At 48.5% G+C, this 119,125-nt stretch overlaps 1 protein-coding gene and 2 long non-coding RNA genes across 3 annotated transcripts; 2 read left to right on the top strand and 1 right to left on the bottom strand.

The window, feature by feature from the left end:
• The first annotated feature begins 36,495 nt into the window (after positions 1-36,495).
• On the top strand, positions 36,496-37,797 carry LOC149348236 (uncharacterized). Its single transcript, XR_016292237.1, has 3 exons — positions 36,496-36,595; positions 36,795-36,928; positions 37,032-37,797. It is a non-coding gene; the product is annotated as an uncharacterized LOC149348236 (long non-coding RNA).
• A 2,886-nt stretch (positions 37,798-40,683) lies between these two features.
• Positions 40,684-91,368, bottom strand: LOC149348234 (fatty acid synthase-like). Its single transcript, XM_089588029.1, has 26 exons — positions 90,974-91,368; positions 67,661-67,799; positions 66,542-67,069; positions 65,676-65,798; positions 65,092-65,325; positions 63,975-64,276; positions 62,969-63,355; positions 61,987-62,176; positions 60,842-61,533; positions 60,396-60,612; positions 59,475-59,729; positions 58,580-58,753; positions 56,630-57,860; positions 55,806-55,960; positions 55,059-55,268; positions 53,929-54,258; positions 53,091-53,210; positions 52,304-52,659; positions 51,283-51,636; positions 50,130-50,373; positions 49,069-49,305; positions 48,163-48,396; positions 46,990-47,234; positions 46,149-46,409; positions 42,371-42,628; positions 40,684-41,646 (listed from the first exon to the last, which is right to left on the bottom strand). Exons 2-26 carry the CDS (start codon positions 67,791-67,793, stop codon positions 41,533-41,535), a joined length of 7,584 nt encoding a protein of 2,527 aa, XP_089444155.1. The 5' UTR covers positions 67,794-67,799; positions 90,974-91,368; the 3' UTR covers positions 40,684-41,532.
• Positions 43,715-45,477, top strand: LOC149348235 (uncharacterized). Its single transcript, XR_016292235.1, has 2 exons — positions 43,715-43,970; positions 45,410-45,477. It is a non-coding gene; the product is annotated as an uncharacterized LOC149348235 (long non-coding RNA).
• Positions 91,369-119,125: the final 27,757 nt, after the last annotated feature.

Below are 119,125 nucleotides of genomic sequence, written 5' to 3'. Positions count from 1 at the left end.
GCCAGGACGTGGCGCATACTCAAGGCCCTCATGGACCCAACCAAGACAAAAGCAGAAAGTGGCAAGGCAATTCAGAAATTGGCCTACCAGTACGAAGGATCGGAAGAAGAACTGCTAGAAGCGGTCCGCATCAAATGCTACGGCAAGGACAACCCCCAGGGCTACAACGGGGAGTACCAAGGAGCAGACAATCCCGCAAAGGACAGGCCGATCACAAGAAAGGAAGTCCAGGCGGCGATAAGCGCAACAACAAGAAATACAGCAGCCGGCGCAGACAAGATCAAGAACGCCTTGATCCGCAACCTCAGCGACGAGGCGATCGACCAGCTCACGGCGTACCTCAACACGCTGTGGGAAGAGGGAGGGGTGCCGAAGGAGTGGAAGCACGCTGTCGTGGTTATGATACCCAAACCCGGCAAGAAGCTTCAGATTGAGAACCTGAGACCCATTTCCCTCACGTCGTGCCTTGGCAAATTGTACGAGAGAATCGTCACCAGGCGAATTCAACAATACCTGGAAGACGAAGAACAGTACCCGCACAGCATGTTCGGCTTCCGGGCGAACCTGTCGACGCAAGACGTCCTGCTGCAGATCAAGGAAGAGATCATAGACACGGCACCTAGAACTGGCGAAAACATTATCATGGCCCTGGACATCAAAGGGGCCTTCGACAATGTTAGCCACGAGGCCATTATGGAAGGCCTAAACAACGCCAACTGCGGAAGAAGAACTCACGACTACGTAAGATCCTTCCTGTCAGAACGCACAGCGACAGTGGGATTGGGAGACCTGCGAAGCGACACCTTTACCACCCCACGTAAGGGCACGCCGCAAGGATCCGTAATCTCACCAGTGCTTTTTAACATTGCAATGATCGGACTGGCCAGAAGACTCAGCAAGATCGATGGCATCCAGCACGCGATGTACGCCGACGACATTACGGTCTGGGTGAATCGAGGCTCGCTAGGACAAAAGCAAGAGAGACTGCAAGAAGCAGCAACGTGTGTAGAAGAGTACGTGAGGGAAAGGGGCCTAGCCTGCTCCACGGAAAAGTCGGAACTTCTTAGGGTAGGGTCCAACCCTACCAAGGAGGAACTGACAGTAAAGTTAGAAGACCAAAATATACCAGAAAGGGACATGATACGCATCCTGGGCATGTGGATCCAAGGAAGCAGGAGATGTACCTACACAATTAGCCTACTCAAGAAGTCAACAGAACAAATAAGCCGCATGATAAAGAGGGTATCACAGAACAGAAGCGGGATGAAAGAAAGCGACACGATCAAGCTCGTCAGAAGCCTGATAGTCAGCAGAGTCACGTACTCGTTGCCATACCACCGCATGACCAAGAAAGACAAAGAACAGACGGAGGCGCTGCTAAGAATGGCGTACAAGACGGCACTCCACCTGCCAAGAAACACATCAAATGAAAAGCTGCTACAAATGGGCCTAAACAACACATTCGAAGAACTAACGGAACCCAGCTAAGTGCGCAAATAGCCAGGCTCCAGCAGACAGCCACCGGCCGCAAGCTCCTAAAGAGATTAGGGCACAATGTAGAAGGGATCGTAGATAGAACAGCTAGCATTCCAGACGAGGTCCGCCAGACACTAGACATCAGCCCTCTGCCGAGAAACATGGATCCCAACCTCCATGCCGCTAGAAGGCAGGCCAGGGCAGATTATGTGAAGCGGAACCTAGCCACAATGGAAAACACAGTATACACAGACGCGGCCCTCTATCCATGGGACCACAGGACCAGAAAGTTCCGAGTCGCGGCAGCAGTGGTAGACCACATGGGGGACCAATTAGCAGCGCGACATTAAGAAACTGTACGGTAACAGAGGGGGAGGAAGCCGCCGTAGCTCTAGCGGCGGCCGAAGGTTGCCGTAGGAACAAGTCTTTGATAATCCTAACAGACTCCAAAGCAGCGTGCAGGAACTACATACAGGGCAAAATAAGCAAGGAAGCGCTGAGCATCGTCCTCGAAGCAAAGCTTCCAAATAAGACCTTAAGACACAGGATTTTCTGGATACCGGCACACACCGGGATAGAGGGTAACTCGAGGGTAGACAGCCTAGTTCGCGAGATCACGAGCCGAGCAGGGCAGTCAGAAACCCTGGAGGACCCCATGACGGTGGAACCAACGTATGCAGAAATATTGAACTACCGCAGAGGGCGGAGATTCAAATACCCACCACCCCACACATCATTAACACAGCACGAGGCGGTCTGCTGGCGGAGACTGCAAGCAGGGACTTTCCACAATTTATACATACTACATAAGATGTTCCCTACACAATACAGGGACACATGTCCGTGGTGCGGAGCAACCCCCACGCTATATCACATCACATGGGAATGCGAACGTAACAGAGCATTTCACAAGCTAAATGACCCGAATGCGGAACAATGGGAGGGCCTGCTGACCAGCAGCGAGCTCACGGCCCAAAGGGCACTGGTGCAGCACGCCTGCGAAGCAGCGACTCAGCGGTGCCCTGGAATAGGGGCGCCGACCTTGTGAAGAGGCCGAAGACATGAGGACATCGGCCCACCGCTAAAATCTGATTTTTGGAGCTATAAATGTTTTTCACTCACTCTCTGGGCCCCTGGTTTTTAAGGCGGAAGCCTTTAATGCCTCATCGTTGTAAGCAGGAGCTGTCGACAGAAATGTCACGCTTTTAAATTGGTCGAAACGGTCGTGTCGTCACAGTGCGCGAATTTCAAATGGGGCCAATTGTACTTTGGCTACTAACCATGCAACCAATTAAACGGATCGTGATGATTCCAAGTAAGTTTGAATGAGCTTAGTTAATTGCTTACTTAACCAATTAGTGTAATTAACCATTATAGTCAGACCAGGTAAATAAAAACCGAGTAGGAAATTGGCCGAGCTTGGGAATCGAACCCCGGTCCCCGAAGTGCGAATCGAGCACGCTACCACTCCGCCATGCCAGCTCAATGGTTTGGAATGAACAAAGGTGCGTCTAGTAAATACGGTGTCTTCGTTCACTCCCATCTTCCTCCCTTTCCGTTACGGTGAGGTATAGGTGTCCACCGAGATATGAGACACAGATAATTTCCTTTCCTCAAAAACCAGACGAGCAAGGCGTATTTGTCCGCGTTTCAGATTGGTCCAAATTGTCGTGACGCCACCGCGCGCGAATTTTGACGGGTGTCCACCGAAGTATGTGAGGCAGTTACTGCGCAACGCTCTTTCCTCAAAGGCAATTTTCGACTAGTGTCTACTGAGATATGTGAGACAGTTACTGCGTCATTTCCTTTCCTCAAATACAATTTTCATTTTCTTCTTTACGGCCCCTCTTTCTTCTTGCACTCACACTTCTTCCCTTCCTGCACGGTGCGGCTCAGGTGTCCACCGAGATGACAGAGAATTACAGTCCCATTTCCTGTCCTCAAAAAGCGTTGCGTTCAAAGGGCAACGCATCGCGCCGAACGAACGAACGGGTGGTGGCGTTCCTTGGACTCCGTGGCAGCGCTACAAAACGCTGTCGCGTTCCACTCCTGAAGGCGAAGCTTAATCGTCATTAATTGGCAGTTAATTAATGCGCTAACAAAATGTGCAGGGAACAATCGCGTAGCAGAATGCAGCACTCTGGCTTTCGCCTTTCACCACTTTAGCCGCTAAAGTTCCTCGTAATTTTTGCGGCAGATGGCATGACGTCTCAACAGGGGGTCATGCTAAAGGTCATTGGTAGCTACCGGCCTCGCTCCGCAACGGGCTGAAAGTGCAACTAGTATTGCTTTCGCAATAAAATGTAGAAGCACAAAGTTCAATCACTCGAGGAAACTTTCGCTTGCAACAATATGCACTGTAATAAAAAATCCATATTCAGTGTCCACAGTGGACGACCGATATGACGGGAGGACATGACAGATCTTGGCAGCTGCCAGTTTCACCTGACATGGAGCAGCAGTTGCAAATCGCACCGACAAAGCGACTTACTAATTACATTTCTCTTTATTTTTTCTTTTTATTCAAACACTAATTGTCTCCTATGCCTGCAATCAAAACGAAATTGAAAAGATGTCTCTAATGACACGTTCATACTTCGTCCCGGTTGCAAGGGAATCGGTGAGTGGCTTTAAGTACCCCCCTCTGATACACGTATCGCAGAGGACGCTGACTGTTTTAGCTAGTGTACAACCTCTGTGTTACTAAAATTAGGTATATAGTGACCATGAAGCCGCTCAAAGAGAAAATCGAAAAAAAAATTCCTTAGGCCTAACTGCTCACTTCTTCGGGCTCAAATTTCCCACAGGCATGCAATTGTGCGCTCAGATTTGTTTTATGCTACGCTTGGGTGGGGTATTTATTAGATCACTTAGGTACTGATTGCCTGATTAGATGAAAATTATACCAGAATAGCCATCGTCTGCGGCGACGGCGAACTAAATCACCACGCTTTCGCAGCAATGGTGCCGGTAGCGCCATCACGCGCCTTCCGAGCAGTATGGTGTTCGACCAGGGGTATTTTACACGGACGCGGCCGGTCCACACCATGGGGGTTGGTACACGGCTGCCGCTGTCCACCAAAACAACCCAGTTCAGGGCCTCACCTTCCGTGCCCCCAACATTGCATTCGCGGAGGAAGTTGCTATCGCACTTGCAGCTGCGGATCCAGCGTCCCGAGTCATTATCATCGACTCAAGGGAAGCTTGCCGCCATTTTGAACCGGGCCAAATTCCAGATCGTGCCTTCCAAATTTTACACAGATGTTAGTACTGGGATTTCCCAACCCGGCGCAGCATCATCTGGGCCCCAGCACATGCGGGGATAGAGGGAAATAAGGTAGCGGACACTGCCGCCCGCGCGCTTAACCACCGGGCATCGCCTCTCTCGCCGCCTGATCCGGCTACTGATTTTAATCCGGCTATTACTTTTCGGTAGATCTCTCTCCTGTATCAAAACGCTCACGGCCGATGCCCACCCCCCTGTAAAGGCCTCAAGAAGGCAGAGGAGCGTTGGCTACTTCGCCTCTACACAAACACGGTACTGTGCCCGGCAGTGCTCAAACATTTCAATTCGGCCTTTTCGGGCGAGTGTCCACACTGTGGGGAAGTGTTTGCGGACACGTATCACATGGTGTGGGCATGCCCTGCCAATCCTGCTTTCCCACCCCACCCCCACCCCACCCGAGAGGACTGGGAGGCTGCCCTGCTCGGCTGCTCAATTCTCCAGGACCAACGAGCCCTGGTGACAAGAGCCCGGGCCGCCGCGGAGGCCATAGGGGCCCCGGACTAGGGATCCCTCCTAGTGATTGTGAGGGCCGGGCCCTTCAGGCACGGTCCAAGCAATACCTCTCTTGTACATAGTATAAATAAATGTTTTACACCACCACCATTACGAACGTACGAGCGTTTTACCGTACAGGCAGGCTGCGGAGAGACGCAGGAGAGAAAGGCAAAGCGGTGGGCGCGGTGCAGTTGCGCGCAGTGTTTTCTGCGCCTAATATTGATAAAGAAGTCGAGAGAGCCCTTTCAAACCAGCGACGCAGCCACAAGGTACCGTCTTTGTCAAAAGTAACCAGGCTGCATGGTTTGCTTCTAGCTTGTATAGTGGAGCCCTCGTGGCTTTCCTTAAGATCAAAAGGTGCTGGAAGATAAGAAGACCCCCAGTCCTTACCTTTAAAGGGACCATGCAAAGAATTAAAAGCCGCTTGTAAATGTTAGAAGTGATGCTCAGAAGCATTGACACCAAGTATGAGTCTTTGGAACTGAGCCGGCAATTTATTATGAATTTTTAAAAATCGTGTTTTTTAAAATTCGCGGGCCGTTTGGTGTCTTCGTAGGGAGCTATTTTGGAACCAAAATCGGGAAAACAGACGTCACTAGTCCCATGACGTCGGCAGGCCACCACACGCTGTCATTCGCTCGAGCCGCGGCAGCTACGACGTCACGGGCACACTTCCGGTAGCGGCGAAAATCGTCTGCTCGAGTCGCCGCGCGCGCCCCTCGGGCAAGCGCGATCCAGGGCATTGCCTTCGCGCATATGGTTTCAATTTACCTCTGCCGCCACTTTCTGTCGCGAGTTCGGGAGCCAAGAAAGCGCAGAGACCGGAGAGACGCTGTTGACGCACGCTACTCCTCGGGAGTGGGACAACCGGAAGTCGTAAACCGAACGTCAGCGAATGACGTATTCATGGGCGGTGCCCAGTCCCGGAGCTGTTTTCATTATTTTTTTATGGTGCCCCGCGCGTACGAGTTGAGGGGGGAGAGGAGGAGCGTGATTTTTAATCGTCTATAACTTCGTTGTTATTGATGCCAGCTCAAAAATTCTTGCGCTGGGGTGACGAGTGATGGATTGCCTATCTTTACGTAATCTCAATAAATTTATTTCATAGTCCCTTTAACGACCATTTCAGCTTCAGCGAAGCTGTAAGAGCTCCACTGCATGAGCTAGAAGTAAACCATGCAGCCTGGTTACTTTTGACGAAGACTGTACATGCAGTGGCGAACGGCGGCGGCCATGCGTTTCGGCTTGGGCGTGCGGGAGAAACGGCGCCAGGAGCGCGCGCAGCTATAGAGCAGCGTGCTGCCCCGGCTGCGGAGCTGGTTACGAGGAGGAGCTGGGCTCTAAAATGGGAGTTCTTAGTAATAAAATTTGAATTTTGTTGCGTCATATCACGTGGTACAAGCATGTCAACACATCGAAGCCAATGTGTCGCAGGTATGCCTTCTGCTGGCGTTACCTTAACGCTGTCTTCCACGTTTCAGCCCTCATACAAAGACGAGAAAATAGCCAGGCCAAAAGGCGGTCAGAACCTACCTCGGCAATACCGTGTGCAGCAAGAGTTGCTATATAAAAATATTTACCCAGTGGGCACTCAACTTCCTTGGAGGTCTTGCGGACGTCCTAAACGTACGAGGGACGTCCGAAGGACGTCCATGAAAGTTTGAATGACCATTGGGTAGCTTACGCGGAATTGTGATTGCACGACTATTCAGAGCCTTTTCAGTCGAGGTCGCTGTCAATAAGTACGCTTTGTCTCCTCTGCTACGCACATATCCCACGCAACAGGATGAACGCTGGATCAGACGCTCCATGGTGTGCGAAAATTTGCAGCTACGCTTACCTGAACACTTCCTCCTGGACGCAACCGTGCAGTGATGATAAAGGCACACGACAACCTTGAAATGTTCGGCGAATGGCTTAAGCTGATAGTCAGGAAGGCTAGCTACGTTCAATTTTCTTTAGCAGCAGCATAGAATGTTAGTACCCGCCACACTGTCACATGAGATATCTTCAATCTGTGCGGCATAGATGGTCGAGCGACAGCAGTGCACCATCGCAATTACCACCTGACGCACAGGATTGGCTCGGGCCAGAAGAGAAAACACATCACTCTCCGCCAATAAACTGTCCACGAATGTCGTCCGTTAGAAGAGAGAATTGCGCCACAAACAGCTGCGCGTGTGTCAAAACTAGGCCCCAATTACAGCGCTGTCAAAGTTGCGCGGTGAATTGCGGCATGCCAGCTGTTGATTTGGTGCTAAATACGTCGTTTTTGTGCGGCTTCAACTGATCTATGCATCAAAGCGGAATGCACGGCTCGCCGCTTCATGCCCTCACGAAATAACTTCATGTTCACCATTGTAGCTGCGAATAAGCATTTTTTTTTGTTTCTACGCTTTTAACTGTGCAGTTCCAGTCGTTAACAGACAGGCATCCAATGCTTCCAATGCTTTCAATGCTACATGCTACAATGCTACATCGGCCAAACTGGCCGTTGTATCAACGTTCTCCTCATGGAGCACAAGAATCTGGCAGCTGCTATATCAGGCTCTGGACACTTGGCGACACACTGCAAACGATGTAAACATAATGAAAAAATTTGTACCCCTTTCTTTGAGCAGACACGTGTGATACATGTAAATGCAGACCAGAAGGAGCGGGAGGTATTGGAAGCCTTCCTTGTACACGTGGAAAGGCAATCGTGTGTGAGCGAACCGAATGTTTATCTTTCTACTAAATAATTGAAGTTCTTGTATCGGGAAGTGCCGTCACGCATGCGGTTTTATTGTTGGTTTTTTGGCACCTGATAGTCACCTATAAATGCGTGGTATTTTCGGGAATAAAGTCAGTTGATATCTAGCGCCTGTGTTGTCTTCTATCCTGTCGTCCCTGTCTTTTAGCGCTACTAATATCAACGTTTTTAGATCCCTTTCAGTTTGAAAGCTGCGGTGCGCGGATTGTCGCCTTTCCGTTTCCTTCCGTGCGGTGGCGCTCGCCACGCTGTTTGCCCGACCAGCGTGGCCCTTCGCGTCTACGCCATGGTCACCGCCGCCTGATTTGGAGCAGCCAGCAGATATCAGCATGGAAGATATCAGCTGTCCTGTGCCAGTTGTTGGCAGTGACGCTTATCTTACAGTATAAAAAAGCTTCAAGCAAGGGTGCTTGAAGCATCCCACCAAAAAGATGCTAGAGTTTACCAACATTGTAAACAAAGCAATCCCGATTTTTTTGAAGGAAGGTCCCGTTTTTGAAAGGGACGTTTTTTGGGAGCTGCTAGACGAGCTTGAATTGCAAAACCTTGAACGGCTTGGATGTGCAGAGCATATGGCCACTTTTACATGCCAAGTGCTGCATTTTGTCATAGTGACACGCATCCACTTCTAGGCGAGAGACGTGAACCGTCGGCTAGAGAACAGAGAAATATTGTCATTGCAAATAAAAAAGCTCGCCTTCAAGTAGCCATTCCCTCCGTGCTTCCGACTTAGTGTGTCTGCATTTAATGCTTGTCTATGTTCAATGAAATTAACATTCTAAAAATGAAAGTGCAGTACGCTGCTCCTGTCTGTGCTATCATTGCAAATAAAAAGCTCTTCTATTGCTATTCCCTCCCTGTATCCAGCTAAGTGTGTCTGCATTTATACTTGTGTTCTCTGAAATTGGAATTCTTAAGAACGTGCAAAATTCTGCTCGCATGTGCGGTGCTTCGTTGATAATATAGCGCGGAATTTCGTGACTGATCTAGAAGCGGAACATCGCTAGTTTTATCCTTTCATTAATGTTTCGTGCATTCTCCCGAAGAAATATTGATAGCTCTACTCCAACATACGCATATCATCAGCGCTAAACGTCGCAAACGTGATGCGATAAAGCGCAAGGCAAACGATTGGTTTTTTGCGAACTGGCATCAGCCTGCTCTAGCCAGGTGAAACATTTCTTTAACCATGAGGCTGAAGTTTCAACGTGACAGCTCCAAAAGTACAGCAAATTTGAGTTCGACGTGTTCGCTCCCAATGTTATCGCGGATGAGAACAGGCTGTCACAGCAACTGCCAAGCGCGAGCGCTCCGGCGCCTCCGGGCCGACATAGGGTGCCTCGATGCCAACGCCGCTGTTCAGGGTGGTGCCATCCTTTGACCGCTCCAACGCCGCCTCTCTCTCCCTGCGGCGCCATTTTGAATCACAGCGGTCGGTCGGGCTGGCCTCAGTTGCGTGGTGCAAGCAGCTGAGCTTCCGTTTTTCGAGGCCCAGTAGCTGCGGACGATCGCTGGTGGCTTTATTTGTTTGACAGTGCTCTACCGCATGACTGAGGAGCTTGTCAAGTCCTTGTCAAGTCACCCAATCATGACGTTGACGAGCCTTATTGAGAGATCAGTTTCCCTGCCACCGAGCGAGTGCACTGACCACCCAAGCGTTATGAGAAAACTGGTGTGCCGTTTTGTTGTCATGCGACTGTGTATCTACCTCCGCTGGTTAATCGAGCCTGATGATTCAGACGACGGTTATGGCAGCAAGACTGTGGCTGGCGTCAATTTGAACTAGAGTACATTGCTTTAAATGTTACACCTCACTGTGCTTTTTTACCACTCTGTCTCGTTCTGCTATTCGTGGTTTGCATCTTTTTTATACTTTGTTTTCATGTTTGCGGCGAAAGTTACACCACACTGTGCACAACAACATTTTTTCTCCTAAGTCTTGCCGACTCATTTCGGGGTTTGAACCTTCTTTCATGCATTGCTTTTATGTTTTCCTTTAAGGTTACACCCCACGGCACATGTCCCACTTTTCTGTCCCAATGTCTTGCTTACTTATATTGTAGTTCGTGTTTTTTTCATGACCTGCAGTTAAAGTTGGCATTAAATTAATAATTTGCATTGTCTTTTGTTTTGTTCTCTGTACACTCTTAAGAGGGGAGGCTGACAAGCTATGTTATTTATTTGTCTTTATCAGTAATAACGATCAACTTTTAGGTAGGAGTTATTTTTCGAACAGCCTAAACCATCACCACACAATTTTGTAGACAGAATAGGAAATACACGCATAACCAACGTTAAAAACCGCGTTTTTTAACAAAACCCTCTGTGGTCGATTTTTTTTTAAAAGCGCGACTTTTCAATGTCGATTAATTCGATTTCGAATTTAAAATTTTCAGAATCACTGCAGTTTCTAATGACTAAAATCCACCCTTTTTTGAGCATGTTTACATGCATGGTTTATTAATGAATACCGATTGGCTTGAATAAAAAAAAAAACATGAAAAAATAAGTGTAGAATTGTGTTTCACAAACTGAGGAATCGCAGGAGAGCAACCGGTGTGTATGTCCATGGCGCAAGCGAAGTCTGCATGCGAGCGCACGCAAGAACATCCGGTGGTTGTGCGCCCCTCATAAAAGATGAAACGAGTGAGAAACTTCCAGTAATCCTTTACGCTATCGCCAACGAGGGGCGATTCATTTTCTTTGGCATCGAGAAAGAAAACGCAGGAGGAATGGCAGCGTCGGTATACGGCGGCATCATTTGTATATACCAGCGCCCGCCCCACAAGCAGATGTAATTGCACCCTTGTGAGCAATAAACGGGCGAGCAACTCGCAGTTACCTTGTGAAAAATTAGAAAGCAGACAGACACCAGTTTTTACGAGCAGAAGAAACAGAAACAGCCCGCGCGACGATAGCGAAACCAGCTGCAGCGCTGGAGCAGCTGACGACACGCGGGCGTTAACAGAACATGGGAATTGAAATCCAAAATTTCGTGCGAAAAAAAAAGACGAAGCAATTTCTTCTATCCGCATGGAGCAGCAGCGCTTGCCCAGCAACATATCTTTAAAATATTAGCGCGTTTTTCAAACCAAGAGACGGAACAGTAAATCATATTTGCTAGCGCTTAGTGAACACACGGGACAAGAACACAAACACACAGGACACACTCTAGCGTCTGTCCTGTGTATTTGTGTTCTTCTCCCGTGTGTTCACTAAGCGCTAGCAAATATGATTCCAAACGCTTTCCACTAGCCCAAGTTTCCGCCTTAATAAGGAACAGTAAATGTTCAACCTCGACCACCAGGGGCTGTAAAATTAAGTCATGCAATTACGTCTGGGACCCTCGGATGTTAAAATGGCTATTATGATTAAAAAGATACGCAGTGCGATGTCGATGAAAAAGACTGTTCTAGTCAAAAGCACTCTCACGTCCACCAAGAGTAAGAGTGGCGCCGTTACACAAGCTAGCGCAGCTGATCCCGTGTGATTCAATATGGCGGCGCCCGCGATGTTGTCTCCACCCTGAACGGCGGCGCTGGCATCGAGGCACCCTAGGCCGACAGCGACAGCGGCGCCGCGTGGTGAGTGGAAGCGGACGGGGGCCGCTTTCTCGGGCGCGGCGCGGGGGAGCTTGCAAACTGAAATGGATCTAAAAACGTTGACTACTATGTCGTCTCACACTAGCAGGGTCATGAAAACCGGCCGACGCTCTCGGCTGGAAGGGGCTCCTTTGAGAGGGGAAAAGCCCCTTAAGTCGTGTCCGACTGATAACTGTGCATCAAGCCGCATGGTCCGCAGAGTTGCAGTGCTCGCGGGTATTACCCTCGACTTGCGCAATCGGGCCGTATTTCAGCCGGCTGCTGTCGTGTCGAGCACAGTTGCGCAGGCTTGCTCCGCGAGCGTTGACGAAACTGCTCCAGTCTACTGAACGGATGGTTTGAACGCCCCGTACCCGAGCGCTATAGCTTTGTCCTGAAGGTACATTTTCTGAATTTTTCAACTTCGAGTATGTTAAAATAATGATGCATTGGCTTGTGAGTTGATTGAACGACCGAAACACAGGCAGGAGATTCTATAACCTCGCTAAATTTCCACCACTACGCAGCATGAAATGATTGAGTTAAACTTTATTGTGGAGCAAGAAATTTCTGAGTGGAGTCCTTAGCTCAGGAGCCCATCGTGTAAACGTGAAATTTTGCCCATGAAGTATGAGGACAAAGACTTGCGTAAGTTTTCGGGTAGTCTCCTAGCGCGTGTTCCCTGTATTTTAGCGCGGCCTCACCTCCCGCTTTTTACTGCGTCTGTCAACCACGTGTTTCACCAGATGACAGCAAATTTAAGGTTACACGAAACCCGTAGCTCGGTTTGAGTGCACGAGGTCGTCACGTGATTTCGTGTGAACGCACGCGAAACTCGAAGTCCACGAAGCTAGCATAAGACACGTGGTCAAGTGATCGTCGGCGGACACGCGAATAACAGCTCTCGCTGAGAAATCAAAGCAGGATATCCCTTTATCCACTTGCCTACTCGATTGAAAAAATGTTTACCTCCAGACATCGACGGAACGCGTATTTTTAGGCACGACTCTACATTTGTGGAAGTAGTGAAGCAAGGTTGCTGCTTTATTTTTGGCAGCAAAGTAGTCATCAAAGTCTTCTGCAAAGATTGCACCGTAGGCTTGGCATTTGAATTGTACCGTGCACAAAACAAATATATATTCACAGAATTTCTTTAGATATGCGCAATTAGGGCTCATGGAGTCACACATAATGAACCATAATAAACACAAAAACCAATTTAAATAAACTCCTGGTTTTACAAAAAAAAATCATCCGTTACATAGCAAATATTGAGCCCATGGAAACTACAAAGGGTGCATTTGAATCATTCAATATCATAAGTGTAGACAAGCTGTATGAATTTCGCCTATTGCAGCCAATCTACTTTTCCTCCCTTGAAGTTACTAACCTTCTAACGTCCTTGGGATCCTTAGAGCGACGAAATATTAGCGTGCAAGCAAGAAATGTTGATGCGTGGGCAGTTCCTCATTTTCGTACATTTTATAAATATCAGTCACTTACCTATAACCTCCCTACAATACTAAACAAAAATGGACACACAGAGGGCTTGAACAAAAAACAATTACATTCCTATTTCGTGCAGTGGTGATCCATTAATTTTTGTATGTTGTTTCCGCGTATGTGCTTTTCAGTTGTTTTATTTTGGTTTCAGTTGATTACTGCTGCTTTATGTGATTGACATCATTATTACTTGTCACAGTAACTGTTTTATTATTTCCTTTATTACTGTCTACTTATGTACTTTCCAATCTATTCATTACGCTGCTGCCTTGTAATGGTCTCTTGGGCCTTGTCAAGCTTTTGTGTAGCTTTTAGCCCAAGGGACCATCCAGTTGTTTTCTGGAAAATAAAGATGCATTGTATTTTATTGTAACTGGGTTACCTGCCTGAATCCAGCGCACTCAGACGACACCCTCCAGGCCGTGAGCAGAGTCGTCGCTGTTTCGAGAGATGCACACTTTTATCAAGAATTTAAAAGCCCAGAAAAGTTGCTTCTGGACCACGCCGTGTGGGTTAGAACTTCCACAAATGCAAGGAGTGCCCCGTACACGAATTTTTTTATTTATTTACATGAAGAAGAAAGGAGAGGTTGGTGCCGCACAGCGGTTCCGGCTACTCCTTTTCACCAATTCATATAAACCACTTGAAGAAGTGCATGCTACTCGAGCCCCATGCACACATCCTTACAGACTCGCAAGAGGCGTGCAGAAGATACAGCAGTGGACGCATATCCACTGCAGCCATTCACATACTCAAGGCGAGAACAATCACCTTTACGAGATGCTTCATCATCACGTGGACACCAGGCCATGAGGCTGTCAAAGGGAACCAATGTGCGGACGCCAACGCCCGAGCATACGCCAACCGGGAGACGCGCACAGAAGGGGAACTGGACGCAGTCACTAGACGGTATGGAGCCATCTTAGAACACCAACGAGCCCTCCGGAGGACCTACCCTCCTCCCCACAAAGACCTTAGTAGAGAGTAGTCGGTTGCCTGGAGACAACTGCAAACTAATACTGTTGTGTCCCCTTATTGCTTTTGTGTGTGTGCGCCCCTAACGACCACTCGCATCCTCCTCCTAACGACCACTCGCATCCTCCTCCTAACGACCACTTGCCCCTCGTCGCACGCTGTCGCCAGATGCCCCCCCCCATGGTGCGCCCCCGCATCCTCCTCCTGTTTTGGGAAGCCACTCCCTCCCGTGGACGCTTCTCCGCTCCCTCCTTTCTTCGGGCGGCCAGTTCGGCTCCTGCCTCGGTCGACGCTGGTCGCACCCTCATCGGCTTTAAATAAACGAAGTCTTAAAGTACCGTGTGCGTCTTTCGCTGCATTCAACACAGCGACCGGACACGACAGTGGCGACGAGAAAGTGGATTCGACCCGCGCTACGCAACGCTATTGACAAGCCATGGCTACGCGAGGGTTTCCCAATCAGATACCAGAGTTCAACGGCTCATCGTGGTCATCGTGGGTTGGACGCCTTCAGTTCTACTTTGAAGCTAACAACATCACAGACCCAGCCTTGAAGAGGGCCAACCTGCTGACGCTGTGCGGGGAGCAGACCTACGATACTGTCTGCGCCCTTATTCAGCCAAGCACACCAGCGGCAGTGTCTTACGACGACATCGTAAAAGCGCTGCAAAAGCACTACGACCCAAGGCCATCCGAGGTCTACAGCCGGGCTCGCTTCCAACGACGAGATCAACTGGGAGGAGAAACTGTGAGCGCCTACGTAGCCGCGCTCAAAAAGCTCGCTGCCGACTGCAATTTTGGAACGCTGTCGACAACAGCTACCGGGCAGGAGGGAGACGCAGCTTCTTCTGCTAACACCACCATGCTTCCCTTGGACGTGATGTTACGCGACAGATTTGTGTGCGGACTGAGTGACGAGTCACTGCAGCAGCGCCTGTTCGCTGAGAAGGACCTCACATTCAGCGAAGCTTACGACATCGCCGTTCGAGCGGAGAGCGCCGGTCACCAGCAGAGAGGGATTCGCCGGAACACCGAGCCGGTACACCAGACAAGCAACCAGGTGCGCAAGCCTTCTGTTGTTGTAAAATCGGTCAAAAAGGCACAACGCTGCTGGCGGTGTGACGACCAACACAACCCCCAGGGATGTCGATTCCAGTCAGCCACGTGTAATTTTTGCCACAAGCGAGGGCATATCGAAAGAGCATGCATTACGAAACGGAGACTTGCCAAGATAAAGTCACCTTCCCAGCCTAATCACAGCGTCAACGCCTCAGAGAATACGCCGCTATCTGATCTCCATGGAACAACATCAGCAACACCATCTGTGTTGTACGACCTGAACACCATGAATCTCGGCACGCGACCGAAGATTTTTACAGAAGTAAGCGTACATCACCAGCTGATTAAGTTCGAGGTGGACTCCGGCGCAGCCTGTACTCTGATCAGTGAGGACACGTTCCGAACTTCATGGCCATCTGACGCACCCGCCCTGCAACAAGACGACACGCACCTGCGAACGTGGTCAGGACAGAATCTGCCACTATTGGGCTCTGCCAACGTGCAGGTTAACTACAACGGCCAGACCCATACGCTACCTCTGCTTGTTGTGAAGGGCACAGGATCAAGCCTTCTAGGGAGAAACTGGTTTTCTCCACTAGGCGTGATGATATGCGGCATACACCAGACGCCGAGCCAGAACATGGTTGAGCAACTGCAAGAGAAATACGAAAGAGTATTCTCGGAAGAGATTCCAGGAAACGAAGGGCCCCCGGTCACACTGGAGTTGTTGGACAACGCGCAACCCAAATTTCTGAAGGCCAGGCCGGTGCCGTTTGCTCTCCGAGATTCAGTTGAAAAAGAGTTGGACAAACTGGAGCAGCAAGGTGTCATCGAGCCGACGCAGCATTCAGAATGGGCCACACCACTTGTCGTAGTTCGCAAGAAGAACGGAACCATACGCCTCTGCGGAGACTACCGGAGCACCGTCAATCTTGCGACTAAAGCGTCCTCTTACCCGCTACCGACACCTGAAGAAGTATTCAGTGTACTACGTGGCGCAAGAGTCTTCAGCACATTGGACCTCACCCAGGCGTATCAGCAGCTGAAGGTGAGCGAGTCAACTGCTGAATTATTGGCAATTAACACACTGAAAGGCTTGTACAAAGTCAAGCGACTGCCTTTTGGCGTAGCTGCAGCCCCGGCCATATTTCAAAAATTCATGGAGACAGTGCTTCAGGGCATCCCAGGAGTTTGTGTCTACCTTGACGATGTCATCATCAGTGGCACTTCCACTGAAGAGCATGCAGTGCGCCTAGAGCTCGTTCTCGAAAGGCTAGCAAACGCTAATTTGTGCATAAGCAAATCGAAGTGCTGTTTTGCGGTGCCAGAGGTGCAATTTCTGGGACACCGAATTGATGCGGAAGGCATTCACCCTACCGAGGACAAAGTGCGAGCGATCACAGAAGCACGAGCTCCAACAAACAAGCAGGAGCTACAGGCTTTTCTCGGACTCTTGACGTTCTACGACCGGTTCTTGGAACAAAGAGCTACCGTGGCCAACGACTTATACCAACTCCTTCGGAAAGATGTGACATGGACATGGTCGCCACGCCATCAGCAGTCATTCGATGCCCTGAAAGACCCGATTCGAAGATGTACAGTCCTCCGCCACTACGACGAAAGGAAGCCTCTGCTTTTGGCTTGCGACGCATCACCGTACGGAGTCGGCGCGGTTCTATCGCAAACTGACGAGCAAGGAAGGGAAGCTCCCATCGCCTTCGCCTCACGTACGTTGTCGCAAGCAGAACGCAACTACGCGCAACTTGACAAAGAAGGGCTAGCCATCGTCTACGCGGCGACACATTTTCACCAGTACATTGCCGGCCGGAAGGTGACCTTTATAACCGATCACCGACCGCTATTGGGCATTCTGGGACCACAAAGGCCTATGCCACCAACTTTGTCTCCGCGAATGACACGTTGGTGCATCAAACTCTCAGCGTACGACTACGCTCTGGTCTACCGCAATGGGAGTAAACATCAAAACGCCGATGCGCTAAGCCGTCTGCCACTAGACGCAACTGTTGACGAACCATTTCCACCAGGAGACGTTCTGATGTTCGAAGCACTGCCAGAACCTCCGCTTACAGCAGGCACAGTTGCAGCATCTACGCAGAAGTGCGCAGCTCTCCGGCTAGTTTACACAGCTGTTCAACAAGGCAACGTGCATAAACTCAAAGGGGACAACTTCGACGCTTACCGCAGGCGAGCTACAGAGTTGAGCACCCATCGCGGCTGCATCATATTTGGGTCCCGAGTTGTGATGCCGAGAGAACTACGCGCACAAGCTATGTCTCTCATCCACGCCGGACATCGGGGCATCGTTGCAATGAAAAAGTGTGCCAGAAGCTACATGTGGTGGCCTGGCATTGACAACGACATCGAAACAGTGGTGCGAGAATGCAAGCCTTGCCAGAGCAGCCGGAGCGCCCCGCCGAAAGCTCCTGTCCCAGAATGGGAAAAGCCAGACACACCATGGCACACACTGCACATTGATTTTGCAGGACCAATTGAGGGCTGCACTTTCCTTGTGGTCGTAGATGCCTACACAAAGTGGCTTGAGATAAGGCAAATGGGACAGACGACTTCGGCAGCAGTCATTGACAACCTCCGATCACTATTTGCAACGTTCGATCACTATTTGCAACGTGCAACGTTGCAACGTTCGGAACACCGTTTGTGTCTGCGGAGATCCTCAAGTTTTATCGCGACAACGGGATCTCATCAGTTACATCGGCCCCCTACCACCCAGCGACAAACGGACAAGCCGAGCGCTACGTAGCCGAGCTAAAACGCGCCCTTGAAAGAGATCAGACAGGCTCGCTGCAGCGCCGCCTCGCGCGCTTTCTCTTCAAGCAGCACACGACGGTTCAGAGCACAACAGGCGAGACCCCCTCGAAAATGATGTTCGAGCGTGAAATGCGAACCCAGCTCACAGCCATCCTCCCCGAGCAAAAGGCAGAGACGTTCCGGGAAGAAAAAGCAATTCCGCGCTGCGGCACGCTTAATGAGGGGCAGCGCGTCCTCGCCCGACAGTTTCTGAAAAAGCCACGCTGGGAGGAAGCTACAATTGTCAGACGCATAGGCCTGCGCTCTTGGCTCGTCAACATACATGGCACAGTAGCACGCCGACATCTCAACCAGCTGCGTAGATTTACGACGCCGTCTGAGAGCTGTCCGCCAGCGGAGAGAACACGTGCACCATCTTCCCACATAGCCTGGCACCTCTTCCCGGAAGAAGAGACTTCGCCCAGGACAGACCTAGGAGACACAGCGAACAACAGCCAGCCTACAAGTGTTTCTCCCCCGAGCGCACAAAGCCAGCGCGCCTCCACGCGTGAGCGCCGACCCCCTGCACGATACCAGGCAACTTTCTAAGGGGGAAGGAAGTGTTGTGTCCCCTTATTGCTTTTGTGTGTGTGCGCCCCTAACGACCACTCGCATCCTCCTCCTAACGACCACTCGCATCCTCCTCCTAACGACCACTCGCATCCTCCTCCTAACGACCACTTGCCCCTCGTCGCACGCTGTCGCCAGATGCCCCCCCCCCCATGGTGCGCCCCCGCATCCTCCTCCTGTTTTGGGAAGCCACTCCCTCCCGTGGACGCTTCTCCGCTCCCTCCTTTCTTCGGGCGGCCAGTTCGGCTCCTGCCTCGGTCGACGCTGGTCGCACCCTCATCGGCTTTAAATAAACGAAGTCTTAAAGTACCGTGTGCGTCTTTCGCTGCATTCAACACAGCGACCGGACACGACAAATACATACCCCAATCTTAGTTTACTCAGCAAAATCTATCCTACCACATATGACAACAAATGCCCGCTATGCGGTGAACACCCAACGCTTTACCACGTTACATGGGCCTGTCAGAAAATGCAGGCCGCGCCGATAAACAAAGCACCAAGACCGGAGCAGTGGGAGGCTGCGCTGTACAGCTCGAAGCCTGAAGAGCAGCTCAAGCTGATCGACAGGGCTCGCAAGACTGCAAAGGCCGCTGGGGCCCTGGACTGAGGGCTCCACCTACGCGAGAAAGAACCCTTGTAGTACAATAAAGTTTTTCATTCATTCATTCATTCATTCATTCATTCATTCATTCTACCACAGCTATATCATACAGAAACCTACCCCCGATTTCCCCAGAACGGCGATCGCCTATCTGGATTGCATCACCGCAGGTGGTACAACAGCGCAGCAGGTTAACACGCAATTAGCCCGTGTGCTCGGGAGATGATAAAGTAGCCCCGCAGCACTGACGTCCTAAGCGATCATGTGCACCGCTAACAAAGCTGCTGGCGCCAGAGCGGGCATGTGGCAATCATTCTGAGGCTGTTATTCACGACAGTAAATGCGGCGCTTGTAGCAATTGCATGTTTGCCTTTACTTTTTGCCGTGCGATAGGCTGTCGCTTCTCATCAGGCGTGAAACGTTTGTGGGAGAAGATAAACAGGCTTTCTTGGCGCACCCTAGCGGAGCTTCAGTGTCCTCGCATATCATCGCGGTCTCGTGAGCACAGGGTGTCGTAGAGTTTGTATAATTTACCTAGAGATAAAGGCTGAGCCACCGTCTATGGAAATTTTTTAAAGGACACTTCATTTACAACAGAAAACTCGGAAAGATCAGATTTCGTAATTGGTTTGGCTAGTGTTTTTGTCGCAAACGTAGATTCTACCTTGAAATCGGTAACTGCACCGCGATATCCCCTTCTGAACGCGGATAAAATGATGCTAATAGTGTTTTTCACTTTTTCAATATGTTTAACACAAGTGAAAGTTTGCGGGTTAATGACATCCTAGTCGAAATCAAGAGGAAGAAATGGGCTTGGGCAGGGCATGTAATGCGAAGGCAAGATAACCAGTAGTCCTTAAAGGTAACGGAGTGGATTACAAGAGAAGGCAAGCATAGCAGGGTGCGGCAGAAAGTTAGGTGGGCGGATGGCATTGAGAAGTTTGCGGGGATACGGTGGCGGCAGCTGGCGAAGGCCTTTGCCGTGCAGCGGGCGTAGTCAGGCTGATGATGATGATGACTATGATGAAAGTTATGATGAAAGGGAGGGAGAGACTTATCCATTAAAGTATCTCCCTCCCTCCTCCTCTTAGGCTGGTGTGTAAACGTACACATAATTTCTGTATGGTTTGCATCGAGAAAAATTGCATTTTTTCGGTCTCTATTCCAGTGCCTCTTCTGCCATACTCATCTATCTTTTTTTAAAAAGTAAGTATCCCGTTTAGTGAAGTCAAACGCCCTTTCTAAATCGGAGAAATATTCCAATTGTATACAGCTGGTTCTCAATGCTACTTACTATTTTTTTTTCTTTAATGCATAGCAGCGCCATTTCTGGGGATATATAGGTGTCCTCGAAAATCGTATTGATTTTCTGTTATAACAGTATATTCAGCACAAAAATTGAGAATACGTTTGTTAATAACCTCCTTAACTAATTTTGAAAAAAATGATAGGACTGCAATTTCTCTGTAGTTGTTGATGTCGTTTCTATCACCATCTTCAAGATTACCGATACCCTCGCAATTTTTAAATCATGGGGAAAAACCCTGTTAGAGAGTATGAGATTGCACATGCATGACAGAGGTTTACCAATGTGCACGACGACTGTTTTCATGGGTTCTGTTTTTATGCCATCGACATCACAAGCTGCTGAATTGTTTTACTTCGGCAATAAGTTATCTATTTCAGCCTCAACTGCAGATGCTAGAAATAAGGACTTGTTCACACTACAGGATATACAGGGTGTGACACCTAAGGCTTACACAAGTCTTAAAAACAGCCTTTTCGAGTTAGAATAGCACTTTTTTCGGCATAGCGTTGTCAGTGGTGTAGTACGTCAGAATACAGCCAAGACGTGCTAACTGGCAGGCTGGTTAACTAAAATTGAAGACCTTTTTAACTATTACTCTAACTATTGAGAGGCTTTAGCCTACCGTAAGTAATATAAATATCAGTTTTTATAATTTCGAAAACGCTCTTACCCTCGGCGCTGTGGCCTAACAAATTTTGGCTATTTCGATTAGTTGCGTGCACTGGAGAGGTTGCTTTGCCTGCAAGTTTCTTGAAAGGGCATGTATTTTGGCGCGATGTAGCCACAATTTCTTCAGCCACAACGCCGAGGGTAACCACGTTTTCGAAATTTTCAAAACTGATATGGATATAACTTACCGTGGACTACAGCCTGTCAATAATTAAGAAACGTAACTAATAGTTCAAAGTTTAACTATTCAATATTAGTTAACCAGTCTGTTAGCCTGTCTTACCTGTATTCTTATGTACTTCACCGCTGAATATGCTATGCCGATAAAAGCGCTATTCTAGCTCAAGAAGCCTATTTTTAAAAAATTATGTAAAGTCTTAAGTGAAACACCCGGTATATGACCTAAAATAGGTTTGTAAGTGTCCGAAGCGTCTGATGCTCCACTCCTAAAGAAATGCTGATTAAACTTATGCGCTAATGAAGCTCCTTAGTATGATAGGCCTTTATCAGTTACCTCAAAAACAGAGCTTTGTTCGTTGCGTGAGAGCAGTTCATCTAATGTTTTCGATACTGTTTTTTTATCGCGAAAGCAATACTACTCGCACTTTCAAGCCTTCGCGTGACCCGGCCGCAGTTACGTTTGACCTTTAGCGGAGTGAATAGACACTTTTAGTTGGCCGTACGGAACGGCGTTACGTACGCAGGAACGTTGCGGGTCGCGAGTGCGCATGCGCAGAACGTTCCGTACCGCTGGGCCGCTTGCGTACGTACGCACGCATCGTGTCGTTGCGTGCGTGCGCTACGGGCACGTTACGGGTTGCGTTGACAAGATGGCGGCGCCCAGCTCGCCCGCTTCGAAATAAAAACATGTCGCCGCTGCATTCTCCGGCGGGATAGCTCGCTCAAATGGTAGCGGTTCGCTTTTATTTTGCACACTCTCGCCCACACGCAGAAGTATAAGCGATAACTAGCCCCTGTTTTTCAAATAATTTGGCGATTTTCAAGCTGTAGGCCTAACTGTGTTTACCTCGTAGCAACGACACCTGGCGGAGCACTTCTCTGGCTTTTAGTCAATTATTTCGTTTTCTTCTGCTTGCATAGTTTTTCTTGGAACAAAAAAAAAGACTCGCGATGCAGCCAGCTTCGTTACCAGTAATTGAATGCTTCTCGGCATTTCGATAGCTGCTGTGGTAGTCGCGGAGCACACGAGAATCACAACCTGAAGCAAACAAAACAGCGAGAACGGCCGGAGGAGGATTGGCGAGAGGCTTGGCTTGGCTGATGTCAAAAACTTTTCAAGCATCAGTTCTTATTTCTTGCGCCAGATGGCGCGGAGAAGCACAGCGGAGAATTTTAGGATGCGCTTGGTACGTCCACTCGGAAGGACGCTAACGTACGGCTAACTAAAAGTGTGATGGACGCGCCATTCGTACCGTACGCAACGTAGTGTGCGTTGCGTACGTAAGCCCGTTACGTACGGCCAACTAAAAGTGTCTAATATGGGCGACCAACTCGCTCCTTCAGATAGCCCGGCTGCAGTTACGCCGCGCCGCGCACCTGTGGCTCTACTGCCGCTGTGACGTCATACCAGCTGTAGATTATGTTTTCTTTCTCTCAGTCGAAACAACATCAAAAACAAAATATAAAAAAATTACCGAAGACGCTTTGAGTCGTCGCGCAGCGGCGGCCGGTAGCCACGCGTGACCTGTAGACGCGGCGCACTGCGTTCCTTCTGTTGGAGGCGCTGCGCTTTTGCTTTCGCAACCTACCAGGCTTAACCAAAGCTAAGCCCCCGCCAATTTTTCAGGAAATACATGGAGATGTTCAGTAACGCTCGCTGAAGACGCTGCTGGGTGATGTAGCTCGAGCATGAAATGCTTCAGATATCTGTGCATAAATCGGGACTCGTACTCCTCGTGCCAGGTTCCTTGTTGATTAAATGGGAGAGGGCTGAACACAGCTCCCACTGCATGTTTAAGTAGTGGAGTGAAAATCCAAATAAATGAAATCGCTTTCTCCTGGCGCCACATTTGATTAGACATATAGCAGTAAAAAGATCCCGGGAGGTCATTCAGGGGCTACCAAGCATTTCTTTGCATTTCCTGGAACGAATGTTCAGGTGCAATGCTGTAAAAGAGTCGTTGTCATCTACACAGGTTCGTAACGTATAGGGAGAAACACGATCGAGATAATTTTTAAGTTACGTTTGCAGGGGGGGAAACAATCTCCTGATAGTATAGTCCGCAGCATCATCATCATCATCAGCCTGACTACACCCACTGCAGGGCAAAGGCCTGTCCCATATCTCTCCAATTAACCCTGTCCTCCGCCAGTTGCGGCCATCGTAATCCCGCAAATTTCTTAATCTCATCCACCCACGTAACTTTCTGCTGCCCCCTGCTACGCTTGCCTTCCCTTGGAATCCACTCCGTTACCCTTAAAGACCAACGCTTATCTTGCCTTCGCATTACATGCCCTGCCCAAGCCCACTTCTCCCTCTTGATTTCGAGTAGGATTTCATTAACCCGCGTTTGTTCCCTCACCCACTCCGCCCGCTTCCAGTCTCCTAACGCTACACCTATCATTTCTCTTTCCATAGCTCGCTGCGTTGTTCTTAACTTAAGCTGAACCCTCTTTGGCCGCCGCGGTGGCTCAGTGGCTATGGTGCTCGGCTGCTGACCCAAAAGACGCGGGTTCGATCCCGGCCGCGGCGGCTGGAATTTCTTTGGAGGAGAAATTCTAGAGGCCCGTGTACTGTGCGATGTCAGTGCGCGTTAAAGAACCCCAGGTGGTCGAAATTTCCGGAGCCCTCCACTACGGCGTCTCTCATAGCCTTAGTCGCTTTGGGACGTTAAACCCCATAAACCAACCAACCTGAACCCTCTTTGTTAGCCTCCACGATTCTGCCCCATAGGTGAGTAACGATAAGGTACACCTGCTGTATAGTTTTCTCTTTAGCCAGAAAGACCAGAGAGGTCTGTAACTCTTTAGAAGGAAAATAACTGTCATCCACACCCAAATTCATAATACATGTTTGCACTGGGCTTTTACTTAATTAAACTTAATTTGAGGAGAGCAAAATCAATATGGACGTGAAAAGAAACCTAGGAAAAGAACAGGAAAACTGTTTCGGCAGCAAAGGCGCAACCACGACGGATTGCATACTAGCATAGGAACCGAAGGCTCTGAGGGAGTCGTCAGGGATTGTGAAACTTTTCTGCAAAGACGTGAGAAGCGTTCTTCTTGAATCAGGCAGCTCTAAAACGACGCCTTCATGATGTACCGCTGCCAGCACGCTTAAGGAAAGACGCGGCTTTCAGCTATTTTTTTATTTCTTTATGTATATACATGAAAATTTTTAAACAAATTAGAAACAGTTTCATTGTTTGGTTATGGGGTGTAACATTCCCCATGTGACTCAGGATATTATCGACGCCGTAGTGGAGGGCTTTATATAATTCCTAACACCTGGTGTTCCTTAACGTGCACTGACATCACACAGTAGACGGACCTCCAGCATTCCGCCTCCATCGAAATTCGACCTCCGCGGCCGGGATCGAACCCGCGTATTTCGGGGCAGCAGCCGAGCACCATAACCACTGAGCCAACGCGGAGGCAGAATAATTTCATGACAACTGTCAGGAGATTTCAATTTCAAATTTCATCTCCAGAAAATTCTTATACAGACGCGTCTTGCAGAGGAGGAGACACCAAAATCGCTGTGGCGGCAGTGGTCGATTCATCTTTACGCGAAATGACCAGCGCGTCTCTCCGAGGCTGCACAGCTGCAGAGTCCGAGGAAGTAGCCGTTGCTCTAGCGGTTGCGGAGGGCTATAGAACCGGACGGTCACTAACAATACTCACGGACTCTCAAACAGCCTGCCGAAATTACATGAATGGCAGGATAGGTCGTCACGCGCTCCGTATACTCCTCGCAGCGAGCGGCAGAATTAAAAACCAGGAAGAACAAAACGACAAGATCCCACTCAAAATTGTGTGGGTACCGGGGCACACGGGGGTGGCAGGGAACCAAGAGGCCGACAGGATAGCTCGAGGATACATTACTTTCCGAGCATCCGACGAGACCGCGGAACTCGCGCCAGCACCCAGGGAATACTCGGTCATACTACAAAACTATAGAGTCAGAAGAATGAGATATCCCCCACCGCACAAATCTCCCCCACCGATAACTTGCCCTTTGAGATGGAGGCAGTGATTTCGTACCACTAAATTACCCAATTCTACAAACTCTCTCGAAGAATCTATCCTCCCCCGCACAAGTTACTCTCCAAACACCAAGAGGTGACTTGGAGAAGACTTCAAACCCATTCTTACCCGAACCCGTACATTTACGCCCACATCTACCCCGATCTCATAGACCCCACCTGCAAACACTGCGGTAGCACTGCCACCCTCGATCATATGCTATGGGACTGCCCAGAGGATCCTCCTCCGGAAGCTCTTATAGAAGCTCCCTCACCAGACGCCTGGGAAGAAGTGCTGCGCAGCTCGGTCCCCGCCGTTTAGGCAGGAGCCATCGAGCGCGCCGAAGAGGTCGCCGCCAGCTATCAGCTAACGGCCACCTGGCCCTTCTGCTAAGCGTCCAGGAACCCTTCTTTTCCGACAATAAAGTTTTCTCTCTCTGTCTCTGCCCTTTGAACGCAACGCTTTTTGGGGAAAGGAAATGGCGCAGTAATTCTCTGTCATCTCGGTGGACACGTGACATCCGTTTGTAGAGGAAGGGAGGAAGTGGGAGTGAAAGAAGAAAGAGGGGCCGTAATGAAGAAACCGAAAATTCTATTTGAGGAAAGGAAATAAGCAGTAGCTGTCTCACATATCCCGGTGGACACCCGTCATCCGGTTGTAGAGGAAGGGAGGAAGTGGAAGTGAAAAAGAAAGAGGGGCCATAATGAAGAAATTGAAAATTGTATTTGAGGAAAGGAAATTATGCAGTAGCTGTCTCACACTCACTCCTCGCGCATGCGCATTTGAGAGAGAGAGAGAAAACTTTATTTACACAGGAGCCTCTCCGGGCTCGCTTCGGCGAGCGCGGCTTCGGCCGCTTCTTTTTGAGCAGCGTCCGCTCCGGCGGACGCAGTTGTTGCTGCGACGCGCGTCTTTTCTTTCCTTTTTCTCTTTCCTCTGATATTTTAACTCTCCTCTATCTGCACGCGGCAGCGGTGGTGGCTTGGCTCGAGCCAGTAGCAGGCCCGTGCAATTTCCTCTTCATCCTTCTTTCAGTCACAACAACAACAACAGCTCCGCGAAATCGCTCACACCTAGCGTAGTGTTGCTTCCGCAGCAAAACTTTAACGCAGATGATGACCATATTCTCTGGGGATGCGAAGGAAATCCTTCCCCCAGAAAGCTGACTTAAAGTCCTAACAAGCTTTGGGCGCGCCCAAGCCACCGCCACCGAGGACCCAAACTAGGGGCCTCCACCTGGTGCTTGTAAGGATCGGTCCCTTACGGGCTGATCCAAGCATACCTCCTGTCCCTTCGTAATAAATGTTTTCACTACCGCCTGCCACATTCCTCAGCCGACAGGCGGGAAAAAGAGTATACGCAATGAAAACAAAGAAATACAAGCGAACATCGCAGATTGGATCCTCGAGGTCGCTCCTTCATGAAGGCCGCCTGAGGCGACAGTGGCTTAGCGACAACAGCGCATGCCTGTTTATTCCTCCTCCCCTCAAAGTACACGCTTCGCAGCGTACCGTTCGTGGCTGCGGTCTCTCATGTGCACAGAAAACACGCTGCAGTTTGTCGCGGCAACCCGACATGGCGTGCGGCACCTGGCGCGCCTTTCGGGTTTGGCCTCAATGCTGCCGCTTGATATCTGGTAATAAGGGTTAGGAAAAGAAGACCAATCACGTGTTCGTGGTATTTGCAAGGTTGAATAACAAATAAATTTGGTGGTAAGAGTTCAGGGTCTGTTTCATTTCTTCATTCTCTCACAGCGCGCATCGGAGTGTTCGCAGGTTAGTTTGGTTTGGTTTATGGGTGTTTAACGTCCCAAAGCGACTCAGGCTATGAGGGACGCCGTAGTGAAGGGCTCCGGAAATTTCGACCACCTGGAGTTCTTTAACGTGCACTGACATCGCACAGCACACGGGCCTCTAGAATTTCGCCTGCATCGAAATTCAGCCGCCGCGACCGGGATCGAACCCACGTCTTTCGGGCCAGCAGCCGAGCGCCATAACCACTGAGCCACCGCGGCGGGGCAACAGGTTAGTCATGGGTTAGTGTCCGGCTTCCCGCTTTGTACACGCTGCTCTGGACTTCATACATTCTGGCGTGTAGGGGCACAAGAGCTAGGCGTGTTGCGATTCATGACTACAAACAAGCTTCTAATATTTAGTTATTAGCGAATAGCGCTTAGTTGCGTCCTGTCGGATAAGGAACTGGCCTTTTAGGCAAACTACGAACTCTGGCCATAGATGCGACGTATCAGTGGTAGCAGCTTCAGCTTAAATGCCGAAAAAATTCCAGACTCCTTTTGCATCTTGATGACGTGAACGTCGGGTTCCCGATCTTATACACGGTGGCGCTCTTGAGACCTGAGCAGCGCGAAGACGACAAGGACGAAGAAACAAACGCACACGCACAAAATGTTTTCACGTTTTCACATGTGCATACACGGCGCCACACATGTCTTATTATGTGAAGGCTTTTCAATCTTCACAATGACGGCCTGCGGGGGGTGTTGGTACATATGATGAAATGAACGGCGGCGCAACGGCGACAGCACGTGTGTTGTCCTTTTCCTTTGACGTCGTCGTTGAGACTTAAGGCTCTACAATGTTCGACCAGTGATGTGTGCAGGACAATGTCGCCAAAGGACTATGCACAGCAGGAAGTGAAGTTAGCAGAAAAAATGTGCACCTTCCGTGACACTCCCATCCGCAACAGATTGAGCCAGACTAAATTCTGGACGGCGGCTTTGCATTCATCTAATGATGGGCGAGCTCTACGCCTCGCCCCGAATGCTCCAGGCTCATCCACTTGGCTCACAGATGGAACTTCCTTGCTTTCGGGACGGGAATTTATCAATCTGGTTAAGTTGCGCTTCAATTCTTTGCCAGTGCTTGCACGAACGAGGCGTGGCCAGGATGTGCCCAAGTCCTGCAGAGCGGGCTGCTCAGCCCCGGAGACTCTGGGGCATGTCCAGCTGATGTGCCATAGAACTAACGCATCAAGAATTAAACGACATGAGACACTGGTCCTTTACGCCGCAAAACGAGCGAGAGTGCTCGGCTTTGAAGCTGCAGTGGAGCCTCACTTTCGAACTAGCCTTGGCATTCGGAAGCCAGATCTGGTCCTTACAAGGGAGGGCCAGACTATTCTATTGGATGCTCAAGCGGCGGGAGGTGGCGTTAGCCTGGAACAGGCACATCTAACAAAAGTATCAAAGTATATGCAAAAAGATCTATTGGACCAATTGCCGGTGTCCTGCCCTCTTGTGTCGGGTATCACATGCAGTTACAGTCGGGTGTGGGCAAAGTCAACGGTCAAAACTCTACGCGACTTGGGCTTCGTCCACATGACTCTAGCCTTTTAACAATACGCTGCTTGAGGGAGGGGGGGGGGACGAATTCTTTGTCACCATCAGACATCAGGTACTGAAGACGTGGTCACCTTCCCTCCTCTGTCCCTCATATTCTACTAACCCGGGGTACTACTGTTCCTTACTCACTAGGAATACGTCCAATCTTACACACTTCTAGTGTCTGTGTCAGAATGAAATTTACGGCGCAACAGGGGCGTGCAGAAGGGTTCTAAGCCAGTCGCTTGTAGATAGGGCGACCTCCTAGCACTCGTGCTCTTCTGCACCCCTGTGATGGGTGGTGGGTTGGACCACAAAAAAAAAATTCACGTCGTCGTTGCGCCGCTGTTAATTTCACTTTTTCTATCTTACGTGCTTCTTTCAACAAATGTCAGTGGCGAGCCAGCTTTTTGTCTGCGTGCGTCTGTTTCTTGGGCCTCGTCGTCTCTGCACTGTTCAAGCCGCAAGAACACCACCTAGACACCGACTAGCTCAACTTGTCAACATTTTGCTCATTCTGAATTCATATACTCTGTGTGTCTGGTTAGCTCCATCTTGTTCAAAAACTTGCGCGTGGGTGAAAGAAAGCAGTTTTCGAGACATGTAGGATTTCTAATGTATTTCTTTCTAAGAAAAAGAGAATAAGACTCGTAGACAACAATACGAAGAAAATTTTGCAATGCACGTTTTCTATTGGGTCCCTTCGCGATTTATTTAAAGGTCAAAATGGCATTTATTCATTTAAATGCCCCTCTTTTTTTATTGAAAAGGCTGCTCGATATACGCTCTAGTCAATTTTTGAAACTGTTAATATTAGACTATACTAAACGAGCTAAGTCTAAACACAGACACAAAATAAAGACAAACCAGGGCAGGTTACCAATAAGAAAAATGAGGTCATTAAAAACTTTTCGGCCCAGCAGAGAGCAAAAGCATGAAAGAGAAAACTGTACAATATAAAGAAGCATCTGGCTAAATATCAGTCTAGATGCTAGTGCTCCCGCCGTGTGTACTCCTCACAGACTCAATCGCTCAGGCAGAGAATCGTAGAGCGCGTCCCAAACTCGCTGCGCGCTCTCAGAAGCTGCCATTCTTGTTCTGTGGCAAATCAGAGTCGGTCCACCGGGGTGCAACTTGACCTCAAGCACCTGGCAAGCCTGAATTTCCTTGTACCCCAAACATTTGCTATTATGTTGAGATCAGGGCTGTTTGACTCAGTCACTGAAGCAGTATGACCGTATGGTCACCAAGGAAGTCCAGTGCAGTTCGTGCAGTGTGGAATGGGGAGCGGTCGTGTTGACACAGGAAGAACTCTACCGGGAAGGTAGCACCCATACGTAACACGTGGGTATGTGCTCTAAGGTATCCACGCCGGCTTCAGCTGTCATCCATCCTTGAATTCTGTAGAAGGGCCCCAGGCCCTGATAGCTGAACACATCCCATATGTTCACGGCCGTGCGCCCGCTTTAGCTAACGTCCCAGATGTACCAGTCATCGTAATTGAAAAAAAAAGCGACCTGTTTTTTTGTGGTCATGATCATCATCTTCATCAGTCTGGCTGCGCCCGCTGCAAGGCAAAGGCCTATACCATATATCAATTAGCCCTATCCTATGGCAGTTTTTCAAGTATAAGGGCATAAAACGCATTAAGGACTTACCGGTGGTGTTCAGGACGCCAAACTCTATGGCTATAGTGCCTAGAATATACTGGCTAGTGTGCCGAGGGCGCGCGCTCGCGTGGCCGCCGCGATGATGCCTTCCCGAAGCCACCGCAGGGTGGCGCTGCCAGTCGCTAAGGTGCCACCGCGCAGCGTTCGCGGCCTTGGCCCGGCGCTGGAAACTAACCATGCGCTGCGCTTTTCGCTACGCAGCCCATCTTTCTCCGTGCTTTGAGAGCACTTTTGTTCAAAACCTTTCTCGACGGAAGATAAACTCAACGGCCTAACACTGTCCGTAGAAAATCATCAACCGAGATAGCGCCGCGAGACCGACGATGCGTTGCACAAGTACTATGGTTGTACCGATTTACTACCAGATCCAATCCGTAAAACTTTTATTATTTCCACCGTACACTGAACACGCTGTACACTGTACAGCGTCACTGCACACAACCCCTGAAGTGAAAAAGAAAGGTAAATTAAATGCCGAATATCCAGTGAGAGGCCCAGCTTACGAACTTGAAACAAACACCGAAGGCTGACAGCTGCGGCCACAGTAACCCCGAAAACTCTCCGATCCGGATGCATTGCTGATACATGGGAACTTTCGATCACAATTTTACTCGATCCTAATTCAGTTGACTACGATCCGCGCATCTCAACCGCGACCGTAGGCTGTTGCGCGCACTGTCATGCTGTCATGCTCAACCAGCAGTATCCAGGTGGCTGGACCTCGCAGCGGCGACCATTCTTAAATCGCGATAAAAAAATTTTCACCCCAAACGGATCGATAGCGATCGGAAGCGCCCGTGTGACACTGGTATTAGGAAATAGCATCCATAGCTTTTGCAAAGGTTATGACCCAAGGGAGTTCAGTTCTACAGTCCAGTGCTACACTTCTGGACATGTTATGCCGATGTTTTTTTGCAGTTCAACCGCGCGTACTGGAATTTTGATATATCAGTCAGACAATATTTAATAGCGTCGTATATGTGCAAAAAAATCACAGGGGCTCTTTCCCAACATTGCATCTGTTTGCGATGATCGTATGTAATGAACACATGCAGCCTGAAGAGGACTCGTTGCATTTCATTTGGAAGTTAGAACTCGCTTTATACAGAAGTAGTTTTTATGCAGGTGTCTGCGAATTTTCGTTCCATCTTTTAAGGGAAGAAAAGGCAAGAACGAAAACAAAAAAGTGATCCTATCAGTGATTCTCTTCTACAAAGGGCTACAATATACTGCAAACTGTAAAGCTACAGCCATAATAAACAGGTAAAAATAACTGGTCACTGCTAAAAGTTTGTACAAAGTAAGCAAGGCACTGAATTATTTATTAACTGAACAAAATATCTGAAGTTGGTCGCTGGAGAGACCGTTCATCAACAGTTATAAAGAGAAGCGCCTAGAAACAGTACACAGCCATACCATTTAAGCAAGGCACTTTACATATACAGAAAGGAAAACACTGTATTGATATTAGCAAACTAGTTGCAGTGTCTGTACTTCAACAATTTTTTTCGTTCCCTTTGTGCCTCTCTGTCTTTGTTTAGCCCTTTAACATAAAACGTAATTCTTAGCAAAACATAAAACAACAATCCACAGCCTGGTTGCTGCCTCGTGTTCGGGGCAACCAAGTTTTTGCAAGGCCACTGAACTGAAGCAACTCAAGCACGATTAGTCGCTGCAACTTTCAGCTCATTTGCTCAAATCACAGCGCAAACAAAACCAAAGAAACGCGCAGACGCAAGCTAAACACAGTGCACAACACAAGGCTTGGCTGGGCAACTGCAGCAATCCAGCACCTTTACGACAGGAAGCGCCCTCTGGCGGCGAAAATTGGAAGGCAGCGCTGGCGCTGCCACCTCCTCCCATGCGGAGACCCCTCCGCTCGAGACACTAGCCAGTATATTCTAGGCACTATACTATGGCGTTGGACAAAATGTCGGTTCATCCGTGAAAACAACGTAACCCTTGTCTTCTGGCGTCTACTCCTTGCGTGCCTGTGCCAACTAGAGTAGGTGTTAGCAATGCGAAGCGTCAAGCGCTAGCTTTCCCGAGGCGACCTGATTTTTAATGCCAGCTTTGTACAGTCTTCTCCGCACACAGTCCACACTGATGTAAAGAACGAGCTCAAGGCATCTCTCGAGAGCTGCGAGAAAGGAAGGGGTCGTCGATTGAAGCTGCGATAATAAGAAATCCTCTTCTTTGGTTGATCTACGCTCCGGAACTGCACGTGGAGCATCTTCTACGATGCCCTCATCCTGGAGTATCTGAATGGTGCGGTTCACAGTGAAAACAGGCCACCCTACTCTAGCTGCTCTTTCTTTTAAAGCGAAAGCTTTACTACTTGCACTTTCAGCCTTTGCCGTGGCGCGGCGGTGCCACCATTGACCTCTGTGTGACGTCATGTGTGACATCACGCCGAAGAGAAGGGCGACCGACTCGCGCCGTCGCAAGCCGCGTCGGTGCCACCACCGGCGCCTAACGCGATTGTGGCGTTACGCTGAAGAGATTAGGTTCTACTCACGTCGCTAGAAAGCAGTAGCTGTGCCAACCACCAGCGGCTTAACATTGCTTCGCGATCTCCCGCCGTCCGTGTGCGACGGCGGTGCGCATGAACGGCGGCCTGACTGGACTGGATTGTACTGGACTGGATTGGATTAGAATAGATTAGATTAGATTACATTAGATTACATTGGATTGGATTGGATTGGATTGGATAACAGATGCATCGCCACAAGTCTAACCACAAGCACCACCACCAGCTACACTACCAGCTGAACCATGGCGTAGGTACGGATATTGCTTTCGCAATTACCGGGCTTAACCAAGCTAAGCCAAAGCGAATTTTTTGCAATATTGTGCGAACTTGGTGAATTACGGCGAAGCGCTCTTCCCTGGGCACTCTCCGGGCATCTTTAGAAGATCTTCTTACACGTATGGCTTTATATGACTCAGGTCGAGCATCGTCCCTCACTATCGGCTGTCGCCGCGTCTACAGAGGCATTACCGCTGTCATGCTGGTCCACCCTGGTAGTTGCCTGAAAACGCGCTGCCGCTTTCTTACCGCTTCCCGCTATTGTGTTATCAATGACTAGGCAGTTTGATGTGAAAAGCCCCTAGCTGCCATCCTCGGTTTCTACCCGTGAAAAATTCCGTATACGCTAGCAACGCCATTTCAAAGTATTCTTCCGTTTTAATTTAAGTGCGCAAAATAATATTCCGTGCATGTGAGCCATTTTTTTTTAATGTGCCACCAAGAGGCCCTTGACAAGAGCACGCGGCCACATATTCACATGGTCCGCAAAATATCCCAAAGTGAATAGCAGCTACTGTAGGACTACCGGTGTTCAGGAGCATTTTTTATATAAATGACATTTACTCTTCCTCCTCCATTGGCTTCTACCTTTCGATACGTTGCAGCTATAGCCAGTCTTCCTAGACTGTAGAGCACTGCACGGGCCTCAATTCGAGGCCCAAGCCCGGCCCGGGCCCGAGACATGAAGCCCGAGCCCGGCCCAGGCCCGCGGCTTCAAGCCCGGGCCCGGGCCAGGCCCGCTAAATTATCGCTCTAGCGAGCCCGGCCCGGCCCGTGAATCCCGGAATGAAGCCCAGCCCGGGCCCGGCCCGGCCCGTTTCACAGTAACGCTTGAGGCATACTGCTCACTCTGAGCAAGTAAACTGCTACTATAGACCGATAAGAAACTGGCCGGCAAAGGTTCTGAAACCGCAGTTTGGCTTGCAGAAAGTTGGTTCTTTTTAACCCAGAAGGAAGTGATTAAGAGTAGTGCTCGCCAGGCCCGTCTTTTGGACAGTAATCTCGTGCAGGTGCGCAAAGATGAACTCGGAAGTTCCGAGAGCCAAATAAAAAGGGCTGCATACGCGCGTAATAGGCTACTATGCATTCCCCCATGATTTTAATCAGTTATGTTTTGTCGCCCGCGAAGTATAAACATTAATGCTGCCTAGCAAGCAGTAGGATGACATTTTTTTTAGTGAACGCGATCTCACAGGTTGAACTCATAGCCGAGCTGGTCGCCTTTCAGCAGAAACGAAAAGCTAAAAGGCTTGAGTATTTCACGGTGTGTGTTTAAAAGACTATAATCATCCTAAACTAATATGTCCTTCCCGAATGCATTTCTAATAGTGCATACGTATGTTTTGGGATGACGAACGTCAATAGCCAATTAAGAGCGGTTAAATTTTACTCTTTCTGGTGGAGCAGAAGATAACGCGCGAACCACGTGATAACTTACAGGGCTAAACACTTGTCATGTCAACCAGGCTGAAGAAGCATGGAGGAATAGATGCGGTTATGTGATGACATTTACAAACTCTCGCGAGCTTTTGTGGCTATTTAATTTAGGAGACGTTCCGGACAGCTGATCAAAAAGAAAACCAAACGCGCTTTAGTTTGTGAATTTTCTCATGTGAGAAAAATATAGCTATAAAATAAAAGGTATGTTTTTGGGGCTTAAGGGCCCAAGGGGAGTCAGGCTGTGAGAGGCACCGAAGCAGAGGGCTCCGCATCATTCCGACCACCCGGGTTTCTTCAACGAGCAATGATACTACAAAGTACATGTCTGCCATGCTTGCCGCCTAAATAGAAATACGGCCGCCGAGGCTAGGAGCAAAGCCTGGTTCCCCGGCTCAGTAATCAAGCGCCTTGACCACTAAGCCACCGCGGCGTGGAAATAAGGAAATAAATAAGTCAATGAATAAAGCTTAGTTTTTTTCTCAGCGCGTACTATAACTGATAGCTCATCCGTGTCGCTGCTCCTATGCCGCAGTTGTGTAATTCACTCTGCAATAGTGAATGAATAGTCGGGCACCAGCCGTTTCTATACGGACCCAAGCCCGGCTCGGGTCCGCAGCTTTAAGCCCGAGTCCGGCCCGGGCCCGGCCCAGGCCCGGTAAAACAGATCATGTCCCGGCCCGGCCCGGCCCGCGGGCCGGCCCGAGCCCGTGCAGTGCACTACTAGACTGTCGAGAAAGCCAGTTTCTTATCGCGCAGGACGCAATGTAGCGCTTTTGCCTAATTACTCGACGTTTCAAAGTTTCTAACTTTATTCAAAAATATATACAAAACTTACCCGTACAGAGAAGGGCACAGAAGTCCCAAAGTTGAGCACTGGGACCTCTTATAATAAAACGCAAAAGGGATAAAATTAAGCCGCTTATTCATCGATACAAAAATGTTAATTAGCAATGTCCCAGACAAACACAATAGAATTGCATTTAAGAAATAAATACGCTAAACACTGAAGATTGTTCACGGGATTCGCATCCACACGCTATACATTAAAACCTTAGTTGTAATCATGGTTTTTTTTATTTTTGAGCAAAAGAAATGACGCAGTAACTGTCTCACATATCTCCGTGGAACCCGCCTTAAAGGTGCACTGAAGAGGAAGTCGTCTTTTTGCAGCGGGAACTCGACCTACACGTTCCAAGCATTCGTAGAAACTTCGATTTATGGCCCTGTGCAGCCGATTTCCCTAATTAAATCGGATTAACGTCGGGCTCCCGCCTTTTTTTTAATTCCCCGCAGACGGTGGGAGGAGTCGACCAACGTAACGCATCGAGTGCCTTTCAAGCAGTAGCGTGGCGACTTTGCTTTCGCTTTTATTTTGTTTTTTAAGGTTTCCATGAATAAATAGATCTAGTCAGAGGCTACATAGCTGCAAATTAGGCCCGCGGAAATAAAGATATGCGTGGATCCTTTGGTTTCGCCGATCGCTACGTATCACGCCGCCGATGGCAAAGCGGCAAAGACGCCACGGGACTGGCTGAAAGGTTGGTCGGCTCTTCCCACCGTCTGCGGGGAATTAAAAAAAAAAGGCGGGAGCCCGACGTTAATCCGATTAACCGAGGAGTTCTTTGCCATTGAGACACGGTGAGTAACCTTGAAAGAAGTAGGATCCAAAGGAACTCGCAGTTTGCTGAAAATTTTGGACATAATGACAGAAATGGTTTCAGAGTACGTTTGGGACCACTTTGATCTCTATTTATGCGTACGTAAAATGGGGTTACTTTGTGCCACGCGCTTGGTTTTTTGTATTTTAAATCTCGCGCCACGAACAGGCGCCGCCAATAAGCGATGAGCCACTCAACAGGCTCGCCTGACGTGTGATGTCATCTAGCGGCAGCCGGCCGAAGTTCCCGCCCTCCGAAGCCACTCTAGACGCCGACAGGTTGAATCGTGTTTCAGGGCACATTGCTGAAGCACCGTAAACTTTGTGTGCTCGACCCGTCCGCACGAGAAAAATAGCGAAAACAGGTATGTAATTCTGATTGCTAACATGTAGGCTACAATAATCTGTAATACAAGTTTAATCAAGTCATGTTTGTTTAAGTTTACAGAAAGGAAACTGAAATGTTGATACTTCGCGGGGTAACTTTGTGACACGCCAACTGTCACAAAGTTACCCCGCTCTGTTTTTAATTTAAATTATATGTTGTTGTTTTTTATTTTTCAGCGTTTAAGAGAGATGCGGAATTATAAACGGAAGCTTGGTGCACGGCCATACCAAAATTATACCCAAGAAACGTTGAATAATGCCGTTCAGTTGGACCTTTCAAAGAAATTGTCATTGAGGGCAGCATCTGAAAGGTTCGTGAGTACTATTAAAACATCTTTTTTTTTCTTCTTTATAGGTCCTTACCTACGCATTACCGTTACGTATGTCTTATGTGTTGTTTGTTTTTCCTGTTAGGTTCAATATTCATCGGAACACCTTGTGGTTGAAGACCAAATAGGCTCGGGGTTTACTCGATCGACCGGCTAAAAAAGTTGGTCGCCAACCTGTTGTTACGGAAGAGGAGGAGCAGAGGTTGATTGCTCATGCAATCGCAATGTCTTCATTTGGCTTCCCAATGACGAAGTTTGACTTGCGTTGTGTGGTGAAGGCGTATCTCGACCGAACGGGAAGAAAAGTGTCTGCTTTTAAAGATTGCAACTTTCCCGGTAAGGAGTGGGCAAACCCTTTTATGAAACGTCACAAAGATATCCTCTCTGAACGCGTGTCAAAAAACATCACATATGCAAGGGCCTCAACGGATGCAGAAGTGATTGACACGTTTTTTGGCTATCTGGAGAAAGAGCTAGCTGGTAATCCGGGCGAAAACATTTCGAACTACGACGAAACAAATGTACAGGATGATCCAGGGAGCCAAAAGTGATAACTAGAAGAGGAGCTAAATATCCAGAAAAAATTCAAAACTCATCAAAAGCCTGTACTTCGATTATAGTTTGTGGAAGTGCTGCGGGAGAGTTGGCTCCACTTTACGTCAATTACAAAGCAGAAAAGCTTTGGTCAACATGGACAGAAAATGGACCAAAGGGGGCCCGGTATAATCGAACGAAATCTGGTTGGTTCGATCACCAGACTTTCGAAGACTGGTTCATGTCAGTTATGCTCCCCATATTGAAAAAGCAAGATGGTCCAAAAGCTCTCATCGGTGACAATTTGAGTTCCCACATTAGCCTCGAAGAAAACAATGTCTGTGCGAAGAAAACAATGTAAAGTTCACCGCGCTCCCACCGAATGCGACTCATCTACTCCAGCCTCTTGATGTCACCGTTTTTCGTAGGCTGAAAATAATTTGGCGTTCACTTTTGGCAGAATGGAAAGAGTCAACCTCTGGAAGCTGCTGCACATCCCTGCCAAAGGACGAATTGCCCGGTCTACTAAAAAAAATGGCAATCAAATTGCAGGAAAGTATTCAAACAAACCTGAAGTCAGGATTCCGGAAGACCGGGATTTTCCCCCTGGACAAGACCGAGGTTCTTCAACGGCTTCCTAAATCAGTCCTCGAGGAAAGCTTGAAATCCATGACAGACGTCGTAGGGGATGTCTTCTTGGAGGAATTAAATAAAAAAAGAAAAGAGGTGACTGGAAAGCGGGCCACCAAAAGGAGGAAGATGCTCAACGTCCCAGCGGGGAAAAGCATATCGGTTGCCGAAGTAGAAGAAGCCATCAGGATGGGAAAACCAACAACCGGAAAGAAGGGCAGCTCTTCCTCCGGTCCTAGGAAGAGGTCTTCTCTTGAGGATGACAGCGCAGAAGAAAGCAGTGACAGCGAATCGTCTTCAGATGGTCAGCATGGCGACAACAAAAGGTGGTCGGAAGAAGATACAAGTGATTCCGAGGTACTGTCCGGAAGCAACCTATCGGAAACAGACAGTCCTACCACTTCCATGATTCCAAATACTAGGAACATCCCGAGGGCCCGCGGTACGGGTTCCGGAGAAATCACTTTCAAGGCGGATGACTTTGTCGTAGTGAACTTAGAAGGGCAACTTTTCCCGGAAAGAGTGACGGGAGTCAAACCTAAGGGGTACATCATCAGCATTATGGAAAGGTCCAAAAAGAATTGGAGATGGCCGGACCACGAAGACGCTATTTTGTACTCAAAAGAAGAAGTTTTGTACGCAATTGAATCCCCTAAGCCGGTAGGCAAGCGAGGCATCTTTGAAGTAAAAGATCTTGATTGAGGAGGTACATGTATGAATAATTTGTAATACAATTGTTATGTTGCCAGAGCAGAAACCAATTGTAGATAATGTAAATAAACTTTTGATGGGGTAACTTTGTGCCAGTCCTTTTTTTCCCAATCATATTCAGGCAAAAACAACGTTGTCACAGAGTTGCCCCACACGACGGGGCAACTTTGTGACCGCTTTTAACCTGGATATAGCCGCTTGTATTAAAGATGCGGATTTGTAGAACATACTGTCGTGTGAGGGAAGGTTTTAGCAACGTTATGCCACTATTCATTTGACATTATGTTGATAATTGTTCAGCTAGAGAATGAAAATGTACGAAATCTGTCAGAAAGTAGCCCCATTTTACTCTTTCATGCTTCGAATTTAATTTTCATGGCCTTTCACTTGGTGCTCAGAGTCACTGCATATGAGCTTCTCATTAGCTCCCTTCCATGTCTTGTTTTCAGCTCTCATTGAGTCATATCCATCGGTTGTAATTTCAAGCTTGCCTTAATTTCTCTAATATCGTTCCTTAACACTGTGAGATGCTTTCTTGAAATCCTTCAGTTCAGACTGAATCTCCCGTTTAACTTCTTCCATGAGCGCAACAATTTTTTAAGGTATCGCTGAATAGAGAAAACATTGTTGCAGCAGCAGCAACCGCACAGATTTGAAAAACAAAATGAGAAGGGCTGAGAATCAGCCACAACCTGCGTAGAAAGTTCACAGAAAACTTTAATTAAGCATTTGCAGTTTGCTGCTGCCGCTGCTGCGAAGTGATCGTCTGCTCTCGGATGCAGGGGTCTCCTCTGGAATTGGATTTAAGGGGGGGGGGGGGGGGTTGAATGTAGAGAATGAACGATAAAGTAATCCTAAATGTATTTGCTTCTGTAGTTAATATGTTGCGTTGGAGTAGCAACTTTTATAGGTCCAACGCTCATCACAAAGATGACTGACATTACCTGTCGTTTGAAAAGAAAAAATTCAATGCGAATTCAAGGGGTGCGTTCAGAAAGCAAGGTGGTGTGTAGGGAATCCACTCTTCAGATGTCCGTTGGTTTTTATAGCCTTGCTGTCGGTGCTTGAGCCAATCCCGTCGGTGATCAGTTGGTGTCACTTCGTGTCACAGGACGGCAGCAACCCTTGTGTCAGGGGCGGCTGGCGGGGCGATGTGATCAAACTTCAGGGGGACAGTTGGTCACTGATTATGTGTGACAGTTCAAAGCATTTAGCCTTGTTGTGCACCCTTAAGCACTGCGATATCACAGATGTTGCAATCAGACTCTGCACACATCTCAGATTGGCCCCTACATGAGCTCTCGGCATCGCATCCACAGCATCCTCAGTCACATAGCCCAATTTGTGCCCCATGGCTATGAACAGCAGCAACACTGATAGTTGAGTGCTAACAGAGCATTAAGAGACCATGCTCCAGCCCCTGTAGCTCAATGACATGACAAAATGTGTAATGTGCAAACAGCTTTCAGCAGGTGAACCGTTGCCGCAGAGAATGCTCAAAGTTAATGAATTTCTACACAAACCAACCACTGCTACTATCTGGACAAAAAACTAGCTCGCCAGTCTGAATTTCAAAAAAACCTGCAGTGTCGCATATACAGCACAGCCACCCTGTTCCGTCTGTGAACAAAAAAGCCGGAAACCTCATGGCTGCCGTGTTTTCAGATCAAAGGTGACTGGAAGGCACAATGCTAGCTTATACCGAGACTGGAAGCTTGATATGTATGCTTGTTTGTACAACTGACATTCTAGTGCACCTCATGTACATGACAAATCTGCATTGGTATTACTTGTAATAAATAATATATCATTAAGACAATTCAGACATCTTGTTTCTGAACTGCCCTTCATCAGACAACAAGTGACACTTGATACAAGTCTTTATTACCAGGGTCAAAAAAGGGAATAAACAAGCACAATAAGGAACATGGAGTGTCCATCACGGGGTATGGCAAATACATAAATACACAGCAGGCTTTAACTGCTCTCTCTGTACATGTGATTACATGAGAAAAATGACAACAAGAAACAGAACAAAGATGCAGTATCCCAAGAGGATAGAGATAAGTGTGCTTTTCAATGCTTTGCACCAGTCTCTCTACTTGTGTCCACTTTCCAATGGCAAATGCATCATTCAGCAATTACTAACATGGTCATACATTAACTCTTCATAACTCCCCACCTCTTTTTCTCTTTTCGTGTAGTGATCTTAGCAGTTAATGCCACAAGTCCCACGACTCCTTTAGCACCCGCAGCATGGTTAAGCGCTTGGACAGGTAATGCCGTCCACGTATGTCGCTCGCTGCAGTAGCAGACATTTTCATGGTGGGTTGCATGGTGGGCACTGGTTGCACCTCTTGATGCTTTGCACCAGCATGCTATTCATGCTGGTATCTTCTCACCAATGTCAACTGAGAGTTGCTCGGAGGTCACAGTACCAGCACTGGTATCTTCACGCCTACTCTTCAGCCATTCCACGCGGATAGCTTCTTTCTGTACATTCTCCATGAGCAAATGGAGTTGGAATGGATCGGCCAGTTTGTCAAACACTTGTTCCCATAAAAAAAACAAAAGCCTGGACCAGCCAGCCTTGGAGGGAAGGATGTTGGAGGAGGGCTCGGAGGAGGTCGCTTGGGTTCCTTAGATGTTGAAGAGGGGTTTTTTTTTTTCTTCTTCTTCTCGTTCCCGCCCACTACTCAATGACAGTTCCTTCATTGTTGAACCTGTTGAGCGATGACTGCTGCACACTGTTTCGCACCCTCTCCGAGGATGAAGTTTTCGTGAAGACCGTCGACTACCTTGACTTCAACCTTGCCCTCGCAGCACTGGAAGACAAACAGGTGGAAAACTAAGCACTAGGTACAAGAACGCAAAGAGATAAATATGCAAAACACTGTTTAGTTGAATAAAAACAACTCATTTTCATTCTGCAACCTAGCGTGAAATACCGTTTCCTAATATCAGTGCCAGCAGATTACTGCATTTGATTTATCTTCTCTCCTGTCATGCTTTTCTTGAACTAGAAACTATAAAATCGTGTCACCACAGTATTCTGTCTATAAGCCATGACTTTACAATTTTTGGCTTGTCTTGCAAATGTACCCGTTAACGACTGCAGTCCCACACGAACAAATCTTTGACTGGCATGCTAAAATAGTACAAGAGCGAGTCAATATTGCCAAATCTTCTTACATAGGAACTATTGGGATTGAGCAGTATAGATTGCAGCTTAACTTCCTCCCATTCCCATCACATTCATCTGATTCTTAATTCTTTCAGATTTCTCTTCATACCTGCCTCAATCATTTAAATGCCCCATTCTGTGAACGCTGTATCTTCACAACAGTTTTGCAGCCAAAACAGTTGCTCTAGTGGTACAAATCTACTAACATGCTCTGAAGCAGGAACTACAGTGCTGTCTGGATTACTGCAAACAGTGCCTAAAGCCCCAAGATAACAACTGCCAAGTGAAACAATAAACTTGTATCATTGAAACAAATTTCGCAACTGTGCATATATACATGTATTATGTAAAAAGTTCCTGCTCACCTCTGAGAGACCATAGTCGGCTGGCAGCTGTCGCGCCATTTTTCGGGGCCTGGATGCCTTGACGAGAACGACATCCCCATGGTACTTTGCGTGAGGCTCGTAGTTGGCACCGGCCTTGAGGAACTCGTAGAAGACACGTGTGGCCGTGGCGACGTCCTTGCGGCTAGGCCGCACGTTCGGGTAGGCCTTGAGGAGGATGTCAGTAGCCGCCTCCTGCTTCGCATCCCAGTTCGGGTACTGGTTCATCTGGCTACGAACCTGCACAAAAAGAAAGGAAGGAATCCAGTTTAAGATCGCACCTCATGTTATTCTTGCAAGAACGTGTTCTCCAAAGTAACCAAGAGTAACATTAAACAGAGCTTTCAGCGTGAACTTCATATCCAGTTAGCATAGTACTCCAGGGGAAAAACATAGCCTACAACTACGATTTCTTTTTTCACTCAGCACAAAACTCCTCAGAGGAAATTATAACTCACAGTGACGCTTCTGTGCAATGAAACTTGACAGTTCCAAAACATAATGTTAACCAGCCACTTCTGTTTTGTAGGCAAAGCATTTCTAGCTATCTTTCTACAAAAGCTAAACTATAGCCCTTCCCGCCAAAACTGAAAAGCATGTCAAGTTCTAGCCGAAAATAACTGAAGCTCCAGCTAAAACCCAGACAACCACTGATAGCCATATGATGTCCACAAATAATCACAATGTCCGATATCATTTGAGGATATCCTTGCAACATTCAGACGACTTTCGGCGGCCAAACGTCAGTAAAAGGATATTGACAAGATATCGTCATGAAGACATTCTTTTTTTCCGCGGCGCTTGATTTTACTTGCAGCTTTATTCAAGATTCTGCTGTATTTTGTTCTAAATTTGACAAAAGCGACAATATTTGACAAAAAGACAAAATTTGACACATGACAAAAGCGGGCCACACGAGAACATATGTTCCCGTAGGTCTAAGTTTAAATGAACCTCTACCGGGTTGAGAATTGATAGAAATGTTAAGAGAATAAAATTATTTATAGAAACTCCAAGTCCGGGGCAACAGTGCAAGAAAGTTTTATCTGCACCGGGACGTCGAGCTGTCTCGCGATTATCCTACATCACGGAGATTGCAGATTTAGGCGCCAGCTATGGGCAGAAAGTAATACTTTTCGTTCGTTATTCCCTTGTTATTTCCGCACCGTTGAAATGCGCTGGTTGTTTTAGCCTTTTCTGAAACAGTCATGTCAGAATTTTTATTACTGCATATGTCTTACTCAGTTTGTACACAGCCAAACTAGCCACCGTAGCGAAGCTCTCCAAAAATGCTGTCCCGTATGCCGCCGTTACCGCCGTCGTCGCCATCTTTATTTTGCCGCACTCAAAGTTATTGCGTAGAAAATCACGGTGTAATACACGAAATGGTGAAGTATTTGAGTAAACTTAGCACGGAAATTTTTTTCAGTTATTAAACTCAGAAATTGAATTTAATACGCAATCTAGGGGCATGTGCTGTAAATGCGGCACTACCATGGCCTGTGCGGCGCCTGGCTGGCCTGTCCTGCATGCCTGTAGTTCGTCCATTGCTTTTCGAAGTCGGCGGCGGCGCATGTGAGAGGTAAGTGCTTGTTTCCTGATTTTGGTCTTAGTACGCATTTCTCGCCATGCCTAAAATGAAGCACAAATCGTAGCAAGTTCGTGTTAGTAGAAGAACAGCTAAAAAATCATTTTCACTGTTTGAAGGCAGCGGGAATGCGACGGAGCAGCGCGAGCCAGCAACGCGAGTTCTGTTTGAAAACACGTGTGATCGTGGCGCATCACCCAGTAGCGAATCCACTTTTGTTGGGCGTTCAGAGAAAAGCAATCCAGTGCACCCAGCGCCGATCTAAGCGTTCCATCCAGTTCTGTAGTGATCGACGGCGCACACGAAACGCAAGGGGCTTGTGTTGTTGTGTTTACATCTATGTTAGTGACTGAGCGTTGCAACGATTAGAACAGCGAAGACAGTATTGTGGATACGAAGTATTGAAATGTCTGACATTGCAGCGATTAGAAAAGTAACAATGCAGCGTGTCTTCATTGTGTGTGACTGTACCTGAAGAGCGGCAAATTTTGTATATTCTTCATAGTGTGTGACTTATGTAATTCCAACAGTCTTCTTTATAAAGTGCTGCTTTTACCTGGTTTATCTTGGGCATGCCAACACTTGTTCAGTCATTGCCTTCGCTGGCTTGGTGAGGTTGATGTCTTTGTTGTTTTGCTTTTGTGTAGTCATATATACTTCTTTCCCTTGCTTCAGTACTGTCATACATTGTTTGACATGCCTTGGCTCCTGCTTTGCCGTGTAGGGATGTTGCTCAGATGGATTCTGTGTAGTGACCAGCTACTTTTTTCTTTTTATTTTTTTGCTTTTAATGCTGCACGAACATGATTCTGTGTAGCGACCAGCTACTTTTTCCATTTCTTTTTTTGCTTTCAATGCTGCACGAACATGATTACCAAAGCCCGCCGAATTTTTCTACCTACCTGGGGTTTTTCATGAAATTCTCCCAAGGCAGCTATAACAACCACTTTTGCCTGTCCTTGACTCCTGCAAGTACTTTCCTCATCCCTGTTTCATTAAATTAGTGTTTCAGTTCAAAGTCTTTTGGCTTGAACAACTTTATTCTCCTCAATGTCTTCATTTTTTCTCTTTAACGTCTTTCCTATTTGAACTAACATACATAATAAGTGGCCAGCATTAACCAGTGGCCAGTGTTAACGTTTAACCAACTCATTCATGCACTTTTTGATGCCTTGTTGCCTCTAATGTGTTCTATTAAGGTGGCCCCTGATAACAGGTGCTCTCATCATCCCGGAAGGGTTCTTTTCGGCTGTGCCTTGTTAATATTTGTGGCATTAACTCTAGCCACATGTGTAACTTCTCTAATATCCAACCTTACCATGATTAGCCCAGCAGTCTTGTGCAGTACTTAAGTTTTTTGTTCACTTGTGTGGGCATGAAAACTGCTCCATGGTATACTTGTCATCAGTTTATGCTTTTTCTCATTTTCACAGTTCACTGGAAGTGGTGAATGAAGAGAAATGGACCAAGCATTTTTGAAATAAAAATTTCAAAAAAGATATTAGCTTGTCAGTTCAAGTTTTTTATATGTGCATGAAGCAACTGCCTAAATTCGAAGGGGTGTTCAGGGTGCATGCATATTTAATTTTCAGTGGGAATAACTGTCATTCTGGACACCCAGAAGACTGAAAGGAGATGTCAGTAAGACGTCGCAAGGAAACTTAAAATATGTTCTGAAGATGTTGACAGGATATCCTCTTGTCATCTTATTGGGTCTCCCTAGGACATTCTGTGGATTGCCACTTTGTGTCAAAACACGTGTCCAGAGGATGTCCAGTGGACATCATGTGGGTATTAATGGACATCATATGGATATCTGATATCTTCAGGGCGATATCAAGTGGATGTCCAGAGGATGCCGCCTGGTTATCTGGGAATGTACCGTGGCCGTTCACCCAGAGGACACAGGTTTCAGAAATTATGTTCCCATTATTTTTCGGGTGGCACAATCTTGGAAAGGTCTCTTGTTTGTTTTATGTAATGCTGTACATAAACATTCTTTTGCATACCCAATAAGCAGTAAAACTCTCTTAGACGTCTTGTGGACGTCTATGGGACGTCCAAGGGATGTCCAAGAGTTTTAGTGTCCATTGGGGTACTGCCGAGGTTTGGACACTGTTGGCATCACTTTCAAGCCCCGTCTCTCGGGAAGGAAAGGGGAAAGGTACACACCTCGAGGAAGTCGATGTCGAGGTACTGCATGAGGAAGGCACAGAAGAGGGACGACTCCTCCTCATCCTTGCTGTCGGTGAAGCGAGACTGGTGGTGAACCGTGTGTATTGCCATGTACCGTGGTGCACCGTCCAGGAGGGTCAGGCTGGCCACAGAGGCACCAGAGGCCTGCAGCTGCACCGCCATCTCGAAGGCAACCGTGGCGCCAAACGAGTAGCCCACCACGTGGTACGGGCCCTTGGGCTGCACCTCAACAAGTTTCTGCGAAGACAAAGTTAGAAAGAGAAAAAATTATGGTGATGATGATGATGCAAGACATTCTGTGCTATCGATTGCTCACTCAATGCATTATATATCAGGACTGCAGTTGCTAATAAATGTCATTAGTTTAACCCCGATGGGCACTGAATCTCCCATGGACATCCTGCAGACATCCTATACACATCCGCTCACTCAATGCATTATATATCAGGACTGCAGTTGCTAATAAATGTCATTAGTATAACCCCGATGGGCACTGAATCTCCCATGGACATCCTGCAGACATCCTATACATCTGCTCACTCAATGCATTATATATCAGGACTGCAGTTGCTAATAAATGTCATTAATTTAACCCCGATGGGCACTGAATCTCCCATGGACATCCTACAGACATCCTATACATCCGCAGCACGTCCAAGGGAGTTTCAACGCCCGTTGGGTTCATATAATCAGTGTATATACGTTTCATTTATTCCAAGGAAACAAAAAAACTGCTTTTTTCTTTCAGGTGCTGGCAGTCTGGTGATCTGAGTTGCACATCTTAGAGCAGCTTGACCTGGGCACGTCATGCACGTACCTGGATGTAGATGGAGGCCATCTCTTCGATGGAGCGCACAGGAATGTCTGGTGTCCTCTGGATTCCAACAGCGCGCACGGGCAAGTGTGATGCCAATTCGGACAGGCCGTCAACGTGACCCTCAATCGGGTGCATGATGAACACAGGAGAGTCTCCCTTAAGGCCATTCATCTCGACCACAACACGTTCTGGCACGAGCTTCTCGACCAGCGTCAGCCGCGGAACCTCTGACACGTCCGCAGACTCTGCAAGGGCAAACGGATAAGATTTGAAGCTTTTGTTGGCCATAACAAGACATGCTTTTTCAGTCTTTTGTTACTTAATTCTGCCCTTCATCAGCATAAGATCATATCCTGGCAGAAGGGCAGCACACATACTACAGAAATAAAGTTAAGAGAGAAAGAGCACCTTGTACAGGACAAATACAGGAAGCCATAATGAGGGTGGAAACCCCCAAGCAAAGTGATGAGCCAAAGCAATGTAGTTAATTTTGCTGGGAGAGGGCTACCATGCTCAGTGCCAGAAAAGGGAAAACAGTCGTAATTTTAATTGGGCCTCTGTCCCAAGTAACAGGACCAGAAAAGGACCTAAAGAAAGGAAAGCCACAAAAATATCTCAGTTTAAGTTCATCGCCAAACACTTACGACAGAAGGCATGATAAGCATGCAGAGCAAAAGACAAAGTGCACAAGACACCACACGCGTAGGACGTGCTATAGCGGGTCTCTCGAAGCACCAATTTATTCTTCCTGCAGGGGCTTGGTATCCTTTGTTAAACTCTGAACCAATCCATGATCCAATCCCAATCCAAGAATGACTCAGCCTATGGAAAACATTCAAGTGAAAGAATGAAAAGGGACAGATGCTACAGTCTCAGGCATAAACAGTCTTATTTCCACGAATCGGGCCAGGCAGGCTGGGAGGAAACCAAATGGACATTAAAACTCCTATGGACGTACTGCAGACGTTCAGGACATCCATAGGACATCCGAAGAAGTTCCAGTGCGCATTGGGAATCTATGCTGAAGTCATTTTCGCGCAGGAATGACATGGCCCCGTGCAGGAAACGCTCAATCGAAGCAACTCGTTTACGGCGAGAGTGACACGACCGAGACCGGGCAGCTTTAAACAAAGACCCAGATACAGGTCACCAGGTCACACCCCTGCTTCTTACCTTCAGCGTCCTGGGGTGCTGCTGCAACGGCGGCGGTGTCAGATGCCGCCGCGCCTCCGGCTCCGCCACTGATCTCTCTCAGCCGGTTGATGGTGAGCTGCCGGATTTCTTGCATGGAGAGCGCCAGGTCGTAGTCACGCTCGATGGTCTGCTTCACTTCGACACCCATCAGGGAGTCCATGCCCAGCTCGCCGAGGCTTATGTTCGGGTTCAGGCTTGATGGATCTTTGACGCCTGCGGGCAAGGGGCGGCAAGAAAAAGTGATATTAAGGAAGGACACTATGGAGATGAGAACTCAAATAGTTGTTGCACCTCGTTAATGGCCAGTAATTTCATTTCACGACTTCACAGCATAGATAACAAGCTAAATATGTCTCATATTATTTAAAAGAATGGTTTCCATCATAAAATCTCCGTTCTTGGTAACTTGTAGTTTCATTTCAAGATTTCTTGACAGCCGATAATATGAGCTGGATACAGCAGCAACACTGAAAACATGCATTTCAATTGTAAAGTGCGTGGTCAAAGCCACGTGCTCACAAATACAGGGCAAACTAATGTCGTACGGGTTCTATCCAGGAAGCAGACTGTGCAAATGTAACTGTTTTAGATAGACTGTCATGATCTATATAGCCTGAATTTTTGATCAGTGGGAAGAGGTTACAACAGAATCGGTAGTAGTCAAAGAAGCAATCTGTTTCACCGGCTCTGCATTCAAAGGCAGAGCTGATTGATGGCAAGGGGACAAGAAGAATTAATCGCAGAATCAATAGATAAATATGCGACCCCAGTACCATTATCAGCTCAAAATTCACAACAAGAGACTGTCCTCAAGAATCGAAATCATGGATGGCAGCCGCGGTTGCCATACCATAAAGTGACTAACAAAGGAGAGAGCTCACTCACCGAGGATGTGCGCGATGGATTGGACGAGGTCGTGCTTGCCCTTGCTGTCGGACTTGGAGGAGAGGTCAGCCTTGACCAAGCTCGAGACGACAGGATGGCTCTGGCTGAGGAACCGGTCCATCACAGCCATGCACGAGGTGATGCGCTGGGGAAGGGTGCCGCCCACCACGACATCGGCACCCATGGTCTCGCGGAGCACACCCACGTCACCAATGGCACCCCATTGGATGGCCACAGCTGAGAGAGTGTCAAAACATTTTTTTTCCATCAGTTCATTTTCTCTAACTTCTGAAGGCACTCATATGGCACTCTATGGCCTGAATTGCATTACTGCGCCTTTTCCACTCATGCGTAGCGAGATCAAGCAGCTCTCAATTACTTCCACGCAGGAATGAACCAATAGGTAAATTCTACTGGTCTCCCAGTTTTGTTTCCGGCTGTCATCGTGAATATCGAGCAACAAAATTGGCACCATTAAGCAGCCATGCCAGTTGGCCTCAGTAAAAGCATCGAAATAACATGAAGTGTTCTATCATATGCCTACTACAGCCCTTGAACCAACTTCCATGCTGAATAGAAGTCGTTTACTCTCGCAAGCTCGACAGTGCCATGAGTGGGTCCTCAACTGCCGCGCCTGTTGCTTGAGCGAGCTTTTATCCAACCAAAAGGCGACCTCAATGGGTCAGTGTCATTATGCTGCACTGCCTACATCTCTTTACATTAGCACCGCACTGTAGTTGGCTTTGACATTTACAAAAAAAAATTAGGCACAACAACACTTCCAAGCGCTTGTGGTGAGACAGCCAGCTCTCTTCACAGTAAGCACTCATCGTGAGTGGAGAACAAGCCATGTCGTGCTCAAACTATGCTTTCAAAGGCAGTGACTGGGTTGCACCTAATGTACTTGCACCTTATTCTCAACGAAACTATGATTTTCTGAAAAATAGTCAAAGAATCTTGCCGCCTTGGCTTTGAAATCACAGCAACACTTTTCCTAAATGCGTGCATACTTTGTCACGCATGTGGTACCAGTACATGAGCAACGAGGATTATACACCCACCAGGAAGTCCGTCGGCAACTCGTCGCTCGCAGATGCGCTCCATGACTGAGTTGGCGTAGCCATAGTTGGTCTGTCCGGCGTTGCCTCGACCACACGACACGGACGAGAAGACCACGAAGTGATCGAGCTCGGGGCACAGCTTGCGAGACACTTCGTCCAACCGCTGGGTGCCGTCCACCTTGGGTTTGCACACGGTCTCGTAGGCCTCGGGCGTCTGGTTCTCAAGCAAGGCGTCACGAAGAACCTACGCGGGAAAACGCAACGATTTATACACTTATTCAGAAGTTCTTACATTCCTTGCAGGACAAACGTCCCTTCCCTTCACCTACACTTAGCGATGTCCTACGCCAGCGATGGCCACCACATCCCCTTAAAGGTGCAGTGAAGAGGAATCTGAACTCGTCTTTTTGCCGCGGGAACTCAATCGACACGTTCGAGCATTCTTAGAAACCTCGATTTATTGCCCTGTGCGGCCGATTTCCCTAATTAAATCGAATTAACGTTCGGCTCCCGCCTTTTTTTTTTTTATTCTCCCTCGTACGGTGGGCGGAGTCAACCAACGGCGTGGAGTGCCTTTCACCCAGATCCGTGGCGGCTTGCCACTCTGCCATTGGCGGAGCAATACGTAGTAATCCGTAGAAGCAAATAGTCCGCGCGTATTTTTATTCCTGCGGCCTTATTTCGCGGCAAGATTATCTGTGAAAAACTATTTATTCACGGAAATCTAAAAAGCAAAATAAAGCGAAAGCAAAGCCTCCACGGAGCTGGCTGAAAGGCACTCCACGAGTTGGTCGACTCCGCCCACTGTACGGGGAGAATTTAAAAAAACAAAGGCAGGAGCCGGACGTTAATTCGATTTAATTAGGGAAATCGGCCACACAGGGCAATAAGTCGCAGTTTCTAAGAAAGCTCGGAACGTGTTAATCGAGTTCTCGCGGCAAAGAACGAGTTCAGATTCCTCTTCAATGCACCTCTAAGTCATGCCTAGTACATTGTCCTTCTCTTGGAATAAACTTTGCTACATTAACAAAATGTTGGTTGATTCGTTCACGCTGCTTTATTAGGACGAGTTTCCTAAGACAAGCATTCTACGCAGAGGTGAAGTGCAATCCCCAAGATTCTTTCCAAGAATGCATTAATGAGACGTGCTTACCATGGCCAGGTTGAAGATGCCGCCTACGGGTCCGATGGTTGCGGCTTCCTGGATGATCTGTCGGGCACCATTCTCGGTTGAGGCATCGGCCTTGCTCACAAGAACCTTGGCGCCGGCATGCTGCCACCTGTACAGGCAGAGCTTCTGGTAGCCCGTCCGCACACCCGACCGAGCGCTGAGCAGCAATTTGCGGCAGCCGCGGGCCACCATCCAGTCGGCGAGCTCGAGGCCGAAGCCACCCAGACCACCAGCGATCACGTACGACTTGTGCTCGTAGAAGCAGGTGCGGGCCACGGCCTCAACGGTGAGCGGCAGGGCGGGGGTCGTCTTGCGCGGAGTCTCCTCTGGACGGACCTGTGGCCATCGAGAGAGCGTCGTAACATTAGCAGTCGCACTGATGGTCCGGCATCCCACTAAGAAGTCACCGTAGAAAGATACAGGCCGCAGAAAGAGAGCTTAGTAAGTTGCAGAGCAGGGAAAGGAGACCTGCCTACTATCCCAAGTACTACCCCGTTGATTGAGCTTTGTCATTCAGAAAAGTTCAGAAAAGGGTCGGGAGCAGCTTTGCAGAGAAGCTTAAGAAACCGAAACTATGGCATGCATTAATTGTTAATGCCTATCTAAGGGGGCAGCAAACAGATCGTTTAGCTTATCACTTTGTGCTCAGTCTGCGCTGCTTTGATCCAAGCTGGGCGAAGGACATCACGTCACGAATATCAACCAACAGCTCACCGACCAATAAAACTTTGCTGGTCTGAATTTTATCTGCATAATTATAGCAGCATCACTATATGACGTCCACGATAAACACTAAATGCTTCAATGCTTTCAAGCCAACACTGAGAAAAGCTCGTCCATTGGAGCAGCAAAAATAAAAGCGTTTCAGCAAACTGTACCTCGCGGCCACGTAAGTAAGGTTTTCAGAAATATAAATTCACCTCATCAATGCACACATTTCAAAGACCCGAGAAGTAGCAGTACCCAGGAGGGAAATGCAGCTTAAGCGGAACATATCACTCACCTCGAGCACCACTTTGCCCATGTGCTTTCCGGAGGCCATGAAACGGAAGGCCTCCTCGGCCTGGTCCCTTGTGAAGCGGATGGCGTCCAGCGGCCGCACAGCACCCGAGGCGATTCCCTCGCGCACCAGCTCGGCAACGCGTCGCTTGTCGGCGGCCACGAACTGGTCGTCGCCGAACAGCGCGTCCAGCAGGATGCCGTGGAAGGTGACGTTCTTGAGGAACACGGACATGCCCAGTGGGGAGTTCTTGGACAGGTCGAACTTGCCGATCTCCAGGAAGCGGCCGTGCGTGGCGAGGCAGCGCACGCTAGCTTGCAGCTTCTCCTCGGCCAGGGAGTTGAGCACGAGGTCCACGCCTGTTTGTTAGCATGTGCGAAGAAAGGCCAACAAATCCAGCGTAAGAAATCATCATTTTTTCTGTTAATTTTTTCCAAACTACCCGATGGGCACTAAACCTCCCTGGATGTCCTGCAGACATCCTGAACATCCGCAGGACGTCCATGGAAGATTCAATGCCCATTGAGTACTCGCGACCATTCATTCTACAATATTCCTGTTCAAGCACTCAACTGCAGAGGCCTCAGCAATGCCTCTACAGTACCTAACACCCCTGAAACTTATCTAGGGAGCAAACCAGCATCCAAGTTTAGGCCCAGGATGACATTTGTCATAGCTTGAGTCCACACAAATGCAGAACTGATGAGGCATGGCAGCACTCAGAGACCTCTATCAATGCTCGCACTGCGCAACCTTCTTCATTTCCATAATGAAGAAGAGGTGAACTCACCCCTGCCCTTGGTCTCCAGAAGGATGTGCTCTTCGAACGAGAGGTCACGCGAGTTTGCGAAGTGGCGGTCCTCCAGCTGCGGGAAGCGTCGCTTGAGGAATTCTCGCTTCTCCTTGGACCCTGATAAGAAAGGAAGGAGAAAGACAATGTGACAGTGCTTAGAGACACGTATTATTTCACTCCACCAAAAAACTGCTTCAAGCACTCCCATGCTTTAAGTTTAGAAACTTTCGTTCGATGCCAGGTTTTCACTGAAAGAGTCAGTGCAGTGCAAGATGTATGCACGGATGACTCGTAGGCCTGCCCAATCAATGATAACACTACATGATCTACATATATAAGCAAAGGGCAGCAATTTCGAAGAAGCACATTTAGTTACTGAAAGAACAGCCAAACCGGCTAACGCTTACAAGAAAACTGCAGGTTTCCATTAACACGTTGGCAAAATTAACATCTCCATGCAAAAAAAAGAGCATGAAACACCTGCAGAGTATCGCAGATTGTTGAATAAACCGAAATTACAAAGCACTGTTTCCCAGTGGGCACTGAAACTCCACTGGATGTCCAATGGACGTCTGCAGGACATCTCAAAAGTCCCCAAGGCGTCCAAGGGAGTTCAAGTGCCCGTTGGGTTGGCACTTCTGGTGGTCAAACTTTCTCAAATGCACAGGATGTGTACCTCTTTCGCCAAAATGCGATAACGCTGCCTCAGTTCGTAATATTATAGCTTAAAACTTGCACTTGCAGTTAATTATTCCCCCTCCTGCCCCTGCATTATTTCACAAGAATCTTCAGCAACTCATAGATTGTGAGCCCCTGCTCAGCACTTGACACTTACCAACAGTGGTGAACACCGTGCATCCCATGGAAAGGGCAATGGAGATGGCAGCTTGTCCGACGCCACCGCTGCCGGAGTGGACAAGGATAGACTCTCCCGGCCTCATGTTTCCTCGCACCAGCAGTGCATAGTAGGCGGTCGAGTAGGCGACGGGAACTGTGGACGCTTCTTCGAGGCTCCATGCCTCGGGGACCTCCCACAGGAAGCCGGGGTCGGCGGCAACTGCCGTCGCCATGCCCTGAGCGGCCACTGATCCCATGACTCGGCGGCCCTTGGGGTCACGGCCAGAGAACTCCAGACCCAGGACACAGTCAGAGGTGGCCAGGTTTCCTGTGCATCGGACGAAGAAGACAGGATTTGTAAGGCACTCCTTTTTTTCTACTTTTGAAACAAGTAATGAAAGTCTAGCAAAGGCACCACCTTAACACCTTGTATAAATCTTCCTAGTTCCTATAAATCTTCCTATAATCTTCCTACAAATCGGCAAGTTAGTATGACGGAAAGCAAACGAAAACTCGACTTGCAAGAGTTGAATGACCGTAGAAGGTACATCAGAGTGAAATTTTTCCATGAGATTTATTATTCGAAAACTGCCATAAACCGCGAGCAATATATCCAGGCACCTCTTTATATCTCAAAGCGACTGGAACACTGCTTGAAGGTCAGGGAATTTTCTTGCAAGGGTGACGTCTTGCGTTATTCTTTTTTTGTTAGAACTGTTCGGGACTGGAACAGTTTGCCATCGAGTATTGTATGTATCGCATATAATGACTCATTTTTCCATGCACTGCAATAATTGTTTTATACCTATAATGAAGTCTGTACCCCCCCCTGCTGTAATGCCCTGTGGGGCGATGCAGGTAACTAATAAATAGATAAATAGTAAGAGTCATGGCAAGAGAGTTATGCGACTCCCATACTTAAAGCTGTGTCTAAATTCTGTTATGTGTAACCCTTGCGAGGGCGATCTGCTGATAGTAGGAAAGAGTCATCACTCGCACCAAAGTTGTGTCATAGGGGACAACGATGCGGGTATGTGTTTTCATTGGCATCCCTGAAGCATCGCCTAAAAGAGACCGCATAGCAGCATAAAGACTTGGTTCCAGAGAGATCTTGAGGACAGTACTCACCAGGCAGGGCATCAGGTGGAAGCTTTCCAGTGGCGAGCATGATGTCACGGAAGTTCAGTGGGGCGTAGTAAACACTGCAGAGGACTCCATCGACGCCGCTAGATGGAGATGCATAGCGGAGTGGAGACTCGTACCACTGCAAGCTGGACAAGTCGCCACGAGTCTGGACGTTGAGGAAGGCGTACTCAGTGGTAGTCTTCGGAGCTCCACCTAATAGACGAAAAGAAGGCATGGAAAAATGATTAAGCAACACGCAAGGAACAGGTAGAGGGCAGCGCAGATGCCTTCTAATTAGATTATTCTCAGAATTGAAGAAAAGCAAATGAAATGCCACTAAAATCTTCCACCTCTGATACTAACTTGCATGCTAGTTGGCTCACCTCCAATCTGTTTAATTCAGGAATCAACGACAAGATCAAAATACATCTCACTGTTTTCATTAAGCTTGAATAGCGCATATACTCACAGTTGTCTTCATAAGAGTCAAGCGGGAAGGCCACATACACTTGAAAATCATGGCGTGCATTCTTCACATCACATATAGTAAACTGTTGTGACCTCTATGTCTAGGCACTATCTTAACTGAACCAATATGACACACTCCACGTACAAGCTGAAAGTACATATGTATGTAAACTGGCACCTACTTTTCTTGATCTAACTACAAGCTTCTTGACTGTAGTGTGAGTAGCAAGTCATCAATAGCCGACCTACAGAAAACTAGCATTAAAAGCAGGCCATACTCACCAGACTGTGTGACCAGGTGCCTATAGGACCCCCATTGTCCGTCCCTGAAGACGTTCATCACCAGGTCTCGCTCCAAGACGTCCTTGTATGCTGGGTTGCTGGGGCTGAAGTCGGCGAACTTGTTTGATCCCTTCACACTGGCGTTGAACACGCATCTGCCAAGAGCCAACAAAAAATGGGAGCAGAATTTGAGCGACGGTTCTCCCTTCAATGGTCCAGAAGTAGACTAGTTCAGTTGAAAAATTAAAATCCATTGCAAATGGTAGAGCCACACACCAAATACTGTATTTACTCGCGTAATAAGCGCACTCGCATAATAGGCACACTCACATAATAAGCTCACTCGCATAATACGCACACCCCCAGTTTGGTTGCGAAAAAAACAGTTTTTTTATTTCCGCGCATAATAGGCGCACACCGAAATCGCACTGTGATCAATACTGTATTCACACGATTGCTAGCAGACGCCTATTATGCGCCTATTATGCGAGTAAAGACGGTATGCATGGCTTTCTGTCATTATGCTGTCGGCTGTAAAATGAAAAAATCTGTAGTTGCAACAAGGCCAGCTCTATCGCAGCAACAACAGGAAGTCATACGGGGAAGTCTGGAATAATTTGTTATGAGAATAGGTTTTTCTGTCTCAACTGGACATGCCTAGAAAATGAAGCACGTACAGTTAAAAGGCTAGGTTAGTAAAAAGTGACACTAAATACAGCTTGCAGTGATGAAAGCAAATGTGACGTTAATAACAATGCTGTGTGATGCAAGCCCGAATGTAGGGAACTGATGCGAAACAAACGAACATTGGTCACTGTTCTCACCTCATATGGCTTCCTCCAGTCTCCTGTCGCAGGCAGTTAGTGAGGCCCACGACCCCGCTGATGGCAGCGTCTTCAGCGAGCAGCCAGACGTTCTCTCCAGCGGGCTTGTTTTCATACTCCAGTGCCTTGGCCTTCAGCGACTCAACCCAGTCGAAGCCAGCGTTCTTCACCTTGATCACCTCTTGCTTGGCCGCATCCACAGGCGCCGCCGAGATCTTCCTCAGCAGGACCAACGTGGAGACGTTGTTGGACTTCAGGCCTACCAGACGGAAGCCGCGGGCGCGGAACGCCGCCTCCACAGTCTCGCTGGCGTGGACCCTGAGCGGAACCTTGCCGACAGTCGACAGAAACATCTCGGCCGGGGTCAACGCGGTTCGCTGCGCGAGAAGCACAAAGCCGTTCTCCTTGCACTGCGCCGACAGTTCATCGGCCAGGGTCTCGAGGCTCTTCGAGGACTGTCCAGCGACGCCACGAAGCACAATCAGGTCGGCCTCGGGCAGCCCGTTCTTGGAGGCGTTCGCCGGGTCCCAAGCCACGGTCCTGGTACCTTCTGGAAGCTGCTCGGGCGCCAGTTTATCGGGAGACGGGTGGGCCACGGTGTACTCTGTCTTGAGCAAGATGTTGGACAAGTGAAGCAGCTCAGACACCCAGGGTGCCATGAACGTGTCGCTGCCTTCGCCAGCCAACTCCAAGACTCGGATCTTCTTGACACTCGTGTTCTCGACGACCACGTCGAGGATGTGTCGCAGCGGGTCTTCTTCGAAGAGGACCGTGTTGAGGAAGTCCTTCTCAAGGTCCTCCTTGTGGGCAGCCAGCGCTGACTGGACGGTCGACACCAAAGATGATGCCGAGCCGTTGGCCTGCTTCTGGATGGCGGCCAGCACTCGCAGCAAGCCGTGGTTCTCGGCGGGGTTCTCCAGGTACCGGTTGAGCACCTGCTCGGGTGCCTCGCGGAAGCCGTTCATGACGTCCGAGATCTGCGCCTTGTTCTTGCCGCATGACTCGAGGATGCGCCTTGCAACGCCGCAGCACACCTCGACGTACTCGCGCACGCACGCCTCCCGCTCGTTGCGCGCCGCCTCGTCGTCCGAGTACGGCACGAACTGGTACTCCTCGAGGAATGGGGTCTGCTGCACGGCGCGCCGCGGGGCGATGCTGGCCTTGAGACCCCGCATGTAAACGCCACCGGCTCGGCATGTGTTGAGGTAGCGGTCAAACACGACGTCCATGCCTGCAGGATAGCAGAGTAAGATGAATGACAGTCATCACTTGAGAAGACAACTTTGAAACTAGAAGAGATATGTCTCAGACAATTTTAGGCCTGCCGCCTAACATGTGCGGTGCTACGAAGGACAAAGGCAGCGTGTAGTGAGCTATTTGTTTCATGCTGGCCCAAGTGGCTCCACGACTGGGAGCACTGTATTCATCCCAGTTTGGTGTCAGCCCCACCTAAGTCAGTCACAAATGACCCATGACTGCATTTATTTGCTACACCTCACAAGAATGAACCAGAAATAACAAGCCAGCCTAATGCTATTGCAATCGGGTTCACATCACGCGATAGATGGGTGGAATAACTTTATTGCTTAACAGAGACATGGACAGCTTCAGCCCTCTTGCCTAGACGGTAGATAAGAGTCCGACTGGCTGAAGATGCCGCCAGGATCCAAGGAAACAATTTTTCCGGAAGACATTAGATGCCATTTTACAGCTCCTTATGCAACTTTGGCAGGTTGACGAGGAAATAAGTAAGCTTTACAACTCACAAATACCACTCTTTCAAAAGAACCAATTATCATTAAAAACTAAAACAATGGTTTTGCACGTGAGGCCACATCTGCGTCCTTCAGGCCCGGGTAGGAAAATCTGAATCGGGATCGAAAAGGGCAGTTTCTGATGCACAGGTAAAGCTTCGCCTAGTGGCAACGAATAAAAGCAGGAGACACTTACCGGCATCCCCAACCTTCTCGGCCACCTGTGCCTGGATCTCGGGGTCGACGCGGCACGACTGTATCCTCACGGGCAGGTTGAAGGTTCGCATCGGGTTGCCCAGGATGCTGAACTGGAGCATGGTGTCGATGAAGGTCACCCAGTTGTCCTCCCACCGCAGCTTGCCATAGGGCTCTGTCAAAGGAGAGCACAGGAAGAAATGTACATTATGTCGGCTGCTGACCTGGATATCTGAAATATGCGACAGAATCGCGGAACTTGAACACAACAACATGCGCACATGATGGCCATGAGTGGTTCATGTAGTAGGTGACCTGGCACTACAACTAGTATGCGGGAGACTAAGCACTAGCTGCGCAGTGCCCACTTTCCCGCTCTGCTACCTTATAAGAGTGCCCCCTCAGATGTCCACATGTGCGAGGACCACCTGGGTTAGATGACCACATTCTCGACCAGGGTATTATTCATTGACCACTAGGAGACAAATGCCGAGAGTCTGCAATTGTGTCTTAATACAATAGCAAAACCCGTATAAGTCCAGTGTACCCCAGTTGTGCCAATTAAGTTTCCCTGGTTATTGTATACATGTACCCATATATAGTATAACAAGTTCCCATATACCTCATATAAGGGTATATACTACTACATACCCTGGAATGAGCCCTCTATACAGCTTTAATAATAAAAATAACAGTAGATTTCCTCCTTCACAGATAGACCCGAGTATGCGATACACCTTGGTCTCCTTATTTTAGCTCATCGCAGTTTGCTGTCGCAAACCTAGAGGCAGCGAGAGATGTGCATATGTACAGCCACTATACTATGTAATGCTGGTACTACGGCCCTAAAAAGGTTCAGAGTGAACTCTGAGCCAAATAAAAGCAAGAGTACTCACTGTGCAGATCTGCCTTGAGGATGCCCTGAAAGCCGCCGTAGTACTCATAGCCACGCAGCCTGAGCTCCTTGTAGATGTCTTCGGTCTCGAGCTCGTAGGCCACGGTCTCGGCAGGCGTGCCCGGCGGCTCCTTGTCGAGGAGCTTCTCTCCAGGTTCGGCCATGCGGATGCGACCACTTGCGGCCACAGTGCCGGCCTCGCACACTTCAAACTCGCCCGAGGCTCGCATGATGTTCACGAGGAACTTCACGGGACCTGCAAAAGGACCGAAGGCAGTTCCAAGCGTTTAGAAACGGGTCCATTTCTGTTTTCTAGGCTGCTCACTGAGTTTTCTTGCCAGAAAAAAAAAGGTGCTAAAATTCACTAGAAACAATCAACACTCAAACCAGGCGATCGTGATTCCATACTGACATCAGCATAGTCAAGAGATCGCAAAACTTTTGTACACTGGGGTAGGTATCATACCGACAACGGAAAATTGCTTATAGAGTCACAAAAGCCCCAGTAATTACGTTTGGGAGTCCGTACAAATCCACTATATAGGAAATGTATCAGTTTTGCATATGACACATCCAGCACCCATGCGGACCTTGATGCGTCAAAGCCAAGGCCTTCTGCCCTCACCAATAATGCCGTTCCTTGTCCGCCACTCCCATTTTCTCATACAAGTGGATGCCCTTAGAATGTGCATCACATATCACCTATGCGCGCCAATACAAAACCCCATTACTTAGCATCATTCAAAGTAGGAGAGAGGCATAGCAACTAAGAAACAACATGGTGCTCATTCACCTCTATACCACCTTGCACGGTGATGTTGAATACCTATTCAATAACCGACTCACTGAGCCCAGCCTCCAGAAACAATCTTGAAAGTGCCTCCCTTCCCCAACCGCGAATTCCCCTGCAAGGTAAACTCACCGCTCTTGGGAAGGATGGTGGCTCGGTGAAGGGTGACATCCTCGAACACCACAGGCACCTGGTGGTATGGTTTGCCAGAGCGCTTCGTCAGGGACTTCCAGGCCAGGATCATGTAGCCAGTGGCTGGGAACAGCACTCGGCCGTCGAGCTGGTGACCAGCCAGGTAGGCATCATCTTCGTTGGCCTCCAGGTCTACTTCCACAACTTCTTCAGACACCTGCCAGTGAGAAGGTAATCGACAGAGATGTGAATGTGATTTGTGTTTTATGCTTTCAAGCATGCACCTGGCTCTTATCCAAGCCCACAGCTTTGTTTTACGTAAGTCAACCTGCCATCTTATATGAGCAACACTCGCCTATAAAACCACAGCTATACAGGAAAGTGCCCCATGTCCGTGACTTTTCCTCTACTCTGCTCTGCTGACATACTAAGCCCCTGTCACGCACCTGTGCCGACGTGGAGAAGTCGTTCCACCCGACAACGGTCCACTGCTGCGAGTGGTCCCAGCTGACCAGGTGCGAGATGTTGGGCGTCCCACGAGGCACGGGGAACGGAACAGGTGGGTACAGTGGGGTCAGGTCCAGCTGGACTCCCAGAGTGTGCAGCTTGCCCAGCGAGCTGAGGAAGAAGGTCGGGTTGTCCGCATCGCGTTTCATCAGACCCAGGCAGCTGGCACCGGAGCCCAGGGCGCGCCTCAGGATGGCCTGCAGGAGGCAGTGTGGTGCGATCTCGACCACGATGGCGTCCTTGGGCACGTGCTGCAGGGCCTCGCGGAACAGTACGGGTGACAGCAGGTTGTTGACGTGGTACTCGGCCGAGCAGCGCTTGGCGATGGGCTCGTGCCAGCGGCTCTCTGGCACCGACGAGCTGATCCAGCGCTCGGTGCGGGGCTTCGACTGCGGAACGACCTTTCCGAGGGCCTCCTGGAGCGACGGCCCGATGCTCTGCATGTACTTGCTGTGGAAGGCCACATTCAGCGAGTTGACCTCGCGGGCAAACACGTTCTCGGCCTTCAGCTCGGCGACCATCTTGGCAACGGCGTCGGCGGGGCCGGACACGGTCACCGAGTCCTCGGCGTTGTGGCATGCAGGGATCACGCCGTCGCGGCAGCGCTTCTTCGCCTCTTCCCACGTCAAACCTGGAAACAGATTGATGGCGTTCATGCCATGACTCTTCTAACCTCAACCATCTGTTTCTGGCACTTCTATGGTCATCGCAGAACCGAACCAAGTCAGATATCACAAATTACTCTAATTAATGAAAATATTCCCATTTACTTCGCAGACCTTTGCAGACCCAAATGGTCAAAGTAAAGTCTTTCCTCCTGAACAAAAAAAAAAAAGAATTGGCAACACTACACACCTCTGAACCTGACCGGTGGCTGCGACAACTAGTGAAGATGAAATATCAGTAAAATTTGTGATAACAAAATCTTGATAAACTACTGGTGATAAGTGCCACAAATCTGCAAATGGAAATCTTGATGGGCAGCTCTGAGAATACAATGAACAATGGAGCACTGTAGCCTAGCAGTAATTCATCAAGAGCGACGAAAACTAACTTCAGGCTCATAGCGAGAGGCGACACTCACCGACGGCAGCCATGGCTCCCTTGGGCAGGTTTCCCAGCTCGACGCAGCGGCCTCGCCAGTAGGCGCACAGCACAGTCTGCTCTGCAGTGAAGCCGCCATCGGCGTAGGCGCACCCAATTTCACCCACTGAGTGGCCTACGATGCCATCTGGCTGGACTCCCACAGCGCGGAGCAGGTCTACGAGCGCCACCTATGAGGCAAAGTAAAGAAAAAACATGGACGTTAGGCAGGTTTAACCATACATAAGCAGAGCCTCAACACCCCGGGTGCACACGTGCTATATCAGTGCTACGTGACGCTGAGTGAATGCGCATATGCCTACTTAAAAACGGCAATGCAGCTATGGGATCCAGGACTTGTTGGTCGTGCATCTATAGTCCACAAGGTAAACGATTCGTGTTTTGAAGGGTTCTAAAGTACAGCATAGAATGATTAACATCTGTCACTACCCAATGGCCACTGAAACAACTGGACGTCCCACAGATGTCCTAAACATCCACAGGACGTCCAAGAGAGTTTCAGTGCCCATTGGGTGACATCGGTGGCAGGGAAGTAACAGTCTCTGAGCAGTAGTGGACACTTTTCAAACTGCTTAGTTGGTTCTCCCTCGCTGCACACTGACCTACATTTAGTGACACCATTAAAAAGTGGCGAAACCGCAGGCTAGTGCACAGGAGAAGTATGCATGCAGCACCATCGCGGTACTCCATTGGCGTGGTTGAAGACGTAAGCATCGGGAGAAGATTGCAGTGTCATCGCGGTGCCCGTCGGCATCATTATCGATCAGCATGCCTGTCATAAAACATGGTGAACGTCCTGTGCAATTTCTGGCTTCAAAAACTGACCATCAGGTAGAGTGCTAATGTGATGCTGCCTTAACCCCTCAAGAAATATGCCCACTGACATCTATTCCCAAAGGGACGCATGCTTTGCAGACCAAAGCGAAAAATGCCGGGCACTTCTCTTCACCACGAACCCTCACCTGAATGGCGGCAATGGAGACGAATGGCGACACCATGGTCTGGTTGTCGGCGTTGTCGCTGGTCACCAGGTCGATGAGGTCGATGCCGAACTGTTTGAGCAGCTCGTGCGACTTGTGGATGGAGCGAGCGAACACGTCGAACTGCATCATCTGCCGGGCCATGCCGTTCCACTGGCAGCCCATGCCGGTGAAGACGAACCAGAGGGGCCTCTTCTCGAACGGACCTTGTTCAGAGACCTTGACAGCTTCCTTCTCGGAACCGTCGACGGGGACAACGGCGAAGCCCCGGAACGGGAACTGCTGCAGGCTGGGCTGGCCGACCTTGTTGAGAAGGGCGTAGGCCGAGTCTGGGTACGGCCCCTCGGCTTCTACCCGGTCCAGGGTACGCTGTGTGAGAATATTGATGTTAGTGCTTGAACGCAAACCTCGCTATAGCTCATTTTTTTTTGTGCGACGACAAGCATGTTTATCTGGCAACAGGAATTTTTTACATCAGAAAACAGGCATGCATGACCTAGCGAAACTATGAAGCAGCTAATCAATGCAAGTTTACGATGATTCTGCGCGCACAAAACAGAACAGAAGGCCCAATATAGACCATCACCTCCTCTATACTATCAATGCCTCTCAGAGCACTTGCTTCGCAGTGGAGCTCTTCTAGAGGCTTTTGTTTGCATACTCGCCTCAATGTGCAGCCATTTATGGGGTGCGGGGATAATGTTGCCGCAAGCAGCTGGCTGGGCTCACGAATGCTCCACTACAAACATCACTTGAAGAAAAAGGAGGGTGCAAAAGTATGTTACCCCTTTTACCAGAGCATGTCCCATTAAGTGATGCCCTGTCTCAAACTCTACAAGCGGAACAGTCAAAGTGGCTAGCGGACAGGCGTGTGTGGGAAAGAATAGGACTGTATTCACCCTGCTGAAATGACCTCTTCTAACAGCGATTGACACATAGGGGAAGTGGAGGGGGACTTGTTTAATGCTCGAAAGCATAGCACACTCACAGCGAGCGCGTCCTTGTTCCTTCCAGCCATGAGAACAAGCCTGGGCAACTCTGGCTTCTCGCGTGGAATGCTGTCCACGTGCGGTGCGGGGTTGGCCTCCAGAATGGTGTGCACGTTGGCGCCGCCGAAGCCGAATGAGTTGATGCCGACCAGGCCGCCGGGGAAGGGCGTTGGCTTGTGCACCACCTCGATGGAGCCGTCGTGCAGCGAAGGAATGTTGGGGTTGGCCTCCGTGAAGTGCAGGTTGGCAGCGATCGTGCCGGTCTCCATGGCCAGGATCACCTTGGCCATCGAGCAGACGCCTGAGGAGCGGAGAGAAAGGACAAGTTGAAAATGGTTTTAAGTGATGCCAGTCATGCCTCTAGTCGTCGACAGTGAGTGCTGGGCGCTAAACCTCGCCAGAAGTGAACAGAGTAGGAAAGACAAAAAGGAAATAGAGAAGAAACGGAACACTGAGCCTAACCTTCGCCCACCTTTCCGACTGAATTATAACGGCAAACAGCTGGAAGGTTTAAATGACAGAATAACTGCCCACCACAGCATGCATGCTGACGCAAAAGAAAAAGGGGGAGGGAAAGTCTATAAAAGCTTGCAGCATTTTCGTGGTAGCAAACGTGGTGCATGTGCTCAGCATGAAGAGACAAGCGAGAGCACCACAAATAGCACCTCACGCACACTCGAAAAGTAACTCAACACTCTCACAAATTTCATTCATGTCTATAGAGGAATCCGGTCAGATGCTATAGTAGGATACAACTTAAAGAAACAGCAGTTGCTAACACTGGGCCGCGGTCCACGGCGTCTTGTATTACTCCGCTGGCCAACCGTAACTCTAAACGAAATCAGCTTTTTAATGCTTGACTATATCAAACAATCCACGGGTAAAAATCCTAGCGCTTATAATTTTTTTCTTGTGCTAAGCTTCTTGTTTACGTAACAAGAAACGTTTAAGCAGCGGACTACTTTTCGTCGTGGAGGAATTCTGTGCGCAGAGGCTGAATGTGGGCGGAGTTTCACTGCAGACCTAAGTTGTATCAGACTATAGCAGGTTGTTATGGGCTCTCAGAGGGAAAGGAGAAGATGCAGGTAATGAAAGTTCCCGGAGAGATTCGCTTACCAGAGGCGCCCTCGGAGTGTCCCATGTTGCTCTTGACGGAGCCAATCTTGAGGGGCTTGTCGCGGCCGGGCTGGCAGAAGACGTTGCTGATGGCGCCCAGTTCCTGGGGGTCGCCCACCTTGGTGCCTGTGCCGTGGGCTTCAACGTAGCCCACCTTGCAAGGGTCTACTTTGGCCTCTTCGTACACCTCGCGGAGCAGCTGCTCCTGGACCTTGCCCGATGGGAATGTGATGCCTAGAACATGCACCAGAGGCCGTTAGTGTCAATGCCTCAATTTCGGTGAAGGTTAGCCTGTGAAAGCCACCACAATACTAAAAAAAATGCTATGTATGCAAAGAGCACGAGCAGTATAACACTTCTGCTTGTGGTGGTGGTTAAAATATTTAATCGACAGATTGGGAGACGGACTGATGTGGTAAATGAACTAGAAACATGAAAAAAAAGTTCGACTAGTAGACCTTTCACTTATTCTAGCGCAAGCTAAAAATTCTAGTGCACGCTCCAAGTGCTTAAAAATAAAAATCTCTGCCATCCTTAACTTCATGAATTATTATGGTATCCGTGAACATCCACAGCGAACTTACCTTCGGTCTTGTAGCCATCTGCATTGGACTTGACATGGATCAGCTTGGCGTAGATACGGCGGGCCTCGGTAGCTCGTTGAATGAAGAACACGCCCACAGTTTCACTTCGTACGTAACCCTTGCCTGCGTCCAGGAGACAATTCATTCGTCAAGAGCATTTCTTGAGTTTCATGGGAGTGTTGAGCTGGCTCAACATGCACCCAAACTGTTTCGAGATGCGTACTCATTTGGCGAGTGTCAACGCCCTTTCAAACAACAAAACTATTTTTTCTTACAGTGCCCCCTAACAGCTTGCAGTTCCTGCAAATTAGTCCATTTTGGTCCATGTTGCAAGTTAGCTCACATTGCTAGTGCACGCAAAGCAAGTCGGCATATGGCTGCACGTGGACGGCAAGTATGTGGCCGCGCAGTGTACGCGGCCGGGCAGTGTACGCGGCCGGGCAGTGTACGCGGCCGGGCAGTGTACGCGGCCGGGCAGTGTACGCGGCCGGGCAGTGTACGCGGCCGGGCAGTGTACGCGGCCGGGCAGTGTACGCGGCCGGGCAGTGTACGCGGCCGGGCAGTGTACGCGGCCGGGCAGTGTACGCGGCCGGGCAGTGTACGCGGCCGGGCAGTGTACGCGGCCGGGCAGTGTACGCGGCCGGGCAGTGTACGCGGCCGGGCAGTGTACGCGGCCGGGCAGTGTACGCGGCCGGGCAGTGTACGCGGCCGGGCAGTGTACGCGGCCGGGCAGTGCACGTGGCTGGGCAGTGTACGCGTGTCCGGGCAGTGTGGCCGAGCAGCCAGCACAGTATACTGCCTACAGTACATATGGACCTTTTTTGTCCCTTAGGATTTACGAAGTTCGAGGCATATTCCTAACTCACCGTCCGCGTCGAAAGCCTTGCACTTTCCGTCTGGCGACAGCATGCCTAGGCGGAAGAAGTTGAGGGAGGTGGTGGGCTTGAGTGTGAGCGTGCTGCCGCCCACTATGGCCGCCTCACACTGTCCGGAACGAAGCGCCAGCATGGCCTGGTTCAGGGCCGTCATCGTCGACGAGCAGGCCGTGTCAACTGTGAAGCTCGGGCCGTTGAAGTCGAGCGAGTAGGAGATGCGGTTGGAGAACATGGCCCGGCAGCAGCCGACCAGGGCGTAGCCGTCGATCTTGTCCGTGTCCACGTTGAACGCTTCGTCCGTCTCGGACTCGGAGGAGCCGATGAAGACGCCGATCTTGCGACCCCGAAGGGTCGCCGGGTCGTAGCCGGCGTCCACGATGGCCTCGTACGACGTCTCCAGGAACAGCCTCAGCTGGGGGTCCATCACGTGCGCCTGCTTGGGATGCACGCCGAAGAACTGCGCGTCGAACTGGGACAGGTCGCGGATCTTGCCCAGCCGCTCGGGCAAGCCCAGCAGACCTGCGGGCAAAGGGACGTTAAGACCGACCGTTAGTATTTCAGTCCAGACTGATTTTTTGTCTTTGTAATGCTTTTACAACCAGGATAAGAGTCCCCGCAATTTCCTTTACTTCTCCGGCGAATTCACATTGTAGGAGGCAAGAGGTGCTATACCCTTGAGAGGTGGCGCAGTTTACCACTCTTCTACTGACTCACGCCCCCTCTACAGTCTCAAGTTGCTACTCAAGTTGCTCAGCTGAGGGGAAGTATAAGAGCTGCCCACGCACAAGCGCTGCAGTATTCATTCGCGTATTGCAACCAGAGATTTAAAGCAGTTCTATTGGCTCACCTCGCATGACCCGTTTAAATGAAAAATAAATCAAGATCCATTTTTTTCCTATTCTGTCTGCGCTTAGGCACCACAGAGAGCTTCTCAGCAAATAGGCGTCTTCAATGCTTGAGGCATGCGGCAGGCACCATACGGCGCCTCAAGAGCAGACTCTCGTAAACGGACGTAGTCAGCGGGTTCGTTACGACTCGAAATACGGAAACCGCAGTCGTCGCAAACCAGCGAACGTTAAGACACGCGCGCAAGAGCTAGGTCGCGCATACCTCGTGGCCAACGTGTCTCATCGTCTGTGACCAGGTCCACGCCCGCGTAGAGTTTTTCCTTGAACTCGGCCAGGTGGTCTGCTTGCGGGAAGTAGGCCGAGAAGCCAGTGATCACAACGTCCTCGTCTGTCATGGTTATCTGCAAAGCGAGAGGAGAACACCCAAAACAAGGTTAGGTAAGTCGGCATACAGGCAACACCAAACGAGCAAAGCGCGTCAGGCGTCGCGCCGACGGAAACATCTTCCGTCGTGTCGTGTGCTGCGGCATACAGCGCCCTGTAGAATGCACAAGTAAACAATTCCGTCATGAGCGCAAACTTTTACCCAACAGTCTATAGGAGCTTCAAAAAAAATGCAATAATTGGCAAATCATTGCCACTGGCACGCTAGAAACTGATACACAGTTCAAGGTTCCAGCGCGCTGTTGGAGTAATTTAGAGCACGACGCTAAGAGCCGCGGAATAATCTTGTTAAGCTTCGTTTAAGCCGCGGTTGGCGAACAATTAAGAGCCGAAACCTAGTCATCCCGTTACACGCCACTTTTCGTGATATGGCAGGAGTGCATACTGAGCCAGTCAAATTTCACATGAGCGTATCCAACCACGTTCACCATGACACGAACGTCACCTCTGCGATCAAAGCCTCCCTTCACGAGAAAGCTAAGATAAATCGATATACAGCTAGACGCGCTGCAACATAAGGCACGGCCGCGCATCTGTCAGCGGCGGTACCACAATCGAGGCCGCATTCGGCCCTTGGACAGCTAAAAACAAACCCACGTCACCCACTGCTTCGGGTTCGTGACGTAGATGCATAATAAGCGCAATCAGCGCACCTATCGATTAGGTTCTCGAGTCCAAACGTTCTGCAACGATCCTTGGAGCAGGAAGGTGAGAGTAAGTATGTGGCGTTCCGACGGTACGTAAACAGCCACAAATTAACCTGGCCTCGTCAAAGGCGTTAAATCAGCGGGTGCACTCTAGGCCAAACCGCCTCGACGCGCCATGGATATACCTATACCCTCGACAAACGAAAGCCGAAGAAACGAAACAGCTCTCGTGCGGAAAAACCGTCTGAGGAAAGAACGGCTGGGAGGACTCAAAATAGAAGGCGCCGCCGCCACTTCTGCGTGAATCACAAGAATTACTACTGCCCTGATTCGAGATATGACTCTGCACGAAGGTCGCTACCCCTGGCATTGTGCGTGCACACCCGTTTGGGTGCTTGCGTTTGGCAATCATCATCACAGTCGCCATAGCACCCAACCTCGGAGCCACCCACAAAGGAGTCGACTAGCAGACGGCCGAAATCAACCTGACCCCACGGACAAATAGCGTTAAGTATTTCGTCAGCCCTGAACAGGTTCGAACAATGCAGCTCTCTAATTACAGTACCCAAACTTCGCACATGTCTCCCGTTTCGGAGAGGGGCACTAGCAACAATCGGAACGAAATCTAGATGTCTACAAAGTGTCACCTGCACAAAGCGAGACGAGCGACCTGATCTGCGGCAGAGATCAAAGCCAACGATGCATGTGTTTAAAGCTGTGCGTAGCTAACAGGCAGTGCATATATACGTCTGCCAGATCTAAGCAGAAAGGAATACAAAGGGAGTAATCTGTTCTCTGGCGCACCGCTGTGCCTTGTCGAAAAGCCTCCCTTGGTCTACTTTGCCAATATACACTCTAAGCAGGAATGCGCCTATATGAGAGTAAAAAATGGACTAAGCTGTCCTCTAGCGCACTCGATAGGGAGTGCGCTCTAGAGGACATTAGTTCTTTTTTTACTCCCATATAGGCACATTCATGCTTAGAGTGCATATTGGCCAAGTATACCGAGACAGAGTACAGCTTAGCCCTTTTTTACTCCCATGTAGGCATACTCCTGCTTAGAGTGTATAATGGCCAAGTATACCGAGGGAGGCTTTTCGACAAGCCACAGCAGACTGCTGGCTGTGCTTATTTCCACAGAAAGCCCACAAATCTCAAAAGGAACCCTAGCTGGCGCTCAGGCCAGATGCTTCGATACAGTGCACAGGCCCAGCCCCTTGAATTTGCCACCTTTCTTGCCTTCACTCGTACCCCAATATAGGCAGACAGAACGCACAAATAACGGCTTAATGCGACTTCTATAATTAGAAGCGCTCTGAGTACCACGCCTAGCCAAAAAATGAAAAAAGAAATTAGTGTGCATACATAACTGGTATTTCACGATCGCATATCAGCACCCGCTGGTGTCCCTGAACTCCCCAGGCGCGAGTGCAAGACGCCTAACCTGCCGTCACGAATACACGCATATGCGTGCGTAAAAATACGTCACGAGGACGCAGTGCGCACGCTGTCTCCCTGCACCTCCGAACGAAACAGCTCAGCTCACAAATACAACCACAAACGCACAAATATAACCGAAGGAGTCGATCGTGCGTTCCGCCCTTTCACTCTCGTAGCGTCCTTCGTTTTTTCGTTTTTCTTTTTGTTACCGCTTTCCCAAGCAAAAAGCTAAAAAGGAGGAACTTAATACTACCCTGCCGTGAGAACTGCCGACGTCATTGATACCGGACAGCTAGCCTCTCCAAGGTCGACTTCGCCAGCGTCTCGAGGGTATTTATTTTTGTCTTCCTTTCACGAAAGTCCAAACACGCGGGACATATTCCCAACCGTCGAAGAAAGAGCGAAGACATCGCCTTTTTTATTACGCGCTCTGAACTGAAAGAGGTCGTTCCATCCGTCTCTTACGACGCCGCTTTTCTTGTAGATAAACTCGTTTATCCGCGCCACGTCGTAGGACAAAGCCGAGCACCCCCCCCCCCCCTCCCGACATCTAAACTGTTTATCTTTAGATAGAAGACATATGATCCCAGGACTGATCGGCTCGAGCAGCGTGAGGTGCACGACCCGTCTAACTTGAACACCGAGGACGCACGGACAGATACAGGGAGATACGAATTAAATGCGCGGAACGAACGTCATCGCTAAACGGTGACGTCACAGCCTGACGCCACAGCGCTCCACCGACCAAGAAAAAAACAAAAAGAAAATCCGGAATTTAAAGTGGCCGTCACGAACCCGTGTGGTTCCAGCTCACTGTTACTTCAGCCTGCCTGCGAAGGCACTGTCTTTAGTTTTACTTGCTGCCAAACTTTGCTAAGCCTAACAACGCATCTGCTATACAGCTCAAATCGCAGCTCTTGAAGGTGCACAAGTCACAAGATTCCAGACGCGCGGTCTCCGCACAGAATTGCTTGGGTGATTTTTTTTTTTATTTTTTTTTAAAGAGGACCTTGGCGCCAGAACGGAGAGCACGGAGCTGAACATAGGCGACCATTGGCGAAACTTTCTGCACACCAGCCCCTCGTGTCTACGTGCTGTTCTGCCGCCAGAGTAGCGTATGCGCCAACAACAGCGTCTCCATGCTCCCGCGGTGGTAAAAACCAGCGCGCGGTGCGTGGAAGCTTCAGTTCCGCTCAGCAGTCCGAGAGGCGCACGCGCGCTCCTGGTGGCCGCCATTACGTAATGCGCGCGCCGGCGACAAAGGTCCCATGGCGCCATCCATCAGCACCCAAAGTAGCGGGTCGCCATAGATACAAAGCAGCTAAGCCGAGTGCGCTGTCACTCGCGAAGCAAAGCTTATGAACGAAAAGCGGCTGTCGGGGAACGCTTCCCAAGTCTCGAGTGCGGCTATCAGTATCTATGAGCAGTCCTGGAATAGGTTACGCCTTTTCTGCACTGCATTTCATGCTTGCATCTACTCTCGACGACGATCCAGTCTGCGATTATTTTTTTTTTCACTTACGGATTGTCTCGCCGCCTCTCAGAAGACACACGAACTACAAGACAACACAGACAGTTAATGGTAGCTTTCCGTAATGACATATTGCTACCCGTAGGGGACGCATACATCTGCCGGCTGCAGACCACGGCCGAATACAGGAGGCGAAGTACCGAAGCTGACCAAGTTAAACAGCTCGAGTTGGAAACGACCACTGCAGACATATGGTCGAAACTCGAAGCCAGCTAAGCACGAAAGAAATTATAACTCATCGCAGCCTGCACGACCGACAAGCCGCGTTTACAGCCTAGAACCCTATATAGCTAGTTCCTCTTGCAGCTCTTGTCACAGCAGACAGCACCCACGTAGGAGAGTGCGTTATCTCCGGTGGTTAATTATGCTGCAGTGGAGATCGTAGCAAGAAATGCAGATTAGGCCAGAGCGCTGCCAACGGGTGCGAATGAGGGACACCAACGCGGCCGACATAAAGGACAAGTGCATATGAGGTCTGTTCGATTCAGAACTGGTTCTCTGCACTAATTCTGAAAAAGTTCCGTTGGTGCCGGCGCGGTGCAATTCCAGTTTCTTGGTGCAGGTGCAGCGCGTCAGCAGCGTCACAAATCACTGGTGCGGAGATTTTCAATCGAGCGCGTGCACGCACAGGCCTTGTCGTCTGCTATCCGGTTCTCGTCCGTCGTGTTGTGTTGCTGTGCGTCGCGTCTGTTTTTCGTGCCTCGTGGAGTCATGGACTATGACATCGCCGAATCCACTTTTATAGAATTTTCTGAGTCGTCAGACAGCGAAGATGAGGAAGCCGACGTGGTGCTTTCTTTTGCAGCAACACAGTGCGGACAGACCGCAACAGAAGCCCCAACTATTACGAAAGCGTAGTAGCTCGGTATTTCAGCTTCGAATTCAAGAGGCTGTTCAGGCTGTCGCGAGAAACGGGAAAAACTTCCTTTAGTTGGCCATTGATGTTAACAAACAAAACGTCGGCTGCGCGCGTCGTCTGCTTACGCCGTCAAACACGTGCACCACTATCCTGCACCTCCGTCTCTGACGGTGCCGCGGTTCTTTGCACCGAAGCGGCACCACGACTGCACCAAAATCAATCGCGGACGGTGGTGCAGGGGGCGCTGTGAATCGAGCGCTTTGGTGCAGCGCACCGTGAACAGGTTCCGGCGGTGCAGAGAACCACGGCTGAATCGAATGCAGCTATAGTTGGCAGCCGTGAGTCTGCGACTTTCGCACGCTCTGGCCGCTTCGATTCTTCCCACACGCAACAGGGGGATGGGAAGAGCGGAGGCGTCCGCTCGTTTCGCACGCCCCTTGTAAGACAACAGTCGCGCGGCGAAAGCGGGCTTCGCTTTGCCCGCCCTCACGTGGCGCGATCCGGAGAAAATTTCGCCGCGAACTGCATCGGCGAAAACTTGCACCCGCCATAGCTCTTGGACTATTCGCACGGTACGAGCACGAGGGGATACACTAATTGCATAGGGAGCTCGCGGTACTTTAATCATGATTAGAGAGTTGATATGACGTCGGAATGACGCGCGATGACGTAGCGACGCGTACGTCCCTGAAACTCCTATGGACGTCCTGCGGACGTTTAGGACGTCCATGGGACATCCAAGAGAATACTAGTGCCCATTGGGTCACGGCGGATATAGGGAACTCACTACGAATTCTCGCTCTCTTTTTTTTTTGCAGACGGCGTGAAAAGGAACGCGCTGGTTAGCGCGGTTTAGTAGATGGCCTTGAAATGGTTTGCAGTGGAGAAAGAAAATGGCGCAAGGGCAACGTGAGGCCTGATGCGAGAAAGCTGCGATTGCATTTCAATTTTGCTTTTACGCACTGCGCGATGCCTGTGCACGTTAAAGAACCCCCAGGTGGTCGAAATTATTCCGGAGTCCTCCACTACGGCGCCCCTCACAGTTTGAGTCGCTTTGGGACACTAAACCCCGTAAACCAAACCAAACTATCTACTGACTGCTTTCACTCTAACCCGAGGCTTCACACACACGACATAATTTTTTGTGGAGGTTGAAGTTGGGCGGATACAAATATTACACGCATTACACATTCGAGCAGGAAATAAAAATTCAAAGCTAGACACTTCTCGCCCTGTATACGCACTAGCGACAGCAACGGCACCAGCGGCCGCCCTTACGAAGGGCGTACACCGGGCAAAAAAGGCTCCATTATTACTGTATAAATACGCCTAGACGTACACGATCCTCGTTTTCCTTAACTTTCTTTCCTTTTTTTTTTCTTATCTCATCTCGACCGGAGGGGGGAAACGAGCAGCAATGCAAGGAGAGGCTCAAATCCACCGCGCTCCGCACGTACGCGGAAAAGCCAGACAACACGCGCATGCTAAAACTCTCCACGTCGGTCGACGTGCAAATCATAACCCTTATAACGCGTAAACGCCGCTTTCCTTGCACGTGCTTCGCTGGCGGCGCTGTCCAATTAGCCGAGCGACAGACAGACAGGAGGCACGGAGCCGCCAAGCGACAACGCCAAAGTCATGCATCTTCCCGAGCGACACCGGACGATGATGATCCACGCGAACTGTGTATGCACGCAGGGGCGTATCCTTTCTTCCTCGTACAGCGAGACACGAAGGAGGCACCGCGATTAATTCCCCAGGAAGAATTGCCGAGTGCGTCTCTCTCTCTCTCTCTTCTTTGCATTTTGTTTCTTTTTCGCTCATTCCGTTGTATTCTTTTTTCCCCAATAACTCCTAACGACGTCGGCGCTGAAATACGACCCCATGCGCTCACTTCTTTAGCGCCTCCTTTTATACTCCTCCTTTAGTGCCCCTTCAATGCTCCGTTTCACGGAAGCAAGTACGAAATGACTTCGAAGACCGGAGACAAGGAACACGGACTGTCCGGAGGGGGCAAAAGAAAAAAAGAAAGAAAAGCGACTGGCAGTAAACCAAGCGCTCAGCGCTTGTTTTTGGCGCAAGCGCGAGCACAATTAGATTTATTTTTTTTTCCCCCGAGTTGCCTCTAGGGGCTCGCCCTTGTTTAGCTTTTCAATGCTGCTGGCGCTGCTGATGACAGCTGAGCGAAACCCATAAGTGCGCATCCCCGCAAAGGGAAGTGGTTAAAGGAATTCACATTAGGGCGGCTGTGGGGGGGGGGGGGGGGGGGGGGGGGCTTCCTTGATTGCTGTGTTTGCTCTATAGTCTTGGGCGTAGATCTTATTTCGAACCACGCGGATGATTCCTCCCAAAACCACTCGCACAATAGAGGGAAAAAAAAAACGAAAAATATAAGGACCTTTTAATATCCCCCCCCCCCCCCCAGCCACCACCACCACCACCCTAGGAGTGGACAGAAAGCAATAAAGAGTTCTTTGGGCCACCGGCGGACTTAGGCCAAACAAACAAATAAAAAATGCGAGCCAAAGCTCAGTAAAAACCCGTTGCATCGTGCGTCTGCTCACCACCGTTCCCGGCAGTTCTTTCGTTACAGTCCCAACAGGAGACCGGTTCATGAAGCGCTCACCTCGCATCGTTATTTTTCGGACTCTAACTGACGCAACCGCCGCCTTTCGGCCAGGCACCTGGTGTATTACGCAAGCTGTTAACACCTAAACAGGAGCTCTACCGTTCACATAGCTGCTACCAGGCGGCGCGACACTCTGCAGGTTCCCACGTTTAGAGAGAATTTATTAATTTAACGGGCCGGATCTGATAAGTTTTATATTTGACTGAAATGCAAGGCAATCTATAGGGGCATATACAAGAACTCTGCCCCATGATAGCTAACCTAGTTCCGGCGTCTGCCGCCAGGACAATCGGGGAACACGCATGACCGACGACGAGCGCCGGTCTCAGATTCCTTCATTAGAGCGCACTACGCAAGCGGGCGACGCTGTCGCCTTGACGATTAGTTACCGGCTCCTAGGAGTCTTCGCGGCGTTAATTGGCTTCGCGCTGAGGATTAATTAGAGGAGCGTTTCGGAAGCAGGCTTGCCTGTCATGGCAACGCGCGCCCGATCTATCAGCGCAGACACTTCGTTTTATTATTTTTCTTAGTCCCACCATAGTATTAGTCTGGCTTGTCAGCGCGCGCACAAGTTACTGGCAAAAAGTAGAGATCTTGTTCACCGTTCGAGAGAAATAACGGCGCCTGCGATGACGAACTTTGTCCGATCCGCACAGACCGTTCCAGCATTCTTCTGAGCGCACTGTGTTCCGGACTCAAAGAGAGGGATATGTATGTTTGAATCTGCAGTGTATTCAATCCTCTTTCCTGCCGTCTGCTAAGGAGAAGTACTTAAGCTTGCAATAGCCTAGGTCAACATATACTTATGCGTTAGCAATTTAAGCTCCGCACATACGATTTTCACGCGATTTATCATTGTTCTGTTGGCATTGAAAGAGCGAAGTATATACTGGCACCTCATTACATATCTGACCGCGTAGACCACACTTTCAAAGTACGGCAGATTGCCTCAAAAACTGATGTATTTCGATTGTCTTTTTTTTCCACAGAACAATACGCGACTGGAAAAAATTGTCTTCAGACACTGCTTGTATTATGTCTAATGATGTTTTCTTTTATACCTCATAATAACCATTTCAGTTTCGTGGTTCTGTGAAATTTTATCCGCTTTCGTTTTTCTTTGTTTTGATGCAATTTGGACTTGTTCCCGTGGCTGACACTGCTTATGTTATGTTTGTTTTTATGTATACCATCCCCCACTGTAATGCCGCTTGGCGCTGTGGGTAAATAAATAGATAAATATATTTGCTCAATTCTTAAGTATACATTCAATTCACCGGGCCCACGTCATGCGAAGCTTAATGAAACAAGTGACGCTTCGAGCCTGCCAGTCGACTGGGTAAAACAGTGACCACAGCTTCCTCATGTTTTTTTTTGTTTTGTTGTTGTTGTTGTTCGTGGCCAAAAGAACGCGGAAAGGCAATAGTGCCCAGCCACTCCACACGTACGTGTCTCCCAGCCAGAGCGAGCTTGGCGATAAACGTCCACGCCTGAATGCATTCGATGTATGAAACAGCCGTTGTAGGGCATTTCTCTTATTTGCTCGCCACCAATGACGTCATCGCCGCCTCGCGGGGAGCTATTCAGCGCGCCAGCGCTGACTAGCTATATATTGAGAGAAAACACCCGAACAATCGACGCCTGTGAAGCCGGTGTTTCCTGCCACGTTGTACTTAATTTTTTTTTTTTTCCCCGGGGAAAAAAGACAACCTTTTGTGTGCAAGCGCTCGTGCTCACTGCATTGTCCGCGTAATAAAGAGGCGCTCGCAAAATGCGCTCAGAAGAGTGCGTGTCGCCTAAAGCCACGTGCAGCGACGAGGAAGCCACGACAGTTTCCGGAACTCAAACAAACGCGCTAAAAAAATAAAGATAAAAACAGATTGCGCAAAAAAAAAATTGCGTGTTGCGGAACTCCTACTGCGAAACAAGGCTTGACGAACAGCTGGGCACAGATTCGACGACGGACGCCAGCTGCGGCTGAACATTACGCGACAAATACTTTCGCTCGAATAAAACTACAAGCGCGTTATCACTCGCGTAATAAGATTTAATGCAGAGCTCGCTGACATTGCTTCCCGTTTCCACGCTTTTAGCGGTTAAAGGAAACCAACTACACCGCTTGTATTTATCGTGCTTTCCTTGCTGCTACCACTGATCACTGCAAGCCGAACGGCATCTCGTCGGACATGCTTTCTTAACCAGCCCTAAAATGGGCCAATGCGCAGAACGTCGTCTAATTTTAATGCTTAAACAAACTCGACTGCTTCCCACTTTCTGCCTCCATTGACGTTCGCTCGAGAGCAAAAACAGGAGTTAACACAGGACAGTGGAACGCTTTACAGAGCTCATATGTGGAAATTGCTCTAATACTTATAAAGGAGCCAAGCGACCGGATACAGGTAGCTTGGATAAAGAAGAAGAAGCGATGCATCCTATGGCTCTGGATGTGGATGACGCCCAGTAATGTCAGTTCTTAAGCCAAAAGGCGCCTGTGTGCTCTGCGATATGTCAACCTTCAAGGGGTCGGAATTGATCGCAAGCGCTTCGTTACGGTTTCTCTCTCTCTCTCTCTCTCCATCACATTCATTCCTTCTCTCATTCGTTCCCTCATGATGCGGTTGGGATGAACACCCAGAGACAACTATTACTGCGCATTTCCCGTTTTCATTAACCTTATAATTTTCAAAAAGCGTGACATGTCAAAGTAGCCAGAATTCACACGAAGCTCGGATACCTTAGCATTTCTTATCGGTTGAAGCAGGAGAGGGATGGTTTGCTAATCTACCCGATTAAAGACCTATTATTATCCCGAAAACGGCAAATGAACAAAACCACCAGCCCACTTCCATCGCGAACATCACAGTAGTCACTCTTACGCGAGCGAAGATTACTGCATCTAACAAGCGATAACTAATAGTCTACATATTCTCTTTTAGCCTACCCTGTCTGGGCCTAAAAGCGCAGCCGTCGTATGGTAATCCGGTATAAGTCTCCGCTTGTAAGACTCCATTATGCTAAATCCCTCTACCGTCTCTGCTGTCATTTACCGCCACGCATCCCATCAATTCTTTCCGGCGATGCCGTTCCCACTAGATTAGATATCAAGAGGAAAAAGCGCCCAGCAGTCTCCGAAACGAGGTTCAGTCCTCAGGCGCTGGCGACGTTATATAATCACTGAGGGTGTGTCGACGAAGCGTGTCACGTGACTGACGTTCCCGTCCCTTGCTTTTTCCTGAACGGGAATCTCCAAGGACAGACACCAGACACTTCAGCAAGTATCAGCTACGACCTTCATAAGTGACTGTAATACGCTGAATAAGGTGGAATGGTGTGGGTAATGTAATGTATAAGACAGAAGGGGGGGGGGGGGGGGGGGGTTGCATTTTTCTTATCGACCGCTTGTGTATTTAAGAGTACATGCAGCTATCCAAGCATGCATCAGTGCCTGCAGCTGTGTCTACCCCTTCTTAACCCCGCAGGAGGGTCACTCAATGCAGGCAGCAGAGTCAGGTGGGTGGGTGATGAAGTTTGGACGGATGCGGTTGCTCTGACCCAGGACAGGGTTAATTGGACAGATACAGGATATGACGTGGTTGGGACGATGATGATGATGATCTCGGAATTCCATGGGAAAAAGGTTGGTTGGTTGGTTGGTTGGTTTATGGGGTTTAACGTCCCAAAGCGACTAAGGCTCTGAGAGACGCCGTAGTGAAGGGCTCCGGAAATTTCCACCACCTGGGATTCTTTAACGTGCACTGACATCGCACAGTACACGGGCCTCTAGAATTTCTCCTCCAAAGAAATTCCAGCCGCCGCGGCCGGGATCGAACCCGCGTCTTTTGGGTCAGCAGCCGAGCACCATAGCTACTGAGCCACCGCGGCGGCTCCATGGGAAAAAGAAATCGACACAGAGGGCAGGAGCAGAGATTTCCGTTTTACGCCTTTTCAAGGAGACATACGTAATCGTGACAGCGCTCGTCCTGTTCCCTTACTCGTCCGTGTTGCCGTTTTGCGCTCTCATGTCTTTCACGAACACGCGCCAACAAGCCCAGCTGCAAGTTCTTCTTAGACATATACGTAACCTCCGACGGCTCAGCGGGAATATTCCCACGCTGGGCACAATGCAGGTGGCACGGCGCCATCTAAATGTCAGCTTGTTTAGCCCAGCTACCAAGCCTCACGGGGAATAACTTCGGAGGCACTGGAATAGCAAGAATAGGATTCGCAGCAGCTGATTCGTCGTTAATCTCGTGCCTGGTCGAACAGCTTTTTTCCAAAGCTGTCCTCGCAAATTCGACCGCAAACTCGACAGCTGTCTAGTATAGCTTTAGCAAGACGCGCAGCTAACGGTTAATTGCGAGCGAATCGCTCCCCGGGAAATTTCGAACTTGGAAAAACACTGCGGTAGCAGTTAGCTCTTCCGTTTTACATAGTTTCATTTCGAAACCCTGCACCTGCAAAAAGGAAAAAATACGGAGAGCACTTAAGGCTACTTACGTGCTTTCAATGCGAAAGCACTGTCTAACCGTAAGCGTCGTTGCGAGGTTCACTAAAGATTCCTTTCTCTATAATTACACGCCCACTCGTTAGTATACAGTCGTAAGGAAACAACACATACAATAGGCATTCCCTTTATCAGAAGCAGCGCGGTTTGGTTAGCTATGCAATAAATTGGTTGAGTGCTGGCCTCCCCTTACAAAAAAAGTTTGACAGTTTATAGAGAGTCTATAGACTGTCTATAAAGTTTATATAGAAATCCTAGAGAACAGTCTATAAGCAATACAAATGCAATAGGCAGTGTATAGATTTATGGCCGTACACGTTTAGTAGGCTTTTGTCTATAGAAAGTCTATATACTATGAATATATACAAAAATCAGTATCTATAGGAAGTCAATTGAGTTAATAAGAAGTCTATAGACTGTGTATAGACCATATTTATAAGGGTCGCAGTCTGAAAGTCCTTGGTTCGATTCCCCGCACCTTCGGAAGAACTTATTTTCCTGTGCTGTAGACGTGACTATCTTACTTACAATCGTGCTGACGTCATGCTAGAAGACAGTGACGTCACTGAGGGGTTTTCGGACCACTGCTACTGGTCAACGCCGCTGGATTGCGTTGCCGAAGAGCCATATAATGCTTCGCATTAATAAAATACAATCGAAGGACGTTATAAAATGCGCGGCTTTGCTCAGCTCTCGCAAGCGGTCTGAAATCCAAAAACACCTAAACTGACCTCTGCCGACGTGTCCCTGCGCACGCTGAAAAATCAGCTAGAAAGAATAAATGTGGAAAGGGGGGAGGGGTGCTGCTTCGATCCAAGGCTACGCATCTGGCTTCTTCGCGGACTCACGGGGAAGATTTAGCGTAATACAATGAAAACTAAGGCAGCACTGGTCTTCAATTTCGGTTTCGAAACTCCTTGCCCGCGTACTCGCCGACCGACCGAGACCAAGCGGGTTTTTAAGCTGGACCCCCAGAATCGGCGCAACGACCGTGAACCGAAGAAAAAGAGCAAGATAAAAAGCTAATTGACGAAAGACGGTAAAATCCCAACAACCGCAAGATTATGTTCGTCCGTACCTTCGTTTCTGCAAGCTGGAATCACTGAACCCTTTTTGCGATTCTCAAGGCAACACTGACTTTTTTTTTTTTGTCACTCACGATTCTACGCACAGCTTGGCGGCTCGCCGTTGTGAAATAACGGCCTTTATTTTTTCTCTCATGTTCCTGACCTCTCGTTTTTGATCGATGATTCGAGGAGATTCCCTTCGAGTGCGTCTGCACCTGCGGAAAACAACGCACCACGTGCGCTGCTTCAGCCACGTCGGTGGGGCACGTAGCGACGACACTGAGCATTACACGCGCGGCGCTGAATTCAACCACCCCGGCCGTTTTTCGAAAGCGTTGCCGGGGGCTTCGCACAACACATACACACGTTGCCGCGGGGGGACTATACAGAAGCGGCCTGAACTGCAGAATTTTTCCCCCAAGGCTGGGCAGTGAAAACGATGCGACGGAGTCAACTGCAGTGACGCCTTATATGCCGGGGGCTCAACAGTGAGAACATTTTTCCGTTATCAGTTGTCCTTTTCCTGGTACGCCGGCGACTCGTGTTTGGAAAAAAAAAGTGGAAGGGTTTTAAAGTGGTTAAACCGAGTAGACGGGCGAAGGCATGCGTTCGTTCTTCGACTCTTCTTTCTGGCATGTGCATATTCAAGCAGGCGCGTTTCTCGCTCTTCGTCTTCACACCCTCTCTCCACTCGGCGGCAGCTGGCGCGACGCCCTCCTCCCATTGGCTGCACCTGGCGCGAAGCCCTCCTCCCATTGGCTACAGCTGGCGCGACGCCCTCCTCCCATTGGCTACAGCTGGCGCGAAGCCCTCCTCCCATTGGCTGCACCTGGCGCGACGGCCTCCTCCCATTGGCTGCACCTGGCGCGACGGCCTCCTCCCATTGGCTACAGCTAGCGCGACGCCCTCCTCCCATTGGCTACACCTTGCGCGACGCTCTTCCGAACTAACCCAAGCGTACCCCAGTTACTCCGAGGCTTCACACAAGGCTCTTGGTTTGAACCGTGTTAAGTAGCGCTTTCGCACCAGAAAAAAAAATGCATGCACCAGGCATGCTTTCAACACTTGATACGAACAGCAATGTAGTACAGTCTTTGTCAAAAGTAACCAGGCTACATGGTTTACTTCTAGCTCGTACAGTGGAGCCCGTATAGCTTCCCTGAAGCTGAAATGGTTGTTAAAGGTAAGGACTGGGGGTCTTCTTACCTTCCAACAACTTTTGATGTTTAGGAAAGTCACAAGGGCTCCACTATACAAGCTAGAAGCAAACCATGCAGCCTGGTTACTTTTGACAAAGACAGTACCTCCAACAACAAGCACCTGTCGCGGTGGCTGAATGGCTTTGGCGTTCGGGTGCCGAACCCTAAATTCGCCGGACAGAATTCCCCGCAGCAAAGACGGCCACATCTCTATATAGATAGAGGCAGAATGTAAAGAGAAGCACCCGTGTCCTGTGCGATGCCAGTGCACGCTCAGGAAAGTGATGCGGTCAAAATGGTTTGGTTTGGTTTATGGGGTTTAACGTCCCAAAGCGACTAAGGCTATGAGAGACGCCGTAGTGAAGGGCTCCGGAAATTTCGACCACCTGGGGTTCTTTCACGTGCACTGACATCGCACAGTACACGGGCCTCTGGAATTTCTCTCCCAAAGAAATTCAACCGCCGCGGCCGGGATTGAACTCGCGTCTTTCGGGTCAGCAGCCGAGCACCATAACCACTGAGCCACCGCGGCGGCCTGCGGTCAAAATGAATCCGGAGATCTTCACTACGGCGTGCCTCGTTAACATCAACACCCGACGCTAAAAACCGCACATATACCCCAAATGTAAGCGAACATTCAGCTAGGAAAAACTGAAAATAAAGCCGTTTCAAATAACTACAGGAATTGCTGGACCCATCACTGAACTATACGACGCACGAGGAAAAAAAACGCCGAAAGGAGGCGCGATAAATAGAACACTGGCGACGAACAACTTAACTATACAGGAAAGAGCCGCAGCCAACGATGTCTCAGTTGTAAAGCCGAACTGTTTTCACTCCAGGGGAGAGCCTATATATACACTGCGACGCACACGACCTCCCAGCTACCGAAATGACACGGTTCGGAAATCCGAATCGCGACCTTCAGAAGCAAATTTACTTTGTTTTTTTTTTTCCTGCGCATACCTATAATTATACAACGAGGAACGTGCCCATAAGGCGCACATGCAAAAACAGCAGCGGGCGGTTTCAAAAGATCCTGGTACAAGCCCACGTGTAGTCAACACAAACTCGCTCCCCAGGAAGAACCGGCATACACGCATACAGGTGGCGTGTTTCCGCAGTCATTTAGGAATAAGCGTCCAGCCAACCCCTAGCTCTTTCTTCGCCACGGCATCTTAATCGCGCAATTACGATCTAATACGCGTAAGGGGAGGCACAAACGCAGGCGTAGCAGGAAAAACGACAGAAGGAACAGGGTTGGGAATCATTTACGACGGTTTACTCCCTCACCCCTTTACGCATTCAGTCCGCGATTCCCGTATTTCTTTTTTTCCTTTCCTTTAGAGCGCGCGCACGTCGCTCAAGCCCATCTACCTATCTATAGCAGAAGACGCGCAGAGTTCCGTGCAGTGGATAGGCCAAATACACGGCCAAGCGGAGGAAGATACAACATAACAGTAAAATCCTACGTGCTGCACTTAATTCCACCCTCTTAGCAGTCGTCAGAGCCGTGTGTAGTTCGCACAGGACATACGGAAGCTTACTGACAGCTAATTGCACTGTTCCACATTTCCTAAAGACGTGAGGGAGTACTGTGCAGTGGAGATGTGTTGCAAACGAATAAAGGGGGGCTAGTTAGCGACTAAGACATTGACACGCAGTGTTTAACTGTATTTCATGCATATATATTTGTATAGTAGACACAGAGGGCCGTTCTGGGGGTCGCGTCATCTGGGCAGGCGGATAACTCGTTCGAGGAAAAATGTAAATATCAATTCATTACAAGCCTGACTAGGCCCTAAAAACCACCTCATTAACACTTTTGTAATTAACTGTGTCGAGTGAAATTAAAGTGTATAGGCCTGCATTAATTTATTACTCACCAAACACGTTTGAAGGTTTAGGTTTATTAAAACTAAATACAAATGAGTTGTAAGTTTCATAAAAAAGTTAGTACAGTAGCAGGTCCCAAAGTGAAAACTGTCGGGGGACCTCCCATCAGGAATACATAAGAAAAGTGCACAAGTTTGGCAGGGGAGCTGGAACAAGAGTATACAATCAAGTTAAAACCTATTAGTGTAATTTGCGGCAATGAAAAATAGTTAGCGGTGCATAGTTCCAAATAACCTTCTAATCAACATGTTCCATTTCACCTGCATCGAGTAAAACGAACCATCCTGCATAAATACCAGCCAACAGAGAGGCACAGAGAAGGCGACAGCGGGATTCTCCGAGCGAGAGCGGCGTCACGCTGCGCATTCAAGGTCAATCAACTTCAACTCCGCCGCTCATCGCGCCCTGAAAGCTCGCCGATCAGCTCGGCATTTGTTGGCCGGGACATGTAACGCGCCCAGCATGTCTGCCTTTAGCTGCGCGCCGCCGGCTTTGAGACAGCGCGCGAAGCGGCACGTCGACGCTTTCTACACAGACGGGTTCCAATCGATCAATCCCCGAACGAGGCGCGAGCGACCTAGCAACCAGGGTTTCTTCGCGAGCAAAGTCGGGTAGGGATGTCGAAGAGACGGCGTATAATCGTCGCGTGTGCTGCAGTTCAGTTTATTTACCCTCAAAGACCACAGACACTATCTTTACTTGCATGTTTTCTTCTTTCAAACGATGCATTAGCCATTAAAATACATGGTCCACCACGTGGTGTTCGCCTATGAGCACTAAATAATTTATAGTTGAATTTACCGGAACTCACCTATGGAGCAGAAACGTGGAGGCTAACAAAGAGGGTTCAGCTTAAGCTAAGGACAACGCAGCGAGCTATGGAAAGAAAAATGATAGGTGTAACGTTAAGAGATCGGAAGCAGGCGGAGTGGGTGAGGGAACAAACGCGCGTTAGTGGCATCCTGGTCAAAATCAAGAGGAAGAAGTGGGCTTGAGCAGGGCTTGTAATGCGAAGGCAAGATCACCGCTGGTCCTTAAGGGTAACGGAGTGGATTCCAAGAGAAAGCAAACGTAGCAGGGGGCGGCAGAAAATTAGATGGGCGGATAAGATTAAGAAATTTGCGGGAATATGGTGGCCGCGGCTGGCGCAGGACAGGGTTAATTGGAGAGACATGAGAGAGGCCTTTGCCCTGCAGTGGGCGTAGTCAGGCTGATGATGATGATGATGAATTTCTTCTTGGCGCTTTTCTCGGTTTCAACGACCGAACGATGGCTGTGACGTGTAGTTCATGTTTAGGTCACGTGAGCCACGAAAAAAAAAACGAAAATATAATCGCTGATGCGTGGAGAGAAAAAAAAACTCGTCCCTCCATTTCTTTTTCTCTCTTTTGTATGCTGACATGATGTGTCTTGCAGTGTTTACAATCGGATGAAAAAGTGTTTAGGTCACGCTAGTTTACATGTGGGGAAAAAAACAAAGAAAGATGCTTCGCAGCCTGAAAAAATCAAGAGCTACGCGCTGCTGTAATGCACAACAAGCCAATATATTTCGGGGTGCATTAAGTGGTTAGGCCTTGAAGGAATGTGGTCATTTTCTCAGGTTAATTCTTTGAACATCTGCATGGTTCGAAAACTTTTGGTGCCAAATGAACGCGCACTGTACAGAGCTTTTTCCAATGCAAAACAAAAAACTGAAGCTGCTGGGTGAATAATAAATCGATAAAACGACGCAACAGCACAAATGGAGGTATCGATCCGACAACCTATCATCCTTCTACTCTAAAAGAAAAGAGAGAAGCGACGCAAATCAGGGACATTCGTAACCCGTAAGCGCCGAAAGATTAGAAGAGGATTTAAACGCCGTCAGAAAAATTATTTCCAGACTAGAAGAGATGTGAGGATAAAACGAATCTTTAACCGCAAATTCGTCAACCTGCCAGTTCACATCCGCCTAGCCGATTTTTCAGCGGCCCCTCCCGCCACCGCTAGACCTTGCTTCGCTCCTTCAGTGTTTGCATTTAGCCCCGCAGTGGAAATAGCCACAAGTTGACCTTGCGCCTATGACGGCGCGTGGCTCCAAAAACCCAACGTTTCCTGCTGAGTAACTCCCGACCATAAACTTCCGCGTCATATTTCAAGCCGAGCCAAGCCGACAGAGAATCCGCCAACGCTTCGCAGACGACAGAAGCAAAACCACTGCCAAGCCACTTCTGCAGCTTGCAGACGAAAATATTCACTTTGCAGCATTCTTGATTCACGTAGCTGACAATAGAGGCGAAAAACCAGAGACCGTGATGCAAACAGCGCGTGACGATGACATTGACCTGCGGAGACAGGGTCGGCTGAAACAACGATTGAGCGTGTCACCAGTTGACAGCGATCACGTCGAAAGCGAAGCAGACGACACCGCGAAGCAGACGACTATAATGGCGCCGAACTGTCCCGCGCTCAACAGTGCGCTGTTGTCGTGAACGTTCGAAAGGTACACAACAGAAGCGTGAAAATGTTTCCTCGTTTGGCCGCCGCGGTGGCTCAGTGGCTATGGTGCTCGGCTGCTGTCCCGAAAGACGCGGGTTCGATCCCGGCCGCGGTGGCTGGAATTTCTTTGGAGGAGAAATTCTAGAGGCCCGTGTACTGTGCGATGTCAGTGCACGTTAAAGAACCCCAGGTGGTCGAAATTTCCGGAGCCCTTCACTACGGCGTCTCTCATAGCCTCAGTCGCTTTGGGACGTTAAACCCCATAAACCATAAACCATGTTTCCTCGTTTGAGCTCGGAAAACACACCCTTCCTCAAGAGTTCTGCGCTGGCAGCCAAGAAGAAAACAAAAAAAAAATAAATTCCAAGGTTCCGGCCTTCAAGCTTCAGTTCGTGGACGGCGATCCCTCAACGTTTTCCGTCGAATACCGTGAGAAATCATTTGGACAGATAAAAAAAAAAAACGATCAGCGCGCAGGGAAACTCAAGTCTAAGCTTTATACCCGCGCCTTAATTGACAAGAAAGAGGCGGTGGTATTCAACCGAATGCGCGTAATTCTGACGTCACAAGACGCGCGAACCTCACCCCATATCACCCGACGCACGCCCAAGCAGGCTACTCCGCCGCGCACCGTTCTGTTGGCAGGGCAATTACGTAAACGTTCGGCCCTGACCTGTCCCGCCGAAGATTCGTACCTCGATCTTTCCCTCATAACAACTCTCTCTCTCTCTCTCAGCAGAGGTAAACCAAGTAGTTCAGCTTCGGCCTGATAAATTTAGCAGCAGCGATGATGCTCATACGCAAGCATCGAACAGTAGACGCTTTTGAAACAACAGGGGTTTTCCGAGCAACTTTTTTTTTTTTTTTGCGGATCAACCGAATGGGAATTTTCTATCGGTGCGGGTAAGCACGCAATGACGTCTTTTCCCAGATGACGCCGTTGTAACAAAACCCGCGCTATGTGGGAGAACATGCCTTGTAATCGCGAAAGCAATAATGGAAAGTTTTAAGCATCATCCCAATGGGCACTGAACGTCCCACGGACGTCCTGAAGACATCCTGAACGTCTATGGGCGTCCTGAAGACATTCTGAACGTCCCCAGAACGTCCAGGGGATGTTCACTGTCCATTGGGATAGAGCGGACCCTCTGTCATCCACGGAGATAAAGGCAATTTCCGGAGAGTAGACAGCGCAGTGTCCTCGCTTTTCGAAGGATAAAAGGCGTACTCCGTGAAGTCGGAGTCAGTAGCGGACGAAACACCTAGTTATGCAAGATGGCGCTCGATAAGCACGGCTAGCTGCATAATACGCTCGGCGTGTAGAATTTCATGAGCCTATAAAGCGACGTACTCGGGAGTCCTCGGATCGGCTGTAGCACGCACAGTTCATATGTACACACCGCACGCCGTACTCGCTTCCTCTTATCCTTCGCTTGGTGGTCGGTGTCGCGAATTGCTCTGACGTCAAGCGCCTAGCTGCGGCGCGCAAGGAGAAAGCCTACCGAAGGCCGCGCGCTGGCAACCTCGCTTCAGTTTCGGGCACATAATAAGCACATAGTTACGCCGTATACAAGAAAATCAAAATAAACGGACCTACTTCTGCTCTTTAACATATTGGCATGTGCGTTGTATACATTGCACTTTGATATATCGAGTAGGAAACCATTTTGTAGTTTCTTTATCTGCATCACCACGACTTCCTTTCGCTTAGCTGACGAGGTAAACACTGAAGGAAGGCGTACAGCTCGATGCAGGCGATGACTGCCACACCGGAAGCAAACGGTAAACGAAACACGGCGGTCTTGGATCAGCGAAACAAAATACCAACGCCGTTCGAGAAGTAAGGTGACGCCAGCAAGTGTTCGAGGCAATAGGGAGACACAAATCAAAGGCTATGATTACCGCAAAGATGTCAATCTTTCGTGATAATCGCACGCGATATGCGGTTTCTTGAGCCAGTATAGGTCCAACCCTCATAGCGTTACGAGAAAGGCGCAGCGGATAGTGCCTCAATGACCCCTAACGGGGTTGACGTCACGACTCCGAGGAGAATGGAGAGTTCGAGTTTTTGTCGTTACACGGGAAACTGCAACTTCACTGCTGAGCCCTGCATCCCGCAGAAATGTACAGCGTCCAACATGCAGGCGTTTTCCGTCAGCATGATACAGCCGTCCAGAAGCATTCACAGTGCTTAGCACCCAAATTGCTCTGACGCAACAAGTTTTCGCCGAATTACACGGTCGGTGACACGACCACAAGTGCAAGCTCTTTCCTGCAAAAGGAAAAGGACGGTCAGAAAAAAAAGCAAGGGGGGGAAGGGGGGGGGGGGGGCACGACATAAACACAACGGGCTTTATTTCGTCGACTGGTGCGTAAGACAAAGGCGAGACACCAACTCCATTTTCATTTTGGCGAGTTAATTCTGCTCTTAAAATTGCGACGAACGCAATTGTTCCCTTTCGGACAAAGGGCCTCTTTTGTTGGCCCGCTCGAGGGCTTCATACACACAACACGCGCGACTAGGTCGGCCAAGCACTTCAACAGCTGACCCTGAAAGCGCGCAACACGCGTACGACCTCGTTCTCTTGACGCGTCGCGTCGTCTGCTACAGCGCGGTCGCGCATCGTCTGCGATGCGCGCGCCGCCCGGTCGCCATTTGACCGAAGCTCAACACCAACGCACACTTTTAACCGGATCAGACCGCACCGCAATCCACAGAGCTGTTAAAACATCAGAAGACTGAACTTTCGCGCTCAAGGATATGGAGCGAGGAAACAGAAGAGCGTGTCAAAGTCCATACGTGTCTGAGCTTCGAACTAGTGCGCATTGCACTACGCAGATCTCTTTGCAAGTCGGGACGAAGGCGACCTATTTGAGCGCTTGAGGAAAGAAATGATGCACAATTTTTTGTAATAAAAAAAAAGGCGCGAGGCCGGACAAAAAATTTTTTCACCTCATCCTCATCAGCTGACACTGGTTGTATGTAATTCGACTCGCTCCTCGAGTGCGTAAAGCAAACAGAAAAATTGCGTCTGGTCTCGGCTAGCAGCAAACTTCATGGCTTACAACCCAACATATAATAATTCTGCAGACCGTGCCGCGTACAGGATAAGGCCGCGAGGCTCGCACAAGCAGAGCACGCCAACGGCACAATGCCGCAGGCGCGGCTGATTTTTCTTGGTCTCCTTTTTATTTTTTTTCTACCGCCTTTCTTTAGTGACGCACACTGTAAGCTAGCCGGCTAGCCTCGCAAGAAAAGACGTCGGTTGCTACGGTGGCACCGGCGTTCTCGCGCGCGCGTCTGCCAAGGCGCGATTGGCCAATCGCGGCCACCGGTTTCGAACACGTGACCACATGACGTGACCGGTAGGACGATCGCGTGGCGGAGTTAACAGGCGATATATTTTTTTTATTTTTTTTTGTCGCGCGCATAGATGCATGGGGTGAGAGCGCGGAACACGCGTTCCGTCGTGCAACCACTCTCGAGGGCCGTCGGTTGCGTGACAGATGGCCGTTATGCAGGAAGAAGGAAGGAAAGAGCGCGCGCACTGCTCCTCGCATCCGAAACATGTGGTAGCGCGCACGCCATCTACGGGCGCTCGTTTTCTCTAACCAAGGCGTTAAAGTGCGCTGAACAAACCTTAATGTCACGAAGCAAGACAAGCTGGCACCCGAGCTCAGAAAAAGAATATTTATTCTCCTCGTTTACGGCGCGCACTGAGCTTTACATTTACGCAGTGATTGCACTTTCATTTGGCAGCGTCGTCTGCTACGTTCGCGGATTGGTGTTGCTCACTTCGTCGCAGCGAGCAAAAAAAGCACGTGTCTGTAGCTTAAGTGCGACTTTCGGGCATTCCGCAAAGTTTTCGAACCTGCTGAGTTATATTGCAAAGCCAGAATGCCTTAAGCTTGGACTCATGACAGCACGCGTTGCAGATGCAAGCGCTAAGCGTTCCGTGTCGTCTGCTGCAGCGAACGCGAAACTACCTGCTGATTAACGATTGCAGCGGACACCGTTCTAAAGAAGGATAAACCGCTGATAATGATTCGGTGCAAGTTCACCCGTGCACAAACAAATTAGGCTACTTTTTTCCGAACGTCAAGATTCAGAATTAGGAGCGTCTGCTCGGATTTAGCAGACGGAAACCACTGGAACACGAACAATTCCACTGCACAAACGCGTAATCAGTTTCCCGAGAGTTCTGGCGAGTTAGAGAAATGATCCCAAGACACATGCAATGAACCGAGGTTGCAGGCACGGCTGATGAATAATGAGTTTTCGAAACTAACCCCTCGCTGTCTTTCGCATGCCTACACACAGACCGATGACATCCGTTAGTTCCGCCTGGGCCGCGTCATGCCGGGGCCCCCACTGCAATGCGTTGCTAGCGCCCGGGTGTGGTTAAAGCGACGGCAGTCGATAAAACACCGCACATAGCAGAGACAAGGCATCTCCTAAAACGCCGGCACTGAAGCTTCGACCCGAACACTGTCTCAAAGAGACTACGAATCGAAACGCCGCTGGCTCGCGCTGTCACTGGAGCAACGAAAGAACTGCAATGCAGGTAGGGTCCCAGTATGCGGGAGCCATTGACCGTGGAAACACTTCCTCGAGCCACCGGAGGTTACCGGACCGTTGGCGGTCTGGGTCACGATATAAAAGAAAAAAAATATTCGCGACCCGTTCCTCTTCAAAAGCTATTCATTCTGTCAGGGGCGCGTCAACCTAAGGCCACGCGTCTAACAAATACAGAGCGCAGATTCTCGTCTTCCTTCTCTAAAAAGGCCGGTTCGGCTCTCCAACCCGACCGGCGAGTGGCCCCCAAAAGTGCCCCGATCCTGGTCAACGCAAGGGGGAACAGGTAAAAAGGCAGCGCTCACCTGTGTGTCTCTCTCTTCTTTTTGGATTACGGTCGCCGGCTTCTGTTGTTCCTCATAAATGTTGGGGCGAAGCCGGGAGTGGGTCGCTCTCTTGTCGCGTGTTGCTTCGGTAGCCGCTTGTAGAAGAGTGTAGCGTGTGTGTCGTCGTCGCAGGGCGGTTTATTCCTGGTGCGAAGATGCGACGGCGGCGGCTTCACCGGAGCCACAGGAGCGATTGAATGAATGGAAGCCGGTCTTGGCAGCCGCCGGCTCAAATACAGACGCAGCGGAGGGAGACGGCAGCTTCGGTGAGAGGAGGCTAGGCGGAGGGGGGACGCCCGCCGGAAAACGTCGGGTGATATGGGACCACGTGAGCTCAGCCAATCGCGTCGGGAGCTCGCGCTCGCCCGAGAAGCCACGTGTCCTGATCACGTGATGTCGCGTCTGCTCGCCGTAATGGCGGCCTCCACGACGCTGTTCTCGCGCGGCGGCAGCAGAGAGCCAGCACAGGCCGCGCTAGCTTATCTAATCGACGCTCCTCGGACGGGATTTAGCACGATGGTAACGCGACCAAAAACCCTTTATTTTTCCGCGATTGCGCTACTGGTAGGGCTGCTGTGTATTTTTTCGTTCTTTTTTTCTCCAAAGCTACACCGCCGTTCAACAACCCCGGCAGCCCATCTCCTTGCTGGTTGCCGGCGGCGGCCTTGGCCGCCGGCGAGGGCTTCCCGAGATGCTCCGCGCACGTCATGGGATCAGCCGGCGACGTCAGTTGGTGACGTCACTTCGAACGGCGTCAAGAAACGACGATACTCCCAGTTCGCGTCACCGACGCGGTCGTAATGTGCGGGAAAGCCGCGGCACAAGTTGAGGCGCTCGCTTCGTAAGCGATGACAAAATTTCTCGCTTTTGTCTTGGCTGGTCTTGTCCTTTGCTCAACGACTAGGTCCCACTATGGCGCGTCGTTGAATGCTTCGCGATGCCGCCACCACTCTTAAGAAAACTCTTGCGGCAGGTCGGTCTAGACCTCTACGAGCGTGACTTCACGTTTTTTTTTTTTTTTCTCTCTCTATCGCGGTCGCCTCGTCTGACTCTGGATTGCGAAAAAGGGAGAGCTGTAGATAAGTTATCCACTATGACCCCTCAGAGAAGTGCAAAACTCTTTTCCACCCGCACATGGTCTCGAGTTTCTGAGGTCGGCGATAGCGGAGTGATCGCTCTGCGGGAGCCTTGCATCAGCGCGGTTGACCGCAGACGGTGGCCGACCTTACAGATAAGTGTCGGGCTGGGTATGGAAGCTTTTTTTAGCTTTCACCTCCGCGCCAGCCTTACCCCCTCCTTTTCCCCTAGTTTTCACGGCTAGAAGACAAAAAGAGAGAAGAAAGAAAAAAGGAGCGACGATCGCTTCTGAATGGCGTGATCGCGTGGCAGACATCGGACGTCTGTTGCAGGCCTCTGAAGTGCGTCGCGTTGACACGAGCTTGGCGCGTGCTACACTGCTGCCGGCAGACGAGATGGTTTCTTTCCTGTTGCCTCGGGAGGAATGCGTTTCGCCGCCGGGTCAAGTTGTTGGAGGGTGGCTGGTTCTTTTTCTTATTCCTGTTCAGTGTACGTCTTCTTCCTGCCCTTTTCTTTCGCCGTCGTGTTGTATCACAACGAGCCACCGACTATGAAATGGGACAAGACACCACTTACGCGCCTACCAATCGTGTATATATGCGCAAATTATTTAACAACGATGTCGCGAATGTTAAAACTCTCATAGCACACTTATTCCCGTGCAGTTCTTTTCGTTTTTTTTTATTCTTGCGCTTGGGTTTATGTGCACACAGCTCTCAAATTGATTTTTTTTTACCTCTGCTACCATCGTTTCTACTGCATAAACTTTTTTTCTTCCTTTCACCAAAACCCCTACACTGTATCTTTTGCTTATTCCTGCTGCAAATCACCCATCTGTTTTATCCTTCATTATCATTTTGAATAACATACTGCAACTAATGTACATGGTAGAGAGAGGGTGTGCTAGATGGTCCTTGGCGATCACAAAATGAACAAGGGAGGGGAAAACCTCAAGTTGCTTGAGCCAACGTTTCGACAAGGGGACTTGTCTTCGTCTGAAACTAAGGCGACTAGAACAACTGATCTACTCTAATGCGATGTGCGAACATTTTCTGTCCATTTTCTAAAGGAAAGCACAGCATACAACACCAGAGAAAAAGGAGTCCTCACTACTCTCCTCTTCTTCACTGTTTTGCTGATTAATTTTTTGTCTCCCACTCTGACGAATGCTATCACGACAGCACGTTCTCGTCTATACCCTCCCCAATCTATTGTCGGATACAATTAGCATCCTGTTAATCAGTCAGCTGTTGACTGAAATATAAGGAAGAACAACTTTCTTGTTATCAAAGATAATAATGCTCATTTTTAACTCGGTCAATCAACTTAAAACATCTAAACATTAAATTTATAACGTTTGGATCGTTTACCGTTGTGATGATTGTGTTCTAAAAAATTTTATAACGAGCTATTTGGTACCGCAGAGCAACAGCAGGTGATGTATTGATGAAGAGGTTGGCGGTCAGCTTAGTGCTCTTAAGTTGTAATTAGGTATCGTTCTTTGTGTTTGAGGCGTTCAAGGACGTAGTCAGTATCATTGTCTCCAATAAACCTCCCGTTAAGCAACAACACCGAGTCGCATGAGGCTGAAATCGTTGGAAGCTCATCGAATGCCGATGGGGTCCCCGCAAATAGCATTGGAAAAGTATCTAGCACTATCTTAGGCAATCGGAAGTACGGGAGAAAATAATGCAGTAGAGAAGAAGCACGTGCGTCGTAGGATTAATTGGACCCCAGTATCCCGCAACAGGAAATCATAGCGCCTCTGTTTCTCAATGATTTGCGCAAGACTTTCGGCGCGAATTTCTTAAACCTGCTAGCATATGAAGGTAAGAGAGTAAAAATCTGAATGAAATCCATCGTATCATTTGCCGCTATTATGAAATCAATGAATTTCCTAGGGCTGATCAAAGTATAAAATAGGGTTCCAGAAGAGTCCATTTTTCTTTGTTTACGTACCTTAAATTCCCAACTAAGCTTTACACAGGACGAAATAAAACATTAGCAACATCAAGTAAACTTTTCCAGAACCACGATCACATAACATAAATGCAAGGGAAAAACAAAAAGTTAAAGAAAGAGCAAAGGCTAAATGAAATCATGCAGGTAAACCAAAGCATTCGTCATATCGGCCGGCTGTGCGGCGCCGTAAATAAATGCAGTACACTTTTTACAACATTAAGTTCATCGGGAAAGCCTATGAACACACTGTCGATAATGTGCGTTTTCTGCGGCGAAGGTCGCAAGAGAGGTTTATTAACAAAGAAACGTAGATCTAGAGGTCCGATTAAGCCACGCTTATCTGGACTGCTGATACGCGACTAATTGGATGAGGGGAGCGCGGGGGTGGGGGGGGGGGGGGGGAGGTAGTTAAAGCGGGTATACAGCTACAGACGTGTCTTCAACCAAATTTTTTGCTTTGTTTTTTGTTACCTCTCTTACTAGCTTCCTTGTTAACGAAAGCACGCAGACGTCAGCCTTCAAAGTTAGTCATGCGACTCGTTCACAAACTGAAATTTATTGCTCGTTATTCTGTCGCGGAACCACTGGAGAGCCACAATTTAGCCTAACAGCCTATCAAGAAGAACATGATGGAGTGTGTAACTCGAGTCCGTCGCATGAATTCGTCCCCTCAAACACCCTCGCTTGGTCGCCTGCAGGACTCAAAAGTTTTAAGAGTTACTGCACGGCCACAGGGTAATTCGCTGTAAATAAAAAAAAATGAAGATGCACACGAAAAGCCCCTTCACGAAAATTTCCTTACAGAGTCTATAGAGTGTCCAGAGACTTTTTTCTATACAGTTTTTAGACATTCAACGGACAAAGTCTATAGACTAATCTGAGGCAATGCAAATTCTATAAACAGTCCATGGCATTTAAAATTGATTGTTCATGTGGAACCAGTCGATACTTGCCAGTCGGTTCCAGTCGATTGCTGATTATTCCTGCTGAAGAAGGGATGATTTGACTTTAATGGCTCAAAGACAGCTTGGGCAAACAGTGCATAGGATAGGCGGCGTTTAATCTACGCGAGATTTGTTTTCCCGAATTTTCCATTGGAAAACCGGTTCGTGCTCGAAACACTGGGGACTGAACTCCATACCTTCCGTATCGGTATATAGGGATCAAGATGAGCTTTAGGGAGTGGGTGCTTTTGTGGCAAGAGGTGCAGCGGTCATATCGCTGTCTCTTGCTCACATGGGGAGGCAGCGGAAACTATTCGCTCATATTGTATTACTTATTTATTTAATGCATAAATGCATTCCAGGGCTGCACGCGATATTTAAGCCAATTTTGCTCCCGCACTTCGCGGCAACTGCTTTTTTTTTGCAGTTTCTGTATAACGATAAAGATCACCAATATCCTTAAAAAATGTACACGGTGTACAGACCTTTCTCTAAAGTACACGCACATGTCAAACACCTGCTTTTTGGATAGCTGTAAACAAGTGCAGGGAGTTTTCACCACAGCTTCTGCCGTGCTTGTACCAGGTGAACACCACAGCCCAGCGGTCAATATGGGTGGAAGAATCCATACATAACCACGTGCAACGTATACGCTGTACACATGGCTGCATGGGTAGGAGGGTAGGTCAGCCATTTTATCTAAGGCACCTTGGAAGGAGACGAGGATGGTGTGATACATGTGACATGCAGGGTTTGACGTCTTTTGTTGTCTCGAATATGCACATGGTAATACGAGAGACGCTGTAGGATGGGGGTTCCCTATTAATTTCGTCTAGGTGGGGCTCCTTAACGCGCTAACTTCACACAGCAGGCAGCGACAGAAAGTTAGGTGGGCGGATGGGATTAAGAACTTTGTGGGGATACGGTGGCCGCAAGTGGCAAATGACAGGGTTAATTGGAAAGACATGGGGGAGGCTTTTTTCCTGCAGTGGGTGTAGTCAGGCTGATGATGATGACAAACGTCATAGAGAAGAAACCAGGGACAATTTAGAGGACTACGAATCAGGAGTTGGTAACGATAGCAAACAGTGTCTAAATCCGCCTTTCCATGGCAATGCAGCGTTTGCAACCATCGTTTCATTTGTGTACCCACATTTTTTTCCCCTTCCGCTGCCTCTTTTCAATGAATTTTCCTTCATCACATATGTAAAATTTTCGGTCCATGGAGCAAGGCAGCGCCAAGGACGCATCACAAATGGCTCGCGAGTCCACAAATAGTCGCCAACGAAAATTTTGTGCGAAGCGGTATTGACTGGACGCATTGAGCTCCTCGAGCTTGACATGCATACTCTGTCCCCCACGCAGCTATAGTCGAAGTACGTGCTATGCTTTTTAAATGCTCGCCTCCAGCGACGCGTACTCTTCCGATCACGCGGTCATCCGGTACCATGACGCTAGAAGCACCGTGCCCGATGCAACCGGAATTCCCTCGCCGCAACTGTATAACGCTCTGTCCATCGCGTTTGAAGATTCGGTAGGTGGCTTGAGCGCGCACGTGTGTATGGTGTCTCGGACATCGTTCATCGCATGTACGACGTCCGAGAGTGCTCATTTTATTTCAGGAAATCAGTTCGTTCAAGTGGTATTTCCCTAAAAAAATAAAAATTATAGATTGTGGGATTTAACGTACCGAAGCAACACGTGGACTACGAGGGAAGCCGCAGTGGAAGGCCCCGGATTAATTTAGACCACCCGGAGATCTTTAACGTCCACTGACATCGCACACGGGGGGCTCCAGAATAATTTAAACTACTTGGGGATCCTTAATGTGCACACACATGCGATGTCAGTGTGCGTTAAAAATCCTAGGTGGTCTAAATTATTGTGGAGCCCTCCACTACGGCGTCCCTTCTCAACCCCTTCTCTTCTCAACCATGCGACGTTCCTTCTCAACCATGCAAGAACATTAGGATCTCGAACCACCTTATCAGCTGAAATAAAATGAGCACGAAGCCGCTTCTTTTGGAGAACCTGAGTAAATTTCACGCAGTTAAGTGGTTCCGAAAATGACATTTATTGTATAGGGATTGTGTACTTAGTACTTCTGTTAAAAACTTCGCAGCCCGAAAAAAAATATAGCTTGGTTTACTGGGGTTTAACGTCCCAAAGCGACTCTGGCTATGAGGGACGCCGTAGTGAAGGGCTCCGGAAATTTCGACCACCTGGGGTTCTTTAACCTGCACTGACGACATCGCACAGTACATCGTCCTCAAGAATTTCGCCTCTATCAAAATTCGGCCGCCGCGGCCGGGATCGAACCCGCGTCTTCCGGGTCAGCAGCCGAGCACCGTAACCACTGGGCCACCGCGGCGGGGTAAATATAGATTGGTGCTACCTCAACGGCCTCCGTTGTTTGATGAAGTTAGTGACCGAAGGACGTCTGCTACAGATTTCTGCGAAATCAAACTCCTCGTACGTAGATGTATTCAGCGCTGGTCGTGGCTCGGTGGAAGTTGACCGACTTGACAACGCTGCGACCCGCCACAACACATTTCCGTGCAAAATTGTCATCTGCCCTGGCCCTGCTTCCTACAGGACAGATGCCAGCGTCGCACTAGTAACCCCATGGAAATGAAAGAGATCGGACCCTTCCTGTCCCAACTGCCCCTGTATCTATGCCGACCTGGCCCATTGCCTCTTCTATTGCCCGGCTGCTCAGCAGTAGGGTTCCTACCCCCCACCTTCTCTATCCATCACCACCTGGCTCGACTGGCTTGGCGCTGAAGGGGAGAAAGAACAGCGACTTCTGGTCGCCCAGGCGGTCGACATGATCGACCTGTAATTTATGGCCGAATAAAGGTATCCTACTACTACTACTACTACTACTACTACTACTACTACTACTACTACTACTACTACTACTACTACTACTACTACTACTACTACTAGTATGTGGAGTAGCAGGCCAGGGCCATTTTACCACCGGCCCACCTCTCCACCTTTTCCTCATTAAAATTCCTTTCTCTCTCTCTACTACTACTACTACTACTACTACCACTACTACTACTACTACCACCTGAATCGTATTAAGTTAGCATTGTGCGTAGCTGTGACTTTTTATAACTAGATTACTGCATGCATTTGTTAGCATAATAATTGTAATTGGCGCCGGTTCGTTCAACTGACCCTCCGCGCCATGTACAGTCCTTGCCAAAAGTAATCAGTCTACCCTGACTGCTTCACATGTTATCAGGTGACTTTTTATCATCCAGAGATGGGGAGCATTGGTGCAGGTTTATGGTCACACAGGTTATGCTCGATGCCGCCTGCTGCAGAAGGGCGCAGCGCCGTCCCAGAACCTCAAGCCTACTCCCGCCATGAGTACGGCATCCTGGTTACTTTGACGAAGGTGGTAAGCGCACTGCTCATGCATGGCGGCGTAGGTAGGACGATGAGTTATCTATGTTATAGATGTGAGCTTGGAAGGAAAAAATGAAGAAGGGGGAGAAGTAGCAGAAGAAGATAACCTCAACAGAATACAGAGACCTTTTATGGGTAATGAGTGAAAATACATTTCTGCAGCAGTCGAGCACAGCGTTTCAACTGTGTATATATAGCGTTAAAGGACCCGTTACCCCGAAAATCCGGCGTCGGCGTTGTTGACGTTGTAAGATCACGTGACCTTGCAACGTCATCGCAACCTGCCCACCGGATAGTGAGCAAACTGCCCACCGGGGCAGGTGGCAGTTGAATCAGTGATTGGTCTCTCGGGAAGAGCAACCTAGGCACCGCAAGGCCCACCGCTGGGAGCACTTGCGGTCGCAGGGCAACCCAGTACGCTATTGCGTCATACCCTTAAGGTGGAGCTTAACATCCCATTTTTTTTTGTTGTTGATTTGGAGTATACACACTTCGCAAATGGATGAGAACAAGTCCGTGGTCGTCGCATCTCTCGACAGATAACCGTGACTAATTCATTTTCACTTCATCACGCTGACTCAACACAATCAAGACATCCACACCACGGTCCTGCTGCTTGCAGACCTCCGGCCCACTGAGCCACCAAGGCAGGTGGAGGAAAGGGGAGAAACAGCACCTGCCAGTAGATCGCAGGGCTTCACTTATCCACGGTGGTGCTGGATGGCTGACGCCCTCAAAGCACGGTGACCTGGCAGCGGGCTTTCGAAGAACGGCGCTCTTCAGAGGTGTTTCAGAGGGACCACATGCACGTCCCCTGCTCCATAAACCAGGACCGCAGTTGTCGCTATCTCTCTCTAGACGCACGACATCGTATGTTAGAGAGTGCCGGACGTTAAACCCTGCCAAGTCAGCGTCGTCTTCACGCTCTTGTCGACGTCGCCGCAGCAGCAGTTGTGGCGGGAAGATAAGCATGGCTCGTCGATGTCGTCGCACGAGGAAGCTAGGGTTTCCGTGAAGCGGTGAAGATAAGGATCTGTTCATTCCCCGTCCGCAGAGTTGTGGCTCTGTGTAGACCGTGGCCTCTGCAGAGTAATTCATTCACTGAGTGAGCACGCAGGGGGCGCTTTGAGGTATTATTAACCAAGGATGCATAGAAATGAGCACGTCACTGCAGTCGACGCTGTGTGGACTCAGGTCAGGAGATAAGCTAGATAAGAATTGTTCATGTCTACTATAGTAGCCACGTGGACATGGCCATTAACTAAATAAGTACAGGCTTAAATATAAGCTAGGCAAAGAGGCTCCCGTCGCCGCTCCGATTCAGAGGGGATGCCGATAAAATCCGTACATCTATCCAGTCGCTCATGGGCAGATAAGAGAGAGGACGATGTGCAGACCGTGCATATCTACTACCGATAACAAACGAGGACCGACAGAGACGGTTCAGACGGGAAAGTAAAACGCGAAGATAGTAACTGAGGGGAGAAGAAAATTGGTTCGTGATCACTTTAGGTGGGCAGTCACTGCAGTTTCGAAGCGGTGGTCAACCAAGCAAGTATTTTTAACCTACATGAACTAACACCCATTCATTATCCTGTTAACGCTTGAATTGTGATGTTGATGTTTCATCTGCCACGCATGTATTCATCATCATCATCATCAGCCTGACTATGCCCACTGCAGAACAAAGGCCTCTCTCACGTCTCTCCAATTAACCCTGTCCTTCGCCATGCAGTTGCGGCCACCGTATTCCCGCAAACTTCTTAATCTCATCCGCCCACCTAACTTAATGGCGCCCCCTGCTACGCTTGCCTTCTCTTGGAATCCACTCCGTTACCCTTAAAGACCATCGGTCATCTTGCCTTCGCATTACATGCCCTGCCCAAGCCCACTTCTTCCTCTTGATTTCAACTAGGATATCATTAACGCGCGTTTGTTCTCTCACCCACTCTGCCCACTTCCGATCTCTTAAAGTTACACCTATCATTTTTCTTTCCATAGCTCGTTGCGTTGTCGTTAACTTAAGCTGAACTCTCTTTGTTAGCCTCCACGTTTCTGCCCCATAGGTGAGTACCGGTAAGATACAGCTGTTGTATACTTTTCTCTTGAGGGGTATTGGTCAACTGCCATTCATGACCTGAGAGAACCTGCCATGTGCGCTCCACTTTATGTATTGAGGTATGTTTACTAGCAGTTTCTTCGTGACTGTTTGAGATAAACATTTTGGACCAACCTTCGCAGAGCAAAGTCATTGCATAAGAACGTTGCTTCAGACAAGCCTCTAACACTATGCCCATGGTTCGTGGCTGCTACGCCCAAGGCGACCTTGGTACAAGTCATCCGCCATAGCTCTTCGTTTATATCAGCTCTGAATATAGCGTGAACTACTTGTTTCCATATCAGGAACGCTGTTCAATCTAAAATTTAAAAATCTGCAGATTGTCGCGCCGCCTGGCGCGGTAACTCACAGCTATTCAACGACGCGCACAGGGCCACCAATAACTGATTTGATATATCGGCATCCATACCCAATAATTCTGGCCGCACGCATTTTTGAACGGGTAAGAGTTTATGAACGCAATCTTTTCATATATTGTAAGATTTGACAATGGCAACCAATATGTCCGCAGATCTCTCGTCCACAGGCTTGCATTTGTTTGCTATTAATGTTTTTGCAATCGACAAAAGAGTTCCCCAGTGGTTTTCTATGCCAGTCTTAACTTCTCCATGCGAGCTATGGAAGAACTTTAGAAGAATGATTTTGCTACTCGTCGGAAGAATTGGCCATTACCTTCAATATTTGCATAACAGTACCTTACAATTTTTCAATATTCAACATTTTTTTTCCCCAAAAATGTTGGATGTGAGCGTTGCTCATGGAAGGCGCTACCGTTAGCAGGTTTCCAGCGGAACGCTCCGCATGGTATCCAGTGGATTAGGAGCAGAGCTTCTGCAAACCGTGGGACTGTGAAGCGCCAGCCATATGAGCTACCATGAAGTATATGGAAAGATGTGCTTTCGATAATGCTGGCTTCGATGGTTTTCATTTTTCATTCTCTGCTCCGACTTGACGCCACGCAAAAATTTCATTGTGCATTATACTATATGGAGTCTCACTTAGCAACCTTTGAGGCAAGCTTTTTCTGTAGTCATTCATTCCAAATTGGTTGCACAGTTTGTATCACTTTTTTCTGTTTCAACCTAGAAGTTTCTGGATACATACTAATTCGAGTTTTCTCCAGGTGTTTCCCCTTTTAGGCCAGCTCCTGAGTAGCAAACATGTTTGCATTGACGATGCGGTTTGAGGCGGCTGTACTGGGTGCAGTTGGCGAATGCACGTCCAACTAGCTCCTGGGAGTGCAGGGACACCAAATAAACAGGCGTTGGTTTCCTATAGGCATCATCATCATCATCAACCTGACTACGCCCACTGTAGGGCGAGGTCCTCTCGCATGTCTCTTCAATTAATCCTGTCCTTTGCCAGCTGCGGCCACCGTACCACCCAAACTTCTTAATCTCATCCTCCCATTTGTGAAAGAAAGAAGTAAGATGCGTTGTGCTCTGGATCGTCTTGATCCTCGCCCTTTCACAGAGGCCAAGATCCTCGGTCCGTGGCCACAACAGTCGAGTGTCATCAAGGCTTACAAGGCACTGTTTTGTTTTTTCCGAGAGACTGCCTTGATTGACAGATTGTGTCTGTGTATCCCGTTCGTTCTCTCTTCCCTCTTTAATCCCCTCATTCCCTTCCCCAGCGCAGGGTAGCCAACCGGAAACCTTTCTGGTTAACAACCGTGCCTTTCCCCCCTCTCTGTATCTATCAATCTCATCCTCCCACCCTGCTTTTTGCCGCCCCCTGCTACGCTTGCCTTCTCTTGGAATCCATTTCGCTACCCTTAAAGGGGCTGCGAAACACTGCTTGGGGGGATACCGGCTATACTTCAGGTGGGTTGTTTATGTCACACAGATGCTGACTTAAAAAGAATTACAGGAATCGATGCACAGGAACGGGAGTTATTCAGTGAAGATATTTCAAAATACAAGCAAACAAAACGCTGCCCTCAACTCGATTTTGGCGGGGCTTCCCACTCCTATTTCGCTCTCCCAATGACGGCACCTGGCGCAACCAATCAAAACAGCCAGCCAGAGCACGTCGCGGAAGTTTGTACTCCATGGTTGCCTGCTCTCTGTAACTCGTTCTTGCTGAGGCTAGCAGCGTCGTTTCCATGCCAGAGTGCCCCTGGTGGTGTATTTTTATTTTACTTGCTTTGCAGGGCTTTTATCTAAGGCAAACAAGTTGTTTTTGTTGATGTAATATAAAACGCAGACAGGTGACAAAATGTGTCTTTTTATTCACACAATTTGAAGTATATTTACTGTTTGTCCGATCATCAAGCTCGCGCCAGGTGATGTCATATCCGGTGCTAAAAACCCGTCACTGTGTGGCGACACCATCAGAGCCATGAAGTTGTTTTTGGGAGGACATTAAGATATTAAAAAACGGAATATACGCGGTATTACCGACGCTAATAGAACCATTATAACTCACTGTAGGCAATCAACAGGCAAAACAGTTGGCTAAAATTGTGTTTCTGGGCCCCTTTAAGGACCAGCAGCTTTGTTGCCTTTGCATTACATGCCCTGCCCAAGCTCATTTCTTCCTCTTGATTTCGACTAGGATGTCATTACCCTGCGTTTGTTCCCTCCCCCACTCTGCCCGCTTCCGGTCTCTTTACGTTACACCTATCATTTTTCTTTCCATAGCTCGCTTTGTTGTCCTTAACTTAAGCGGATTCAGGGTGTATAAGAGTCTTATGTGCAAATACTGGAAGATATCTATAACGACCGCACAGCTACCATAGTCCTTCCTGTAGGCGGGTCACACACATCTATCTAGCCTTTCAAGGCATACCTGCCGCACATTTCGGAAAACAGCGCAGCAGTCGATACACTGCAGCTTCTTTTTTCATCCTCATGAAAAATAAATCGGTGGAGTTTTTTACCTTAAAGGTTTACCCCGTACAATCCTTCACAGTATTTGCATGATTACTGGAAGGGCCCCATAACATACACGTGAGCGAAGACTTTCTTTATCGCCTTCTTGCACCAGACTGAATCTGAATCTTTTACGTACGTAGTCATCGTTGGCTACGCTCTGGGGGCAGCCGCGGAATGAACGGGAAATCCGAATGATCGCGGGGCATGCCCATGCCGTCTTCGTCAGCTGTCTCTATCTGCGTCGAACGCTTGGTAGATGCGAAGGGCAGTTAAGGTGTCCGCTTCTTGTGTTCTGCGCCGCATCTGGTTTAGTGGCCTACCAGGAAAACTGGAGCGCGTCCTTCGAGTCGTCCGCGTAAATTCGTCGTCTCGACCGCCTCACTGGCTCGTTTCCAAGGTTCACCGTTTAGGTGTTATCGGGTGACTACGGAGTGAGTCACTGTATAGACAAAAAAATAAGACCGTGGCGGTGGTGTTGACGGGCAGGCGGACAGGCGAGTTCAGCCTGACATTGATTATGAATCGCTCTGCCTGCGCCTCGTAGTGTAAACAAAATATATCTCCTGACGCATTTAAAAAAAAAATGGGGGGGGGGGGGGGGGGGGGCAGTCACCTCACGTGCACGAACATGAGGATTGCAGTGTTGGCGTTGTTTGGGTACACTAATCTTCTACGCTGTCCCCAGGACCGCGGTGACTCATTGCATGGCTGTGGGGTCCTGAAGCTTAGTTCAAGGTTGTGGGTTCGACCCCGGCCGCAAGATCGCTGCGTAGATTTAGTGCGTAAAAACAGAAAGGCAGAACAGGGCAACATCATAACAGAGGCTGACTCAGCATTGGGATCAGATAGGCATATGTCCGCTGGCGCAGTCAACCAGGTTTCATTGAAGCGCTAACATAGAATCTTGCCGTGAAGTTGGTGTCTCATGCGGTGAGTACGAAAAAATGACAAACTTCTCGGGTCATCAAAATTTCTGTCATGCCCAGCATCCTTGGACAAAAATTTCTAGTATTCGAATATTGTAAGGTACTGTTGCGGAAATATTGAAGGTAATGGTTCATTCTACTCATGCGTAGCGAAATATTTCTTTTAAAAGTTTTCCATCTCTCGCATCGAGCAGTTAAGACTGCCTTAGAGAACCAATAGGGAACGTCTTTGACGACAGCAAAAATGTTAATAGCAAAACAATGCAAGCCTGTCGACGGGATATCTGCGAATATAATGATTTTTATAGTGAAATCTTCCAATATATGAGAAAATTGCGTTCATAAACTTTTTCCCGTTGAAAAATGCTTTTGTCCAGAACTGGTGGGTAGGATGAGGCGAATCGTCATTGTAATGCTTGCTCGAATGGCCCTGAATTACAATGAATAAATGAATGGTGCTGCCTCGGTGGCTCCGTGGTTATGGTGCTCGGCTGTTGACCCCGGCCGCGGCGGTTGAATTTCTGTGGAGGCGAAATTCTAGAGGCCCGTGTACTGTGTGATGTCAGTGCACGTTGAAGAACCCCAGGTGGTTTAAATTTCCGGAGCCCTTAACTACGGCGTCACTCATAGCCTGGGTCGCTTTGGGACGTTACACCCCATAAACCAAACCAAACCAAACCAAAACGAATGAATGAATGAATGAATGAATGAATGAATGAATGAATGAATGAATGAATGAATGAATGAATGAATGAATGAATGAATGAATGAAGTTGAAAGGCCAGACATACAACGAACTACGAACAAAATGTCATTGCCTGCAAAAACCCCCACTCTTCGCCCCCCCCCCCCCCCCCAAAAAAAAAAAAAGAAAAGAATGATAACGACAATTCCAGTATTAAGCTAAGGTAGCTAGCACACAGACTGTGTGCGTATCAAGGAAAACCATCGCACGATGATTTTGACGACGACCAATCGATCTCATCATGCCGCACTTGCAAAATGCTCACAAGAAGTCATTGCAAATGGACGAGACCAGGCATTAGCCAAATGACCTTACAAAAGACCTGCGCTGCGGTTTATTACAGTCCTGTCCATCAGGAAGGTTGTGACGTCACAATCAATATCAAGGAGCGCTTACTGACGGAGGTATGCGATAGATTTTGTCAGTGTATATTCCAGGAAGCTACATCTCACAATTTGTTTAATTCCCGAGCGCGTAGTCTACTTCGGACCTCAGAAAAAACAAAATAGTCAGGAGCCTGTCGACGACCACTCAGAGGACGCAGCAAGAGTGCGCACGTCGAAGTTGATGCTGATGCTTCTAATCGTTATTCCGAGCACAGCTGCGCGATACCTTCGCTATAGAAGTGGGCCATACACGGGCGGTAGGCTACCGCCAATAAAGACTCTCAACCGTGTCGGACACCTGTGTGAAAAAAAAGTGAGTGGGATGCCTGTAGCGCCTTCCCCACACCCCTCAAAGAGCCGCACGGACGAAATAAGCGTCAATCAATCAATCAATCAATCAATCAATCAATCAATCAATCAATCAATCAATCAACCAACAAATCAATCAATCAAAGTTTAACAAAAATCAAATAATATGTTCTTCATTCGCGATGGACACCTGAACCGAGCGGTGTAGAAAGGGACGAAGGAGAGAGTGAAAGCCGAGAGAAAAAAAAGATCGCCGTAGAGGATTGGTTACAAATTAGTTTTTGAGGAAAGGAAATGGCGCAGTAACTGTATCACATATCTCGGCGGACACCCAAACCGCGCAATAAGGAAAGGGAGGAAGGGGGGATTGAATGAAGAAAGGAAGAAAGAGGTGCCGTAGTGGAATAATTTCGACCACCTGGAGATCTTTAACGTGCACTGACATTGCACAGCGCACGGGCGCCTTTTGCGTTCCGCCTCCATCGAAACGCGGCCGCCGCGGTCGGTTTCGAACCCGGGAACTCCGGTTGAGTAGCCGAGCGCGCTAACCACTGAGCCACCGCGGCGGGTCACATTACAGTCGCCCCGTCTCTTTTGCGCTGCTGTATTGTGGAGGTTTTACGAGCCTAAGAGGAGGAGAGAGACTTTAATGGATAATGGAAAGGTCTGCCTGGTTATAGGCCTGGCATGCTACTCCTAGTGATCTCCATGCTTGTACCACAGCATGATGAATAAACCTACGCCTGCTGCTATGATTCATGTGTAAACACTTGAATAATCACCCCCAACATTATCATCATCAGCTTAACTACGTCCAGTGAAGGACCATGGCCTCCCCCACTGACCTTCATTTAACCTTGTCCTGCCTCGACTGCGCCTACCTTATCCGTTCAAGCTTGTTAATCTCATCCACCCGCATGACCTTCTGTCGCCCCTTGTTACAATTGCCTTCCCTTGTAATCCACTCTGTTACCATATGAAACCATCGGTTATCCTGAGTAGGGGCTTTAATTTGCCTGTTGTGTTCATCTTAATTCAGGTGTACCTGCGAATCCGCTTACAGGAAAAGGACGGAGCAGGGGGGGGGGGGGGGGTTACAGCAGCTTCTTCACGTACCGGAGGTTGGCGAAAATCATCGCAGCCCTTTAGCGCAGAAAACTTATCGCGCAGCTGAGAAAACGATAAGTGAAACTAAATGCGTTCATTTTCTGTCCAGAGACCCCCAAGGCAAAGAAAGATAACCGCTTCAAGTTGGGGGTCAGCCAACAAAGTTGGTGATACGGAGCTTGGAGTGGAGTTTCCTTTTTTTTTTCTTTTTAAGAGCTTTGAAGTGGAGCGCCGGAATGAAAGAAGTGCTTTACACGGTAGCCAACTAACACTCTAGTCTGAGGTGGTTGTTGGTTTATTCTTAAACATATACAGGGTGTTCCACCTAAGACCACAGTTTTTAAAAATCGGCTTTTTGAGTTTAACAATTTTTTCGGCATAGCATTATCATTGATCCAGTACATCGGAATACAGCTAAGGCGGGCTCACTAAGAGGCTGGTCAACTAATATTGAATAGTCAACTCCTTGATTATTACTGTTAGCATCCTTAGCTATTAAAAGGCGTGTAGCGCACATATCGTAAGTAATATCCATATCAGTTTTCAGAATTTCTGAAATGCGTTTACGCTCAGCGCTGTGACCTAACAAATTCTGGCTACATCGCGCCAGAATACATGCGCTTTCGAAAAGCCTGCAGGCAAAGCAACCTCTGCAGTTTATGTAACTCGTCGAAATAGCCAACATTTGTTGGGCCACAGCGCCGAGGGTAACCCCATTTTTGAAATTCTAAAAACTGCGAAGGTTATTACATACGGTAGGCTCCACGCTTCTCAATAATTAATGATGCTATTATTAAACGTTAAAAAGTTAACTTTTCAACATTATAGTTAACCAGCCCGCTACTTACCACGTCTTAGCTGCATTCAACGCACAACACCGCTAACAATGCTATGCCCCCCCCCTCCCAAAAAAAAAAAGAAAAAGAAAGCGATCCTCAATATCAAAAAACCTATTTTTAAAAGTTATGTAACGTCTAAGGGGAAGCACCCTGTATTTATTCTGCGGATAAAATACGCGCACAAAAGGAAAACGCGTAGGACGTGTAAAGTCTTTGTTAAAATACAGAGGTAAAGAGGTTCGGTAAGGCTTCGCTGTAAGGGGTTTGCTTGTGGGCTCTCTGAAGACTCATGCAAGTCCAAAGCTTTGGAGGGTCGGCCGAGTACGAAAATTATTAATTTATGAAATTTATTGACCGACCTTAAGGAACTTATAACCTCTTGCGCTCAACATACACAATTTCATTGAATTACTTTTTTCGTGAGCAATTTCTGCAAAAGGTTTCTGTGTGTATGCGTTGTTTGTTATACATGTTTGTGGAACACCCCCAAAATGATATACCATTATCTTCTTATGTGTGTGGGATCAAATGTTGTTTAATTTATCAAGTTTTGTTCAATTTATCAGGTTGTTTAACTTATTAGGCAGACTCATTTTATCCGCTAACTCTGTTATAAGAAACCGTGCATGTGATTTCTCTGCTGCTGCTATTTTACTGGGACTGAGGGCCTTTCAAGCTGCTTTAGACAGCTTTTTGCCTCAGTTTCCACCCTTTCATTGAAATGGAAAATAAAATCAAATCAATCAATCAATCAATTCAATTTATTAGTCCGAGATTCTTTTAATCTTCTTTCTTGGGAATTGAGCTTAATTTCTGAGCCAGTGCTAAAATAAATGGATCTGCGTTTTTTTTTTAACTCCCACGTATTGACCTGTTTTGCTTTTCAAGCGAGACACGTGTGAGTGAATCACTTCAGAAAGTGTTCGCCCACAATGCTTTGTTAAATCAGTGTAGCGTCTAGTACAGACCTTTTGTGAACAGTTGTCCTTTACGGGAGATCTCTATAAATCTGCGAACGTTTCAGATTTCTTCCTTAAGCTTCCAGGAACCTTATTCTTAGTATTTGAGGAAAATACGAGAGTTGACAGATGTGGCCCTCTGTCCAAAACTTCGTCTGCCAACCTTGACGCCTCGTTTCTTTAATATTTGTTTTTTCGGCTCAAACATTTCCGCGCAGCACTGAAGAATAGACAGCGGACGCAATTTGTCGGAGCGCGCGTAACGAAGGTTATATGGCTGTCAAAGCCTTAATTGCCGGCCACTGGGTCTGCGTGGAAGTAGGAATAAGCAAGAGAGATTGATAGCGGAGGAAAAAAAAATACAGTTGCCAGGCAGGATGAGCAGGAACCGGGAAACTCTCGTCCGTTCAGATTTACGTACACACACGTATACCTACGAGGGACGCATGCCACGTACAGCTAAATGCTCGCCAAAAGAGACAGTGTATATACATTTTCAGTCGTAGGAAGGACGTCCGTGCCTATCTGGATGCACAAGCACCCGTCCAGTTAGTTCTTGGGCACGACGGAACGTGGCCGCAAATAGCTGTACACAGCGTCCATAGAGCACACACATCACTGTAGTATAGCGCGCGTGCATAGAAACGTAAGACCAGGGTCAGAGGGAAGTGGGAAAGTCGCACCGCGCGCAGATTTACGTACACGGATAAGTATGCGCGAAGGAGTCTTGCGTCGAATAACAGTCGGTGAAGTATTACATAGCCGAAAACAATGTATGACCGCGTCTACGTATAACCACTCTCTGATACTTTCTCATTAGCGTGAAAAAACAAATGTGAGTAGTTAAACTGACTGGTGCAGTAGTACAATCAAGAGCGCGATAAAAAAAAAAACGCACCGTTTACGCCATGTTGTGGAGAGATATGGAACTACAGCTCTGGAATCGAATCGGCAATGCATATTACCGCGCCTATAATGTACCGGCAAACACTACGCTCATAGAAGCATGGTGCTGCTGTCGGCTATGTTTTTCGGTAGCAAGTCATCTTGTCGGCGTTTTGGTTCGGTTTATTGGAGTTTAACGTCCCGAAGCGGGTTCTCTAACGTGCACTGACATCGCACAGTACACGGGACTCTAGAAGGTGAAATTCTAGAGTCCCGTGTACTGTGCGCTGTCAGTTCACGTTAGAGAACCCCAGGTGGTCGAAATTTCCGGAGCCCTTCACTACGGCGTCCCTCATAGCCTGAGTCGCTTCGGGACGTTAAACCCCAATAAACCGAACCAAAACGCCGACAAGATGACTTGCTACCGAAAAACATAGCCGACAGCAGCACCATGCTTCTATGAGCGTAGTGTTTGCCGGTACATTAAAGGCGCGGTAATATGCATCGCCGATTAGATTCCAGAGCTGTAGTTCCATATTTCTCCACAACATGGCGTAAACGGTGCGTTTGTTCATTGATGTTAAAGAAAGTTCTTCAGCCTGACCAAGGATTCTTTTCGATGCAATCTAAAACTAACGCGTTTTTAATGACTCAAAAATTCGTAAACAATTTATACTTAAACTGTTTTGTCTTAAGATTTAAGGCACTATGAAAATACGGCAGAATCTTAATAATTCCAACTTAAACGGGATCTAAGTTTCCTTCAGCATGACGAATGAATCTTTTCGATGCAATCGAAAAGGAATGCGTTCTTAATGAGTCATAAGTCCGTAAACGAGATATACTTGAACTGCTTTGTCATAAGATTTAATACACTATGAAAATACGGTATAATCTCAATAATTCCAACTTAAAGGGGATCTAAGTGAATTCGAATCACTCGGAGTCCGGATTAAGAGGAGCCGCATAAACAGACGTGATGCAGACGGTACCCTAGGTGGTCTGTTCGAATAAAGCGAAAGCTCGTATTAAGCGAGTTCGAATTAACAAGGTCGCACTGTTCCAATACTTGTTATGGTCTTCATTTCGTCTGCTGAGCCCCGCAACGCGGGTTCCATAAACAGGCAGCGGCTACCGTGCTTCAGTGGGGGCGAAATGAATGGGGCCCGTACACAGCGCGATGTTATAGTGCACGTTTATTCATTTGTTTATTTATTCATTATTCATACTTTCAAGGCCCTTAGAGACTACAGAAAGGAGTGGTGAGTTTGTTAGACTAGTTGCAGAACAAAAAAAAGTCAATAAGGCACTTTCAACCGCGATCTTGAGAGGAATGGCATCACAAATGGAGACTGTGAGGGGCGGAAGGCGGTTCCATTCAGTGTAGCTGTTCTTGGCAAAAAGGGAGGATGGTACGAATTAGTACGGCAAGTTGACGCTTCAACTTTGTGTTGGCGGTCGATGCGAGATGAGATGTAGCTGGGTGTTGTGTAGAGATTTTCTTTCAGGAATGGATTAAAGTAGTATATTTTACGAAAACGACATGGACGGAAGTACTCTCGACGCAGTGGATTATCAGGCAGAATAAGTGTGTTTTTCATGGACGCGACGCTGGAACTACAAGAATAATTAGAGAGGATAAAGCGGGCGGCGCGATTCTGGATGCTTTCAAGGGAAGTGATGAGATTAGAGTGAACAGGATGTCATATGGCGCAGGCAGGCATATTCTAATTTAGGACAGACGAGTGTTTTGTAGAGAGTAAGTTTTAGTGAGGTGGGTGCTGATGCAAAGTTGTGTCTTAGAGAGCCTAAATATCGGTTAGCATTGTTAGAGCCCTGTTGGTCGAAACGAATCCGGAGCCTTCCACTACGGCGTCCCTCATAAGCCATGTGTCGGTTTGGGGTGTTAAATCCCATATGTACTCTATCTCCCAAGTCATGTCGCCTTTCTTTAACGTCACAGAGATGTCAGGAGCGCAGCCAAAAAGCCTATAGAAGGCTTGACGAAGGGTCTACGCCCTACTACAAAGCATGGCCACCTTCAGCAAGAGAAAAACGTTTTACTTCGACATAAGCAAAAATAGACAACGGCATTTTCACATAAAGTTGACAACAACAACGGAAAAAGAAAGCACTATGGGGGATAAATATAAAGAGCATACATACATTGTAAAAAAAAATGATTTCACAGCAATACACAGCTTTTGGGAGAACTCCATAGAAAAATGTACTTTGTATGCTATAAATGCTTTGGTGGGTTTGGCAAGACTGGTAAACTGTTACTGATCATATGACGGCCGTAATTAGTTCGTGTCGGCGGGATGTGGGAATGACTATGGGTGCACGTGCCATATTTATAGGACTTGAGCTCCAACCTGAGCATTCGTTCAAAAATACATGGCTTAACTATCAGCGGATACACTGTAGCGCCTTATTAAACTATATTTATACAGTTGAGGTATCAGAATCGTGTTCAGCGTTTGAAAAAATTTGTAATAGCGTCGTGGGACGTCGAGCGCCGCAGACTCAGGCGATCAGACCACAACTGCCGCTGCGGTGGTGTGATCGTCTCGTTATTCGCCTAATGTATTTCTCCGCTCCGTTCATTTTTGACACGACTCTGCGCTGTTGGCCGGCTGCCCACAAAGCTACGCCCGAGGAAAGCGACGGAGTATACCTAATTCTTCCGCGTCCGTACCTCGCAGTTCAAAACGGCGGCGCCGGGGCGATCTCCTGCATTGAAATTTTCCCGCTTTCTATGCACGTGGTTACCGTATATGTAGTCGAACAGTTCCGGAGACTTAACGTGAGGGCCGCGTTGCTGCCTGAATTCAGGACGGCTGGTTTCAGACTGGTATTAAAATGAGATGTGGAAACCGTCCTCTGGTAGATGATAACAGTATGTGCGTCAACGATACCCGAGGTGGTGTGAGCGAGGATGATCGCAAAAGCGTCTGCAATGTAAGTAAAACGGGTTACGAGTCTTTGAGTCTATGTGTAGCGCCTTTGGCAGTAAAACATAAAGAATTATGAGTGACATTAGCTAGATACTTTAGTTAAAGCTTTAAAGTTCGCTTATAGCTAGTTGCCCGAAGTATAAGCTGCCAAAAGTAAGCACGAGAATCTCGCAGGAACAGATTTAACGTGGGACATTCGTTGAAAAAAAAATGAGTTTCTGAGGCATCATGCGCAGTACACTTGCGCGTTAATCTTTTAATTTTTTTTTTTAAATTTGTTTCCTTTCGGTGGAGGGTAAACGCAAAAGGTACCCACGTGGTGTGCGATGCCAGGGCACGTTAAAGAGCCCCAGCTGGTTTAAATTGATCCGGGGCCCTTCGCTACGGCGTCCCTCATAACCTATGTGTCGCTTCGGGACATTAAACCTCGCGCTTTTTAGTACTTACAATTTTTTTTGCCTTTTTTCTTTGCGCATAGTCTATTTTTCTTATTTAATTTGCTATCCTTGTTTCCTTTGGTTTCGTTTTATCGCTTATTAATTAAATGTCATTCGCAATATCAGGATAGCTATAGTTTTATTGACTACTATGTTTTGTTGATAGATATGTCGTTGAAGAGGCACACCCCTATGCCAGTTGTGCCTCGTTCACAAAAGCACTCACGGTGCCGCTTTCTACTGCCTGGCAGCCAAATTTGTGTCTTTCAGATTTCCCAAACTTTGCCAAATCATTTTACTGCGCGAATTCGTTATTTGAAAAAAAATTAAAAGAAAAGGTACAGGCTGATTTCGTTAATGAGTGCACTCAGGGCTTGATGCTGATTTGTTATTCTTTTCGGTGCACTATTTGCATGCTTAGTATGCGTGTGCCTGCCTGTGCATGTGTACGCACGCACGCGCGTGTGTGTGTGTGTGCGTGTGCGTGTGCGTGTGCGCGCGCGCGCGCGCGCGCGTGTGTGTGTGTGTGTGTGTGTGTGTGTGTGTGTGTGTGTGTGTGTGTGTGTGTGTGTGTGTGTGTGTGTGTGTGTGTGTGTGTGTGTGTGTGTGTGTGTGTGTGTGTGAAAGTATTGTTTCACTTATCGCTACAGCAACCAGGACTCAAAAGAACTCCCCGGACACATCTGAAGAGAAGGAAAGAAGGAAGGAGGGTAGGAAGGAAAGAAAGAGGGAACGAAAGAATCAAAGGACAACAGAATGAATGAAGAAACAAAGGAAAAAAGAAAACCAATTTGCATTTTCATTTCAGTTTAGAAAGAATGGAAGAAAGAAAGAAAGAAAAAGAAAGATAGAAGGAGAGAAAAAAACGGGAAAAGGAAAGAAAGAAAGAACGAAAGAAAGAAGGAAAGAAAGAAAGAAAAGAAGGAAGAAAGAAAGAAAGAAAGAAAGAAAGAAAGAAAGAAAGAAAGAAAGAAAGAAAGAAAGAAAGAAAGGAGGAGACAAAGAAAGAACGGGAAAAGGAAAGAAAGAACGAAATAAAAAAGAAAGAAGGAAAGAAAGAAAGAACCAAAGAAAGAATAAAATAAAGGAAGAAGGAGAGAAAGAACGAAAGAAAAAAGACAGAATGAAAGAAAAGAAGAAAGGAGGAGAGAAAGAAAGAACGGAAAAAAATAAAGAAAGAAAGAAAGAAAGGAAGAAAGAAAGAAAGAAAGAAAGAAAGAAAGAAAGAAAGAAAGAAAGAGAGAAAGAAAGAAAGAAAGAAAGGAAGAAAGAAAGAAAGAAAGAAAGAAAGAAAGGAAGAAAGAGAGAAAGAAAGAAGGAAAGAAAGGAAGTAAGAAAGAGAAAGAAAGAAAGAAAGAAAGAAGAAAGAAAGAAAGAAAGAAAGAAAGAAAGAAAGAAAGAAAGAAAGAAAGAAAGAAAGAAAGAAAGAAAGAAAGAAAGAAAGAAAGAAAGAAAGAAAGAAAGAAAGAAAGAAAGAAAGAAAGAAAGAAAGAAAGGAAAGCGAAAGCACGATAGGGACGACTTTGAAACGAGGCAAAACAGATGAGTGGAGGTTAGATATGAAAGTGCTGAGGCAGTCCAGTATACCTATCTCTTAAACGTGTCGCATTTTTTTACTTTCCACCGAGGACGCGTCGCCTCGAACTTCTTGTGCACTTCGCTTCGCAGATAACCCTATCTGGCTGTCTGCATAGTTGCCCTGCCGACGCTGCGCGAACTTTCACTGGCGTTTCCTTTCGGCAAGGCCTCGGAGGCAAGGAAGGAGCAGCCTGTAAGAGACGCCCTTCAGCAGCTGCTCAGTGCGTCTTTCGAATATCCGCTGTAAAAGTTCTTTCGGCAAAACCATTCATTTTATATTTGAGCAGAGCTGGTTTGGAGACTAGCTGAAAGTGCTGAATCCAGAAAGCATCGTATAAATACAGTATTTTCTAGTGTAACCTGCAACGCACCCGCCGTAATGCTGTTCTCACTTTACAGCGAATAGATAGGCCCCGACGCACAGTGGAGAAAGCTCTACACTTTATTATAGGTGCTCAGTGCATAAATAGTGGCCAACATCAAGCTCTCATTGCTTTCTCAGTGAAGCTCCGACCACATCTTGGTTACTGCAAGTCAATTAGCGTGCGACTGTACATCTAAAAGACAGTGCATGGAACTACATACTGACCAACTTGGCCGACAGGTGGTGCACTTTCTTGTGAGAGCGACCTGGTTAAAACAGATGGTTTGGTTTGGTTCGGTTTGGTTTATGGGGTTTAAGGTCCCAAAGCGACTCAGGCTGCGAGGGACGTCGTAGTGAAGGGCTCCGGAAATTTCTACCACCTGGGGTTCTTTAACGTGCACTCACATCGCACAGTACACGGGCGTCTAGAATTTCGCCTCCATCGAAATTCGGCCGCCAAGGCCGGGATCGAACCCGCGTCTTTCGTGTCAGCAGCCGAGCACCATAACCACTGAGCCACAGCGGCGGGTCTGGTTAAAACAAAGTCTGACTCAAAGGCAAGTCTTTTCGTCGTCCATGCTCATGGGAATGTGTTTCCTACTGGGCCGGTTGTGAAGGAGACGTTTTGTCCTGCCTTCAAACCTTGTAGTGCACATATGTCATCTTGCATGCGTCCATCTCCACTTGTGATCGTAGCAATAACGACGTTAAATAAGCTCTTCATTTCTCTGAGACCAACCACACTCCGAAGAGTTCCCCTCTAAGCTTATTCCCCTAATCTTTTCCCCGCTGGCTACGTTGTATCACTTTTTCCGCAGGCCGGCGCACTGAGTTCATGAGGTGTCGCATTTCGTCCTCAACGACTCCTCTGACGGGATGTGACCTTAAGCGGCGCAGATTCACCGCTTACCCGTTCACTCTCTGCCTCCCCCTCCTCGCGATTAGATAAACCTCTTATGCGCGCAGAGCTGGCACGCGTTGGATCTTTCGATTTCGTCACTCCAGCAGAATCCTGTCCGCGAGCCGTGGAGATATGAAGCGGCTGTCACTCGGCACTCAGCTGATCTGCACATGCCGCCAGACGTCGCTACTCCGTGTCGTCCACCGGGTGTCTTAGAACACGCAACTACAAAAAGAAATTTCATGAAGAAGATGACACATGCGCTGAGTGTGGTAGATCTGTAGAAACAATTGAACACCTCATACTCATATGTAATGGTATCCATCCGGATGTTGATGCAGGCACAGTCACTCTTCCTAAGGCCCTAGGGTTAAGAGATAACAATCGTCATGTAAATAAATCTGCGGTGGAAGTTAGCAAAATTTGTCAGTGGTTTAACTCTGGTTAAACCTGGAGGATTGCGAAAGCAACGAGGGGAGAGAGAGAGGCGATGGAGAGCGCGCGGCAGCGGCGGCGGCCCCAGCACGCTAGCTATGCGCCGCTACTGCCTATGAGCAACTGGCGAGCGCGGCGGCGGCACCTCTGAGTCACCCGTGCAGCGACGGCGGCGGCGCGCCAGCTGTGCGCCGTGGGACGTTACTGCTCCTCACGCATGCGCTGTATGGCCTTTCGTCAGCTCCGCGAAATGGCTCGGCGACTCGCGTAGTGTTGCTTTCGCAACAAAAGCGATTGGAAGATGGTGGCTCAAAACCACAGAGGTGACATAAGGTTAGAAGTGTAGGAAACCGTATTGAACGAAAATGGCGAACTTTAATAACAATTTACAACACAGTTCAAGAAAAAATTAAACAAAAAAGTGGAGCATGGTGGCAGCTGCCACCATCCCGTTTCAAAGTGGACGCTCCTATCTTCCGTCCATCCATCCACCGCCTGTCCCGTTATAGGCGTGCCTTTCGCGACGCGACATTGAACGAGAAGATTGCGTCATTCGAGCAGCAGCAAGCAGTACGATGCAGATGCAGTCCTCTCTTGTGCGCGATGTGGCGTGAGATCTCGCGAGCGCTGCTGTCTTGCGACACGGGAGATGCCCAGCGCAATTCGTCTGAAAACATGCTTCCGTTCTGCTGCGAATTGCGTACGTGGTTGTTGCTGTCAAAAGATATACAGTATATCATTACCCAGTTTCTTTCAATATGTTTTCCTCCACTTCTGACCTTATGTCACCTCTCTGCTTTTGAGCCACCGATCTTCTATTCGCTTTTTGCTAACTTCCACGGCAGATTTATTTACATGACCATTGTTATCTCTAAAATTGCAGGGAACACCGAAGCTCCGCCTCAAGGGCATGCCACGATAGCGTAATGGGCTAATCGCCATAAATGCAGGATGTCATTCTCTACTTTACATGCATAGATCCCTGGTAATCCTCATACCTCTCCGGGCGCAGTGGTGCAGTGATGCGCCACTGCACTGCGATGGCAGGTGCTCCCAGGGCCTTCCCTTATAAAAATAGTCTATAGACAGTCTATAGTCTTCTTATAGACTCTATTGTCTTCCTATAGATAGTTATTTTTGTCTGTTCATAGCCTGTAGATTGTCTATAGACAAAAGTCCACTAAATGTGTATGGCCATAAATCTACAGATTGTCTATAGACTGTCTATAAGATTTGTTTGGTTGGTTTGGTTTGGTTTATTGGGGTTTAACGTCCCAAAGCGACTAAGGCTATGAGAGACGCCGTAGTGGAGGGCTCCGGAAATTTCGACCACCTGGGGTTCTTTAACGTGCACTGACATCGCACAGTACACGGGCCTCGAATTTCTCCTCCAAAGAAATTCAACCGCCGCGGCCGGGATCGAACCCGCGTCTTTCGGGTCAGCAGCCGAGCACCATAACCACTGAGCCACCGCGGCGGAACTCTATAAGATTTGTATTGCCTATAGACGTAGCCTGGATTTTTCTATAGAGAGTCCATAGACTTCACTGACTAAAGTCTATGGACAGTCTATAGACTGTCTAAAGAATTTTTTGCAAGGGTTGTGCAGCCCAGGATGACCTTCCCGAGCGACCAGTCATTTGTAAGGCATGTTGACGGGCTAGTTGGTTTTGCAGCTTGAAACTTGGAAAAAACCACCTAGGCGCCAATAATTTCACAAGGACCAAAAGAGACGAGGAGACAACGTACTTGTCCGTTGTTTCCTCGTCTCTTTTGGTCCTGATGAAATTATTTCCGCCTAGATGTTTTTTTTCCAACTTTCAAGACCAGTCATTAATTGAACTACCATTTGCCACGGTGGGCAGTTTGCTGTCTGCCCGGTGCATAGAGTTTCTTACTATTACCTAGAGGGAAAGCTGGCGGCCCGTCTATGGGAGTTTGCATGGAGACCCCACGTGACCACCTCAGCCACCATGGGCGCTCAAAGCATCATGGGGCGGTGAGCTACTTGTTGCGGAACTGCAACTTTTGGCCAAAAAATAATAGAAAAATAAAGCTGTTTGATAACTACAAACGTCCTAACATTCAATATCTTGTCTAATGATTGCAACAAACGAGCAGAAAAGCATTTAAGTGCAAAGTTTTCCCGAAATAAGAGATGACTAGCTTTCCTATTGGCCAGGTGATGAACACTACAAAAACAAATATTTCGTAATTAACAGGCGCACTTTAAAAAGTAAATATGTTTTCAAAAAAATGTTGTTGCTTAGATACTTTAAGAGGTTTTTTTAATGGCATTTCGGAAGAGTAGAACCTTTTATTGGCGTCGTGTGTCATCGCGTTTTTACTACTACGACTTTTGCACACTGTGTTCGCGCGAAAGTCGTCTGCGCACACGCGAACAGCGTTTTTGGAATTGAATATTTTAGTAACCCCACTCTGTGTTTCCAAAAAAACTACGACTGTCTCGCAACAAGTAGCTCACCGCCCCATGATGCTTTGAGCGTCCATGGTGGCTGAAGCGCAGCGCCGCCAGCTTTCCCTCTAGGTAATAGTAAGAAACTCTATGGTCCGGTGAGCAGGTTATGATGACGTCACGAGGTCACGTGACAGTGGCGGCCCACCAGCCTCCTAGGCTGCTTCCTGGGCACCACCTTCCACAGTCATGCTCATGATTTTTCGCTCACAACGCCGACACCGCATTTTCTGAACAACATAGCTTTTAACGCTTTCGCAGTAAAAAGGCTCACCGGTTTCGAAGCCTAAGGGCTACTGGAAGTGAGAGAGTGCTCACTGCGGTCCGACGTATGGCGACATTTTCAAGAACGGTGTAGCAATAGTGGCGTTCTGAGCCACCATTCCAAGTTTGTTGTTTTGTCTAAGTCAGCATCCTGCTGTCAATGGC

The sequence above is a fragment of the Amblyomma mixtum genome, chromosome 4 (assembly GCF_055824585.1).
Source record: "Amblyomma mixtum isolate Tamu chromosome 4, ASM5582458v1, whole genome shotgun sequence".
NCBI classification, from domain to species: Eukaryota; Metazoa; Arthropoda; class Arachnida; order Ixodida; family Ixodidae; genus Amblyomma; species Amblyomma mixtum.
The sequence above is the reverse complement of the archived record's forward strand: the minus strand, read 5'-3'. Positions and strand labels throughout refer to the sequence as shown.

Bases quoted from the DNA above. Each gene is read 5' to 3' on its own strand.
- LOC149348234 (XM_089588029.1), bottom strand. From the start codon at position 67,793: ATGACAGACGAGGACGTTGTGATCACTGGCTTCTCGGCCTACTTCCCG. The intron at 65,799-66,541 runs GTGAGTTAGGAA...TCCTGGACGCAG, and splicing joins CAAGGCTTTCGACGCGGACG to GCAAGGGTTACGTACGAAGT. The intron at 62,177-62,968 runs GTGAGGGTTCGT...TTTGCCTCATAG, and splicing joins TCTCCATTGCCGCCATTCAG to GTGGCGCTCGTAGACCTGCT.